The 144,179-nt window shown below is 47.1% G+C and overlaps 2 protein-coding genes across 7 annotated transcripts; both read left to right on the top strand.

The window, feature by feature from the left end:
• Positions 1 to 16,869: 16,869 nt before the first annotated feature.
• LOC142591096 (uncharacterized) lies at positions 16,870 to 100,587 on the top strand. 6 transcript variants are annotated; one of them, XM_075703475.1, is made up of 10 exons: positions 16,870 to 17,089; positions 21,763 to 21,983; positions 38,217 to 38,304; positions 51,956 to 52,135; positions 56,692 to 56,768; positions 68,353 to 68,507; positions 72,159 to 72,185; positions 77,561 to 77,634; positions 90,524 to 90,619; positions 100,398 to 100,587. In XM_075703475.1, exons 3-10 carry the CDS (start codon positions 38,241 to 38,243, stop codon positions 100,580 to 100,582), a joined length of 858 nt encoding a protein of 285 aa, XP_075559590.1. In that variant the 5' UTR covers positions 16,870 to 17,089; positions 21,763 to 21,983; positions 38,217 to 38,240; the 3' UTR covers positions 100,583 to 100,587. The 6 variants fall into 6 exon arrangements, with proteins under 6 accessions (XP_075559590.1, XP_075559589.1, XP_075559591.1 ...); XM_075703474.1 differs by lacking the exon at positions 16,870 to 17,089 and adding an exon at positions 17,621 to 17,755; XM_075703476.1 differs by lacking the exon at positions 16,870 to 17,089 and adding an exon at positions 17,731 to 17,806.
• Positions 100,588 to 109,250: 8,663 nt separating this feature from the next.
• LOC142591097 (uncharacterized) lies at positions 109,251 to 119,707 on the top strand. Its single transcript, XM_075703479.1, has 5 exons — positions 109,251 to 109,581; positions 110,288 to 110,547; positions 114,239 to 114,489; positions 118,402 to 118,640; positions 119,298 to 119,707. Exons 1-5 carry the CDS (start codon positions 109,370 to 109,372, stop codon positions 119,668 to 119,670), a joined length of 1,335 nt encoding a protein of 444 aa, XP_075559594.1. The 5' UTR covers positions 109,251 to 109,369; the 3' UTR covers positions 119,671 to 119,707.
• The last annotated feature ends 24,472 nt before the right edge of the window (positions 119,708 to 144,179 follow it).

Raw genomic sequence — 144,179 nt, forward strand, 5'->3', positions numbered from 1 at the left:
AAACGGTCTCACAGATTCCTGCTTTTTGTAAATGTCTATGGGCGTTTCAGTCAACTGAAAGGGTCAAAACTGCTTTGCATTCAGTGCCTGTTTCACGAAGTTGTTTCCAACAGTTCTCGAGCTTGTGAGAATTCGTATGTATTTATGTATGATGGAATAACCGGAAATAATTGTGAACAAAAATGCGAACATATTGGAAACTACAAGTCTTGTACTTTTTTGTGTGCGTTCTATGCATTTTACTTAAACACCTACTTAAATTGCACCCAAACACAAAAACACATATTTTGAACAGGAATATATTCCTTCTTCCTACCAACGCGGCTTACGTCGTGATCTTTCAACAGTCACACGACATATCCCAAAGTGTTGATAAACGAAAACAAACAAACTTAGTTTTATTGGACTACTCTAAGGCCACACGAAAACCTAATTAGGAAGCTTCAGTCTCTACTAAAAGAACGCCCTGCTGTTAAATTGATAGAAAACTATCTGACTGACCACTCGCAATTCATGAATATTCATAACTTTAGCATTTGTTACATCGAGAATGGTCCAGGGCAGTGTGTTCGGTCCTGTATTTGTTTCTAATATGCCTAAATGATTTGCTTTCCAGATCATATTTTAACATCCGTCTATTCGTTCAGAAGTGTATTCTGTACCCTGAAATTAATTCAGATGATAGTCACCATGTGATGAACAATGCCCTAAAATCTGTCTTTTCTTGCTGTGTGTAGTGGCAGATGACTCTAAATGCTATCAAAACTGTTACGTTTATCTTACTTAAAAACGAACAACTATCTGCTTTTACACACATTATTAATGGCACAACTCTCACATGTGCAATTGAGCATAAATATTTAGGAATCAATTTAACGCATAACCTTCGATAGGAAACCACGCTAACAATTTGATTTCAAATGCACTAAAACCACTTCTCTATTTAAGAAGATGCCTTCCTCTTGCGCCGACAGATACAAATCTGTTGGCCTACAAAATGCATGTTAGACCAGTGCTGGAGTACGCCAATATTATTAGGTTGCCGTACACAAAGGAACTTATTGCATGAATGGAGGTCGTACAGAGGAAGGCAATAAGGTTCATTCTTAATAAATACAATCTAACGCATCTCCGACTGAATTACTGGAGAGAGAATAGAGAGAGAAAAAAAACATTTATTGTACGAAACAGTTTCCCGAGCGACGCTCGGTCTCACCCTAACGTGGGAAGGCTCCTTAGTCCAGGAACCCTCTGGCTTAGACTGCCCTTTTGACCCTGGCGACGAGTTGTCGTCGGTCTTCCAGGTCTCCGGGGGTTAGCTTGGCCTCCCACGTTTCGAATAGGTGGTTTGCTTCTTGTGCTCGTTTTGCGTCCATTTCTGGTTGCATTTCGCTGCTTTCCTGCCACGAGCATTCCAGGAGCAATTGTGCTGGTGTGTCGTGTATGTTGCAGAGTGGGCAGAGCTAGCCGTGGAGCGTCGGGTAGAGGCGAAGCGTTATCGTTCCGTGAGTGTACGTATTACTTTGCAGGTGTCTAAGGATCAGGCTTTCTTCTCTGCCGAGTTTAGGGTGCGGTGGAGGGTACACTCGAAGCTCGACCCTATAATGTTGCAATATAGCCGAATAGTTGGTGGGTACGGCCTCCGCCTCTTCTGTCGCGGGCCGGAGAGTGCGTGGGGAGAGGGGAGCCCGGTTGTCGTGCTCGCGCGCAGCGGCGTGGGCCGCTTCGTTCCCTTCTAGTCCCTCGTGTTCTGGTACCCACGTTACGCGGGTGTACGGAGTGGAGTGCTTCGTCTTTTTAGTATCTTGAGTGCAGTGGCCGAGATGCGGCCCCTCAAGAAGTTTCCACAGGCGACCTGAGAGTCGGTGCATACTACCGCTGCATCTGTGCATATCGTGTTGGCGAAAGCGACTGCCACTTCTTCAGCTGTTTCCGGGTTGCGTGCCTTAATGGTTGCCGATGCTAGCGCGCAGCCGCGGGAGTCTGCGACGGTGAGAGCGTACGCGTTTCGATGCGGGTACTTGGCCGCGTCAGTGTATCGGGCAGTCGGGTCGTGCTTCAAACTTCGTTTGATGCCGTTGGCTCTAGCCTCTCTTCTACTCTTGTGGTACAGGGGATGCATGGTGAACGGGACACGCGCGATGCAAACGCACTCTCGAACGTCCGGTGGGATTCGCTGTTTCTTTTCCATGTCTGCGACGTACATTTCGCTGTAGTTCAGGTGTCGGAGTACTGATCTCCATGAGGGCGTAAGTTTAAGTTGTTCCCGTTTGCTGTTCTTGTGCACTTCGGCGAGCTCTTGCCACGTGTTGTGAACGCCCATCTTAAGGATACGTGAAGTAGAGGCCATGGCTGGGAGTACGTCCCACGGCGACTTTGATTGCCTTCGTTATCATGATGTTGAGATTTTCTATTTCTGCGTTCTTCAAAGCCAGTTACGGCGTGCCGTATGTGATGCAGCTGGTGAGCAGTGCTTGTATTGTTTTAGCGTGTCTTGCTCCTTGAGCCCGCTTCTTTGGCTTGAGATCCTCTTGACGAGGTGTGTGAGTTACGAAAGGGTGCGTTCTAGTCTAGGTAAGCTGGCAACTACCGATCCGTCCTTGTGGATCTGGAGTCCAAGCATTCGCATGGCGTCGACTTTCGTAATTGTTGCCCCGTTGAGGGGTCGGGCTCTTCGCACTTGGGTGGCCGGCCTCTCGTTCTTGCTTTCAGGGCGAGGTGCTCAGACTTCTCTGGGGCGCCGCGGAGGCCGCAGTTTCGGAGACAGTTTTCGATGGTGTCTACGGCTTCTTGTAAGCTACTTTCTTGCCTACCAGCGTTCGTATCTCTGGTCCAGAGCGCGATGTCATCAGCATACATCGCGTGACGCAGATCTGGTGCGGTCTCAAGGACTGGGGATAGCTTGATCATAGCTACGTTAAAGAGTAGCGGTGAAATGACCGACCGTTGCGGGGCGCCTCTGTTTGGAAGTAGTAAGCTTTCACTGCAGATGTTGCAGATTCTGACTGTTGCCGTGCGGTCCATCAAAAAGTTTCTGACGTATGCGTAGATCCTAGTGCGCAGCCGGTGCCTTCGAAATTGTTGAGGATCGCGTCGTGGCTAACGTTGTCAAATGCTCCCTTGACGTCTACTGCCACTATGGAGTATTTGCTTGGATTGTTTAGGTGATCTAGAAGGCCTTCTTTTATCTATAAGAGTACGTCCTGCGCTGAGAGGTGCTGCCTGAAGCCGAAAATGGTGTCTGGTAGGTGGCCGTTGTCTTCCAGGTACTGGGTAATGCGGTCGTGCACCATATGTTCGAAAGCTTTCCCGAGCACGAGGTGTGGGAGATCGGGCGTAGGTTCTCCAAACTGAGAGGTTTGCTCGGCTTGGGGATCATGGTGATGTCCGAGTGCTTCCATACAGCAGGCAGTTCTCCTTTTTGCTAGCACTCGTTGTAGTAACGAAGGAGAGCCTCATTGGCCTGCTGCGGTAAGTTGCGTAGGCGTGTGTTAACAATCCGATGTTTGCCAGGGCTAGTATATTTAGTCAGGTTGGATAGGGCTACGTGAATTTCGTCCTGTGTAAAGGGCCGGTCGAGCTCGAGATTGAGTTTTCCAGAGTATTTTTTGCTGCGAGTCGACGCGGGAGAGGGCGCCTCTCCGCATGGTTGCTTTTGCATTTCTTGCAGGAGGTGTTTTTGCCATCCGGCATGGTTGTGTATAAGGCTGTGGAGATGTTGCTTCTGTTTCGTTTTGGCAGGTTGAGTGGCCAGGTGTGCGCGTAGGAGGTGCCAGGCCCTCTTCATGCTTCGAGTGTCCTATACGTTGTCACAGAAAGCGTGCCAGTGCTGCCTTACGAGGCGTTCCGCATAGCGTTGAGCCTGCTTGGTAAGGAGAGCGATGCGTGTCTTTAGCTTTCTGTTAAGCTTTTGTCGCTTCCATATATTCAGGAGGCCACTTCTGGCCTCCCAGAAATGGAGGAGGTGAGCGTCGACAGCGGGTGTATCGGCATCAAGTGGTATGATCTTGGTGTGACGTTCTGCAGTGTTTAACACATTTTTGAGCTACTCGTCAATGTCTGTTATACTTGCTCCAGAATCTAGCTTGTCCCTAAAGGATTTCCACCCGGTTATCCATGCAATTCCGGTCTTTCTGTGCCTACGGGTGTGTGCTACATCCAATTGGAGGATATGGTGACCGCTACTTAAGGTTTCCTTGTGTCGACTCCACTCTGCCCAGGGGACGTCCGCAGTAACGGTAAGATGGGGGTTTGTGTCACTGCAGACGCTGTTTCCAATTCTCGTGGTCTCGAGAGGATCATTCCTGAGGGTGAGTCTGTGTTGCTGGGTGGCATCGTGCACTCTAGCACCCTTCTTTGTGGTGGTATGATAGCCCCATGCTGTGTGCGAGGCATTGAAGTCTCCCACTATGACGAGTAGGTGTCCATTCATAAATTTCCTGATTTCTCGGAGAAAGTGATTGAAGTCCGGTAGCTGGTCGCGAGGCAAGCTGTACATGCTGGCCAGGAATAGGCTTTTCTGCGTCTTTCGTTCCGGTAAAACCTCCATTAAGGTATGTTCTGTCTGGGTGTTCTCCACATCGTGTTTTTGGGCTGTGAGAGTTTTCTTCGCCAGTATGGCAGTTCGCCGGGTTTGTGCATATGTGCCGTATCCTTGCAATCGGACAGTCTGTGTGTTGGTTTCTTGTAGGGGTATGCCGTCGGATTGATGCAGCTTGATGGATTCTTGTAGGTTGGCGTGTCGAGGGCGGTTTGATAGACAGTTCCATTGACATATGCGTATAGTTGAATGATGGTTCTTCGCCTTGTGGTTAGGGGTCGCCAGCGTCGATGGATTCGAATTCGCGGTGGCAGTCGCGAGTGGGCGAGACCAAGCGAGAGTAGCTGTGGCTGTTCGCCCGTGCTTTCTTCCGAGTCATAGGGCGCAAATTGTTGAGCTACGCCTTGGTGATGTACTGTCTCTTTACATGCGCGATAATATTGTTGAGCTGCGGCGCGATCCCATCGATTTGGCGTTTAACGTGACGATCTTGTTTTCGAAGGTAGCGGCTGTTTTATCGACTGCTGATTGGACAATTTATGCCATTGTGGCGCGAATGTTCTTCATAACGGCTTCTTAATATATCAGGCACCTTGCATCTACTATGGTTTCAACGTCGGCCTTGGTCAATGTCATTCCCGACTGTCTGTTTATGTTTTCGAGCTCCTGGCATTTTTGATGCACCTTGTCTGTGAGTTCTTGTCGTTCTTTGCATTTTTGAAGCAGTTCGTTGGTGTTCTCTTGCTGTTTCTGTTGATTGCGGAGTAGCTTCTCTATGAGGTTTTGCTGGCTTTGCAACTGGCTGTGCTGATCCTGCAGTTTGCTCTGCTGGTTCTGCTGTTTGTTTTCTAGGACCCATACGGTTGCGGCTTCGGTTGATGCGAGAGCGGGAACTTGAGCGCGGAGCCCTTCGCAGTATTGGGTTGGAGCTACTGCGTCTGGGGGAGCTGCTCGCACTGACACTGCTCGAGATGGTGGCCAAGGTGCCCAGCTCCGGGAACTCTTCACAGCTGGAGCTCCAGCGGTGGTCGCTTTCTTGTAGTCTGTTGAGGCGCTGTTGCCGTATGTTGTAGGGTGAAGGACTTGGTTTCAGTCTCTTCTTGCATTCTGTACTTGCACTTTCGTGCGCTCTTCTGCAGAGTTTGCACGTCGGTTTTCAGTCATATTCTTGCGGTTGTCCAGCCTTGCCGCATTTGTAGCAAATATCTGGGATCGGTTTAGGACAGACGTCTTGGCGGTGTCCCGTGTTGCCACAAGTGCGGCAGTACTGCGCTGACGTGCGATATGGTCTGCAGCGGAACTCTACGCTCTGAAAGATGATGTAGTAGGGAACGTGCGGTCGTTCGAAGAATTCGACTGCTGCGGTCGATTGACCCTTCATTCGGGCGTGAAGAACGGTGTATCGTGCCGGTGCTCGAATTCCTGCCATAAGTTCTGCGGTGCTTGTTCCTGGTATGATGCCAATGATGACGCCTCGGGAGACATCGTCCGGGGTTCGTATGTTGCTTTGACGTTGTAGTAAGTGCCTCCGAGCTGTATTCTGTTTATGCTGACCAGCATCCTGGAGTTTTTCTTGTCGGCCGTGCTTGCGATGATTAGATTTTCAATTCTCTGTACTTGTACACGTACTTTGTCATTGAAGTCCTGCTGCGATAGTCCACTCGCTCTGCCGATGGGCTGCATGACTGAGGTGGTATTTCATTTGGCGAGGTCGAGACCTGCTTGCGGGCGGTAGACGATCTTATAGTCGTCAAGTGGCAGGGGTGCCATCCTGGGTCTGCATTGTTGCTGTGATGGTGCTGGATGGGACGTTTGCTCGTTGGTTGGTTTTTTCCCGGCGTCTTTGAATTCGAGGTGTCCTTCTTGGCTTTCTTGTTTCTTATCATCCTGGCACTTTCCGCTTCGATTGTTCGGCCGCTTTATGCGCCATAGTTCCAGATATGTTCCCCGGTATTTTCTTCCGTCCGGTGTGTTTGCATTGTAGGTGCTTCATCTTCTTTCTGGTTCTGTGACATTTCGCTCGCAGCAGCTGCCTCTCGGCTCATCGCAGGGGCTCTTTCCCGCGGCCTGGGTGAGAGCTCGTGTGTCGTGCTCACGCGGCGCGCGGCGCGAGGGTGTTTCTGCCGATAAGATTGCGGGATTTTGTTCTGGCGTTAAGCTTAACCGGGAGGGCGGGCGGTCGTCGGGAATAACGCCTGATATCCGGAGATAAGATGCACTCATCCGAAAGTGGCTAGTGTCCGCCGATTTCTCTCGTCTTGCCGGTTGCACCGGTGCGAAGCTTGGATTCGTCACTGGCCTCGCTCCGGGTTGGGAAGCACGAGAAGCGGGAGCCCATGTGAGACACGTCTGTACTTCACGGCGCCCTGGCGGGTTTTACCTGAATTACTGAAGAAAGCTAGGTTATTAAGACTGCGGAGTTGCAACTAGCAATACCAACACGTTTCTTTCAATAATTCATGGGGACATAAAGAGTTGCCCGTCTGGACTAATTTCATACAATTGTTCTAAATCAACAAGCTGCCGGCACTCTCAAAATTTTATGAATGCACTTTTAACTAAAATTGCTGGAAATATTTATTTATTTATTTATTTATTTATTTACTTATTTATTTATTTATACATACAGCAGCCACAATAAGGCTATTGCAGGAGTGGGAGGAACAATATACAAAACATTTATAAACAAGCTTGCGTGAATTGTTTCGGTGATAGCGAATGAATATTTCCCGGTAATGACTTTCTGACTTCAATTATTGATGGGAAAAACTGTATATAAAGGAATCAGTGCAGGCAAGAAAGATTGAGATATTTAGAGCATGGTGAGTCCTCGTAGAGCATGGTGAGCCCTCGTACATAAGGGTTCGGAAAAAATCAAATAGTTACCTAGAGAGGACAGGCGAGGAGAATTGATTAACGTGTGAAGATATTGGAGGCATTCAAATTTTCGACGCTCACCAAGAGGAGTGAGACCAAGTAAGGGACGAGAGGCGGCGTAAATTTCATCTCATGTCTCCTATAAACAAAACTCACTACCTTTTTTGCATAGATTCCAGTTTTTTTGACGTCACAGTGTTCGTATGGATTCCATACAACGCAGTCATATTCGCGGAAGGGACGAATGAGGGTTTTATATGTCAGAGGTTTAGGATATGGAGGAGCAACGCGCAGCGTACGATGTAAGTAACCTAGTCTTTTAAGGGCCGTGTTATAGGTGACTTCAATGTGTTTTGACCATGACAAAGCATGTGTTAATAGGCTGCCTAAATATTGGAATTCGAAGACCCTATTTAAAGTAGTATTGTTAAAGACTTACGTAAAAAAGGAAATGCATGAGCGTCGTGTAAAGGACAACAACTTCATATCAAGTTGTTGCATAACATGATTTTGTGCTTGTTTTCTCCCGCTCGCGTTCGGCGCATTGCCCAATTGTCGTACTATTTTTGGGTTCGTGCGTCTAGAAGGACTGTTCGTAGACGCTAAGGCCGCAAGTAACGTGCAGTGCTATGAGTAACCGTGCAAGCGCGCGGTGAGGGCCACTAACGCGGCGGCTCGGCATTGGAGGCAATAACGGAGCGCAAGCTAATTAAATGCCAAAGCACAGAAAAAGAAAGCGCATGTGATTCAACAACATGCAGCGTAATGAAGCAGCGACAGCTGCATGACACAGCGCGCGAACTTTGCCTTTGTCGGCTGTTGTTGCGCTGCTGTGATTAAGAGAAGTAGCAATACGCGCCGACGTCAAAACTGCCCTTCAATTTTATTCCCCCAGCTGGCAAATCCTCCCTACTGCTACTTTGCGCATCTGCAATAACTTTCGAGTCATTAAATGGCAATAAAAGATGGTCCATTAGCATGCGGACACTATGGCGTCAATTCCTTGAGTATGCCGTACAAATTTGAATACATCTGTCGTGAAGGTCAAGCTGTCTTCTTAATTTTTTTTAATTCTTGCTCAGTGATATCTTTGCCAAAAAAATCATCCCACTTTTTAAAATTTCGAGTGCAGACTGTATAACGCGATGGCGTTAAGGGCACCGTGACTCAGAAAATTCATTGTCGGCGCCGGCGGAGTTCTCCCTGAGCGGAAATTTCAGTATATGTTTAGGTGTATGTATATGCCTCGCCTTATTATATGGCATTCGCTGTATATGCGGCTTATATTGCGACATGAGTCTATCACTAATGTTGCTCATAGCTTGTCTTACATTTACGACAAAGTTATTTCTCGGAATTTTCAGAATAACAGCCCCCAAGAAAAGATCATATTTCAATACACCGACAACACATGTCTTTTACGCTGCACCTTCTCAGACATAAATGTTAGAAGTGAGAAACAATACCAGGAATATGAATACGATATAATTGTCTCGACGTGGCTGTGCGCAGCCTGCGGAATCGCCCTACCCACCTACCTGAGACTTACTTGAAAGCTCACCTTTTTTGCATAGCGCTCGCTGCCAGCGTTTCCAGGTAAACATTACGCTTACATAAGCTGCAGTTGCCGGGATGTGTGAGCAGCAGTCAGTGATCTTCGAATGAGATCGTGTTCCACTCTTAAAGGCGAAACTTAAGCGTCCTGCAAGTTTCTTAACTTTCGAAAAGGCTTAAACATTTTGTTGCGCACTGTTACACTCCCGTATTCCTATAACATAAAGAATAGTCGTGGTGGAAGACTAAACACACATTTTTCATAAAACGTTTAGTAAGGTAGCTTCCATTACCCTAGAGCACAATTTTGAACTAAACCGACCCTATTATACTAGGGAGATAGGAAGGAAAGCAAGAGGTGAAAAGCAGAGAGGTTAACCAGATTAAATGTCCGGTTGGCAGGGTACTGAACTAGGAAGGGCTATTGTACTAATTTAAGTACAACTACGAAGGAGTCAGATAAAAGGTAAATGTGATGCTGTTCCGTGCTAGCTCAGCACCCGATCGGCAGCGTTATCAGCCTATGCCATTGCTTATCTTGCAGATTTTAAACGCGTAAGCATTTCTATGCTAATTGAACGAGAAACCCCTCCATCCGTCATGTAAGACAAGATGTGGGCCAATCCCGGAAGACCGAGTGGCCCCGCCACGGAGGGGAAAGAGGCTTAAAGTACTCAGCAAAGTGAAGTGAAATGTGCATGCATTCTTTGTGATCACGCGTACGATATAGCACGCAGCAGCGAGCGACTTTACCTTCGTGCTGCCCGTCACTTCCACTCGAACGAAGCACCGAGAACACAGCGATCACGAAGATTTCAGCACACTCCGCACTCTGCCCCTTTTGCAGATTTCTTTGAAGATATCGGCCCGTGCGTCTTTGTTCCACATGAAGCGGCGACAACACTGCGCGCGACGCTATCAGCAGTCGGCAATCTCTGTCCGCATCGCAGATTGCTTTCACGATGTGGTGCGCGCGGCTCATAATGGTTCAACGTCAACGGATAAGGCGCTTTAGAGCGATACCAGCTCACAGATAGCAACGTGATCAGCGCAGCTGGCACCGCCACCAGCAGTACTTGTTTTATCTATTCGCATTGCGCCACCGTCCGATGTAGTTCGTGTTGCCACAGCGCTGTTGTTTAAATTGGTCTTATCAAGTTTCATATCATTGTTAATGACAGCGCACTGCCTCGAGATGAGCAAGTGGTCCAATGCATTCGCATACATACACAACTCTCATGGCAGCTTCTCCCTGAGTGTATTTTATTTTTGTTCCTTTTGTGCTCAGTGCCAAGAAAACCAACCCTAGGTTGTTGCCCGCTTTGCCACGGATCTATTCACTCACAGCGGAGAACTGTAGTGGGACAAAACCACACAACAAAGATTAAAGCGGGAGCTATTCCTGTAGCAATGCATTTAGCTGGTTTTGTCAAACCGTAAATAAGATGGAGGGTGGTGCTTTCGCACCATTCCATAGATGGCGCTTACCTTTTTCAATATTGCTTTATGCACGTACTATGCGTCAAATTCGTTTGTCGTCAGTAAATATGATTTTCTAAACTTAATGAAAGTAGAAAAATATCTCACCGACGGTCTCAACGCTGAATGCCTTTGAATGAGAACATAGGTGAAAAGTCCACAGAAGTGGCGCTAACTTGGTACATAATTTTATCGCCTTTTCTTCACACATTCATGAACACGGAATCACGCCGACCCTCAGGGAAGGCTCATGATACTGCACAAATAATGAAGCCCACGAAACTATGTAAAGCAGCCGTGTTGCCCGAATGGCTATAACACCCATTCTCTTTGTACGATGAGTTCGGCGACCAGACGCAGCGACTGCCCTAACTTGGACCCGAATTCAGCATGCTTGTATACCGTGCTTACAGCAGCGTGAATGAGGACTTGATTTTCACAATAATGTATAAACTTAAGCCGGGAAAACACGTAAATGTCAGCGAACGAATGCAGCAGTGATGAATGCCCTGTTACGGGGTAAATAATTCTGACGGATAGGGATGCACTAGGGCTCAGTATTCGAAGATCTGCAGGTTCACCTACACATACGTGTCTTCCCAAAGAATACTGTGGACCTCGCTACAGTACTATTGGCTGCAGCCGCAAATTCTGTCAGATAAAGTACGCACAAGACATTTAGACACTGTTATTAAGGCTCAATTATTAGCTTTATGCTGCGCGACCTTTACAACGTACTAACCTGATTGACGCCAAATGTAAGAGGTCTTGAGAATTTCGTTCTAAACCCGTTTGAGAGCAACGGCGGAGGCTGCAATAAGTAACTTGAGCACAGCGTTGAAGGCAATTCTGTTTTTTTATTAAGTATCAAAGTCTGGGAGTACTAGTGTCGAGTTCAACATCATTATCTGAGTCAGAATGCCGGGCTACGAAGGTGTCGACAAAATCGCTCATGGATGTTATTGAAGAGTAGAGATTGGAAAGCCTGTTGCAATAACTTCATCTGTGTGAGAAAAAGTGGGCAATGTTTGCAATGGTGCAGGAGCCATGAGTGATTTTAATTCCCTCGACTGTCGTTTCTTTTTTTTTTGGCTGCTCCTACTGTTTGAATCACCGCACTTTAACATTAAAAACAATGCATGGCGGGATACTCTACAAAGCTGAGATAGCACTGTTCCTCATGGCCGACATAGGCGGTTGTAAAGTTGGACCATATTATTGCAGGAACATACTCGCCGCTTGCGCGGTCTTGAAAGTGTACATCAATAGATGTGATACAAAGTCGAATCGCATTGAATTTCTAATTCGGGTATTTTACTAGTGTCATCAGTGCGAATTTGTAAAATGATGACAACCTGACGCAACTTATGCAGCTGTTGAAGAAACAGGTTGAGGTTCAAAATGGCACTTTTGCGAAGAACGTCCTTGCACCAAGTAAACCGCATGTGCTACAGCTGCGTGATTAGAAAATTGCTCGTGTATGATGATAGTGGAAAGGAAAAGGAAGATCTGATGGTTAAAACACAAATTAAAATAGCCATTCGGCTAGAGCTTGTCTAGAAAATGGGGAGACGAGTATATTTTGCACAGGCACAATTTTTCAGCAACCTTGTAGTCAAGTTTCCTGATCATCAGTTTGCACAGCTCACCAAGCTAGCCGCAACACTGCGGATTATGCGTGTGTAATTTATGAAAAGCAAAAGACGATGGCAGCGGGACATAAAGAGTAGGAGGAGCTCAATGGCATTCTCCATAGACTGGGCGTGAGGAAATTGCATTCGATGACTTTGGGGGTTTCAATAAATATATTTCAGTGAAGGCAAGCCCTTCTGTCGTAAACATGCCTGGTGCAGGTAAACCTACTGACAACGACAACTCCAAACATCAAGAGGCGAGTTCACCAGAGCATGTGCTGCATGGCAATACCTACGATTGTGCAGAAGCAAAGTTCAGGATGCCTAAACCATGCCACGCGAGAGGCCTACTCAAGAAAGCGCTTTCAGTGTATGATTATGCCCCAAATTTACTATGTGTTGTGCGCATTAGCGCATGATGGGACAGTTTTATAGTGTGGTACGAATCAGAATTTTTAAGGGCAACAATAAACAATGCGCTACGGCGCAACGATCACTTACGAGGCGCCCCGCATCGGACTTTGCGCCCACCAATCACTCGGTGAGCGTCGAGCAAGGCAGCGTTCGGCGCGGCAATGAAACGTGCGCCTGAGTAAACGGAACGAACCAAACAACTCGGTGTCTCGGAGGGGCAAACGATCTACGCCAGCCAAACGTCGTGATCGGCACGGACAGAGAGATAGACAGTAATCTAAAGAAAGGAACGGCGCTTGATTCTGCAACCCGTGTGGGGGCACGGCGAAGCGTCGTCAGGGAAGAGGGAGTAGGGGCCGCGACGCGCCTGGCACCGCTCCCCGCACAGCCCCAATGCGCGCGTGGCGCGCCGCCTGTCGGGGCAGCGCCGTACATAGAGAGGAGGAGGTCTTCTGTGTTTGCCGCAAGATGGCTCTGCGTGTGCGGTAAGCGCAGAAGAAATGTAGCGGAAACGTACTTCGCTACTCGTGTAACTGCGACTTCTGTAAGTTACATGCTCATAATTACCGATATACACCGCAGTAAAGCTTTCTACGGCTCGTTTCTAAGGCAACACCACATTCAATAGAAGCGTTTTTGCACCGCTTTCAAGCATCGAACTCGTGGCTGAGTGGTAGCGTCTCCGTCTCACACTCCGGAGACCCTGGTTCGATTTCCACCCAGCCCACCTTGGAAGTTGGTTTTTATTTATAAAGTGCCTGCCGTGATTTATCGCTCACGACCAACGCCGCGGACGCCGACGACACCGGCTTTTCTTCGACACGAGCTCCTTAACGCTATGGCGTTAATAAAAGCAATTGTGTCCGGGCACAAGTGTACAGCCAACAATGTAAAAAAATCACGCCCTACATAACGTGGGTAAGTGGACACGAGGGATCAGCGGCGAACGAACTGCCCAGACCGCTGCCCGCCAGCGGCTAAGCCGGGCCCATGTCGCTCCACACGCTGTCCGACCCGAGGCAGGAGAGGTGTTGGCGGTGCCACCAGCGATTCAGTGATACTACAACACTACAGAATCAAGTGCCGGTTGTAGTCTCCACCGAACTGAAAACCCGATAAAGAAGAAAGCCTGATCTTCAGTCTATCTTCAAAGCAGCACCTACCGTCACCGAACGATAATGCACCATCACTACGCAATACTTCGCGGCCACCTCTGCCCAGTTTGCAACGTACCCGACACCCTTGCAACCTTGCTTCTGGAATGGCCGTGGCGTGAAGACAGCAAAATACAACCCGAAACGGACGTGAACCGAGCACCGCCAGCAAATTAAGACCACCTAGTGGAAATGTGGGTGGCCAAGCACGCCATTGGGGACGTGGAAGAACAATAATTCGTCGGCAGGGCCAAGAGGGCAGTCGCAGCCAGAGGATTCGTAGACTAAGGAGTCGTCGACCTCGGCATGGTACCGGGCCTGGATCGGGACACTATTTCGACCAATAAACGTTTCTTTTCCTTCTATTTAGTGTACGGCAGATGCACACTCTGTTACCCGGCAAAAGCAGAAGAATCTGACTGCCTTCACGGGAGTACTTTGAAAGACTAATTTCTACTGCTGGGGGGATTACTTGATACAATGAATTGCGTGTTTCCTACAAAGGAAGTAAGCTGGTTGATTTGTCGCCCACTGGTTCGGCTCGGGCTTAGTAGCTAGGGTAACGAAATTGCTTCAGTCTTGGGTAGTCGGACTGTCACATACCATTGTACATGCAAGCAGTTTGCGTCCCTCTTCACCTTTGAGCCCTCGTCACGGGGCGCGATTTACGGCGCAGTCCCTAAGTCACTACGATAACGCCAACGATGCCGTAAAAAACAGCTTTTCCTCAATGAGGCTGACGTTGGCCTCCAAGGCAGTGCTCCTTCAGGCTTGTCTGGTGCTGCTACCGTGGTGGCAACGTTTGATGTTCTCCTGTTTTTAGCAATTTCCTTATAATAACGTTTCCATGCTACAAAAGAAACATTTCACGTATGTTTGAAAACAAACTACAAAGGGAACAGAGAGGCTAAATTTTTTTGCAAATACACCCACAAGAAACCGAGATAAAATGCAGCTAGTGTAAGCCTAGATTAAGTTACGCACTTTTCGGCAATTAAAATACAGTCACATTAAGGGAAAGAAAGGTAGACGAGCACAACAATTTGCCATATAGGTATGTGCCGAACCCACGCTTCCCACATTACGCGTTCGGTGTTATAACACCAAGTTACCGATGTAGCCGTCCACCCGTGCTCTCCCTTGTATATTTGTGTATGCGTGCCACATCTAGTCTTGAGTGTGCTGAGCACGGTGATACATAAAAAAAGAAACGTCGCAACGGAGCGTGTGCGAAGGTTCAACTCGCAATAACATTTCCTTTCGTGACTAATTGTGACACAATACTGATATCATAAAAGGTATTTCCATGCTATCTTATAGTTGTATTGTAACTCCAGCAATTCTTTCTTCCGAGCTGGCCTTACATGGACAATAAATATACATTTATCGTTGTTAATTCGCTATTATAGATTGTGAAATTTTCATTGGTAGAAATTGTTAGTATGCGAGGACTTCAGAATGCGAGAGAAGGAAAGAGAAGGCCATGTTATGCCGGAATTCCTCCGCAAGCATGACCGCCTGCACCCCGTGGAATCGTGGGAAACTAGCTGAGATCGCGTTTAGTGATCGACAAATACGTTCTTGGTTTTCTGAACGACAATGGCCGTTTCGATGGCCTCAAGGAGTGAGCACCGAGTGCCAAAGGACAGCCGAATGGTTCAAAATTGTTTACTCATCCTGTGTCGACTTCTTTAGCCATATACAATAGGAATAGCGCCAAACAAACGGGGACAAAATGATGCGCCTCCTTCAAGGCCTGTGCTGTTCTTGTGAGCATTCTGTTTCTCATTGTTATTGCGATAGGAACTATATTAAATCATGGGGTTTTACGTACCAAAAGCACTTTCTGATTACGAGGTACGCCGTAGTAGAGGACTCCAGAAATGTTTACTACCTGGGGTTCTTTAACGTGCACGTAAATATAATTACACGAGTGTTTTCGCATTTCGCCCCATCGGAATGCTACCGCCGTGGCCGGGAATCGATCCCGCAACCTCGTGCTCAGCAGCCAAACACCATAGCCACTGAGCAACCATGGTGGGCGCGATAGGAAATATGTTGACACTTCAGGCGCGTTTCCGCTGTCATCGCGTCGCCGTGATGGTCCGTGTGAAGTCCAAGTGCGATAACATCGTCGTGGCGCGGCGTGTGCTGTATGCGCGAATGGAAGCTCGGGGGGGCGGGGTTGTGACCCGACGGTGGCGGCTCAATCTCGAGCGCACCGTCTCCCGTCATGTGCAAGGCACCGGGGCGAGGGGAGGGGGCGTTCTACTCTGGCGGCTGTTGCGTAAGAAACGGCCACGTGAACCCTATCATGAAGATTATCTGCAACAGAGACAGAGTGCGCTGACGGCTGATAGCTTCGTGTCAGCTGTGTTTTCGTCGTATAGTTGGCGTTGAACCGAGAGGCAGCAGAAAGGTATTTGCGCTCACTGCTGCTGCCGCGCTTCCCCCCTCCAGCGCTTTGACAGCGAGAATGCGCGGTCATCGAGTGAGATGTGTTCATGTTTGCTTGAGCACGTGACACCATGCTTGCTAATTTATTTAGTACGCGAATGTTTACCACTTCATACGAATGATGAAACTACAATCGTTACTTCGTACAGCTGTCTACTAATTTACTATTGCCATGGATGCTTCGCCTGTCGGACTAAATTGCGACTTATCAAGATTGCTCAAGGAACAAAAAAAATCTGTTCTTAAAGTGAATCTTTCTTTGCCTCTTCTTTCGACTTTCCCAGTGCTGCTGCTGCCGCTGCGGCTGCTGCTGTCCGGCACGCCGCTAACGACGGGTATACGTCAGGACGTAGGTGAGACGCCCGTCACTAACGCCGGCCGCGTCTGGACGTGGTCGAGATGTGGTCATGTCGCAAAAACATAAAAGGCCTGCGCTATCGGTGTTTTCTTTCATGACATTTGTTTAAGAGCTGTCGTTCCCAAAGTTCCAAGGAATAACTGCGTAAATAACGTAAGACAATGTATGCGCCACGTGAAGAGCCTGCGCGGTTTTAGTTCAGAGTGATTATTCGCCAAGTGTCGACACCGGATTTTCCGCGACACGGGGCCCTTAACAATAGCGTGTAGTTATATGACAGAAGTGTGGCACAAGCTAAAGACGGCCCGAGAAGCTCGTGTCAAGATTTATGCCACGGCGCATCTGCACAAAGCCACCTGGACGCATACTAGACGTGACGCCTTAGAAATGCTGCGCAGAAGCTGCCGCACTTGTCTCTGTGTTCACCCACAACAGCAACGACAGCAGAGGAAGGAGGTGGGGAGAATGCTAGCGAAGGAATAGAATGAGAGGAGGCCGTTTTGTGAGCTACAACGCTGCAACCCAGAATGGCGCCGAAGCGTGCACTTGGTGCCGACGAGACGAAGGCTCGCATAAAGCGTCCAGCCGAGCAAGAACAACAAACAGAAGCGGAGCAGGCAAGGTAACATTTCAGATCCCGTCACGACTGTAGTATGCCGTCACTCTATCTTGCCGATGTCGGCAGCGCAAGTGTGGGCACTAGTAAGGCGACATGGGCAAGCGCTGACTTCCAACTCCGCTTGTCCTTGTCGTGTTACTAGTGTCCCGCGTCAACTTTTGTGCCGGTTACATCAGCATGGAATATCAACTAGCCCGATCTTGCTTCGGTCAGTATATCACCGCCAAATTACAAATGACATCAATGAATGCAAACAGCAGACAAAGCTGCGCTTACATCGATTCCCACAGCGCGTGGGATCTTCATATCTTGATGCCATTTATGTTGTGTCATTGTTTGCCATTAAATCATGAGATTTTCTGCGTTCGCGCGCGTATGTGCGTCAGATTTTCTCAAAGTGCCAACGGCCATGAGCGAAGGAGACCGCTACCTCGCGTATGCGGCCTGAAGTCATTGAACTATAAAGTTCAAGTTAGAGACATGGTAGTCCGTCTGCTTGTCACACTTGACATTATTGAATAAGCACGTGAAAGTTATAAGCAGGTCCGAAATGCCTATCCATTTGCCAGCAAGTGCGAAGGTTGCGTGCCGACTTGTGTTACTCAGTATTTACCACTGCTTATGTGCCGCTCTTCCATTAACCTCTTTATTGTCAAGCTGGGCCTACGGGTACGTTCTACTGGGTTTGCTCCACTCCTTGACGCCTGCATGGATCACTGGGTATGCGCCACTGGGCATGCTGCGACATTCAATGAGCAATTTTCACATCAACTTGGGTCACGGGTTTTGTGTCCCTGGTTATGTGCTGCTCTAGGATGACGTCGTTGACGGTGACTTGGTGGACTGTGTGCCACTTAGTATGCGCCATTTTTGAATGGTAAATATATTCATGTTTATACGCTGCTTGGGCGAAATTAAAATCCGTCATACACGGTGTTTGACGTAACTTGAAGCAAAGATTTTCCAAAACTCGTTACTCACCGCTCATGCTCACCTCATTACTCATTACTCACCAACAGCGTATGGTTGGCCGTCATGCGGCGCTCCTTAGAGTATTTTTTTTATATTCCACTTCATTAGATAATTTAATGAGATGAACTATGCAACATTTTTCATATTTGCCTCAGGGCCATATGCTTTTAGTTACGTTGTAGAGGGGATTCAGAAACGACCAATCCAACTTTGTGTATCAACTTACACGCTGCGTGGTGTTGTTTCGGCGTTTAAAGAAAGCGCGCGAAATTTAAAACAGAACCATGTGGTAGTACCCATGCGCTATCGTATTGCGGCGCTGTCAATATTGCTCCTGTCGAAAAAATCATGTCGCGGACCGTGACGAAGGGATCGGCCGTGGCTCACGGAATCGGCTCCACAGCGGGCTTCTTCGCTCATACGGTCCCGGACCGTGCGCACCCCGTTCACGGCTTCAGGTCTGAGTAGCCCTGACAGATTGGCACATCACAGTCACGTGATGCAGCTGCCGGGAAATGTCTGAGGTTTCCCTCAAAAGCCCCGTGACCGGGAGTAATTCTTCTGGCTACCGTCGTGTGCTCGTAGCTGCTTGCGGATACTACCACTACTCAGCGAATTGATTATTGTAGCTTTCCAAGGTAGTGTAGCCTCGCAGGCCACGTCGTTGGCAAAAACATAATGATTCCCTACTGGAATCACAGCATGACCTCATAGAACGTGCTCGCAAAGCGCAGCATGTGTCGCGCTCTCACTCCAGGTGCGACTTAACCGCGGAAGTTAAGTTCTCTCGTTGCCTGCGAAATGTCAGCAGAATTTCCAAACGAACGTAGGCAAAATCGCAATCGTACAGCAATGCTGTTGCCGCAAAGAGCGCGCGTCGATATGCTTAAAGCTCGTGAGACCATGTGTGAAAGACCCGGCGTGCGTCTCAGAAATAGCGCATTAAATAGTCTATTAATCGTGCACGTCAAAAAATAGACACTCGTATTTTGCAACAGAATAGATGAACATATGTTAACAACAAGCGAAAAAGCTCAGATTCCATACCATCTCAGCTACCGGAGAGGAACAGCCACGTATGCAGTCGGATATGCTACGTCACACACCAGTTTCACCCGCCTGAAAGGCGAAATCCACCTTTTTACTATTCGCGAAACGCATCAAGATAAGCAAGCATGTGCGCCTGGTCACTGTGCTTGTCTCAAATAAAACACGAACACTAAAGCTGCAGAACTACATGGCTCATGAAAAGCGCGCATGATGGTACACAGAGCACCGATGTACGAAGGGTGATAGCTGAGTCTACAATATTCATAATGTCACGCAGTGGTTATGGTGAAGGAAGCACCAAAACTGAATGGGGAAACTAGCCTTTTATTTGGCAAACCTGTGCCCTCAAAAACAGGTTACGCTCAAAGAAGAACGGTAACGGCGAACACAGTCGACGGTCGTCGAAGATGTGATCAGCTGGCCAAGCGCGTCGGCTGTTATGCACGAGTAACCGAAGGTTCCAGAGTAATCGGCGGTGCCTGCGTGTCTTCGAAAAAGTTTTACGTGATTTGCGTCACACACGCAATCAGATTACACATCCTTTCGTGACAACAGAACCATCGATAACATTCCAGAAACTTCCAATACATGCGTGTGCGTCCCGCACTGAGCAATAACATTTGTTATCACTTTAAAAGCGCTCACTCGGAAAAGTTAAACAAGTACACGTGGCAAAGGCTGCAGACGCCACGCGAATCTTTTTTACCTTTCACTTGCTGGCTGTTTGCGCTTGTCCGAGCAAAAATCTGCCGGCAGCTCCCACAGTCCGCGGACAGTCCAGAACTTCTGATCCCTGAATAGAAACTAACGGGCTTCTGACAACTCTCGGAGTTGTAGGCGTAGCTTCCGAAGCTGTCCGAGCGACATCCAATGCAGCGCAGCAGTGACAAGCACCGTCGTCCCTGATAAGTGACAGGCTCGAAGAACGGTTGGTAGCGCGGCAATACGAAAGCAACATATTGGCAGTCACGTGGCTTTATATCAATTTCTCGGGCTTCCTTTAAACGCCGAAAAAGGTAACCACGCCGCATGTGTGTTGCCGCAAAAAAAGTTGATCGCCATTTGTGAACCCCCTCTACAGCGTAACGAAATGCTCTTGGCCCTAAAAGGAAGATTATCGTGAATCTTAATAATTCATCTCATTTAATTAACTAACTAAGCAGCATTTAAAAACTATTTCGAGGAGCGTCACATGACGGTAAATTATATGTCGTTGATTTTACCCCGCTGCGGTTAACCAGATTTTTAGATCCGGTTCAAGTGAGGCGAAACTTCCTGTACATTTCTGACGAACTTGTCCGAATGTATATTTACATACGCACCATGGGCGGACTTCGCAGTATCGCCGCTGAAAGACGCAGCGTGTCCAACGTGAAGCGGGAGGGAGGAGCCGTCGCTGCATGCATGCATGAAGCGCCTCCGTGCTGGCAGTACGGTGCGTCGCTACTTTCGTGCGTTGTTGATCGCATTAACGTCGACGCACATCATCATATAAGTTGGATGGATGGATACAACTTTCTTGTACGTCCGGCAAGGTTTAACGTGACCCGGGCTCAGGTCTCCCACAGGGGAACATCAAGGCCCTGCCTCAACGCCACGTCACGGGCTTGCTGGACTGCCCACGTCTGGATTCCGAGGTCTGAGCCGCGCAGAGCGGCGGCCCACCTAGATGACAGGGTCTCCGGAGCAACTGCCATCCTTCCTTTACCTACATTGCACTCCCACAGCATGTGTTTGAGCGTTGCTGGTCCTTCCTGGCACAGTTTGCACGCGTCGTCCTGCTGCTTCTGCCGCAATTTTTGCGCGCGTGTTTAGCGCTCGTGTAAACACTGAAAAGTTCTCACGTGGCACTTAACTGCTCCCGCCTGGCGAAGGACGCTGCATGTTATCAGCAATTGTACGCAGTAAGAACAACATATTAGTGAATTATATTGGCGCATGAAATATTGAAAATGAAACTGCAGCATTTAACCTAGAAGCTTGGTTAGTGCATTATTCAATTTTTCACTTTCTTTAGTTTCCCCTTTTTTTTGTGAGGGTTCTTGCAAGAAGGTAACCAAACACCGAAATACTGTCAGACTGCAACGATCACTCTTCGGCACTGCATCCCTGAGGCTGAAGTTGAAGGACCTTCCTGGAAAAGCCTCGCGTTGACGTTATGAAAAGGCCAGTCATCCAAGTCATGGCCACATGTGAGGCACTGCGCAAAGAAACACTAGGAATAACGAAATTTTGCGTAAAGGTGAAACTAAAAAGAGATGTACATGCTGGCTTGACGTCAACAGCGGACTAGAATAGAACAATATTTGAATGCCTCAAGGGCTGTCACGAAGAGCTGGAGAGCCGCTCAAAGATTATAAGAAAAGCGAAGTTGGCTTCCCGTATCACTAGGCCTGTTCTAAGTTAAAGATAACTGCTCCGCACGCTGACACAAGGGTCCAGTGAAGTGTATGAGTCCAGTGAAGTGTGAGGTATTTTGTGCGCATGTATTTATTATGCAGATCCTTCAATTCTAAAGTCACCTGAAAGGTGACTTTAGAAGGATAATAATGGAATGAAGGCTTCTACTGCGAACCGTTTATTAATATTATTATTACTCATCATTGGAAATTGGTGGTCGATTTATTGCCCTTACACGGCTCTGTACATTCTAGGTCACGGTCACTTCATCGATACCGTCCTGGGCCAGCTGACACCGAAACGACTGTGGGAGCTGTGACTGATTGCCAAGCGGCGCGTGTGGACTCAGTGACTGACTTGGTGTGGTCTACAGCGAGTCATACATAACAAGCACGTTTTTTGGTGAACGTAGCACTGCTACCCAGAGGGGTTTTTCGGAAGATTTCTTGCCCTTATACGGCTTTGTACATTCTAGGTGAGTGCGTCAACGGCTGTTTAGACATGTTATATTTCTTCAGCTGCAAATTCGACTTTTGTGTAAATGTACGAGGGCGAATGATACAGTCTTTGCCGCTAATTTCTTAGCCAAATTGAGTCTGTACATGTGACGTCAACATATACATTCCCAGCGGTGGACCTTTCTTCAACCGGCCCGGCCTTATCTGCCGGTAGCCCCGCGTTTCCGCGCAGCTGTCAGTCGTTGAAAAAAAATTAAATTATGGGATTTTACGTGCCAAAACCACTTTCTGATTATGAGGCACGCCGTAGTGGAGGACTCCGGAAATTTCGACCACCTGGGGTTCTTTAACGTGCACCTAAATCTAAGCACACGGGTGTTTTCAAATTTCGCCCCCACCGAAATGCGGCCGCCGTGGCCGGGATTCGATCCCGCGACCTCGTGCTAAGCAGCGTAACAACATAGCCACTGAACAACCACGGTGGGTTGTCAGTTGTTGAAGATGGCGGTTGTGCTTCACACGTCCGCGGTGTACGCGCAAGGTAGTGTGGCGATCAGAACCGCCAACAAGCTGCGGTCATCTCACTGGTAAAGTCTGGACTACCTGCCATACAGTTCCGACCACGCCCTTAGTGATTTCCACGTCTTCAGTCAGCTGAAGAAGTTCCTGAAAGGACTGCGACTCACGTGCAACGATGAAGTAAAGTCAGCAATCCGATAGTGGTTCCCCAGTCGGCCGGATGAATTGTACCACAGGGTTATCTCGCATTTAGTGCTGAGATCAGTCAAATGTCTGAACCGGTGTGGGGACTATGTGAAGAAATAGCGTAAGGTACGTAGAATAGTATGTTTTAATTGTAATTACCTGTATGTTCCCTATTTTGGCTAATAAAAAATATAGGCGAATACTTTTTCATTCGCCCTCACAGAAGTTTTTATGTAGACACATTGGCGTAGAAGTGGTTACCTACTGTGTCCAGATCAGTTGCTTCAGTGGTCAAGGCAGAGTGGTAGAAATGCATTCTTCTGCGTGGCTGCGCCCAACGGAGCTGAATGCAAACTTGCGTGCAGGACGCAGGGTAACGTTGGTTGCGCTTTTCTTGACACACCTCCTTCATATGCTTAGGACATTGAAAGCAACCAAAGCACTGACAACGTATACCAACTTGTTACTGTAGTCAGGGACCTAGCAACATCAAACAAAATATTCAAGAAAGATGTCTTGGGGCAGATAAAATAAATTTAGGCGAATATTACAGCCATGAAGTGACGCCTTTCCAAAGCAGAAGACTTTATGATGCTGTCAAGTATCATTCCTACGACGTGAACAAAGTTGAAACCATGCTAAGCGGTTTTGCCTAAAAAAGCAAAACGAAATTGAATCCAAACAGCATAAGCAACCAAATAAAGTCGTTAAACGACAGTAATCGAATGCGGTCTAATTACTTAATTTTGAAACGCATCCCGTAAGAAATGTTGAAAAATAGAAGGATGCGGACGAACCTGTTGCAGAGCTTTTGCCAAGAAACATTGAAATACAAGCCGGGGAAATCACAGGATAACTTGCAGAATAGGACAAGTAGGGGATCGTGCGCGCCTTTTTATTGTGAAACCTTTGGATTTCAAGCTTTTAAAATTCAAACTCAATGACGTACAGTCGCCTCGTGCTTGGATAGAAGATTTTTTCTACGGGATATGCTTTTTTTTCACATTCCACGACTCGCTGACGTTTCCTCAGTTACGAACAGGGGCCGCTGTGACGAAGTAGTCAGAGTTGTAGTTCACAAACATATAGCGACGACCAAGCGGCAAAACAATTGGGACCACTGATAGTAGATCAATTTTTGAGCAAGAGGGCGTCTACGGTTGAAAAAGACTTTGTAATGCCAGTGAAGTTAAAGCTGTATTTTAAAGCAAAGCTTTGTTGGCTCTCTCTGTTGACCTTCTCGCTGCTGCTTCTGTCTTGGCGATTAACTCTTGCTGATTGAGTGGGTCATAATGAAAGCAACCCCATCGTCATGCTGCTGGCTTCAATCTCGTACGATAGGCCGGTAGCGGGCAGTGCGAAAAACATTGTGCATAGTGTGAATCGGGGCAGCCCGCGGTGGCAGGTGACGCACATAAGCGCGGACGTGAGCTTCTACACCAATTCGTCGTCACCAATTCGTCGTCATTCACATCATTCCTTCGTGATCATGTCATCGTAATCCTTCCACCATCTTGACTACGTCACTCTCCTTGTGTCTTCATATTATCGTCACCATGCGGCCATCGACGAACTCGTTCCACCTTCATCTTCTTCATGTCAATGTTGTCATGCCGTTGTCGTCATTCCAGCTCAATCATTTCCAACATCACGCCGTCATCGTCTACATATCGCCGTTTCTCCAGCACCAGCAACACGTTGTCGTCCCATCCTCGTCCATTGTCGTCACTTTGGCGTCATCATCCCATTGTCATTCGGGCATCATCATCATACGAACGCCGTCATTCCATCATCTTTATCCCATTTTTGTCACTGCATCGTCGTCATGCCATCGTGGTCCTTCCGTTGTCCTCATTTTGTCGTAGAAATTCGAGTGTCGTCATGAGATCGTTTTCACGCCATCATCCTCATTCCATCAAAGTCATAGCGTTGTCATCATGCACTCATCTTGATGCCCTCGTGGTCGGGCCATTGTCGTCAAATATTCGTCGTAACACGTTACACGGGAATGGTAAAGTGTAATAAGCGTATATTGAGGGAAACGGTTTCGAGCCAAAATGTGTCCGACTGAGTCCTATTGTTTCTACATAAATATTTTTACTAAACAGAAACGGCGTCCTTCGCAAACACAAATGAAAACTTCGGTTGAACAATTTCCACAGCACGCGGAACCTTGAGGTTTTTTCTTATCTGTGATTCCAACGTTGCCATTAGGTTGTAATTATTCCAGTGTCACCATGCTATTGTTTTCACTTCGTCGTCGTGACGCCCTCGTTGTCGTCATTACAGCTCAGTTTTTCCAGTGTAGTCACGCCGTCGCCATCATGCCGTCATGATCATGCTATTGTGGCCGTTTTGTTGGCTTTCGTCGACTTCCCAGCGTTATCTTGTCCTGGTCATGCTGTCGTTGTAGCGCCGTCGTGGTCCTTTCAGCATCGTCTTCCCCTTGTGATCGTTATTTCGTGATTATTCCGTGATAGTCCTACCAGTGTGGTGATGTCATTACAGTTATGGAGCCGTTAACGTTCCTGTGTCGTCATAGAGTCGTTGTCATACAGAGGTGCTCATTCGGTTATTATAATGATGTCCTCGTCATCCTTGCATTGTCATCACTGTTGTCGGCATTCTGTCACCGTCGAGCCATTGTCTCCATTTCAACGTCATCACTCTTTCTTTTTCATTCGATCGTCATCAAATGCCTGTACAGTAAACTCTCAGTTGTACGAACGTTGGTTTATCGAATATTTCAGAATAACAAACTTTTTAAAAATCCCCGGCAGTTTTTTTATAGATTCTATGCAAAAATGTTTCACTTAAACGAATTTCGGAACAGTCAATATTCCAGTTTAACAAACTCGCTCAGAGGACCAAGGCTTACTTTTACGATCAGAACCGATGCCTGCCTTCATCAAACCGCCGCTCCAGCGGCAGTGTAACGTCGCTAGCACCACAGCGCCACTGGGGCAAAATGGCGCCATGGAAAACGAACGGCAACGAGGCAGGGCCTCCGAGATCGCCCACACAAAACGAGCAAGCATTTAATCTCGGAGGCCATTAAACTAGTAACATCGCTGGCTTACAACGCCACCAGAACAAAGCGGCGATCTGTCACACCACAAACCACGTGGTGTGTGTTTTTTTCCGACCGGCTAGTCGTGGCATGGTCGTCGTCTCTTTCGAAAACGAGGCGAAGAAGACAAAAAAGAGATGAAGAAGAGGCAACTGCCGAGCCAGTTTCAAGCCCTATAACTCTAACTGAGGTTGTAGGGTACACTGGAAAGTTGAAAGACTTTGTGTTTCAAGAGCAAGCTGTGCCAGAAGAAGTGTACAAAAACATTGACTCTTTGGACAGTTTTGTTACTTCTTGTGCTTTAAAGTACAAGCGCAGAAGAAGATTACAGATTTCTTTTTCTAAATGAGAAAGGCAGCATTATAACTGTTCTGAACCTTGTACTTGTTGATAAGTACAAATTCCATTTCACACATTTCTAACACTATGGATGTCATGTGTTTTGCTCCATGAATTGCTCTTGAAACTTTTGACTCTGTATTCCATGTCTTATGTTGGTCTAGTGAATATTCAGTTTAGTGAACTTTCAGTTAACTGAACTATTTCCTTCGGTCCCTTGAAGTTCACTCAAGTGAGAGTTCACTGTAGTACGTTCGTCATTCCGGCACCGTTGCAGCTCCGTCGTCGTCAGTCTGTCTTATTCTATCAAGTACCGTCATATATTTGTGCCAAGCTCTTGTCTCCATTCCATCGTAGAATATAGTCGTCGATATGACCGTTTGGCTATTGTCTTCGCAGCTTTGTAATTTCATTCGTTGTCACACCATCGTCGTCCAGCCATAGTCGTCATATCACCGCCGTAATTCCTTCGTTGTAATGTGTGGCATCGCATGTCTGAGTGTGCGGCATTTTAAGTTTACACTGAGAGAGACATTAGGAAGTGAATTTTAGTTTAGCATTGTCCAGTGGCCTTTTCTTGCAAATGGACTCTAAACAAAAGCAGCATTCTTTGTAAGCAATGATTACAGCTTCGCTTAAGCCTATTCTACCAACGTTTCGAAAATTTTGAAGTACATCTTTGTCTTTTCCTCCCATTTTGATTGGGCTGGATGATGTCAGTTTGCTGCTGCTGCTGCGTTACCAAATACACCACAAGTTGGGCTACTGGGACCCTGTATATGAGTACAAATCGATAAGGCTGGCGTCCCCGATAGAAAACTTTTCCTGTACACTGGAAGTGGCAAAAGGTCAACTAGGTGCGTAAATTTTACCAGATAAATCTTGAACTATTGGATGAGATTATATTCTACGAATTAATTCTTCTCTTACTATGCCGCTAGGAGGTGAGCGTCACTGCCTATGGATACAGTCGAGCACCACCTCGCTTTTTTTTTATTTTTGTTGCACAGCGCATTTGCCGCAGCAGCGTTCCGCCTCCCACATAGGATGGTTAGCCTAAGTGACGTGTCATGGTAAGTGACGCAGCTATAGTAGTGAGTGTTATGTGGCAGCACTTGTGCGTATAATCTTGGCTCTACAGCTGGGACGCAGCTTCCTCTAGAGGCAGGGCGCACGGCGTTTGGTTTGGAATTTCAGTTTCGTGGGCGCGTAGCGCTGTAATATCTTGCAGACACGATCGTCAGCGCGTGATTTATAAGCCGCGCTTGTCGGATTAAAATAGTTATTTCTGATGAGGAGTCATTTTAATGGGCCTACACTGCAGTGACTAGCGTTGCATGTCTGGTGTTTCTGTGACGAAAATCTTATGCAATGAAACCTGAATCTCTCTCTCGTTCAACGGACGCATTGTTGCCACTTTCTCACTGTCCTTTTTACGCCACATTCAGTGGCATGGGCTTCCGACTTGCTCACATCCAGGTCCCCGACTTCTATTTCTTGTCAGCGAAAAAACTTCTTGCGCGGTCTTCTGCACGATATTTGGACACATCGGCAGCGGCCTATAGTAATTCTCGGAAATGTTGATGAATGGGCACATACACAGATGCACATGACGGGTTGGGCATATCCAGACTGTAGCGAAAGTTTTCGCCAATTCGCTATAGACCACCATGTCATCGCATACGACAAAAGACAACAATCAAGTGTCTCTTGATTACTGCAAGCTGACCCAAAATAGTGGACACAGCTTCAGCAAGCCAACGAACCACACGATCTAACATCTTCAAGTCTTTTGTTCAATAAAAATGGTTTTTATGACAAGAATCACAAGGATACGCTTACTTTTTCCATATACATGCAGATGCAGCTTCCAGAATTGAACCGGGGTACGTAGAAGAAAAAAATCCTGTTTTCAAGTTCATAATATACCAGTTGATAATAAGAATGTGCTTGAAACGTTATGCCCCTGAGCGGGCTTCGGGTGTGAGGAGGTTAATTATTCATATTTTGCCCGAACCTTTACAGACTGCAATAATTTGTCGGCAGAATCGACGAAGTGCAAAATAAAGATAAGGGCCAAAACAAGCATCCCGCTGGACGAACCACTTCAATTACGCTGTGAAACCCCATGCCGAACAATTGCGTTTGGTCACTCGCAAACGCTGAGGGGAACAAGAATGCTATGCAGCTACTAGCACTTAGGAGCGTGGTCAGAATCAGAACCAGAATTTATTATTAGAAGTTGGGGCCCATTACAAGTGTTTGGTAAACAGATGAAGGTCTCGTAGTCAGAGTGTATCGGGACTTCCTGTTCAATAACGCTTATGATAATTAACATCTCAAAGCAACAGTATATAGGATATAATAACGTAGGACACAAATAACTTCACAACTATGGGGGGAAGTAGAGCAGCCGTAGCAGCCATGAGCACCCAGGAACGTCACTAGCAACGTCAATCGGACGCGAGAAGCAGAACTTTGCGTTTGCTTTATTTACTTAAGATTTGTCATCATAATAAATTTGATTAGCGACATTCGGTACAAACGGTACCGTCATTTGCATCACGCTGGAAAAACTCGAGATGCGCCTAATGTTGCTTCTTTAATTGCACAGTTGCTGCATCAATGAAAGTCGAATGCGTATGTAATAACCATTCTTTTTATTTAATTGACTGCATACACACAATACACAATACTTGTTGGACCCATAGCCTTGGCGGCTAGTTTGGGGTCCAATAACAAATTATGAATAATAAGAACAGCGTACTTATTGTACGAGACAATTTAAACACATGTTAATGAAGGATTTGTACATTGAAAATATAACATAAACAAAAGACTATGTTATGAAATCAGGGGATACAAATAGAAAGACCCTGTGAGCATTCATGAAAGAAGTTTTTAAGCATTGCACAAGGTTTCGGCAAGTCGTTACACTGAGTGGGAGTGCGTCCCATATTAGAGCACCGCTGAACTCCTGTCCATATACACAGTGACATGATGGTAAGTTAATACAGAGGTTGGTAGCTGACCTCGCGTTTCGTGCCGGAAAATTAAATATTGCGCCAGGTAGCGGATTATACCGTATTATTGCATTAACTGCCTGAGAAACATTTACGTTATACGCCTCACTGAACGTCAGAACACGAAGCAATTCAAACAGAGGTTTACTTCGATAAGTATGTTTAAAAAAGGTAACTATACGTAGCGACCGTTTTTGAAGACCAACGACCGGTTCTATATAGGCTTTTGTTTTGTACGTACTGCCCAAAGGCTCTAAACAATATTAAAGGTGACTCTGTATAAAAACAAAGCATCCGTAAAACTTGAGAGTCAAAATATTCACGGGCATCTGACAGTACATGACAACCACACAACTTGCAACATACCTTATGAATTTGATATTTCCAACGCATGCTAGATTGAAACCAAACACCTAGATGCTTCTAGCGGCATGCTCTGTTCAACCGGACATTATCGAAAATAGAGAGAGGGAGTCACAATTCGTTTCCTTCCACCTGGAATGGAAGACTACAAACTGGTATTTTCGATGTTAAGTGTAAGGTTATTCGGCGTGAACTATGTCGCGACACGACCGAGTTCTTGATTTATTTTGCCCGACAGTTCTTCAATATTGTCCCCAACAAAAAGCCGCATCATCCGCGTATAATAACATTTCTGAGCACGTTAACACAGACGGAAGATCGTTGACGTATAGCGAGATGAAGACGGGCCCAAGGACTGAGCCTTGCGGAACACCCATCGAAAGACTTTGTGAGGCTGACATCAGGCCAGTAATTACAGCATAGTGCTTCCGTTCCAAGAGACAACTATTTAACAGATCCAATATTCGACCCCCTAAAACCATAAATATACCACTTAAGTAATTGCATTATATTATTAACCGTATCAAACTATTTTATATGTAGAATAGAACAACGGCAATCTTGTTATCATGTAATGTTGTATTCATCAATTGTGTAAGTACAAGAACTGCAGATCATGTGGATCTATGAGGACGAAACCCATGCTGATTAGGAGAAATAATTATATGTTTACCTAAAAATTCCTGCATGCGTGTACAAATCATTTTCTCAAACAAAGTATTAAATATGCTCAGAACAGATATTGGTCCATAGTTACTGGGGGCAGAAGGATCTCTTTCCTTATAAATTGGTACTACCTTTGCTACACTGAGGGCGTCAGGGTATTTTCCCGCTTCCAAGGAGTGATTAGACCTATGCAACAGATGAATACCGTATACCTATATTATCTTTTAATATTCTGAAGGGGATTCCATCCAGTCCCACCGCCTTACTTACAGAAAGGTTTTTCACTACCTTTAATATATCCACCAACGCTATGTCATGCATCGCGAAGCAATCAATCACTAACAGGTTGAATTGGTACGGAGGGTTCATAAGCTGGAGGAAACTGCGCTGCTAGTGAGGGTCCTATGTTAGAAAAGTAGTCATTAAAAGCATCTACTGTAGCTTGATCTACTAGTTGGGGCAATACAACCTGATTGGAGTGATTACCGATTAAATCATGTACAATAGTCCATATTTTTTTGCGTGTTTCTGTTGGCCTGCTGTACCATCGAGGAGTTATATTGTTGTTGTTTTTTTTTTGTTTCCGCATAAGAGGTACTTTCCTGAAGCATATAAGTTCGCTCCTATAATGGGACTTAGGCCTGGGTTCCTACCTTTTGTGGTACCACTTATCTTTTTCTTTGAACACAAATAGAATTTAATCGGCCATCCAGGGACAGATGGGCTCACTGTAATTGTTACGCGTTATCGAGATCCTACTAAGATTTGTCACATTTCTAAAGGTTTCTTCAAATTTCAGATGTTCAATGTTAACGTCACTGTCATACAAGACGTAAAAATCACATTGTTCAAGGTTTCTGCGTAGAAGCGTATTATCAATCTTCGTACGCATATGTTCAACCGGCAACTTCAGTCTGGGTGTATTGATCTGTATAGTAAGAAAAATAGATAAATGATCAGCTACTACATCAGAGTGGGATACAGCACACACCCCAGTATCTACATTGCATAGAGCGTGACCTAATAAGGTGCTAGACCTGTCAGTAAGGCGAGCAGGTTCTGTGATAAGATTGCGCAAGCCAAATGACTCGAGAAGTAGCCTATAGCTGTTTTTCGCATCAAAAGCTAAATCTATATTAAAATCACCAACCATAACGATATTACTTGCAGATCCTCGAGATAGTTCTCCCAGAGTAAACTCAAGCCTGCTCAGGAAAGGTGTCATCAACGAGTTAGGAGGTCGGTAAAACACACCAACAATTAAACCGAATCAAGTCTTATAAATAGCGCCTCCATATATTCATCAGTACTTGAGAGAGAAGGCAGAACTTGAAAATGGATGTTTTCTTTAACAAAAAATGTAACGCCTTCGCCTCGCGAACGAGAATCGAGACGTTGCGATAAGAATTTGTATCCGTGAACATCGATTCTTTCGTTAGACATAAGCCATGTTTGCGAGACAGCAATTAGGTCATACGATGATTTATTACGTGAAATACATACGACTAAGAAGTTTAAACTCCTATAAATACCGCGAGAATTGCAATGACATATAGAACATGTGTTACTCTTTCCTATCAACTTATCAAGTTGAGAAGATCGGAAAGCCATACTTGAACAGAAAGAAAAACTATCCTTAGCTAGCAAGCGTTAGTATAATTAACCTATGCGGGGCAAGTCCTCCTCGCAAGGTATGTGCACAACAGGCGAATTATCCGCCTTTCGCGCAAGCACTTTGCCTTCGGAAACCCAATCGTATTTCCTGTTCTTTTTCCCCACATGTCGTGCCTTGCCAGACAGTATTTTGTTCTCAATGCAAAGATGTGCGTTTACATTATTTAGCTCACGAGCCTCAAAGCCAAGGTTCCCAGTATTCAGCTTAGTCTTCTTAGCAGCAGCGAGCACTCCATCTCGAGCAGACCTCATTGAAAGCCTAACAACAACGTTAGGCCTCTTCTTGCCTTTTGACTGTATTCGGCGGGCGATCTCAACGGCACCCCCGCGTAGTTCACCGCGAGGTACATAGCCATTTCCTCCACTTTTTGCATTGGGACTTCGTTTTAGACCACTGGAAGACCTTTCATCTCGGGGTTCATATTTCTACTATACTGTTTCACGTCAACAATTTCCTTATATGCAATATCAAGTTCCCTTCGGAGCTCTTGAATTTGCTTTCTGGACTGGTCATGCAGGGCCTTTGCCACCGAAAGGTAATTACGAAACTCAGCAACGTCTTTCTTGAATTTCTCCAAACCTTCATTATTGAGGGTGAAAGAATCTACGGATTCCAAACAGTTCAGACGAATTTCAGCATTGCAACCCTCGGACTTTGCGACCCCCATTGTCATGGCATTCACAAAAGCACCCAGTTTCCCTACAAGATCCGTCAGAAGCTTCGCAACTTCCTTAATGCGGCCCGTTTGTTTCTACCCAAGGGCCTTCGTCCCGTTACCAAAGCCGTCTGCCATAACCACACTTAAGTATCGGCCCTAGTTAACCTGACCCGTTTACACAAAAACACGAACCTTCAAGAGAACATAGCACACGTACACTACATGTTCGACACTTACCAGCAACAGCGAGGAATATGCATGCGTGAACTCAGTACAAAAGAGATACAACACCAACCTGTAAAATACGATGGAGGCTCGTTAGTCAGCCTGAATTCGCCGTCGCTGCTACTGTCGGAATGCTGGGCAAGACAACCGCCCTCTCGCTTCAAGCAATATCGGTTCTTGTAGCTGTTGCTTTGAGTAGGTGGCGATAGTGACGATTGGCGATACCAGCAACACATTCGAAGGCAATGCCGTCCACGACGACAGGGCCGGCGAAGAACAGCCTTTCTGCAGAGGAAGCCTCCCTTGGGAAAATCAGGACAAGTCACCAACAACCGCCAACTGCAAAATACGATGGAGCCTCGTTAGTCAGCGTGCATTCGCAGTTGCTGTTACTGCCCGAATCAGCAGCTCTTGAAAGGTGGGAAGTGATGGGGATAAGATGCATGCCCTAAGATCTGACCGGTACAGTGCCCGTGGCCGCTCCTCGTGATGCCTTATCTTCGGCACTCTGGATGCAATGCACCATCGAGACGCGCTTCTTTTGACATTTCTATAGTTGAAGACAAGTAGTTGAAGGCAGCACTCTGGATAACGTTACGGGTTACGGTGTACGTGACTTCAAGACGTCTAGCTTAGTATATGAGAGCGAAAATGCAAAAAAAAAACCTAAGAAATAATCTGACCATTTCCTATTTCTTTTGTTCTTTCAACGCTATTTCTTACCTTAAACGCTGCGTACATAATTTTACGTGCATCAGTAAAGAAGAAAGTAAATAGTTCGCGTGTTTCATTAGTTGATAATTTCCTTGTAATCAAGCATGACTATATAAGAAGACATAACCCAATCTGCAATGAAAACAACAGACATTTACTGTCTTTCACATGTCATCTGACGTGCCTGCGTTGTCCGCAATATTCCGCCTTACAAACACATATGAAATATACCACATTTAAGGCATGAAAAATGCCTTAAATGCGCAGGGAAATGGAAACAGCAGCGCTGGAGGAGGGTTCTGAGAAAGGGAAATGAAGCACAGTCGGAGAGTTGAGGGGAATGTCAGCGGCGGCGCCAGAGGGCATTGAGGAAAACGGTAACAGCGGCACTGGGGAGGAGGAGGGAAAAGTAAGGAAGCTCTGTTGAAAGTAGTACAAAAAAAAAACGTTAAAAGCTTGAAGAATACCAGAATGTGCGCGACCAAGTAGAATGAATTTAATTTATAAAGAAAAGGGGAAAAGGATAGAATTCACTCATATAGACCATTGACCATTACATCAGTAATATAGGGGTTATCAATGCAAGCATTTAAATTAAAGCTGGACGCATGGGCAGAGAATAATGTCATTGAAGGCTTGAGAGTAAGTAGCGCCTGGACAATAACCTATTTATCCTTACTCTCTGTATTGAAATATCAAGAGTAGGAAAGAGACCGTTATATGTGGTCTTTTTGGATACTACAAGAGCGTAAGACAACGTAGAGCGCAACATTTTGCTGCGGTCTAACATTTTGGAGGAGAAGGCTTCGGCACCGATTGTATACAGAGAAAGACTTACCTAGAAAATACCATTTGCGTTTAATGGGAAGGCATGAGGAGCGAGGAGAAAATTCATATCAAGAAGGGACTGAGGCAGGGGTGCCCTTCATGCCCACTGCTTTTTATGATGTACATGGTGAGGATGGAAAGGGCGCTACAAGGAAGTAATATTGTGTTCAATCTCTTATATAAATAGGCAGGTACAATAGTAGAGTAGCAGCTCCCAAGTTTGTTTTAAGCGGGTGACGTTGCGTTGCTCGCTAATAAGAAAAGTGATATGCAACATCTGCCTAATATCTGTGGACAGGAATTTTGGTCTGTGATAATTTAGGTCTGTAATATAGCGTTAAAAAAGCTTGTCTTATGGTATTCATGTAGAACAGGGGACACTGTCAATACAGTGCCAGGAAATAGCGCGCGTAAAATAGTATAAATACCTTGGTATATCGATAAACCAAGGCAATAGATATACCTATAACATAGGGAAAAAAAGAATAACAGTTAAAAGGAAGACAAATGCTGCCATAATGAAACACAGAGCGCTATGGAGACCCAATAGGTACGAGATGTTGTGGGGTATGTGGAAAGGTGTAATGGTTGCAGTACTTACATTTAGAAAGGCGATTGTTTGCTTGAAGTCAGGCGCACAATTAGGACTAGATGGCAACCAAACCTCCGTGGGACGCTTCCCATTGGACGTGCACGGGAACACTACAATTAAGCTGTACAGGGTGATATGGACTGGACAAGTTTTGCAGTGATGGAAGTTCACAGTAAAATTGATTATGAAGAACGACTGAGGAATAAGGAGAACAGGAATTGGGCCGGGGAGTGTTCAGGTATTTGTAGACAAAAAATATTAACCGTAGAGAAGAACTGCTAAGGTTACCAGCAAGTGTACGGTGAGCAACACCTATGGTGAGCAACACGACAAAGGACAAGCGCAAAATCAGAGAGGCGAAGATAATCTCATGGGTGCCGGCAATTGAAACGAATCTGCTGTGCGTAACTACTTAAGAGGAAAAAACGAAATCAGGAAAGAAACAATTATGATAACTCAAAGGAAAGCTCATTACTTTTCGAAGCGAGATCAGGATGCCTTAGAGCACGTACTAATAAAGCAAGAAATAAGAAAGAAGAAGAAGCATGCGCTTGCGTAGCTAAAGCTAGAGAAACGATGGAGCGCGTTTTATTGTAATGTAAAAATATCTGCCCAGCGGGGGCTTTAGGCACGTCTGGCCTCCTCGAAAATCTTGGATTCAGCAACAGCAGGGCGAATCTAAGCATGTCCACAATAGAGATTAGTAACAGGTGATTGAAAGGTTGGTCTAAGAAAACTAGAGAAACCGCAAAAATCAGAGGCGCACAAAAACAAAGTTTGCAATAGGGGTTCATATGCTTGGGTTATGGAAATTCCTCGTGTTTTTTTTTTCTCCTTTTTTAACATTGGTAGTACATTAGGCAATATAATAACACGAGCTTAGTGCCACAACCCATGGCGCCGTTACGAAGAGAACGCTCATAGCATCCATCCATCCATCCGTCCACCCAAATGTCAGCAGCGACGCAGTAGGTGCGTTGAGGGCAAGCGCGGTGGCGGCGCTGGGGAGGAGGAGGGAAATGTCAAGGGCGGCTCCCGTAGGACCTTCCCGTACGGCGGCAGCACACTCCAAGTGTGCTCACACGCCTTGTATATGTCGCCGCGCGCGCCCAGAGCTTCATTCCACATCGCTTTGAATGATGACGCACCAGGCCCTAGTCTCGGGCGGGGAAGGCCGAGAAAGTGCACCACCGCAGCAGAAGCTATAGCAGCTCGAAATGCCGCTCGTCGTAACCGCCATCGGGAGGAAGCGGCTGTAGATGAAGCTGCGGCAGTGGCCCTGATGCGACGCAGGCGCTCTGGGAATGCATAACTGGTGGAGGGAGAGGCCGCTGCCGCACGTGCAAGACGAGCCGCCTTAGGAAGCGATGTCTATAGTAAGTCTCACAGTAAGACCGGTAGAAAGTTCGACAGCCGATCAACAGTAATTACCGCAGAAAGTTCAGCAGCACATCATTAGGGCGTGCATAATAAAGTTCAACAGCAGGTCAGCAGAATGTTCTAGAAAAAGTTCGACACCAGATAAGCAGAGCGTTCGTGAGGAAGTTCAACAGCACATCATCAGAGCGTTCATCGGAAACTTCAACAGCCGATCAGCAAAAAGTTCAACAGAAAGTTCAACGGCAGATCAGCAAAACTTCCAACTAGGCTTTTGCCTTCACATTAGTAGAACGTTCTAAGCATTAAGCATCCCCGTAACTTTTTACCTGCGTTTACAAGAAAAAAGAAGCACTGCATGTGCCAAATGCAAGTGCAAGCGCATTTACCTCGAAAGAAGGCTGGAAGTAACGTTGTTTTTACTTGTGCTTAGGCAGCTAACGTGAGAAATTATTCAGGCTATTAAGAAAGTAAGCTGTACTCGTAACATAACTGGTCTTCTCAACGTCCTAGTCACGTTAAGGCCAATTCAAATGAATTTGTCTGTTCACTGTACACTAGACGCTTATCAGCATGACGATGTACGTTGACATAACACCAAATATAAAAGTAACGCCTTTCCTTCAATTTCTTTTGTTTTGTTTTGTTTTTTACAGTGAACGTCATAGCAACCATGCATCCCCTGGTGGGGCTCCCTAAAATTAGACCCTTGTCCAGAATTCCACTTGGATTCTTTATTCAAGAATATGCTTTCATGTCTTCTGGACTCTTACTACGTCTCATAAGAAGAGCTCAGTGAAGGTGATAGCGGTGTTAGAAGGCATCCGTGTTAATAAGTAAGGCGAAAAAAATGGCAACATGTTACATTTCTTTAGCACGTGAAGCCAAAAGCCTGCTGCACACTAAGTAATGCGCTGTTTCACATTGTCACGTTGCTGCTTTCACAGTTCGGCTTCCTCGGCTGGTTTTCGACTCCTAGTTGCAGCTTCGCGCACTCATATAGCGAAGTCAGACACGCGCCAACGAGGTTTCTCGTCGACCTTACGTTGAATCTTTACAGCAGGGGATTAAAACGTATTTAGTTCTTTGTGTTGTATGGGTGATTTCATTGAATGTATGCACTGTTGGCTTCACTTTGCTGCGCGCTTACAGCATCAGCCTTACGGGGGTATAAGCCATTGCAGTTTCGCTTGCTTACGGAGGTATAAGCCTTTGCAGTTTCGCTTGCTTACGGGGGTATGAAACATTCAGAAGATCGCATGTTCCTTTTTTTTTGCTATTCGAGTAGACGCCGCGTTTCTGTATGGATCGTATGCTTGATTCTAATGAATGGTTGCCCTGTACGCTTAGCTTTGATCGGTGTTTGCAGCCTTTGCATTACGAGAAGGATAAGCCATTTCATTCTTTGCTTACTAGAGGGGTTGGAGTCATTGTTCATGGTGCTTTTGGTACCATTGGGCTGGACTACGTATTTGTTTAACGACCATCGGGAGTATGACCACTTAAGGATATGGCTTTAAAAACAAATTTCGTTTCAAGATTTGCCCCGTACATACTTTCTTATCTCACCCCCTTTTTTGCGATGTAGTTTTTGTATTCCGTTTTAACCATTAGATTCAAACGCATTCATAAGTTCGGAAGTCCTGGATTGTTCATGGCAATTTATTCTGACGCAAAGAATGTGCCATATTTTGGGATCGTTTGTCGTCAAATGATAGAGAGTTACTGCAAGAACTATGGCAATACATGTATATCTTTCGGTAGCAGTCTTTTTTAAATTCAGAAGAAATATCAAGAAAGAAAGCGCTTTGTGAGTACTTTGTAGCAAATATTATTTTAATTTTATGGTAAATAGCTTTATAGTTCGTGTACAAGAGAATGCCTGCTAAGGCCGGAGAAGGTGTTTATTTATATATGCTTACTGTGAACATTCTGTGAAGTTCTGATAGTTGGGGTTATCTCCTTTTTTATTCCGGATCGGGGATTGCAAACGTAATCCTTTTTTTCTTCGCCAGTCTTCACAGAAACAAGGCAACGCAATGACATGGAAGTTTGCCTACGTCACTCTCGTACTCAACTGGAGGCTGTTAAGCATCGTGAAATGTGAGTGGCCTCGCTTTTTTCAGCTCCGTAATCAATTTTTTCTCATATAAGTTTGATACGCAAGCACACACTCAGTCCTGTCGTCAGCATTGCCTTGGCATTTGATTGATATGAAGCTAGCATGGAAAACACTATTTCAAAATTTTATTGAAGATAACCAATAAGCAAATTATGAAAGTGTCACTAAAGTAGCTTTGATGGCCTGTACATAGAAAAATGCTTGCGATAATCATATTTTTCACAACTAAAGATTTATGTTATTACTGTTCACTCGCTAGCACGTTCATTTTTCATAGCACCAACAAGGTACCGTTGATATGATGAGACCATTGAAGCTCACAGTTTCAAAAATAATAACAGTAGAGACTACTCTTCCGCAGCGATCGTGTAGCTTTCATAGGAATTATGGTTAGTAAATAATCTTGTACTACCTTCGTGTTGGAAGGCAGCTGTGCTAACCACTGCGACTTCATGACAGTCTTGTGCATATATTAGGTTGCTTTCATGTGCCTTAAGTGTCCTAAACTGTCGAGTAATCCGCTTTTTTCTAAACAGAACAGGCAAGAGGACTCCGTGCACTTGCATATTCGTTGCAATTTTTTCCATGTATTGCGCAATATTTCGCGCCGAATCCCGCGGTATTTGGCGTGATTCAAGAATGTTACTCATGGAACATCCAGCAATATATATCGCCTGATGAAATGTACACCAGTAAACTTTCTAAAAAGATCGCCCAAATTGAGCCATGGTTACTCAACATAGAAAGTTCGTAAGTGTGATGGTTATGTTGCGAAGCATTCATGGGGACGTTCTCTTTTTCTTCAAATGTGCATGCTCCTAGGCTATAGTCAGGACATATGGTTCACTCACCAATATAACAATACTGCTACATGCGTGTATTGATTGTATGAACGAGGCGCGTAGGCGCCATCACTCGAGAAAAGAGGAGGAAGAACGAACTGGGCTCGCGCTGTGAATCGAACCGGTGAGCACTGCAACGGCTGTTGTAAATACAACCTCTAAATAGTTGCTCGACTAAGTGACTCGTCCTTCGCGTAACATTGTGGCGGTGGGCGCTGTTCCACGTCCTCGCCACGGAGCTCCGCAGCGGCCGCACTGTCCTGCTTTACGCCATGGCTCCCCGCCAAGAACATACGTTACTGTTACCAATCCCCGCGATCCTGGCATTTTCTCCCGCCAAGATAATGTCGACGTTGAGGACTGGCTCAACCTGTATAATCGTGTTAACCAAAACAACCGCTGGGACCCTACCACTATGCTAGCGAATATCCTATACTACTTGGGCGGAACTCCTCGTGTCTGGTTCTGGACACACGAAGACGAGATCTCTCGCTGGGATGCTTTCAAGGAGAAGCTCAGCTACCTCTGTTGCAATCCCACCGGTCAGCAGCTGGCTGCTAGAAAAGAGCTTGCTATCCGAGTTCAGTCTTTACTGAATCATATGTCTCGTACATACAAGACGTGCTCGCTCTTTGCCGGAAGGTCGACGACCAAATGGCTGAGGTTGACAAAGTCGGCCACGCACTCAAAGGGATCGCGGACGACGCGTTCAACTTGTTGGTATTCAACAATGAGTCCAACTTCGACGTCATTGTCAAGGAATGCCGCCGCTTTGAGCTCGCCAAAAGCCGCCGCGTCTTTCCAGAGTTCTCCCTGCTCCCTAACACGGCTGCGTCCTCGTCTTGCGTTGACCTTGCCGCTTCACCACCTTTTAATGAGCACGTCACACGTAGTGTTCGCCGTGAACTCGAAGCTACAAGTCGTGAGCCGTTCCATTCACGACCACTTCAACCCACCATTGGCCAACCAGGCCCAGCGATCTCCCTCATTCAGGCAGTTGTGCGACAAGAATTTGCAAACCTAGGTTTTCCTGCTGCCTGTTCCGTCTCCCGACCTCACGCCAGACCGATTCCAACTCTTCCGCCTCACGGTGATCTGTATTCCCCTTCCAGATACCGCAACCCTGCCGAGTGGAGAACTCTGGACGACAAGCCCATTTCATTCCGTTGCCTCCGCAGTGGCCACGTCGCTCGCCACGGCCGCACCTCCTGGACGTTGCCATATTCGAGCTCCTTTTTCCCGTCTCCTCGCCCATATGCCGACCCGTGCCGTTGCTCGCCTGGCCGTATGCCTCCTGCCTCTGACGTATCCGTCGATGTGAGTCGTCCTGCTCGTTCGCCGTCACCTTACCGCCGTCGGTCCGCGTCGCCCCAGCCACACCGATATTCGTCGCAGACCAATTATAGACCATCCCGGACGGAAAACTAGACCATGCAACTCCTGGGGGTAGTGCTTCATTATCTTCGTCGTGTCGAAATTCTCCACTGACGCTCCCAACGAACCAGAACTTACTTGATGTTTACGTCGACGGTGCCCTTTCACGGCGTTAATAGATACTAAAGCTTAGGTGTCCTTAATGAGTTGTAATCTCCGTCGTCGACTGAAGGAGGTTCTGACGCCTCCTACTACCCGAGCCGTGCGCGTGGCCGATTGTAGCACTGCTGAAGTCACTGGAATGTTTACTTCCCGTATCAGTATCGCCGACCGCCCCACTCCCATTCTTTTTACAGTGCTGACCAATTTTCCCCATGACCCAATCATCGGACTCGACTTTCCTACGGGTCATTAAGCTTTGATCGACAGTTTTGACGGTGCCCTTTGCCTCGAACTTCCTCTATTCTATTCCTCTATTCGCGCCGAACTGCCGAACAACTTTAGTACGACCGCCTTTGTCCGCCTACCGCCTAAAGCCTTGACTTTCGTCGATTAGCTATCATCGTTTCTGGTGCCCGATGGCGATTACGTCGCCACACCTATTCCTGATGCCCTTTTTGATGTGCAATATCACTGTGCCCCGCTCCGTCGTCACCACCACCGGACATGCCAGCCTGTCGTCAATTTTGGCTTGCGAAAGCAATTTCTACCCCAAGGCATATCGGTTACAACTCTGTGTGCTATAGGAGATGACCACGTCACGACGTTTTCAGTAGACGTCTGCTCACATTCTTCATCATGTCCACAGGATGCTATTTGCCCTGACACAACATTTCATCCCATGATGGCTACGGACCTCTTGCCTGAACAAGCAGCAGCTCTGTGTCGCCTTTTGGTTTTCTACCACGACATCTTCGACCTCAACAATCGCCAATAGGGCCAGACATCAATTGTTAAGCGTCAAATAAATACTGGTGATGCCAGACCTATTCATCGCCTGCTATATCAAGTTTCTCCTTCAGAGCGCAAGGTTATTCAAGATGAAGTGAACGAGATGCTTTACAAAGGAATCGTTTAACCTTCGTCGAGCCCTTGGGCGTCGCCCGTGGCACTTGTTAAAAAGAAAGATGGCACATGGCATTTCTGCGTAGATTATCGTCATCTTAACCACATTACCAAGAAAGACGTCTACCCCTTGCCTCGCATTGACAACGCCATCGACTGTCTCGATGGTGCCAAATACATTTCATTAATAGACCTTCGGGGTGGCTATTGTCAAATTTATGTGGATGAAAAGGACCAAGAGAAGACCGCGTTCGTCAACCCTGATGGTCCACATCAATTCAAACTTATGCCATTTGGTCTATGCAACGCCCCAGCAATGTTCGAACGTATGATGAACTCTTTGCTTCAAGGGTTCAAATGGTCGACATGCCTCTGTTACCTAGGCAACGTTCTAGTATTTTCATCTACTTTTGAGGCACACCGTCAGTGCCTATCAGCTGTTCTTCAAGTCTTCCATGAGGCTGGACTGCAACTAAATTTTTCGAAGTGTCACTTCAGTCCTCGGCAGATTACGGTGCTGGGCCACCTCGTCGACGATTCCGGTATTCAAACAGACCCGGGGAAAATTCGTGCTGTCACGTCTTTTTCTGTACCTCAGTCTGTCAAAGACGTCCGAAGTTCTGTAGGGCCCTGCTCCTACTTCCGATGCTTCGCTAAAGACTTCGCAGAGATTGCCCTACCGCTTACTGATCTTATGAAGAAAGACGTGCCGTTTATGTGGGGCCCCGCTCAAACTCCCGCGTTTGCCCAGCTCACCAACGTTCTCACCACGCCACCTATACTGGCCCACTTTGACCCATCCTCTACAGAGGTCTGTACCGATGCCAGTGCTCACGGTATCGGATCCATCTTAGCCCAGCGCCAACAGGGTCAAGATCGTGTTATCGCATATGCTAGCCACCTCCTCACAGCAGGGGAGCGCAACTCTCGGATTACAGATCGTGGATGCCTGGTCGTCGTCTGGGTGGTTTCCAAATTCCACCTGTACTTGAATGGCACGCACTTCTCTGTCATGACGGACCACTACGCGCTCTCTTGGCTTTCCTCACTCAAGGATCCTACCAGGCGGTTTGGTCCCTGGGCTCTGCTATGTAGCATTGTACAAGTCGGGCCAATTGCATCAATACGCAGACTGTTTATCAAGCTATGCAGTGGACGAACCGCCCGCCAACCATGACCCCGATGCCGACGCTTTCGTTTTCTCCGTTTCTCAGCTGCTACACGTCGTCGACGAGCAACGCCGGGTTGCCACCTTGCGCGCCATCATTGATGGCTTGGAATCTTCGTCTTCTTATTCGTCCCTTCACCTGTTTTTTTTCTCACGAATGGGGTCTTATACCGGCACAATGTACGCCCCGACGGTCCTGCCCTACTCCTCGTCATTCCTAAGCACCTGCGGTCAGCTGTTCTCCAAGAAATTCACAATTTACCAATGGCAGGTCACCTTGGCGTCTTCCGCACCTACGACCATATTCGCCGACGCTTCTTTTGGCCAGGCCTTGCCCACTCCGTCTCGAAATACGCTGTGGCTTGTGAGGAAAGCCAGGGCCGAAAAACACCATCGACGCTGCCTGCCAGGTGTCTTCAACCACTCGACCTTCGTTCGGAGCCGATCTTTCGCGATGGCCTGTACTTACTTGGCCCTTTGCCTCTGTCCACGTCTGGCAAAAAGTATGTCGCTGTGGCGACAGATGACGCCACACGCAACGCCATCACCAGAGCCCTTCCAACGAGCTGCACCACAGATGCCGATTTTCTTTGATGTGACGTGATTCTGCAGCATGGCGCTCCACACCAACTGCTCACTGACCATAGTAGGACATTTCTTTCTAAAGTCATCGCCGACGTCCTGCAATCGTGCTCAACCAAGCACAAGCTGACTACGTCTTGCGATCCACACACTAATGGTTTCACGTAGCGTCTGAATCGTACCCTAACAGACATGCTTGCAAAGTATGTCTCATACGACCATACTGATTGGTACCTTGTCCTACCTTATGTCACTTTTGTATATAATTCTTCTAGTCACTACACTGCCGGTTAACCCCGTCCTTTCTGTTGTTTGGCCGAGAACCCACATTCATCCCTTCATCCCGAGAACTCCTTCCATCTGCCGCAGCAGAGACCAGCGAGTACGCCATCACCAGGGCAGCCCAAGCATGCGACATTGCCCACGCTCGCCTCCTGACCTCACAAGAGAAGCAATGGCGTTTTTACGATCGCCAACACAGAAATGTCTACTTTTCGCCTGGATCTCTGGTACTCATGTGGTCCCCTGCTCGTCACGTTGGCCTGTCAGAAAAGCTCCTGTTTCGGTACACAGGCCCATATCGAGTGTTGCGTGCCCTGACTCTAGTCACCTACGAAATCGCCCCAGTCAGTACCAGTGCCTCACCTGCCCCGAATCCCACTGACGTTGTGCATGTCGCACGCCTCAAGCCATATTACTGTCATGTTATCACCGATGTTTAGACGCACCGCCGGGCGTCTAAACGATGCTTTTGCCGCCGGGCGTAATGATACATGCATATTGCGCGTTTCTTGTGGGCGATGTACGCCGGCGCCCCGACGAAGACGACGAACGCTCCCTGACTCTCGAGCTGTCAGTTTAACTGGCCAGCGCTGCATTATCCTTTAGAAATATACTTTGTAAATAGTCCCCAGTTGGTAATCCTTCGTTCGCGTAACAATATTTTGCCGCATTGACCAGCTGACGTTCTTTGTGAATATCCGTCGCATACCTGGGTGCTTTCGCACATCCGAACCTAATGCGCTCTTACCCGTTTCACTACGACAAACTCGTTGCACGTCGTTCGTCTGTTTGCCCACAGCACGCTCCTTTCAATACCTTCCCTTACTTTCAATAGACACCACGCGAACTAAAAGACGCCACAAACGTTCTACCCTGCCTTACATGCACTGACAAGCGCATTGAAGAAACTCGCATGAACACACGACGCCTCTTTCAGCTCTAGTTATTAAGCATTGTTTAAAACGTGGCTGATATGACATATCTGTCAATTTGTGCACCAAGTGCATAAATTGTGCAGTTTCCATGGTCGGAAGAGCGCAAATAATCGCCGTATGCAAACACAGTCGAAGACTTGCTGTATGTTCAGGGCATAGGGCTTGTTTTCTTTAAGAAATTAAGCGCTGAGACAAGGTCTACAATGTTGTACAGGTGGAAAAGGGTGCAACGAAACCCAATCATGACATCAGCAAAAATTCAGCTTCTCAATTCAGGCACCTAGACGAAACTGCAGTATTCGTTCCAATAGCTTGATGAACATTGAAGTTAGTGATATTGGCTGGTATGACTTGAGGTGTCTTACAGTGCGCCAAGACTTTAGAGACGGTATCATCATGAATGATTTCCATTCAGCAAGGATTACACAGATTCTCCAAATTTCACTGTGTTCGTTCAAAATAATGATATAGAAAGCCTTATCAATGTTCTGCAGTGCTTAGTACGTCACACCATCTTTACCTAGGGCAGTGCGGCATTTGAAGAGGCTGAGCACGTGTTGCGGCTCGTAAAGAGTGAAATCTGCCCTGTCCGTCTGGCAAGTAGATCAATAGGAAGCAGCTATGGCATCCTGAATAGTCAAAACAGGAAGGCCGCTCTTTGCGTCACTAACCATACCAAAGACAACAAGATCTGCGACTGCCTCCTCAAGAACTTTCGGTGACTGACCAGTCAATATGCACCATGCAGCCGTAGGATTCTTGCAGATTGAGGGAGTGCGGAGAGCCTTCGTTATGCTCCAAGACACGTCCGAAAGCACTCCCGCTATGCAGCAAACTGCATAGGGCTGCGCAGCTCTTGCTACAAAACTGGTTTACATGCACCCGTATGGCTCTATAAATGCGGTTATGCATAGTCCAGTCGGTACTTCATTTATAGCGCTGTGCCCGCCTATATGCGCGGCATCTACATTCGCGGTATCGCAAAAGCTTAGGATTTGGGTTTCGTTTGCTTATATTCCGTCGGCATTGTGCTTTAGCTCGTCATAAGCACTCACCTCATTTATTTATTTATTTATTTATTTATTTATTTATTTATTTATACATGCAGCAGCCTCAGTGAGGCTGTAGCATGAATGGGATGAACAACAAACATACAAACATTTATAAACAAGCTCGTGTGAATTCTTTCAGAGGTAGTGAACGAATGTTGCCCAGCAATGAATTCCATACTCCAATTGTTGATGGAAAACATCTGCATTTAAATGAATGAGTGCGGGCAAAAAATGTTGAAGCATTTAGAGTGTAGGGACTCATAGTAGTCAAGGGTTTGGAAAAAGTCAAATAGTTATCTGGAGAGGATAGACGAGGAAAATTTAATAACATGTAACGGAATTTTAGGCATTTATATTTGCGACACTCTGCTAGAGGAAAGAGACCAAGTAGGGGAAGAGTGTGAGGCAACGAAAAGTCCTTGTGATGTCTCCTACAAACGAAACGCACTGCCTTTTTTAGCACTGATTCTAGTTTTTTGACGTCACAGTGTCTGCACGGAATCCTTGTAACACATTCATATTCGAGGATGGGACGAATGAGGGTTTTATGTGTTAGAAGTTTAGTTTCTTGAGGAGCAAGAAATAGTGTACATAGTAACCTAGTCTTTTAAGGCCCTTGTTACAGGTGAAATCAATATGTTTAGACCACGACAAATCGTGTGTTCACCAGATACCTAAATATTTGAATGCGAACCCGCCATTTAAAGTAATATTATGAAAGAATAGGCAAAGAAGGAAGGACATCAGCATCGTGTAAAGGATATGGAGACCGTTTTGGAAAAGTTGATATTGATTTGCCATGCTTTGGACAAGTTACAGAAATAAGCGAAAGAATGGTTAAGGACATCATCAGTTGGAGATGTAATTGTATGATATAATACGCAATATTCTACAAAAGGTGCATTTTAACTGAGGTGTGTAGCAGGAGATCATTAATATAAAGCGGGATTAAAGGGGGACGCAGTATTGGGCCTTGGCGAACCCCCGATGAAACAGTCAAGAAGAGTGAGTAAGTTGAAACGTAAATACTGTAAGCACTGGGAAAAAAATTCCGATATCAGACCAACCCAGGATGCATTTTTTCGTGTAGCGAAAAGTTTGTGCGAATATTGCGGATATGAGACCGTGTCGAAGGCCATTGCAAGGTATATAAAAAGAGCATAAATCTGGTAACCTATGTTTAAAAATCTGCTGATGTCATGAACGAATTCTGTCTGTTGTGTTATAGTGCAGAGAACACATCTAAAACCATCCTGGAAAGAGCATAAATTTTGCTTATTTCAATAAATTCCATAATATGTTTAAAGCCAATGTGTTTGAGTAATTTACATGAATGTGCTGTTAAAGGGATGGGCCTGAAGTTATAACAATTGAACGTTACCTGACTTAAATAAGGAGAGAATTGAAGCAAGCTTCCACGAGGAAGAAAGGGCGGCGATTGAGAAAGATTTTCGAAAGTGTTAGATATCTGCTGCACCGAAGAGAGTATCAAACGAAAAAAGCAGTGACTGACTTCTTGGTGTCTAAGTTTCATATTAAGTTTACCACACTATCAGAAGACAGCGATACATCGTCGATCGGAAGCTATGGTTTATGATCAAAAACAGAGGTTACAGAGTTATCAGTCGTAAAGGCAGAGTGGAAGTAGGTGCTAAAATAAGAAGCTATTGACTGCGTATCATAAGCTACAACATTGTTAATTAGCAACGTGTTCCGAGGTTGACCATGGTGGTAGGATAGCTTGCCAACATGAACGGCGATTAGGCTTCGTTAATTTCGGCAAGGTCACCTTGTAATACCATTTTTGCAATCATGAATTTTCTGTCTCCCCGAACCAATTTGACGCCAGGGAGGGTTGCTTCAGAATCATGCACACCATCATGTAACCAGGTCCCACTAACACCGACATTATGTGGCGAGTGAGACGAGACCAAGGAAAGATAGAGAATTTGATGACAAGGCTTCTTACATTAACGAGTACCCTGAACTCAAAGATATTTGGCCTTAGAAATTATTTCGGCGGGTTTAGTTGAGCTAGCTGGTGATCTGACGAAAGTATTGGATGTTCTATTCCGATCGTATTGTATCCTGTCTATAAATACATGATCAAATCGATGTTGGACGGATGAGCCAGTATCCCTATGAGAGGAGGACGCCTCCCAAAGCTGCTGCCGACTATTGCGGAACTTAGGCGACGCGTCTTCCGATACACCAGAGCTAGAGTTAGGGCTGTCACTAGAGCTAGAGTTAGGGCTGCCACTAGAGCTAGAGTTAGGGCTGCACTAGAGCTAGGGCTGCCACAATGGCAGCCCAAGCATCCCCCAACGTGCTTCAACAGCCCAGGGAGCGCCGCACCTTCTACGGAGCTTCATCGGAGGATCCGGAAACCTGGCTCGAAACCTTCAAAATGATGTCAAGCTTCAATAACTGGACGTCTGAGGATAAGCTACGCCATGTGCACTTCTCCTTGGAAGATGCCGCGAGGACTTAGCTCGAGAACCGGGAGTCCACTCTTACAACGTGGGACCTGTACCGCAGTAACTTCCCGAGGATGTTCACGAGCGTTGTCCGAAAAGAAAGGGCCGAAGTTCTGCTGGAAAACCGAGGGCAACTTCCCAATGAGACCATCGCCATATCAGCGGGAGATCACCCGTCTTTTCCAGCACGCCGACCCGGAAATGTTCGAGGAGAAAAAATTCCGCTTCTTGATGCGAGGTGTAGGGCAAGAACTTTTCGCCAGACTGATAAGCAACCCCCCGAAAACTCCCGTTGAGTTATTGACAGAGGCAACGACGATTCAGAAACTCTGGAAGTGTGCACTAGGCAATATAACCGCCAAATGCTCACGCTGCTGTGCGTAACGCAGTGCTGGGCTCCAGTTTCCTCAAGGAGACCATCAGGGCCATTGTGCGAGAACAATTGCGCAAGCTGTTTCCTTTGTCGCGACCTCAGGTGTCCTCAGTCGCTGACATTGTCAAGGACGAACTTCGACGGCCACTGGGTGTTTCCGATGCACAGCCCGAATCGCCGCTTCCCGTGTCGGAAGCGATGACCCACGCAGTCATCGCCCGCCATCAAGGTTTCCCTCTGCACCAGCGACAGGGCGCTGTAACGCCGCAATTCCCTCGTACACCACCGCCACCGCCTGCACCCCCACCCCTCGCCCAGCGCAGCTACGCGAGGAAGACCGACATTTGTCGAGCCCCCGACCACCGCCCACACTTCTATCGCTTCGGAGAAGCCGGCCATGTGTACCGTCGATACCCACACCGCACCTTCGGGCTGAGAGGGTTCACCGTAAAGGCGCCGCGCCCACAGCACGGAGAGCGCCCACGTGACATCGGCCACTGCCCCGCCGCCACTCATTGGAGTCCTCGATGACCCTCCTATTCAGCCTCGCCAGGCCGCTACCTGTTGCCGCAACGCCGACCATACACTTGCCGAACCCGGGGCCGCTCTACGAGCCCATAATTGAAAAACTAACACCAGCAACCGATGGTGGTGTGGTTGCTGTTCGCCGAGCTGACGATGTTCCTCCTCCACCGACAACGACGCCAGAAATCCTGTCTCGAAGACATACGAACGAGATGCCACCATCCCGACGAAGAACTGAATCAAAGAATACGCCGACGAAAGCCGACCAAACGACGCCCCGTACCAGCCACAGGTGAACGAGATGCAGCTGTGATCGGACGCCAAGACCCAACTAAAATACAAGATAAAGAAGCACCTACCTCTACTGACTTCTCGACGGCCACACAGACACTGACTTGGTGGAAACAGGAGCTGATTACTCGTCATGAGTGGATCCATCGCCGCCCAGTTGAAGAAAGTTAAGACTGCATGGGAAGGCCCTCAAATATGGACTGCTGAAGGACACCTTATAACACTGACTGGAATCTGCACGGCAAGAATTCCCCTTCATGACCGGACTTACCCAGCACCTCCACCTGTTGTTACTTAGTAGTGACAGTGAAGAAGGCAGCAAAACTGCGATTGCCGAAACTAGCGTTTTATTGGGCGAACTTGTGCCCTCAAAAAGAGGCTACACTGAAAGAACAACGATAGCGGCGAACACAGTTGGCGATCGTCGACAATCTGCCGGTCAAGCGCGTCGGCTTTTGTACATGAGCCATTGAACGTTCCACCGAGATCGCTGGTGCCCACGTGTCCTCCAGAAAGTTCTACACCATTCGAGTCACCCATACATACCATCAGATTACACAAGGACACAAGGTTCGGTGACAACAGACAGCGGATAGAACCCATCGATAGCACTCCAGAAACTTCCGAGACAAGCAGGCGTAGGGCGCGCTGAGTGATAACATTTCTTAAGGCTGTTTCACACGGTGCGATTTTGAGTCAGCGACACAGCGAATTCGGTCGCTCAGCGACCGCCGCGACGTCGTCGGCTCTCCGCGAATTGATTCCAACAAGTTGGTCGCGCCGTCGCTGAGTCGCCGTATCGGCGCGACATCGGAGGGACAATGTGTGACGAAACAAAGCGCAGTCAAAATGAGCGCTTTCCTGTTTTACCATGCGTTGGTAGCTCTGCGGAGCAATGTCGCGCGTCAGCTTTAGCTATGTTTTAATAGGGCGTAACCACCAGGATTTGCGGCTTAAGAGCTTTAGAAACATTTTTCGTTTCTTCCGCTTACACAATTCGTTTAAAAGGAGAAGCCGCACGCTATCCAGGTCTGGAGAAGAACGCCGCTTCAACATAAAGCACGTAACCACTTAATTGCCACCGTCGTCAACCTCTTCATCGCTACAAATTGCGCCCACTGCTTATACATGCATACTCAATAGTAGCTTGTTCTTCTGCAAAAGCAAATACTCATCCAGGAAAAATGTTGTGGCCTCCATAATAACAGCGAAACTAAAGCGTACTAAATGGACCCACCTCACTAACGCTGCACAAGCCGCACGCTCATACTTGGGTGTTGTGCAGGGCCTAACTCACTGTATCTGCAACCTGTCCTAAAGTCTCGATGCTCTTAAAGGTTAGAAATGGTGTACCTATTCTGTTATCGAATAATAATAGGAAAATTCGAATATTTGACTAGATTCCTTGCTTTTATTTACCGATGCAGGCATGGATACTTCGTGAGCAGGAAGCAACATTGCGCATCGCTGCCACGGAAACCGCGCTGCCGCAAACGCATGGTAAAGCTGTCAGCGACAATCGTTCTGAAACGTGCGCGGCAGAACAATTTTTTTGCCCTAATCGCACCATGTGAAACAGCCTTTAGACGGTGAAAAGCGCTTCTCCGAAAAAGTCCACGCGTCAATATTTTTACGGAAGGACAAAAGAAGAGAAAGTCCCAACATCCCCCTAACAATATTTTGTTTCCTTTATCCGCCACAGAGAATACCGATCCTGCCTCTACGCTACTTAATCGTTAATTGAGGTGATCATGAGATATCGTACGAACATATGCAAAGAAATCCGTGTCGAAGTTTTTATCGCTCTCGCAGGAGCAACAAGTTGTATATTTCCATAGTGTGCGTCGGCTTCGCGAAAGCAAGTCATTTAAAATCAGGTTGAAGGCAAGCGCACTTTTTTGCGACATTTACATTTGTGTTTGTCCAGCAGTGTTTCACAGAGCCATCAAAATGAGGTCGTATCCACCTATTCAATCGCCCGAATTTCGCCATCCTAGATATTTTGCTTGTTCTTCAGTGGCAGAAAATAAAAGCACTAATGCAACAAACGGGAGCATTATGCAAGAGTAATGCAATGCTCACGAAACGGAATCGTTTGCCGTTAAAGCCTGGTGAATAAATATTTATTGTTACTGATTGTTATTCAAGAACGCTGTCCTGCAACGTGGTTATTGAAACAGAAGAACCGAGGCTAGAAATATACAAGCTTCTTTTTATATTGAAGTAGCTTCAGAAGGCACATTAGTCGGTGCAACATCATATAAGCACCCACCACTGTTTATTTTTTTTTTACTGCTCGACCTCCTAATGTGTTACCAATTGTATTCGCGTTTTTGTGCGAAAATATTGAAGATATACTATGCGGCATGCAAACGGGGCGCTCACCGAAGAGGGGGAACAATGACGGATGGCAGTAACAAAGCTGCAAGGAATGTGAATAAAACTGGTTATTCCCTTACTTTAAGCGGTTCAATTAGGGTTTGTAGGCAATTTTTGACAGCGCCGCTCACACTTTGTGAAGTGACATGTCTTAGATGTTATGCGTTCGTGAATGAAAATGCATTATTAAAGAAATAGGCTTCATCTCTTGCATTTGCTTTAGTTATTGAGTCGCATTATCCCTGTTTGTATCCCTTTGAAATTCACAATTTTCTTCCTTTGTTCAGGTTCGAGTTGTGAAGACGACAACCAGGAACGTGTTTACTGCACTAGAAGCGGGGCGATACGTCAAAACATGTGCCCCCGTGTCGCACGTTTCCCATGCAGCACCGGGACGTGGCCGTGCGCGTGCAAAGAACCACTTCTCAGGAGTTCAGACGGAGCTTGTGTCCAATTAAATAAGTGCGGTAAGAACTGTGCACAGGCACATATAAAATTGCATCCTCCAATAGCCAAACGCCGTTTAATAATAGAAAATAAGAAATCATGCGTATCGTACGCAGTATGGAAATCGATATAGGCCAAGCTTTCTGAGCAGTTTGCTTTGATTCACTATAACTATCGGTGATGTTGAAAGCGAATTTTTCCTTAATTTCTTCTATGTTTGGAACAATACCAGAATGGGGAGTTGATGCTAAATGTTATCTTGCGTGCACTGCTGCTGTTTGTCTGCGTAATACACAGAACACACAGGCAGACGTGTTGCTTGAATCGTTGTTGTGCGCAATTGTTCCTAACCTGCGACAGGGTTAGCATTGTCATTATCTCACATGGCACATCGTATCGTCGCAGAAGTGTTAAACGTTGTTCGAAATATTAGTAACATGTGGTCAAAACAAGGATTCAATTAAGACGCACACCGCACTGTTGAACTTCAGAATAATTTTGACCCCTAGGGTTCTTTACCATGCACGAAATCTAAGTACACGAGTATTTTTGCGTCTCCGCTGCGTCTAAGTCCGGCTGCCGTGGTTGAGATCAAACCCGCGATCTCGAGATAAGCAATAGCCGCAAAGCTACCGCAGCGGCCACACAAATGTGGATTTGATGGGCGGCCGTTTCCGTAGTGTCTCCTTGACACTACGGTTACACTGCGTCTGCATGCCCTGCTTCACTTTTGCGCTTGACAAATTTGCGCGGTGTTTATTTTGCAGAAATATCAGAAACGTACCGTATCGTACCTAGAAACGTTATTTGTCCCGTTTGTCCACAACCACTCTCGTGTGTGGTATTTCCTTGCCCCCTTACGTGAGCTTTTGCCTCTTCCGCTCTTTCCCTATGTATGCGAGCTGTGAATGAAGAGTTCAAGGTTGGTCTTCACTCGTTTCGTGGCTGTGTTAGTTTTACACCATTTTTTGTGCATCCTCTCCCTACTTACTCTCTATTATTCAATCTACGTCCCATCGGGACTGTTGCACATTAGTACAAAAGTACCGCTGCAATCTCGGCAATGCTTTTGCGTAGGATAACGCATAATTACTGCCGTCGGGTGGATATTCCGGCGAAGTTCAAGGAATTCCAGAGGGCATTGTGACCACTGTCGATGAAAAGGCCCAAACGAGTTTCTTGCGTCGCCACTCGTCTAGGACATCATATATACACGCACTGTGCATATATACAAGCACTGAACCACCCCTCGACGTGGCGTGCAAGACAGGTACCGCTACAGAAGCAGCAGCAGCAATGGAAAAGTAGAAATAAGAGGCAAAGAAAGCTTTGCTTTGAAATTCGAAGCAGTGACGCTAAACCTGGCACAATTGCGCACAATGCATAGTAAATTTTGCAAAGATTTGCATGCTTTCGATTTGACTAAGCATTTATTCGCTGATGTGTGCAAGGATAGCGCGACGCAGCGGCAGACGTGGACAGCAGGCCGACTGAGCATCTGGCCACAACTGCCAATTAGCAAGGGTCTAGCAAGCCGAGTGTCTAAAGTTGCAGGTCCGTAGAATACCGGACCACCAGCTCTACAAAGTGGGCACCAAGACACGAGGTTGCTAGGGGAGCTGGTCACCCAGTCCGCCAGGCGAGGAGCTGTACCAGGCCGTTACGAAAACTGTCCACTGGTACGCAGGCCGGCAGCAGGCAAGCAAGTGTACCCCGCCACAGGGAGCTAGTACACGCGGCATAAGGTCCGCACAGCATCAGGACACCTGGTATTTGAGGACTGTGATCTGTGCTCCGTCCTCCATTCGGACTTCCTCGACCTAAAGCTATGCTTCTGTGTCGCCTTTGGTTAGGAGTTGGCTTCACAAAGGCATATCTACATTAATTGGAGTGACCGACAGTGCAGCATGCGAAGCCTGCGGTACCGAAGAACATATTAACCACCTGCTGTGCCACTGTTCACGATATGCCCCAGAAAGACAAGAACTTGTTAACGCTCTCCGAAAACTGGACAATCGGCCGCTTTCCGTGCAGGTGCTGCTGAAACGACACCCTCATCGCTCGTCGGCCCATAAAGCGGTGAAGGCGCTTTTGTGCTTCTTGATGACGACGGGCTTGTGAGAACGACTGGCACTATTAATGCAATTTCTATTAGACCCCACGCGTCAGCGAACTCACCGTCAATTTCCATCTTTCCTTCCCTCTTCTCTCTCCTTGTCATCTTTGTTCTCCCCTTTCCCATTCTCCCGGTGTAAGGTAGCCAACCGGACGTGCTTCTGGTTGAGCTCCCTGCCTTCTGCTTTTCTCTTTCCTCCTTCGTGATCTGTGGCACCGCCGGTCAGTAAGCTGCCATTGGTGCCTCCGACGCTTCCTCTATGGCGCCTTACGCAGCTCCCTTCCATGGGGACGCGATTCTTCTTCCTGCCGTGGCCACACAATCGCTATCATCACGACTTCGCCCGCCTAAGAAGGTTCCCCGCTACTATTCTAATACAAACGACAGGCGGAGAGTAGGCAATATAAGTTCATGGTGCGCTCAAAAAGTTCACGGTGCACTCAGAAATACATTAACGTGTCATCAACACTTTATCTTATCAACAACACAGTCAGCTGGCAACTAATCGGCAACGCACGCACCGTTTTATGCAGCGACTGCGATGCCACTCTATACTCTGATCCCCCCCCCCATGTTTCTCTATTCATCTCTGCTTGAAGTTAAGCGTTTTCGCAGGCGACGCCACGTTGCTTTGATTTACGTCATTTTCGTACCTGTGCGAAAGCTTGAAAAGAAAATTGCTCGGTGGACCAAACCCTTGCTTTGCACCATTTAATAGTCACTTAATTCCACGTCTTTTCAGCGTGACCACGCGTTGAAGAGTGACATGCACGAATTGCTTCTGAGCCAAAGGGTGTGAACACGCCCACGAAGCTTCTAATTCCAACAAATGCTCTTCGTATGTTTGTGATCAATTTTTGCTGTGTTCGCCTCGCACATGATTGTCCCTGTTTTAACAAGCTCTAAAACTGAAATGCCCTCTTCTGTTTTTACGTGCTCAATCTCTACATAGGCACGGGCATCACATCACACGTGACACGCTGTCGCACCACTTGATGTGGCACAGCTGTCATAGGCAGCAGCCCGAGAGCTACCGATGGAACCCTCAGGTGCACAGTTGGCCTTTTTGTGCCCCCTACACCGTACCTTGCGCTCTTTCTCTGAATTGACGGTTGCAAAGTTTACAGGCTTGCTGTCGACTTCCACTACTCAGCCTTCAAGCACTGAGCTCTTGTCACTCCGAAACAGTGTCCCTTTGTCATGGATACCTATTGGGTATACCTAATTATTTCTAAGCATTTTAAACTTGAAGCGTTCATCGTGCCTCTCTGGCCAGCTCTTGCAGCAACCATGCGACGGGCCTTAAACTTTGCGCTGAGCCTTTGTGGGAGGCTTGAAATTTAGCTGAACGAAGGGCACCAGACTTTCGTTGGCCAAACAGTACATTTGTACGGCCAAACGCTGTTTTTCTGCTGTTTTAGCACCGTCTCGCTCACTGACTCGCTTGTTGCTCTCCCTAGCGTGATTTTTCTTGATACATACACGAAGATCCGCGCCAGATCATCCTAACTGCACTACAAAAATAATTACCTTTTCAATGATGGTACTCCTTGTTGGGTACGTTGGCGGATCCTGGCAGGCTCTCTAGGTGGTGAATATTGAGTGCAGGATCGCTTTACTGCATGACACGGCCAGTAAAATGCTTGCGCACACAACGCTGAATACATTCTGGTTCACGGGGCAAAGGCACACTAGACAGAAAAACCTGAATATGGCTACACTTACGAGTGCAGACATACACACCCGCCTAGACAATTATGAACTTCCTTTTCCGTCAACGTCACATATTTCTTTTTCCTCGCATATCTTCTTCACCTCAATAATAAGCCTTGCGTACTGATTGCAACTGCGAGCCGGAACGGTGCAGCTACAAAACACTAAAGTACCGGTGTACTTTCTTTAGCAGATGAAGAATGTACGCTCGTTTTTTTTTCTTGACAATACTACAGTATTCAATAATATGGTCATTCAGGCAATCACCGGCTTCCCCGATACATACCAGCAGTACTTATCATCACTTCTCAGACACTGACATGTTTACTTATGTACTTCTTGATCATTGTGGATAGAATGACACGCTTGGTATTACCGATTGTACAAGGTTTCGCTCTCTTAGAGTGCTGAAACGTGAACGTGGACATCTGTAAGATTGTGTATCCGGCCTCCGTCATATTGGCGACAAATCCAATGTATGTTCTGAATGTAACGGTGCCTCTCGTAATTGCTGATAATAGATGTCATTGTAGCTGTTCCCCGTCTGGTTCTGCTTAAGACATGTGGGATAGGCTGCGTAAAGACACGGTTGAGACATTGAGGTAATAAAGCAGCACGGCTAGACGAGCGTTCCCTAGAAAGTTTACTAGAGAGCATTTATCGTATACAGAAGACAAATTGGCGCTACATATTACATGCTATGCTTGAAGCATACAGTGGGTTTTCAATGATATTTTTGCCTTTCAGATCCAAAGTACAGGACACCGAAACCGAGAACTACGAAGTTCCCTCGTGGAACTTATATTCCAGGAGGAGCTGTGAAGGTGGGCTTGTGAATTTAGGAAATTTCTCGTTATCTTTTCAAAAAGTGAATGGGGCTGCCACTGTTATTGTGCGTAAAAAGAACGCTGCAAATTTTATATTGAATTTATGCTTCCGGCAAAGACGCTGAAAAGCTTTTACGAATGAAAGTCACATCAGGATTGTGGCAAAGGCTTTCGAAACACCATTCAGTGGCAACGAATAATAATTCAAAACAAAAATAAGTTGATATAACAAACACAAAGGAAAAATGAATCAGCTTGGTCACTGGCATCCACAAGAGAAAAGATGTTTTGTACAGAAAATATTCTGTAGTAATTATTGCATACGCGAAATTTCCATCACCCGAGATACAACAAAATGACATTGCCTACGCAGAAATAAAATTAATTGGGCGTCAATCAGACATCAAGGAATAGCTTGTGAGTGATGGGCACTGGAATAATCTCTGTTCAGGCGATGTCATTTGTGGGACGTTCACTGCCTTGCAATGCTGAGTGTATAAGCGCGTTCGAAATACTTCCGAGGTTTGCTCTTGTTTTGTTACCAGTACAAATGTGAAGCAAAAGTCAATGCATTATGCCTTTGTTTGCAATCAACGTGTAGGCCGTCAGCATATCGAGGTTTGAAACAGGTTGTAATTATTTCGCCTAGAGCAACCTGCATCAGTTTTTTTTTTGGCAATAACGAAACCTGAAGTCTATTATAAATTTTTTCCAACGTGTAAAAAAATTTGACACCTTACGAATTAGACAACAAAGCTCTGTCTCGGTTGTCTCCATGCAGACGTAGAGGAAGGCTGTAAAATGCAAATGCTACGCTATCAAGTGCCTAATGCGCCAAATTATCATACAGAGGCAACCCACATAGTGGATGAACCACGGAGTGAGCGAGAGAGGCGCACTGGATCTCATGCGTCACAATGTTTCCGGAAGTTTTGAAAATACGCAAATATTGCTTTTTCATGAATTTCACTGAAATTCGCTCCGGCTCATTCCACTTTGTTAATCCGAGCTCGATACGTCGATTTATTCTAATAGTAGCACAGTCCATACGAAAAACGACCCCACAAACCTGCGCGCTACAAATTGCGTATAAGCAGAATACTCAGTGGCACAAAGCAGACAGGAAAAAAGTACATTCGTCACATATACGTCGATTACCCTGCAGTTCATCGTTCACGCGTCACGAACGCTGTATAGGCAGAACCATCGGTAGCAACTGCAAACGATTGCCTAAAAATGTAATATGGGGATTTTACGATGCCCTAAACATATGACCTCATAAAGCACGCCGCAGAGTTATTTCGGATTTTGTCATTTTCATTTGTTTTACGAGCACCCAATGCACTGTAATCTGGCGCTTGTGCAATGTTCCCGAAACGGTATGCGGTTTCAATGGTCGGAGTTGAACTCGCAACCTCAAGTTCCGCATACCCAGTCAACAATCGTGGCAGCTACAAGCCGTTCATTTCCGTTGAGGAATTTGTATATTTTAACAGTTGAGAAAAAAAAACATGTTCTACATGTCGCCCTTAATTTGATAGCAGAGAACTTTTAGCGGCGACGACTTTGGTAACCATAAAATTTAGGCATTACACACAAAAACAAAGATCAATGCAATATATCACCACGTTAATCAGTAATATCTGCCATTTTCTGCCACTGCTCCTACAAGAGCATGTTGGAAACTGTCAGAGACCGCTCACCTATGACCGTGCAGGTGGAGTGAGCCTGACTGCCTGAAGCTTGACCAGCATGGAGGGCCCAGGCAGAGTGAAAAGGTGCTCCACGTAACGAGTAACAGAGACGAACGTTTAATATATCCTTATAGAGCGGTCAGAAAACGAGCTTCCTAACGGAGAGCAACACATGGTCAAGCTTGCTCAGCAGCTGAACGCTGAAGTCCGCCGGCGGAGGCGCCCTTTGTAGAGCCTGAAGGGCCCTGGCATAGGAGAAGGAGAGAACGAACGCTCTCCGCGCTTGCAGCCGCCACTCCGTACACGCAAGCCAGTTTAAGGAATTCTCTAAACGCCATTGGCATCAGCGTGCCGCGCGCGCCAAGGGGATGGAGTCCAGAACTCGAGCACAAAAACCAAAGTATTTTGTCGTTTCGGCCTCCTAGGCGCTTCTTTTTTAACAGTTGCGGGCGACTCGGCGTACTTAAACCATCTGGGCTTTCGCCGCTGCTTCGGCAACGCGCCATAAAAATTGTTCACCACAGTGGCTGCCCCGCCTGGAAAGGGAGATCCCGATGGGCAGAAGGCTGCATTCGCAATCCCGAGGGATTTCACTGGTGGTTGTAACCAGAGGAGGTTGTCCTACAGCTTGCATCCGGTAGATAACTGGCCAATTTCTTCCGACAGGCGCTTCATTCCGCGTTCAGAACATTGCTGAATGCTTTGTGAGCCCGACCTGCAGTCTCTGGTTCACGACAGGCGTCAGTCGGAGCCACACCGAAAACGCAACCACTCAGCCGCCAAGGACAAGACATATCCTCATTAAGCGTCACCAGGCTTAATTCCTCATTTTCAACGCCACGCTCAGTTACCAAAATAATGCAGCAGCGCAAATATCGCACATAAATTAGTCGCACTACAAGACACTTTCTGGACGAATAAAGCAAAAGAAAAGCCATAAGTGAAAAACCTCTGTCACGAAGTAAAACAACACGAAGTTGATACTATGGGGGTCTTTGGCCCCTTAAAGGGCCCCCCACCAGGTCTGGCCATTTTAAGCTGACAAGCGCAGATCACACGATGGGCGATAACTATCGTGTCTGCCAAGTATGCTATATGCTATAGTATTCTTTACATATGTATTGCTTCCCACCCTGCTAAAATCCCCAATGGGGATTTCAGTATTGATAAATAAATGATAAATAAAATAAGTATAACATCGCTACGCGTCGCGGCAACATCTCAAGTTTTAAACCTAACGCAATTTTCCCTTCTCCTCGCGGTCGCCGCACTCCAAGCCGGCGGGTGACGTACACGTGCTAGTGCATCTACGCACACGGGTTCGTTATGTGACGTCGCTCGTGGGGATACGTGACTTCGATAATTATTGAAGCCTACATTTGTTATTTGTCTATTATGTTGCTAGAATAGACGAATTGGAGCTTACGGAAACAATTATACACACCAACCGAATGTCTGCATATTTTTTTTTTTTTGTTTTACTTCGCACTGCGGCAACAGAGATGCACTTTCGTTTTGACTGCTTGTTCCCCACGTCGTGCAGTGGCGCGCAGACACCGAAACTGTCATTTTCCACCGTGTTCCAGCGCGGGCTCATGCTCTCTTCTCCGCTTGTGTATGCCTCAGTATTCGTGTAGCACAGACTCATGCAGCTAGTAAGATGTGGTCGTGCAAGCGCGCAAACTTGTGTGCTGCGCGAAACGAGACAATCGCAACAGCTCTCACGCAACGCCGTCAGCAGAAGTGCGCCGCGCCGCAAAAAGCGAGGAGAAAAAAAAATTGGCTGGACCCGTGACGCATACGTCACGCGACCCTCGCGGCCCGGTATGGGAGAACGCAGGGAGTTCGCTTGGGGAGGCTACGCGGGGCAAGTAGAGAGAACATCTACGTTTGTTGAAGCTCGCCTCCTGAAATCGTGGGTTCGCTACACTGAAGTATTTCTTTCTTGGCTATTACTGGGGGAGCCGATTTGATTTTTTTTACGGCAGAACGCTCCCTAGAGGACACGTAACAAATTCCAGTGTATAGCAAAAATTTGCTATGTAGCCTGGTGAGCGGCCCTTTAAGTATTTTGACTTAGGTCAACGGCTTTGCTTTTAGGGTCCTCTTTTTTTACGCACACAATGTATTTCTACAAGGCAAGGCTCCAGTGCAGGAGATGGCAATTTCTGGAGAAATTTGTTAGCAGAAGTTAATTTCCTTTCCCTTTATCTTCTGCTAGCTTCAACACTAGGGTCCGAAGTCGGCACCCCTCGATGTCTGGAGTGCACGGTGGCAGCGCGAAGCAAGAGCAGTTGTCCGGCAAAGGGACGCTTTATTTAAACGCAAAGGCGCCTGTCCAGGTCCAAGCCTGAACTTCCGCTCTCTCTCGCGCAACCAAAACATTACTCTTTAAACGCTCAGTTGCAAAAAAGGGTCACAAACCAGTCAGTCGCTCATGCGGCTTAACACCATTGCAACCAATAGCACAAAAACTTTCGTGGCAAACACGGCATTGATAGAAACAGTGACACAATCTCCTATAAGCAAGGGGATAGGTTTGCTGAAAGACGCGTCTCATCTCCCTCTACCCTACGTTAGGCTCCAAGTATTGGCTTTGATGTCCTCCGGTACTGGGGACCAGGCTCAAACTCGCACTTGTAGCCATAAATTGCCCTTGTCGTTCGCCTTTGTCTATGCACCTGCCCGCGTACTAAACATCTCTTGCAGGAAACGGCCACGCAAGCTGCGAGAATGCTTCTACGGAATCCCGGCTTGTTGGCGACACGTGTGCCTAACAGTGGGCTGCCCTGCCAGCTCTAAGAAAACTCAGTCCCGCGTGCAGCTGGGGTCAGGTTCGCTTGGATGCTCAAATCACCGTAATTGGAACCCGATGCAAATCGCACATAAAGGCATCCATCAGTCACAGCAGGCTAAGGGCTCGTAAAAATACCGTTGTTTTCTAGAGCCATCCTCCAAAGGCACACTCGGATGCCCAACAATGACACCGAAGCAGGATGGCCATGTGTCGCATCACCCAATTTCTAGAACTATGCCTCTCCGACTGGTGGCGAAGCCCAGAAACAAAGCACAGTCAAGACCGAGAATATCAGCGCGACATCTGGGAAGCGTGTGGGTGCTAGCGGTGGCGGTGACCTCAAGCACACCTCTTAGATTCACGCCAATTTCCCCGAACGCTTCCCATTCATCTCGGACCGTGTTCCATTTTGTTCCGAGCGAGGGTGCGCACTTGGCGAGTCTTCTGCGGCGCAACAACTAACGCATTTCTCTCAATGCGTGGGTGTCTGCCCCGTCGCCTCTTCGCGGAGCCAACCCGCGTCCTTCGTTTACGGCCAGTGGCCGATACAGCAATGAGTGAAATCTCCCTGTGCTTGCATCAACTGGGTCACACAAGAACAGCAACACCAACTCAATATACCTCACACTGACTGCTGATGTTGCAGAAAGGTGAGAGCACTGACCGATCTCAAAAAGTCAGTCTCTTCAGCATACGCTAAAGAGGAGGAAGGCTAAAGCCTGCGCGCTCGCGAAACATTCATTACATTACTTGATATTTTCGTTCTATTGCCTTGTTACTTTCTATCAATTTGCGACGTGGCGGAGAGGCTAGGTCTTTCGATGGTCCAAATAAATCTTTTCTCTCTCTCTCTCCGTCCGGACGTGGGAGCGGCCCGCTACGAGCTACTACCCGTTCCGATGAACCTTAACAAAGTTGCTCATAAAGCAAAGGTCGAGAGTTCGAGTGTCTTAATTAACTCAACCTCAAATAACTGCGCCTTAGTTATCTTCGCCCTAATTAACATCAAAGGTGGCTGGCTCAAGTGCCCTAAATCTATCTTAGTTAACTGTGCCTACTTCACGGTCGTCTTAACTGACGCCAAAGGTTGTGAAGTGGGTTCGAATCTCGGCCTTCACAGTGTCAGTTCGGACTTGGAGATATGGCTGGTTCGAGCATATCTCCATGTTAGCTCATGGGTTCCAGTGCCTTATTTAACTTCGCTTTAATTAGCACTAAATTTCGTGGATATGAGTACCGCCAAACATCGAGCGCTAGACGCCCACCAAAGCTTGTTGTTCGGACTCTCGACCTTCACGATGTAAATTCGAATCCAATTTGGAGATATCGCGACTTCGCTCATATCTTCAAGTAGGTTCCACTCCCACCAGGGGTCGAGGGTACGAGTGCCTCCGAATCGAACCGAGCGGTCACCGCGAAATGCCCAAACCAAGAAGCCAGCGTAGCACGCTTCTAGAACAACACTACGCTTGTCAAGCTTGCGCATCGAGCATACGCTGCCATGCCGTCTTTATTTTCCTCCACTTTCACCAAGGCGCAGACTGTCAGCATCAAACTTAGCATCCCTGGGTTGCGGCATCAGTGTGCGCTACCGGCCCCCTGTGCAGACAGAATGGTGAAATGGTTTGCGTGAACAGGTTACAAGTGTAAATAGTCAGCGTGAAAGGCATCGAGCAAATGCCACACAGCTCAGGTGGGCAGCACAAGGCGCTACGTCACCGGCAAGGGACTCGATGAACGGACGCTGTTCGGAGGAGCGCGCCAAAATAATGAGATGACGCTCAGCACTTGAATCTTGAAGGCGAAGGAAAGGCGAAGCTTGTGAAACAAATGGTGCGTCGACGATGTCTCGGCAAACATGGTCGGCGGCGCATCACTGACCGAACAGATGCCAGGCGTGTGGGGTGCGCGCACGAGCAAGGCAGTCGAAGAGGTAGACGGGCCACGACGCGTGCGCTGCGGCTCGAGGTGGCGCGCCCTCTCGGGAGGCGAAAACGATCCGGCACAGCTGGCGACGGGTTGCATCATGAGTGGGTTTAGGGCTTGCCGGGCAGTGCTAGTATAGGGCCCTTAGGAGTGTCTGGCTGCTCGGGGATGACGAATGACGGGGGATGCAGCGTAGCTGGCATGCTCAAGATGTAGCTTCATCAATTTCCGGGGTCGAGAAGATCGCGGCTTGTTTCTGCTCGGGCACCAGTTGGAATGGTGGGAGTCGACAAGGTGCAGAGCCGGCGCGCCGACTCGGAGGCTGGCTCAACGGACGGTGTAGACGGATGGGGTGTAGGGTTCATTGGAGGCCGAGTGGCAGCTGCGATGTTGTTTGAGACGAGGTTGATGACTTGCGGTGCGGGAGCTGCCGTTGTTGGTGCCAAGAAAAGCAATGAAGGTGCCGGCATCACTGTCGCGTCGATACCGTCGTTGAGCGCACTGGGCACGTACTTACAAGAGACTTTAAAATATTTAGTCACTTGCTAGGTGGAGGTCGACTCCTCCGCTCCAAATGCGCAAAGTAATGATGGTCGCTGCACAACGCGTGTATTATAAGAGGTGTAGTACAGCGAATTATACCATTTATTTGTAATATTTCTTATGGTTTGTGTTTTCCTTCATACAAAATGTTGAATTTAAAAGTAGCCAGCGAGGATACAAGTAGCGAAGCGCAGAAACTTTCCCTCCGCGAGCCTTCAAAAGTTACCAAACCTGGGGACCCTGGTACGTTGGCGGAGGCGTTCTTCATTGTGTCTGGAAGGCCCTCGCTAAGCGGAAATAGAGAGCGAAAGCTCTCCACCCTTGTTGCCGCCGCTCGGTACACGCAAGCTAGCTCAACGGATTCTCTAACCACCACGGAAATAGCAGAGAGAAAGGCACTGACGCGCACACACGCGCACAGACACCACCGGCGTCCTTCTTACGGAGGAGGAGATGGAGGAACGAATGAACATGCAAAGCTTAACCGTGCCGCTCGCTAAAGAGGGACAGTACTGGCGAGCCTACGCAAACATCAGGGCACCGCGCGCGGGGTGGAGGAGGCCAGAATTCGCGCACCATGGAGGAAGGAAAATACTAGGAAGAAGCGTCACGTGACAATTTTGAAGCCTACTCATAAAAAATCTACATAATTAGATGATGTTAAATAGGCCCTCATGTGATTGACAAGCGGTACCCTTAGTCGGCTCGCTCTGGTTGCGTCTGCTTCGGGGATTTTGAAGTATGCGCACATAGTAGCCGCGACAAACGCACGCCGCTCTTGAGTGAAAAATAATTCAAGTGTGCGAACCAGCCTGGTGACACTCCCAACCGCCACACGGCTCGCCGCTTAAGCGGAAGCTTTAGCTCGGGCCCAACTCTGACGCGGCCTGTTCAAATACATGTAAAACGCAAAAACATTTTTCTGAGATAAACCAGCCGAACCGATTTTATAGAGATTTGTTGGATTTTATAGAAAAAGTTGAATTATAGAGACTGTTGATAGCGGAGTTTCGATTTAGGTTCTGAATCTTGTTAAGAAGATTTTCAAAAATTTGAAAGTTTGAAAAATATATACGAAGTTTACGGATTCATAGCTCTGCATAAAAAAAAAACAGATATCGCGGTTCTATAAACGGAATCCATTACACCTTGAAACCGGACAAATTCGATATGTCATTTTATATCTTACGTATATATTTAACTTTGCTCACAAGGGTTCTGCAACAGCTATATTTACATATTACTAAATTATTTTAGATTCATGTGTAACATATCAATTTTGTCCGCTTTAGATGTACTATTAGATGAAATTCACTGGTTTGTATTATGAATTTTGGTTGGTGAGTTACAGAGTTGTAAACTTTACAGTTTAGTATTTTGAAAATTTTCGATGTTTCCCAAATTTTAATAAAAAATTGACGACCTGAATAAAAAATCCGGAACCAACAGTCTCTAGATTTTATGTTTGCAACATACCTCGTTAAATTTGGTGCAGTGTTTGTCGAGAAAAACGAATTCTCCCTTTACATGTATTTAGATAGGAGCACTCGAGCTAAAGCTTCCTCTTAAGCAAGCAGCAGAAAGGCGCACACGAAGGCGTTGGGTAATTAACCGGGATTGTGCCCAACAACCCGCGACGGCCACCTCAAGGACGACTGGTCGCGTTTTTTATTTATTTATTTATTTTTATTTTGTGATACTGTCAATCCCATCAGGGATTTTTACAGGAGTGGGTTAGAAGGGTCTGTAGACAGTAGTACAGGCATTTACATAAGAATACAAAAGGGCACTTGGCAAGAGTAGAGTTTCATGGACCTATGTTAACAGCAATAAGTATGGCAAAAACATAACGCAGAAAGAGCTTATTTCAATTACATAGGATGTTTTGCAAAGAGACAAAAAGGAAGAAGGATAAGCATATGGTTATACAATTGATAGCACCATACATCATTTCACATCACACATTTCCAAAAACATTTGGTAATTAATACAATGATAAAGACAATGTTGATAACATCATTTAGTAGTGATTGACACTACTGTTGCGCCAACGATTTCAACAAATTTGTCAACAGTGGGCTGTGAGACTACCGTCTGGGCTAAAGCATTCCAATCGCGAACAGCTCGCGGGAAGGACGAAAAGCTGAATGTATTGTTAGTGCAAGAATATTCTTGGAGTGTTAGGTGATGCTTGTGACCGGTTTCTCTGGATGTGTTATAGGAAATATAGGAGTTAGAATCCACATGTACCTTATTATGCAGGATGAGATACAAAAATTTGAGTCGGTACAGCATGGCACGACTGCTTAGTGTATGAAGGCCTATTTCGGATAGCATCTGAGTAGGCGAGTCGGTGCGCCGAAATCGGTTACAGATAAACCGCGCGGCTTTTCGCTGGACAGCCTCAAGAGTGGTGATTTGATTTTGGGCAAAGGGAAACCACGCCACGTTCGCCTATTCTAAGATAGGACGTATGATTGCAACATAGGCCAAAAGCTTGGCCTCCTTCGTAGAGTAGACTCGGCGTATTGTCCTCCTCACACAGTCAGTCGCCGCAGCAGACATCGTGACGGCTAGAGGCTGCGCAATGACGTCTTGTCGTCCGTTCAAAGCAAGTCTCCACAGTAGACCTGGTGGCGCCGTTCGGCTGGAGACTGACGGTCGGTTCCTAGAAAACGCCAACACCGCTGCTGCAGCTGGCTGGGAAAACTTTTTATGCCGATACCTCTGCAGGTCGTTCCTAACAGCGCTCAAATGAGCGGTAAGGGTCCGCAGCGACTGCTTTTTTGTGTAAAAAAAATCGTCCTGGACGCCGGGACACACGGGAGTGGCAGGGAACCAAGAGGCGGACAGGATAGCTCGAGGGTACACTTATTACCGAGCATCCAACATAGGCGACCTCGAGGAGACCGAACCTGTACCCCAAGACTATTCGGCGATACTAAATTACTACAAGGGCTGCAGAAAGCGGTATCCACCACCGCACAACTCCCTTAGCAGAGAGGACTCTGTCGCGTGGAGGCAGCTACAAACGGGCTCGTATCCGAACCTAAACGTACTCAGCAAAATTTATCCCACACAATACAATGACAAATGCCCCTGGTGCCACGAAACACCCACGCTGTATCACATAACGTGGGCATGCCAGAAGATAGACGTGGTACCCGTTATACCAAACCCGAGTGCGGAGCAATGGGAGGGAGTGCTCTCCAGCGATCGCCAGGTCGACCAAGAAGGTCTGATTCGGCGAGCACAACTGGCAGCAGCATCCAGCGGAGCCCTGGACTAAGGGCAACCGACCGTTGTGCTAGAAGATGGACGATTCCATCTGAAGACCGCAGAAGACCAGTGAATCTAGAGCTGATAAAGTTTTTCACTCACTCACACTCCTGTTTTCTACCCAACGCTGGACGGGCGGGCTTGGCCATATTTGAGGCTGTGCCGGCCCTCTGTTATGGCAGACGGTCCCGATCGACGCAGTCGTTCTGCTCCATGTTTTCTGCCTCTCAACAGACCGGCGAGACCTCAATAGGCAAGTCTCAATAGCGCAAGTGCGTCGCACCACACAATCTTACAAAATAGTGCACGTAAATCTCAAAGAAAGGCGATGACTTCGGCATTTAGAGTGCAGTGTAATGCTATTTGTGTCTTTCACAACTAAAGATGCCCAGCAGAACCTTTTACTCAGCAAACACGCGACAAATAACTATCCCTCGAACGATCTCATCTCATCCTATACAGGTGCGAGACAGCAGAATAAAAATTAGCAAGAAAATACACACCGGAGTTTGAGGTACACAACGGCTTATTTGGCGAAACAAAATACCCCAATGCGGCCGGCATACTCTAGACGGGTTTCGAGGGGAGAACGCCGACTAACTGCGGTTGTAAGCTCAAGTGATGCTTTGAAAATTATGTCGCCATGGGTCTGGCTCCCCAGCCTATTTCATCGCTTCAAGGCAACGCATTGGAAGCGAAGAACCACGCCTGCGGCAGAAGAAACCCACGCGTAATACTTCGTGCTTTTCACGGCAGGAGCCCCTAAGCCACTAATCATTACCACGTACCAAACACGAATGGTCCGGCAACAATGTAGGTCTATTCCTACCCAAAAGGCACCGCGCGGAAGACCCCGGCGAGCAGGAGTCTCGGCTTCAGAGGAGGTTGGCTTGCAAAGACTAGCAGAATGACGTGATGCTCCCTCCTAGTTTTTTTAACAAAGCTTTCACTTCATAGCGCGCACAAACGGTAACGTTTTTTGGCGGTTGCGGCCTCTTAAGCGTTTCTTTAACGGTCGCAGGCGGCATGGCGTACTGAAACAATCCAGGTTTTCACGGTTGCTTCGGCGGCGCGACATAAATTTGCTCGCCCCACAGGCTAGTCGTAACAACGCCAATCGAGAGTGCAAGGCTGTATTGTATAATAAAAAGCAGAGACACATTTGCATACTGATCTTATTTGCACGTTTACTCATAGATACCTAAAAATAAAGAATTACTCGAATGCTGAATCGAGAGACTCAACGTTCGCATCTAGAGTTCAAGGGGAACGAAAATTTGATTTCTCAACTAGAAATGCCTCATAATTGTTGATCACCATAACATTTTTTTTATTATTGCAGGTGCTTGAAAACAAGAAAAGACTTGTACAAGTCCTAACAACCACAAACCGATGGCTTGCAAGCGAGTGTTTCTGTATGGACTCAGATTACGTTGCATCTTTTCCGCCCCGAAATGTCGTCCGCACGGTCTCGTGCAGGATGTACCGTAAATTTGGGTGAGCATTGGCTGGTAATTCTTAAAGTAAATTGTGACACAATCTCCAGGACAGAAGCTTGAAAAGCAAATGCGGGCTTTCTCAAATTTTATTATCAGCAATTATTTTGTAGTACGTTGCTACTTGAAGTCCACAACAATTGCTTAGAGTGACAGAATTCAACAAAAATAGCACTAGTTAATTCAGTGGAACTTCACGCCATCGCGCGATCTGCTCTAGCATGCATGACGTTAACGATAAAATTTAGTACAAAATCAAGCGAGATGGCAAATTTTCAGCTTCTTTTATTAGAAATGCCGTGATCTTAACAAATATACATTTATGATTATAAATATGTTCAAAGGTCCAATATTTATACTGCTTACGGAAAAATATTTTATTTAACGGTACCCCACAGAATATAACCTTAGTGGGATAAAAATAGCAGGCAAATCGCTTTCCCTCCTAGTACGAATTAAATAAACTGGCATTGGACATAGTGGCCATTGCAAAATAGTAATTGCAAAACCTAATTTAGGAAGTGAACAAGAAAATGAGAGACGCTTTCACCGTGGAAAGTTGAATATTTTTATTGGGACTGCAATTTTCGTGTCTCACTTCTACAGAGACTCAATCAAATGAAATGTACTTGCGGTACAAATGTCAGCAGCTCAATAAAAGGCTTAGCCGACTGCCTTGCGCGAAGCTCCAACTTACATTACAGGATGAATGGCTGAAGACCGTAGTTGAAAACTTCCATGCAAAAGAAGCACACAAAACGAAAAGAGGTATGATGGCTTCCAAATGTAAAGAAGTCGCTAAGTGTAAGAATTAAGAAAAATGGGCTATAACGCTTGCCACATCTTCCGAACAACTTCTAGAACAACTTGCCATCATCTTCCGAACAAGCAGACAATAGCATATGTCTCTAGATTTTTTGGCCGGACTTCAGCCATGCATTCAATTATTCAAAGACAGCTTTCATAAGGAACAATGCCTCCAAGTCAACTTCAATTCCTCGGGTCCATACATTCGTAATGCCAAAATACTGTCATTCAGCAACTGGCGAACAAATTTACATGAAACACGGCAATTCAGGGACACATCCTATATTATGCCGCCTCCAAAAGCGAAATATTTATTTAGGTCATCAGAATCTCTACAGACACTGCCCAAACTTAGTAAAGAAGTCACAGGCCTGTCCGGTACACGCAACACTGCCAAGCGTAAGCTGGGGGAGTAGTGGCTCCATAGGAGACCATGGTAAATTGCTCCCGCATTGGCGAAGCTGCATCCGGGGCCTCATTTTTGCAGCATGCACATGGCGGTCTTCGCTGCGAAGGTGTGCCTAATTTTCGGCGGCACGCAAGTGATATTGTTCGTGAAGAAGCGGTTGTGCCTCATTTTCGGCAACACGCACATCAGCGTCTTCGCGGCGAAGCTGCCGGGTCGCACTTACAGCAGCAGGTTCTTGAGCGTCTTGGTGGCGAAGCTCTTGGGCCGCGTTTTTCGACAGCACGCTCTGGTGTGCGTTCGCGGTGAAGTCCGTTTGCGGCATTCTCACTTGTACGAACTGAATTGTACATCCGACGGCCACGGCGACCTGCAGCTCGTGTTTCTCGACAGTTGTCTGCTGAGCCGGACGTCGCCATGTTGCAGCCGCATGCCTAGCTCTACGATTCGACTCTTCAGCGATAGTTCTCACCTTGCGAGGTGGCGCCATAACCTGTACCTAAGGGACAACATGGGTATCGAGACTACGCGACGTACATGTCACATCCCTTGACACGTAGCACGATGCGATGCAAGTGCTACGTGTCGTGACACCTGGTGGAGCACAACGCAATTGCAATGCGTTGTACAATGCAGCGTTTGCACGTATCGACGCTACGCGATGCGTGACAAGTGGCACGATATGGTGCACCTGATACATGGCGCGAAACCCGGTGCAATAATATAAAACTGCCATAGATAGTATGCCCTTATCGATACTACAGGGCACACATCGCCCAGCGCACGAGTCCTCGCGTGCAACGACGCCTGTATAGGGCATGCTTCCGCAGCACCTTGCAAGTGTTGGCGTGGCGCAGTGGTAGAGTTGTGGCCTTCTGCGCAGAGGGCCCGCGCTCGATCCCGGCGGGATTGTCTTTTTTTCATTTCTGGCGATAACTGAGACGGGCACCGGAGGCGGCAGAGGCGGACAACATCGCCTACCCAAATGGCTATTGGATTGTGCTCATAACAGCTTACGCTGTGACAAAGAAATGAAACACAAGTTTTATAGATACGTAATACGGTACCGATAACAGGTATGCCGATTCGGAAAGCCTCAGTTCTCCATAAAGTGAGCAGATGTGCGCGTGATATATTAGTTTACAGCTTACGGGACAGCCAATTGAAAAAGGCAACAGAAATTTCTATCGGGACTGCATCAATTTCCTTCGTACGCCAGAAGTTCCTGCCGCTTTTTGTAGTTGCGACAGACATTTCAGGCGTTACGACAGAGAATCCGAGCTCGCAACAGAAGTATGCTGTTGCGAAGACCAAGAGTCCTGAAGTCGCAACCGAAACGTTCTGTCGTGACAGCAAAAGTTCTGAAATCGCAACAACTTTCTATCGCGACAGCAATTCTAACGTTACGACAGCGATTGTGACGTCGCAAGAGAAACATTATGTCACAACGACCAAGAGTTATGAAGTCGCACCAACTTTATATCGCGACAGCAATTCTGCCGTCGCAACAGGAATTTGCGGGACGGTGGGAACCAATAGAATCAAGTCGGCATGTCTTTGAGTTCACACTAAACGAGTATGTCTTCCAAATCAATCTGTGGTTTCTTTCAAGGACTGTTTAGCACGTTCAAATCAAGCGAAGAGTGAAATTAACCAAGGTCAATATAACGGAAGTTGATTGTACAGGAAGCTCCCTCAATTGGTGCAGCTCACAGCACTAAAATATCGTTCCTTATTGCCAACTTAACGACTTACAAGCTTGCAAATTTGCAATGTTTCAATGCACAAGAATTTGTGTAAAAATATTGAAGGCCTCAAAAAATTCTACTCCTTGGAGTCGATACATTTTAACCCTAAATTTTAAACAGAACAAAATCATCATATGCCGTGTGGTGGATGCCGAGCAATTCTATGTCTGCCTTTCTCCCTGTTTCTTAATGATGGTCTATGCCAGTGTTCAGGTCTAGAATGTATGTAATAGAGTGCATTCGTTATCGCGTTAGTCAGTCTGCAGTAGTGCCTAGATTGCTGGCTTACGTGGCAATATTCAACGACGAGTAATTAACTCGGTACGATCGAGCTTGTGTCCGTCACTTCAGCGGACTTTATTGTTCAGCACAGAATGGAGCTTTTATTTGCTAAATGTCCTTATGTATTAATTACTGCGGCGTAGCAAATATTTTCACGCAAGTGCCATTTTCATGAACGTGACCAGGAATGAACGGCTACTTCTAAAGTCTCTCCAATGCAAGACTGATAATTCCCTAAAATTAGTAGCACACAATACTGCTTTCACTTATCAACATTGCATTTCTGGTTACTATGCTTACCGTGCAGTCAGCAAAATTCTTCACGTTCACGCACGGTGCCCAGATAAAGTTCCATAAAAAATATTACTACTCTACCAAGACTTACCTGAGCGCGTTTGTTTTATTTCAGGTTGTTCGACAACGCAATGGTAAAATTGTGAGTCAAGCAAAATTTATTCTCTGGCATATTATGATGCTGAAGTGATCCTAGAACTTCGAACGAAGTAAAACTCTGCGGCGCGCAAGTAAACGCACCACAGATTAAATGTTCACGCAGTTGTAATACACAAAATGTGTGTATTCCTTATATCTTACAAAGTACGTTAAGTAGGCAAATATTCCTTACTGCATGGGGCGAGCCGATCCTAATTACCGCCTTTAGGTCTTTTTTTTTCTTTAGAATAAATGAAGCCAAGACGGCTTTTTTTCCATTTTGTGCTGGCGTAACATGGGCGTAACTTCGAAAATTATATTATGTTAAAAATTGAGCTCATAATTGTAATGTCATAGAATAAGTGATTAGGTAGCATGTCCACCGCTATCTATGCTGTGAATGAAAAAAGACAGGGACAAGAAAGGGAAGAAGGCAAGGAGGTTAACTAGACGTTGTACATGTGGCTACTCCATGAAAGAAAACAAAAACATCTTGACTTCTGCTCCAGGCAAGAAAGTGCTGGGAAAGTGGCTAATGATCAGTAAGCAGGTTGCTACGTCATGAACCGAAAAAAATAAGAATCGCTTACGACGAGGTGAGGTCACTAAGCTGGCTTTCAGTTCTTTCTAAAATGCCAAAGTAAAAAAATATGTAACCACGTCATTACGGCTGATGCGAATTACTCCGGGACATGTGTAACAACCACGGTTAATTGATGCCATTATACTTTTCACTGGGCTGCATTTTACGTAGTGTTAACGTGCTTTTCTGCGGAAACATTATTGCTAGATCTGCCAGTACGCTGCGCATTAAGCTTGCGTCAGTCATATTAAGCTGTTTTGATTTGTCTTTTTTGGTTAAGCCTTTAACCGACAAAATACGACATACTTGGTCTGCAATTTCGTATTGCTTTATATATTCTTTATTTTGGACAAATTCATACCAAGTGAAATACGAAAACGTTTCGACATACTTGGTCTGCAATTTCGTATTGCTTTATATATTCTTCATTTTGGACAAATTCATACCAAGTGAAATACGAAAACGTTTCTCGATATAAATACCCGAGTCAGATACAGTAGGTCATAAATATTCTTGAGCTTCCAAGTAAAGGTAACACAAGAGTCTACGAATGGCGTTTGGTACTGTCATGCAAGGTGGAGCGCACCGGTTTTTAGAGTTTTAGTAATGATAAAAACAGATTAAATGTCCTTTGTACTCTTCAAACAAAGAAACACTTTCCATTGTGAACATTTGAAACAGAAGCGCCTCTGTGCGATAAACCAATGCTGGCCTCTCTGCTAAGCAGCGCCTAAAGAAAAACTAAAGGATGGCATTTGTGCGGACGCTAGGCAGCTTGCCACAACATTTGAAGGCTTTTTTTAGGAATTTTGATGTGTTTCTGTTTAGAAAATGTAGCTATGTTATATGTTCTAGACTTGGTTATACAGAGCTGTCTCTCTCCTTTGTCGCTATCCGTTCGTTTTTGTCAGTAGCAAGACTCAAGCGGAAACTTATCTCTTCGGAGTCGTCGAAGAAGTCTGAGTTTACTCAGCCTACACAAGTAAATATCACGTGGAGAAGTAGACTGGACAACAAAGTCAGCGAAGTCGCATTATTGCTGGCTCAAGACTGCTGTCTAGTTTTAGGATCCACATTTTGATGAGTTCACATTATCGCGGCGTGAATGAAGCTCCTGGTAGATTGGAAAGAGTTGAATTTTTTTATCGCCCCTCACTGCCCTCTTGATATGGCACAGAATAGCGTTTCGTCCTTGGCTAGGTAGACACTACTGCAGTTAATAGGAGTTCTCAAAACGACGTATTTTCTTAAATTAGTTCATAAACTTAAGATCGCTTCAAATGTACGATTCAAACTCTGTCTTTCTTGTAGATGTAATGTTCACCTAATAATATTTGCCCGATGTTTATCAAGGCCATGGAAAGAAAAACATCAGGCGCGCAACACGGAAAGTCAACCCCTAGCTGACAGCCGAACAATTTTGTTGAGCGTAAACAAGCACCACCTAAAGGAATCGTCGATAAACAATAATCAACTGCCAAAAACACTTTCACAAGGCCAACGTGTGTTCTTGATGCTCTTGTCTGTGCAATAAAAATAAGTTTTCTCATTGTCGAGAATCTGACCACAGCTAGTGCCTAGAAGAGAACGACGAAGCCGACAGGTTTTTTTCTACAACAGCATCGACGTGCTCATGATCGATATTTTTGTGAATACCGCCACTGAGCAGGTAACTGAATAGAGGTTAAACTAAAAGCGCGGACTAACCATTCGATTTGGCTTGCTTTTGTGTATCTTTTCGTTAGCCCAACGACATTGTTGAGCTGCCGGTTAAGGGTTTCCCACCAACGGAGACGTTACGGATCTATTTCGCAATAGTTGAGGATTGTTACCATAACCTTTCATTTCCGCTATAAATAAATTTTCGCGAGTCACCATAAACCTAGTTATTGGCCTCCGTTGCGTTTCTCCACTTCTGCGCACTGTGCCATAGTGTATTCATTTGCCACTTCTTTATTTCTTCGCATGTTTCCTTTGCCTCTGTGACGTCGTGCGAACACTGATGTTTCAGGATTAGCCTTGAGATTAGAGTTGGTTTAAGAATTAGATGAGAAATCGCGAAAGCTTTACGCACGTACATTCCGGTGATGCAATCAATGGCTGCACATACCATCATACATAATAGCCTAGGTGTTCCCAGCAACCCCCAATTTGTGTGCTTTCTTTACCTCTATAAAAATAAACCGTGCCGCTTCTCATGGCACCAAGCTCCATCTGCGTTCTCATAAAATTCGCTCTTTCCTTTAGTCCACTGCAACACACTTCATACCGTCTATCCTTTTAACTTAGAAAATGATATAAAGCATGTCCAGAACCGTTCTGTGTTTTGCCATTGGGTTAGATTTTTCTAAGAGGTGACATAGCTTGAATTGCCTAAGTATCTAATTACACTATCTAAGTACCAAATCATAAGAACAAGTGTTCACCTTTTCAATCGGGCACTTTGTATGGAATCGGAAATTGCGAAATTGAAACTCAGCCGTAGCGAGCTTACTTCTGCTAAGATGAAATACAAACACTAGCACAACCTTAGGACTACGTTCAAGAAGAAAGCGTGATACATGCCTTGACGAACCAGGTAATCTTGTCCCGAACTGACAGACGCAGGTCTTGTGAAAGAGTGAATTGCTGCGTCAATGTATGTTGTAGCACATTTTAGTTAGGAATACCTGCACTAGTCTTGCGATTACTTGTGAGCATAATACATCGCAGTTTATGAGCAATAACTTTGTAATTTCTGAGTTTGCTTCAAGTAACGTCCGTCTCGTTTCGCACACCACATAAACAGGCTGACTTGAGCCATCAGCTTCACGCAATCTTTAAAAAAGATCGCTCCGCACTCAATAAAATCAGTACGTTTGAATAATCCATCTGGCCCTTTCTTATTTTCTGAAATTACTTACTGCCGCTGCTGTGGGCCCCACCGTAGGCGCTGTCATTCTTTATGCTGCACGGTGCCAGCGCTAAGAGACTGGAAACAAGATGAATGCACAACCTAGCGCCGTGTAGGCATCTTCATATCTTCATCGACATCTTCATCGCCTCCCAGCGCCGGTATTTGATCATGTCAAACGCGAACAAAATTGCCTGAATAGCCAAGGTCATTATGTTTTGTTCAGGCAAAAAGAAAACAGAAATCCCACGACTTCAACTCATCCCCCAGAACAAGATGATGCGTACACATTCTGGAAGTCATAAATAAAAAAGTAAAAAGCCATGTGAGAAATGAAACCTAAGTTTGAATTACCAGGCCGCACCAAGGGAAAGAAATGGGCACCACGATCTCTACACATAGAAGCAAAGCCATCTTATCGAGGACAGCTTTGTTGCGCAGCATATATTGTCGTGCTTCTCAGCCACTGTACTGCCTGTTGTGCCTTCCAAATCATGTGTACAGACGCCACCGCTATCAGTGTCTACCTTCACACCATACGCAGCACACATTTCGACTAGTGAATCTATCTGATAGGGCGCGGGTTAGTGCTTTCCGTTTCATTCAGGTAATTTACTCACCGGTATGATGGTATCAGCACGCAAAATTTCGGTCCTATACAGTGAAGGTGGAGCACATGATTACAATGCGGCTTGTCGGACAGCGACAGCGGTGAAACTAAAAAAGAGGAGGACCAAGACAACAAGCGTAGTTTCTAGCTTTCAGAATTTGTAGTAGTAAAAGAGCCCAAAGTTTTTCACACTTTTGTGATGGTGGTTTCCAGCGCTTGTAATTCATTCTATATACCACAGTTTTTTCAGGCTTCACCGACTGCGTGCGCCACTTCCTTCTAACTGCGCCGGTAACTTCTTGTATAGCCTCAAGTGCTACATGATCGCTTTCACCATTGTCATTGTGAGGCTACTCATTTGATTGGCCTGTTAGCGCTGTCCGTGGGTACGGGGACGCGACTGTACTGGACAGCTGTCATCACGATTGATGAAACTCGCTTGGCCATTTACAGTTTGTTTTTGCTCGACAGTTTCCGTTCGTGACTAACTCCATGTCTCCCTTGCACATGTGCAATTGTGAAGTGCTTTTTCGACGGAAATCCCGCTGGTTCATAGTTCACGATTATCATGAGCGAAGCTAATTTCATCGTACTAATAAGTGCATTAGAACCATGTTGTCTTTCAAGCGCCTTAGCGTTTTGTCTGCGCTCCTTTGCCGTGTCTTGCGCACAAAAATACGTGCGCATGCCCGAGGACTCTTCACTAGAGGGCTGCAGTACGAAGTGTTTATAATATGTTTAGTGCCAATACTGTGCTAGTGTGCATAGTAAAAAAAAACACAGCACGTCCTGTGTAACTTGCACATTTGTTTTGCCTGTTACTGATGTTACGGGAGAGTATTTAGCTGTATGGCATCAATTGGTCAGGTGGCGAGGATGTAAAACCAGTTGCCTTCAAAAGATTTCGCTATTATAACCCTGCACTTACCGATAGGGTCAGAGTAGTACACCTACCGTATAATGTGAAAGGGGAAAAGTTGTGGAAAGGAGCTGCACATTAAACTCACACAGATCTTTTACAAAAAGAATCTTATATTTATGTGGAACCTTCACAGGTTCCCTTTGTATCTTAGGGCTACAGTAAGGAAGATGGCAATTTTAATCTTTTATGAACGTTCGTGCGTTTCAATAGTTTGATAACTAGTGTAGTACTTATGCAAGAGAGTAGGAGAACCATTTTTTTTTTTTTTACAAATGGCACTTTGCCTGTTTTTTAAGACAGAATATCGTTCCGTTGCATGAATTTAAACATTTTAAGCGCAAGTAAGCAAAGTGCTCTTTTCTTTATTGCAGCACGGCACAAATTATGTTCGAGCTTGATGTTGAAGAAGGCATCACTGTATTTCACCTAAGGAGATACCGATCTGGTGCAGTATACTTTTACTGAATTTTAGCGGTTGCAAACGCTCAATGCAATTCTTATATGATACGTGTTAGCCAGTCACATAACATTTCGCGTTAAACTGCAGTGCAAGAAAACTGTAATATACGCAATGAAAAATATGTACGATTACAGCAGACTGCTTAAAAGTGACCGTATTTTTTTAATGTCATGAAGATATACTGTGTTTTTAGGCCTCTATAATGACGAACGTCGAATAATACCCAGGAAAGAACGTATACGCATTTCATTGTTACTGTGAAGTGGACTTCAACAGGCGTCCGCATTTTCTTTTGCATCATTTATTGCAATACCACATTGCAAAGAGAAAACGCGATTTTTTTTCTTACTTTGAGTATGATGAAGAGGGCAAGATACCCAGTAGTTCATGTCGAGTGACCCAAGTTTACCACAATGAGCTTTAGTCAAGAGCAGCGCACACCCTCTGTCTCAAGATGACTTGAGTTGTACAGCTGGACAGGAAGATGGACGATAGATAGCCCAAAAGAAAGCTGGTGTCACATCGCCAACAATGCCAATCAGATATTTAACATATTAGACTTCTCAAGAAGGTTGCTGACTACATGTTCATTTGATTGGCAGTGAAAGCTTTGCTTTTTCTTAAATACTCTGCATTAGCTGCAGTGAGTTAAACTGTGTCTCAGATAAAGCAGGCCACGCTGTTAAAAAGAAAGCGCTACGGGATGCGTCCATCTGACAATAAGTGTTCTTTTAGCAGTGACTTGTGCACGCTGGTGAATATCTCTTTTCTAATTGATTAGTTAATTAGGCTAAACAATGTACCAATTCTAGTTTTTCTTATAAGTGCGTAAGATCGAGTATCAAATTGCCTGTCACCTCGAAAAACATTACCTTCACGAGTTTCCAGCTAGCCACTTTGTTCCCCGCCCTTTTTCCTGTGCTTTCAAGTTGTGGAGCAAAACGCGAAAAAATAATCGTAGTGAAAGTTGGCCCACGCATCTCGTGCGAAAAGGTAGCGCTGACAAAAGAGGCACCAAAGAATTAACGCAGCTCAATGGCTGACTAAGTGATCACTGCTGCTGCGACCAAGCCACCACGTGACGCTGTTTTCAAGAGAATTCTGAACCGGGCGAGAGCGGCACTTAGCAATGCGACTGAAGCGAAGTAAAAAGAAGAAAGTCGCAGTTCGGCCAGAAAAGCGAAGCATCAATTGCGATAGCCAATTAGAGGGCAACTGTACCAAGTGTGGACAGCAGTTTTATTGGCCATATAAACTTGTAAACATAGGCACACTAAGTAAATTAAGAAGCATGGTGCCACGCGCGCACAAGCAAGCATAAACGCATCTGCCTCTCTGACCGCGGACACTCGCTGTCGAAACGCTGCCGTGAGGAAACGCGGCAGCAGCAGCGAGCGAAGTGGCATTCGTGATATCTATCGCTTCAACGAAAAGTGAGCTCTGACAACAAACAGCACGCACAAAGCTACGAGCCGCCGACGACCTAGGCGCTGCCCCCAACGCATATCGCACCCGCTGTGGTTGCTCAGTGGCTATGGTGTTGGGCTGCTGAGCACGAGGTCGCGGGATCGAATCCCGGCCACGGCGGCCGCATTTCGATGGCGGCGAAATGCGAAAACACCCGTGTGCTTAGATTTAGGTGCACGTTAAAGAACCCCAGGTGGTCAAAATTTCGGAGTCCTCCACTACGGCGTGCCTCATAATCAGAAAGTGGTTTTGGCACGTAAAACCCCAAATATTATTATTAACGCATATCGCTCGCTCTCAAGATACGGCGTGGCGACCGCAAGCAGCCGCCACATCCGCAGTTGCATAACGCCACCCCCCTCTCTCCCCTGTCCCCAGTGCCTCGCTACGTTGGCTGCATCGCGCACGACGGGAGGCGCTTCTTTCCCGCTGTCGTGCCTTATCGCGTGGGCCAGGCTGAGCCACGATCATCGGCTCCCCTCGCGCGCCTTCACTCGCACGTACAGCGTAGGGCGCGCGGCGTCGGCGTTATCGCCCTTGGAATCAATAAGGAAACTCACGGCGACGCCGACGGTGAAAATGCGTTTGGAGGGCTCATACAATTGCTATCGCAATAAACACCAACCGCGGCTGCTTCCTAGCAGCAGCCGCCAACAACTACGTTGTCACCTTCTCACGTTTAGTGGTACCAAAGCAAGGCATTGAGTAGTATTGGTGTTTTAAAGGGCATCAAAGGGAAGCTGAAGAGTTTTCCAGAAAAAAATGAGTGAACAGCTGTACGCAATGATTTTCAACCCTTCGAATTCGAATAACGCACCGAAATCGAGCGAAAGAACGCGCAAAAAGATTTTATTTCGACGAAAAGTGCAGCAGCAGATGCGGGGCAGCTCGCGCGCCTCGTTTCCACCTGTGATTGGTCGAGCGCCTCGTAACTTCAACAATGGTGTTAGTCCGGACCGTGGTCCGGACCAACCGCTGCCACCACAGATGAAGCACGGTGCAAGGTGGTTTGGCGCTGTGGTTTGGTGAGACGGTAATGGTAAATTTCGAGAGCTTGCGTTTCTCTAAGGAGTTCGGCGTTGCTCCCTGCATGTACGTAGCCGGCCTCTCCAAGAAGCAAAAGATGCTGGTAGCAAGCAGCGTTTTCGAAGGGAACAAGCGAAGTCTTAACATCTCCTCGTGTTAAAAATGTTCTTTGGTGAGTATGTTTTTGCAAAGCTGTATTCAATGATCCAGTGAGTTCGTTTCAGGGCAAGCAATTGTACTGTTATGTTCCTGCATGCTTCCTCGTGGAACGTAAACAGGGATGCGCTCGTCGGCATTTGTGCGCGTTCCCAAAGCTGTCGGCAATCTACACAGATGATCTAAATGAGGAAAAGTATTCCGGCTCTTGTAGCACGTGTAGTGACCTTCATAAGCGCGTCATCCGCACGCTACTCAGAACCGGAGCCGTAGCGGCGGTGAATTCCGTCGCCTAGGTGAGACAGCCAGGTTCTCTCTGTGCGCGAGGGGGAATGCAGCGTCCTGGCGTGCGCCGGCTTTCAAACACATCCAAACTTTACGCTTGCACTGCGTTATGGTAGCTGCATTTCTTTAATTATTGGGTTTTACGTACCAAAACCACTTTCTGATTATCAGGCGGGCCGTAGTGGAGGACTCCGGAAATATGGACCACCTGGGGTTTTTTAACGTGCACCTAAATCTAAGTACACGGGTGTTTTCGTATTTCGCCCTCATCTAAATGCGACCGCCGTGACCGGGATTCGATCCCGCGACCTCGTGCTCAGCAGCCAAACACCATAGCCACTGAGCAACCACGGCGGGTATGGTAGCTGCATGTAGGATGTTTCACAACACACATGCGAATAGAAAATTATCGGCGGTTGGCGACAAAACTTGCGTCAACGGTGGGAGATAAACATGTACCTTCCGTTCAGCGTGCTAACACGAAGGAGGTAGCAGTACATCGAAATCCCGGCTTGGAAGAGTTCGTGTATTCATAAGGTCTTCTAAGACCAGTTACCATCCGTCCGCCCGCACCCGTCCCGCCTTTGTGCATTCGTTGCCCCGACCTTGTCGCGCTGCGTTTAGAAAGCCTGCTAGCAGCAAGTCGTACTCTCTCTCACTCACACATTATTGATAAACTGTGGTGGTAATCGTCGTCACGGAAGTGGTTAGAGCACAGCGCTGTTGTTCTTGAGTGCTTGAAATTCTTTTGATTCACAGCAGCCTCCCACTTAGCTACAAGCTTCTTGTCTTGCGGGGAGCAATGGAACATCGTCGCGGCCGCTGGTGGTCGTGCAACCGTAGGCTGCACGGAACGCCGGCATGATCGGCCCACCACTTTAATCGATGCTGCGCACGTCAAGTACCACTCTACATACACACAAAGGAATGCAGGGTCGAGCGAAGCAGATTATGACGGCACGCACACAGAAACACGCGTGGCCAGGCACGGTCGCGGAGACTGCGAAGGAACGGAACACCTGTGCTGACGTCACTACGCCGCGGTTTCCGGTCTCCGCTCGCTTCGTCAACGTCAGTAGCAGCGCCCGGCACTCGCCCGGGGGAAAAATCCCGCCCAGAAAAATCCCGCCCAGAAAAATCCCGCCCAGAATTTTACCTGCATGGTTTATAAGGTTCTCGCATCCGTATATGAGCGTCTTATTGAATTCGACATACTCTTCAGCCTCCCTTTAAAGCACTCCTATTGCCTGCTTGAATCACAGAGGCCAGCCTTTACCTCGCATTCTTTTTCGCGTTTTGCACCACAACCTTGAAATGAAGGAAAAATATATCTGGGCAAAATATAGCGAGCTGGAAATAATTGAAAAGTGATGCTTTTGAATGCGCAGCCCAAGTTGATATTCCAACTTACGCAATTACTGAAGCAATTATAAATTCAAGAAATTCAATTTGACTAACTTGGTCGATATATTGGTACAAGCACATTACCTGTTTCTTTGGGCGATGCGTGTGGGCACCCCGACGAATAGACGAACTGCCCCATGGGCTCGAGCTGTGACTGCAGTTTAAAAAAATAGAACTGTTGTTTTACAGCAAAGCTGTATACCTCTACCGTCCAAGGAAATTTTAGTGTTGTAAGCAAAAAAAAAACTCACCATGCGTAATACGATCCCGCAGATAGTGCAATGCCGTGCAGACCCGCAGCAGAGGTGAAGCAGGCGTTAAGCACTCCCCATACGTGGATCAATCCCGAAGATTGTGCAATGGCGGGCCGACCTGCAGCAGAGGTGCAGTTCGACATTAAGGGGACCGCATAGCTTCGCCAGTTATCCTTCACAGAGTGAAAAGGCGCCTAGCTTTATTGTTGCACACGACTCATGGCCGATCTCCCAGACTATGTTGCGCCGTTTCACTAAGGGATATGAACAAGAAATGGCCAGTGCTGTAGATGTTTTATAAATATACAGTAGAATTTCGTTGATACGTTTCCGCACAATAGCGTTCTTTCTTTTTTTTTGGGGGGGGGGGGGGTGGGGGGGTTAATACGTTTTTTCTCCGGCCAACATCCTAGCAGGAATGTATCTTCATTTGGTCAATGTTATGGCATTTTCACCTGAAACTGCATAGTGCGATTGCATAATTGGGCTTTGAACGCTATTTCTAAAACTCGTACCTTTATATTACAGTGTAAAATCTTAAATAACGTTCGAACGAGCCACGAACAACGTGCTCAGCCCCAGCCACACTGTAGAAAAAACGCATGCGGCACGCGATCGGCGGTAAAATGCTGCTACTGCAGGGCGGCCACAGCAAATTGCGATGTGCCGCTGCAGTTGAGTGAGCAAATAGTGTTATTTTTTAATCTTCTTGAATACCATTTTTTACGGATATTGAGAGGAAGAAGGTTTAGCGCAAACTGACGAGCTATTTCAAGGATGCTGAATAAGAAGTTCGTTGGCTGCTATTCCTGCTGGGTCGAGCAATAATCCGGTTACGTGTTACGCGTAGCGGTACCACTCGACGATACACGAACCTTTGCTATTTAGTTTGATGGCAATTTTCATTCAGTTTGGAGCTTACCTTGAATAACACGATTGTAGGATGATACGCGTTATTTTCCGGTTACCGTGAAGATTGTATCAAGCAGATTTCACTGTATGTCTTAAGGAGTCTTCAGTAAGAATAATCCATATTTTGCTTAGTATTTTGATTGCGGTTGGCGTTCCCCGTCCTCGAAACGGAGCAGCAGCGCACAGAAAAGCAACCGCAAGGCGCAGATTTCTGCCGTGGTTCCCGGTGACGACACAAAGTCTCCATGTACACCTGCTACTCCAACTACAACGTACTTCACAGTTACCAATCCCCGCAATCTTGACATATTCTCGTGCCAAGGTAATGTTGCCGTCCAAAACTGGCTCAGCATGTGTGAGCGTGCTAGCCAAAACAACCATTCAAAACCAAACATAACATTTCCAAATGATTTATTCTACTTGGGCGGTACACCGCGTGTCTCGTGCAAGGCACACGGGGCGTTCTCGATCTGAAATACCGCCAAGAAGCTCCGTGACCTCTTTGGAAACTCGTCTGGTCACCAACTAGCTGCAAGACAAGAAAGACGTCGCTACTCGAGCGCAGTCTTCCCTTCAATCGTTTGTCTCGTTCAGAAAAGATGTGCTCCACCTTTGCCGCAAAACTGCCTAGACAATGTCCGAGGTTGACAAACTATGCCTTGTTTTTAAGTGATCCAGGACGATAAGTTAATGGATGGATGGATGGATGGAAAAACTTTATTTTCGTCAGAACGCATGTGCGGACGATTCCGTGCTAGATGGCCATCAGCTCATGGCTGACGGCGACCTGGGTGGCCCACTCCACGGCCCTGGTCTGGACGACCGGGTCCGAGCTGGCCAACACGGCCTCCCACTGCTCGAGAGAAGGATCACGCATAATATCCGCCGGTGGCGGCGCTATGCTACAGCTCCATAATATGTGGTCATAGGTGGCCAGTTCCTGGCACCATTTGCATTCCGGCTGAACGTCCGGGTAGATTTTGTTTAACACGTATGGGTTATAGAAAGATCTCGTCTGCAATCTTCGCCAGACGCTTTCCTGCGCCTTCACCAATTGCTTGTCCGGTGGAGGGTAAATTCTCCGCTCAAGTTTGTAATGGTTAGTAATGTCGTGAAAGGACACCAGCCCATCTCTCGTGGACCTCCCTGGAACGTCCGGCTCACCTGCTCGGCTGACGAAACCTCGAGCATTCATGTGAGCCGCCTCGTTCCCAGGGTTCCCAGAGTGGGCCGGTACCCAGACAATTTCCACCTCCGTAGTCCCTCGCCCCGTGGCCCGATCTAGTAATCCTGCCGCTGTGACAGAGATTCTGCCCCTCGCCAAATTTCGGATGGCTGTTTTAGAGTCGCTGAAAATCAGGTCAGCTTCAGTATTACCTATAGCTAGCGCTATCGCCGCCTCCTCTGCAGTTTCTGAGGAGCGGGTTTTGACTGACCCAGAGGTGACTAAGCGTCCCCGCCCGTCCACCACCGCAACTGCAAATGCGTCCTTGTTCTTATACTCGGCGACATCTACGTAGACTGCCCCATTGTACTTCCCGTACTTAGCATGTAAAGCTCTGGCTCTTGCCTTCCTACGGTTCTCGTGATGAATCGGATGCATATTTTTAGGTAAAGGTTTCATGTACAAGCCCTTGTGCATTTCTCGCTTCACCTGAATTTTCATGTCCCCAGCTGGAGGATCAACTCCAATGCCGATCCCTTCCAATATATCCCTCCCTACTTTCGTTTTGGAAAGTCTACTGAGTTGCATCGCCAAGTGTGCTTCCCGCAGTTCTTCCAAGGTGTTGTGCACCCCTAATCCCAGCAGCCTTTCGGTAGAAGTATTGTTAGGCAACCCAAGGGCCGCCTTATACGCCTGTCTAATCATAGCCTCCACCTTGCCTTTCTCCGCCGCGTCCATCTTCATATAAGGCGTCGCATACACTATTCTACTGAGCACAAACGCCTGTACCAGCTTACACAAGTCTTTTTCCTTGACGCCTTGTTTACGATTGGCGATTCTCCTGATAAGTCTCACGGTAGCATTGACAGTATTTTTCAGCCTTTCCAAGGCCTCCCTATTCTTCCTGTTAGTCTGCAGATACAGCCCCAGGATCCTGATCGTTTGAACCTCAGCGACCGGTGCACCCCCCACTACTTCTTGATCTACAACGATGTTTCCACCATAAACATCATTGTCATGGAATGCCGACGCTTTTAGCTCTCCAAAAGCCGCCGCGTCATTCTACAGTTCTCACGTCATCCTCCTTCGACTTTACCCCGTTTACGTTATCATACGCATTTTCCTTTCTTATTTTATTGCCAATAGCTTTCTTTGCCTACTTCAGATGTTTCCAGCCTATGCGGGGTACCCCCAATCAATGAGAACGGGGCGCGTATCATTCGCCGCAAGCTTTAGCCTTGAAGTTCCGACTCATTCAATTCACGCCCACCAAACCACACCACTGACTGATCGGCCCCAGCCTTATTCGGGTAGTGGTGTGACAAGAATTTGCCAACCTCTGTTTCCCGTTAACCTGCTCCGTCTGCCGACCTTACGACAAACGAGTGCTCACAGCTGCGCCTCGCAACGACCTCTATTCTCCTTCTAGATTCGGCATCCCTACTGAGTGGAGAGTTCAACACAAGAGAATCTGCTTCCATTGCCATCAAATTGGCCTTGTAGCCAGCCATCGCCGCACTTTCTAGGTACTCGCCGTATTCAAGCTTTCCCCCTGTCCTCGTCTATATGCCGATCCTCGCCCTATTCGCCCCGTCGTGTGTCAGCTTTGACGTTCCTGTAGATGACACTTGCTCCACTCGCTCGCCGTCACCTCAGCGCTTTAAGTTCCCATCGCCGCAGTCATGCTGCTACTGAACGCTGACGAACTACGGATTTTCTGGGATGAAAAACTAGACCATGCAGCTTCTGGTGTTAGTGGTCTTTTTTATTTACATCACGCCAAAATTCTCCATTGATGCTCCCAAAGATCCAGAACTTATTTGGTGTTGAAGCCGGCGGTGTCCTTTTGACGGCGTTATTTGATATTAGAGCCAAGGTGTTTATTACGAGTGCTAACATCCATTGTCGACTCAAGAGGGTATACATGCCTACTACTACACAAGCTATGCGCGTCGCCGATGGCAGCACTGTTGCCGTAACTGGAATGTGTACTACCTTTATAAGCATCGCTGGTCACCACGCTCTAGTTTATTTACAGTGCTGAACATCTGTCCCCATGGCCTTATCCTTTCGGCTAGACTTTCTTACTGCGCATTCCGCTATGACCGACTGTTCTGTTGGCACCCTTTGAGTCAAAGTTCTACTTATCCCGGGTATTCGTGCCGAAATCTCGAACAATTTCAGTACTACTGTCTTCGTCCGCCAGCCTTCTAAAGCCTTAATTTTCGTCGGTATTTGATCATCCTTCCCCGTGTCCGATGGTGATTCCGTCGTCCCCCCTGTTCCTGACGTCATTTTTATGACCAATATCACAGTGCCCAACTCCGTTGTAACAATTGCCGATAACCACACATGCCTCATCGTGTTATATTACACCTGACCAAGCAAGTGCTACCACAAATGATATCGGTTGCCACGCTGCGTGGTGTGGCAGGTGACCACGTCCCGACTTTTTCCGTGTACGTCTGCTCCAATCCTTCAGCATGACGACAGAATGCAATTTGCCTCGATGCAACATTTAGTCCCTTACAATGTTGCAAACCTATTGCCTCAGCGAGGAACAGCTCTCTTCCACCTTTTGGTTTTTCACCCACAACAGCTTTCACCTCACCGATCGACAATTGGGTCATATTTAACTAAATACTGGTGATGCTAGTTGCACTCGTCGCTGGCCGTATAAGGCGTCTGCAGCAGAGGGTAATGGAATTCAAGAAGAATTGAATAAGATGCTTGCGAAAAGGTAGTGTTGAAATCTCGTTGAGCCTTTGGGCGAGGCCCGTTGTGCGTGTAATGAAGAAACATAGCGCGTGGCGCTTTTGCGTAGATTATCGTCATCTCAAACAAATTATCAAGAACGACGCTTGCTGTTTAGCTAGCATTTACAAAGCCCTCGATTGTCTTCACGGTGCCAACTAGTTTTCCTCAATAGACCTTCTGTCGGCTTAGTTACACATTCCTGTGGATGGAAAGCACCAAGACAAGAACGTGTTCGTCACTCATGATGGTTTATATCAATTAAAGGTGTTTATGAACACCCGATCGACGTTCGAATGTTTCATGGATTTTTGCTTCAAGGGTTCAAATGATCAACATGCCTTTGCTACCTAGACGATGTTCTCGTATTTTCCCTACGTTTGAGACACACCTTGAGCACTTATCAACCATTCTTCGTCTTCCGAAAGGCTGCGCTCCAACTCAATTCAATGAACTGTCACTTCAGACGTACAGAGATTACAGTGCTGAGCAACCTCATCGACGCTTTCAGTATTCAATCAGACCCGAAGAAAGTGGTGCTGTCACGTCTCCTACTGCACCTTAGTCTGCCAAAGACGTCTGAAGTTTTGTAGGACTATGCTCCTACTTCCGACTGTTCATGAAATATTTTGCAGCGATTGCCGTACCACTCACTGATCTTCTAAAGGGTGTGCATTAACGTGCGATCTCGTTCAAGCTGCCACTGAGGATGGTGCCTCACCACCATCTTCACCACACCCCTATCATAATCCAATTTCGCCAGCCCTCATCTAGAGAGGTCCGTACCAATACCATTGTAATAGGATTGGAGCCGTCTTATCCCAACGCCAACGCGGAGAAAACTGTTATCGCTTGTGCCAGCCGCCTCCTCACCGCTGCAGAGCTGGTCTATTCGATTGAAGAGCGCGAATTTCTTGCTATCGTCTGGATGTTTTCGCAATTCCGCCTGTATTTATACGGTACGCTCTTCTCTGTGATCACGGACCATAACACGCTCTGCTAGCGTTCGTCAATCAGTGATCCTAGCGGCCGCCGTGGTCGCTGGGCTCTGCGGCTACATGAATAAATTGTTATTATACTGTAGTGTACAAGTGCGGCCGCCATCATAAAGACACAGTCTGTTATCACGTTCTTCCGTTACCACGCTAACCAGTGGGTGAACCAACCGCCGTCCCTGGTACTGATACCAACGCCGCGATGTCTTCTCACGTGCCATCATTGAGTGCCAGAAATATTCACTTTAATATTCGTCCCTTCACTTGGTTGTCCTGCAAAAAGGTGTATCAAATCACCACAATGTTCATCCCGACAGTCCTTCCTGCCTCTTGTAATTCCCAAGCACCTCCGCTGATGTGTTCTTCATGAACGTCACCGCCTAACAAATGCCTGTCACCACGGCGTGTCTCGCAGTTACGACCGGATTCGCCATCGCTTCTTTTGACCAGGCCTCGACCGCTTCATTCGAAAATACGTTGCGGCTTGTGAGAATGCCAGCGCCGAAAATCACCATCGACGCTCGCTGTCGCAGACTCTCACTCGCTCGCGTACATCGATATTTAGACGCATCGAGACGGTAATTCTGCCACCGAGGCTAGTGCTAAAGACATATTGCACGTTTATTTTGGGCGATGCGCGCGGGCTACCTGACGAAGAAGACGAACTGCTCCTTCGGATCGAGTTGCCGACTGAAGTGGCCAGCACTGCAGTGGGTGTTTACAGCCGAGCTCCCTTAGCCTAGCTTTCACCGTTTTATGATGTACGAGTACATAAACTATCATCATGTGGGCCGCTTTTAAGAGGGTGTGAGCCATCACTTAAGCGGGTATAAGTCTCTAGAGTTTATGACTCTATAGGGGAACGATGTACAGATCAAGTACCACGAGGCGTTCGGTTGTCTGGATGTCATAATATGTGGGGATTTTAGACAACCGTCTCTAGTTCGTGCTAACGACTTCTTAAGGTGTGCACGTGGTCCCAAGAAGGTGTTCAGCTCGGAGGTTTAGTGGTGTCACCTCTCCTACTTTCCATTGCGGCAGCTCGTGCGTCAAATGGACGCCGCGTTCTCGGCAATCCTCACAATTATCGGGGACGCGAGGGCCCTCCAAACGGAAGGGGTGCGCGTCATCGAGTGTCGCTTCGCCAGCCTCGATCGAGCTTTGGTTGTCGCGCCCGGTGCTGTGACTCTTCTACTCCAATAAGGACGTCAATGCGTTCAACACCGATGTTGCCCTAGAGGATGTGGTAGACGCACATGAGTACTTTGAATTCTGGTCTGACGACGAGTGTGTTCGCGCACAGGCCAAGGTGGCCCATATGACGCATGCCGAAATGGGCAATTTACCCCATACGGTACTGCTCACTCGAGGTGAGCCCTCACACGGTCGCGTTCAACATGGGCGGGAAGGACGGACTCGTCAACAGTGCCGTCGGTGTACTTCCTGAGATCGAGTACAGCGAAGGGGACGCGCACGATCTAGTGTGTATTAGGGTGCAATTTGATGTGCCACATAATGGCCGTCTGGCTCATATCAAAGCATCGCACATGTTGCTCGGGGACGGGGGATCAAGCTCATGACCGATTGGGTGCCCATCGAGTTGCGTACCTTCGCCTTCATCTTGGATAGATAGAAAGACTGGACTCAGTTGCGGACGAAGGCAGCTTCCGATAGTTCACGCTACTGCCGTTACCATACAGAGTGGGAACGGAATGTTTGTCGCCACCGTATAGGTTCATCGCAGAACGTCAAAGAGGGATTTTGAAGAATTTATGAACGACACATTCGGGTGGATCCTCCCGGTGGACACCAATCCGATTTTCATCGTGGGCGACCTTAAGGTCGATGTGTCTCGTCCGGACAGAAAGTCATTCTTTGCGTTTCTCTTCGGATGTTCGGCCTTCTATGTTACGACGAGGCGCCTTCGGTCGTGCATAAACCTAACGTTCGCTAAGATCTCCAGTGTGGACATAGAGCCTAGGGCCGTCTATCGTAGCGACCATAAAGAAATAATGACTGTGGTCACGAGATAAACGTTAATACAAATACACATAAACATGCCCATACTTGTGCAATATTGTTCTGTTCTTTTGTTTTATTTTATTTCTAGATATATACAGCTCCGCTGGTCATCCACCTTCACAGAGCGGGATAGCTCTGAATATTTAAATGTATCTTGATAAGTCTTCAGTGTAATTAATCTTTTGTTCGCCTAACATTGTGATAACTGGACAAATCTTCCACCATGCGCAAGCGAACTGCTGAAAAAGCACGGTTGGTAACGAAACATCATTGGTTATTGCTGTCTCTTAGCTCCTTTTAAGCAGCTTGGCTCGCGTTATCTTGAATACACAGTATGTAAAATAGCCATATATTCTACCTTGAAATACTCTATTCTAAATAAATCTCATTGAATGCTAACATCATGAATTCCGGGTGGCCTTGATATGTTGCAGAGACCAGTAAAATTCCGTTCGGTCTCCCAAATAAGTTGAATGTGCTGTATGCCAATGGTGAGTGCATTGTGTGGCAGTTCCCTGGAACAGCGAAGGGTAAGAACAGTTTTTGCTAGACCTATTTTTACCATTCACACTTCAAGTATTCAGCTTGTAATACTGTGCACGAATTTGTCTCTCACAACAAGGTGTGCGCAGCCACTTACATCATGATACGTTATTTCTATGATAGGTAAATGCGTGCAGGGTAGTGGCTTTTAAACCTGCTCCCTCGTTTTAGAATATCTATACGTAATTGCACTTCGAGGTCGTAACTAGACAAGTTATTTCATTTTCGGCTTCTAAGACGCTAACATTTCGTGCAATCAAGCTTCTTGTTTTGTTGTAGTTTGAGGTTTACATCGTGACGCCCCTGTGAGAGCGTGTAATATTTTTTGTGTATTTTCGGGTTTCTTACATAAATTGATGTGCACTTTTTATGTTTGACTGCAGTTTCGTTTCACTGGTGATGGAATGAGAAGCGTTATGTTCCTCATCGCCTACATATAGAACATTTTCGTATTCTTTATGACTTCCTGTGCATAAGTCCGATATTCGATACAGCCATACCCGATGTGAATTTTCTATATGGGCATTGTTTGGTATGGGAAGGGGTTTTAGGTGTTCACAATAAACTCCTCCAAATCTTCGGTGACGTTTTATTGACCATGGTCTGCTGAAGTCTATCAGTGCTGTTTAAAAAAATACTCAAACATTCCCCAAGCCATAGGTGGATAATCGGCAGTATGCTTCACTCCTGTAAGACGTCACAGCGAAAGCCTGCTGCACACGTGGCAGCAGTGTATTTGGTTACCCCATAGGAAGGGTCAGAATTCTTTAAAGACATAACGAGCTGCAGTGCGAAGTAAACGTATTGCACTGTAGGTCAATCTCCTCAACGACACATGCGAGCACCTAATGTACTTTGGAAAGGTTCTTTAGTTCTTTCTTTCATTCTCTCTTTATCTCTGTCTTTCATTCATTCATTCTTTATTTATTTATTTATTTATTTATTTATTTATTTATTTATTTATTTATTTATTTATTTCGTTCGCTCGCTCGCTCGCTCGCTCGCTCGCTCGTTCGTTCGTTCGTTCGTTCGTTCTTTCTATGTTCCTTCATTCGTTGTTTCTTACGTTTCTTCTTTCATATTCAGCCATTGAATATTTGCTTGCTTTTGGGAGTATGAGCCATTCCTGACGTTGACATTTTCTTTCTTTCTTTCCTTCATTACTTTTTTGTGTCTTCAGTGATATTCAGCCATTGCATCTTTGCTTGCTTACGGGCCCGGTGTATGAGGCATTCCAGGTTATAGGTTTTTCGGGTATGAGCCATTGCTGATGATGATATTTTTGGCACCACTCGTCAACTCTTTTTTCTCTCACTGGACCAGATGCCACTATTTTCGGATATAAGCCGTTTCAACGAGTAACTTCAGACTTTCGCCTTCAAATAAGTTTAACCTAGTGGCAAGAAAATTCGTCCACAAGAGAAGGGGGTCCCTGTTTTTACATAGCGACCAACAATAGCTCAAACATAGGGTGCACTTGAAATTTGTGATCACAGCGCATGCAAGCAATAAATCGAATATTCGCAAGGCTAAAATAACCACCAGAGATAATGCCATAAATCCGTGCGTGAAACACAGAAACCTAGCGAGGGTCACTGCTGTAGAGCAGAGGAACAAGTTCTTACTGCAGAGTTATAACTGCTAGGTAAACCTTCGCAGTTACAGCGTTTACTGTTAGAACTAAGGGACTCTATATTGGGTCAATTAGGGTATATAGTGAATATTTGCGCCATATGGAGAGATGATCCCAAGAAAAAGGTAACGAGATCTTCTTGGTGACCGCGTGTTCTAGGTCCACCAGTATGCCTAAACTGTACTTTCAAAATCTACAAATACGACATAAGACGCATGAAATTGTGGTGTTCTAGGGAGCCGAAATCTAGTTTAATTCGGCAGCGCTTTTCGTGTTATTATACCTGCCGCCAGACGAAGAAGAAGTCTTGCGTGGTTGCGTCTTCCAGAAAGAATATCAGCAACAAATAAAACGACGTTTTTCTTGATGAAAGGGAAAGAATAATGCGATACGCCAGAACGTAGCACAAAGCTACACAGGAAATACAGCGAGTTTCTCCCCAAAGAAAGCTTCACAGTTGAGGAAAACTTCTCTGCTCCGGGATTCGAAGCAGCGACGAACACCTTTCCGGGGTGGTTGCCCTAAGTCACGCAAACTAGCCTAACCAACAAGCCACTACCAACTAGTCTAACGAGCAGGCTTGCCAGATCCCAAGTGCAATGAGTGTTCATGTAAGGGAAAAAATTGTCAGCCACTCGAATCTAGCTCGAATCTACACAACAAACTCTTACAAATTCTTCACTAGGAAAGCTTCAGCGTTGAGGACAAAATTTGTCCTGATCCGGGATTTATTCGTGGCGTTAGTCCCATGTTCTTGAGTCTGGCGTTCCCATGGGGCGAGTTTCCCATTGGGTGGGTGTCATTCATAGTATCTGAACACTCCGTAGTTGCTGATCACCAAGCAGGGTGAGTGAGTGAATGAATAAACTTTATTACAGGTCCGGCGAGGACGCGAACTCATCGCGCACCCAGCTAGTCCCACGTCGGGACCGGCAGGTCTAGCTCACCGGCCCGGTCGCGGGCACGCTGGACGGCCAGTATTTGCTTTTCTAGAGCGGGGCTACGCAGAAGCGAGTCCCATTCCTCCTCGATGAACTTGGGGTATGTCGACCCGCACTCCCAGAGCATGTGAGGTAGAGTGGAGGTCTGGCCGCAGGACGGGCAGGCGTCGTCGCGATACACGTGGGGGAAAGCCTCGTAGAGAGCGGACAGACACGGATATGGGCTGGTCTGTAGAAGCCTAAGCGAAACGGCTTGCGCCTTATTCAACTTGGGGTGAGGGAGTGTAAAGACCTTTTTGGACATGTGGAAATGTTTAATAATCCCGTTGTGAGAATCGGGAGCGTCCCTGTGAACATAGAGCGGAGGTGAGTCAGTGCTCCTTATAGAGGAAGCACGGTCGGGGAGGTCACGCGCAGCCTCGTGGGCGGACTCATTGAGGTTCGGGGGAGCACCCTCGACCGATCCTACGTGAGCGGGAAACCAGTGAATTGAACGCTTTGTGAGAGCATGTGGACTCGAGCCGCTAAGAAGACGAACAGCTTCCTTGGCGATGCAACCCTTCTGAAAAGCCCTAACTGCCGTTTTGGAATCACTATAGATTTCGGACCCACGACCCTCTAGCAGGGCGAGGGCGATGGCGACTTGGTCGGCGACTCCCGGGTCTGAAGTGCGAATCGAGGCACTATTGGAAATCTTTCCGCTCGAGTCGACCACGACTCAGGTCTTCCCGTCACTGTACTCCGCGGCGTCGACGAAGCTTGCTCTAATGTCGTGTTGCTTGATCTGTTTGAGGATGGCTGCTGCTCTGGCATTGCATCTGCCCTCGTTGTGGATGGGATGGACGTTTCGGGGCACAGGGGACACTACGAACTTGTTCCGAATGCACCTAGGAATCGGGGCACTGACCATAGGGAATTCCGCAGGGTGGTAACCCAGTTCTTCGAAGGTGCGTTTACCTGCCGCTGTGGTGGTCAGGCGACGGAGTTGCGCGCGTTCTTGGACTTCGACAATCTCCTCGGCGGTGTTATGTACCCCCAGCTTCAACATATCCTCGGTATTGGTCCTGATGGATAGCCCAAGAGCCCTCTTGACTATTTTGCGGATAAGAACTTTGAGCTTGTCTTGCTCCGTTCTGAGCCAGTTGTGCATTGAAATCATGTACGTAAGGTGGCAGAGTACGAAGGCATTGATCTGCCTGAGAAGATTGTTTTCCTTCATGCCTCGATGCCGGTTTGCGTTTCTGCGAGCGAGGCAGAAAGCGTTATCCGTCTTTGCGACGATCTTGCGGAGAGCAGTTCCGTTCCCGCCGTTGAATTCGACAAACATCCCCAGGACCCGAATAACGTCGACCCTGGGTATCACCCCCCCCCCCGTCAAAATGTGAAGTCTGATGCGGCTTTCGGAGACGGGCTTCCAATCTTTGGGTCTGCCTCCCTTCTCTTTTCTGTAAAGTAGAAGCTCCGACTTGGCGGGGGAGCATCGAAGTCCTGTGGGGCGGAGATACTCCTCGATCACGTCGATCGCCTCCTCCATGGCTTCTTTGACTCTGCCCTCGCAGCCGCGGGAGCACCATATGGTGATGTCATCGGTGTAGATGGTGTGCTTGACGTCCTCGACGCGCGCCAACCTCTCGGAAAGACCAATCACACAGATGTTAAACAGTGTTGGGGAGATGACGGCGCCCTGAGGAGTGCCCCGCCCTCCGAGGAGCCCATCCTCGGAGCGGAAGTCTCCAATGCGAAGCTTGGCCTTCCTGTCAGTTAGAAAAGAGCTGACGTAGCTGTGGAATGTGGAACCGAGACCCAGGTCTGAAATGGTCTTGACGGTGAAAGTGTGGAGCACGTTGTCGAAAGCCTTCGCGAGGTCCAGAGCGAGCAGAGCCTTGACGTCTATGGAACGGCATCCACAATCTGATGCTTGATTAGTTTCATGGCAGACTGCGTTGAGAGTCCGGCGCAGAAGCCGATCATGTTGTACGTCTAAACCTCGTTGTCTTCGCGGCACCCGTTAAGCCTGTTGAGGACGACGCGCTCCATGACCTTGCCGACGCAGGAGGTCAGAGAAATCGGCCTCAAGTTTTCGATGTTCGGGGCCTTGCCGGGCTTGGGAATGAGCACCGTGCAGGCCATCTTCCATTCTGCAGGTACAATGCCGCTCTTCCAAGGCTCGCTTATCTTGTCGGTCAGCAAGACAATCGACGTGTCGTCGAGGTTTCTCAAGATTCTGTTGGTGACTCCGTTCGGACCCGGCGCATACTTGCGGTTGAGCGCGAAGATGGCCTGTCTGACCTCGGCAATGGAGAAGACTTCATCCAGCTCGGGATGTGGAGGGCCTCGGTAGTCCGGGAGTTGGGTCGACGGATCTCCGTCGCGACCGACAGGCAGGTACTTCTGTATGAGTTTTCCGACGAGGTCATCGTGTGAGACCTGGTGGCTTCGTGAAGGGCCCGGGCCAACGTATGTCTTTGATTTGACTTCGAGCCATTTTCGTCGAGAAGGTGCTTCAGCATACCCCAGTATTTGCCGTTGCGCATCTGTCCGTCGATGGATTCGCAGAGCACGTCCCACTCCTGCTGCCATAGCACCTTGCAGTGGTCATCGATGACCTTGTTGAGCTCCGAAATCTTCTTTCGGAGTCTGCAATTGAGCCTTTGACCCTTCCATCGGAGGAACAGGGCGGTTTTGGCCTCGATCAGCTGGGCAGGTCTGCTGTCCATCCGCTCGACGTCGAGATCTGTTTCCACTTTCTTGGTGGCCGCGGAAGAGTTGTTCCGGATGCCTTCACACCGTTCTTCGAGAGTGGCAGGTGCCCTTGCTCTCCCGTGTTCTTCACGAATCTTGCGAAAATGGTCCCAATCGATAAACGTCAATTCCCTGACCGTACTCAGAGACACCTTGAAGTTGGACTCGAGAATATAGTGGTCGCTGCCGAACTCCATGGTGGTGTTCTCCCAACCCACGTCCTCGAGGTTTCTCACGAAGGCGAGGTCGGGTGTCGAGTCCCGGGTGACGGAGTTGCTGACGCACGTAGGAAAATTCTTGTAAGTGACCAGAGTGAGGTCTATCTCGTTGGCGTCTTGCCACAGGTTGCGCCCCTTGGTAGTGTCGTAGACGTAACCCCGGATGTCATATGGTGCGTTGAAGTCGCCGACTACGACCAAAGGTCGAGGGCCGACCAAGTCGGTCGCCTTCTTCAGAATGGTCTTGAACTGCTGGCGCGAGTCTGTGGGTTGCTAACACATTGAAGACGAATACACTTACGCTGTTTCTGCGCTGATTTCGCTGCGGAACGTCGAGCAGCATCTCAACCATGACATATTCGATTCTACCACTCGCCAGCTTGAGGTCATGGGTGATATGAATTAGCCGTTTATCGATCAAGGTGCCAATCCCTCGCCCCCAGGGCCGGCCCAACACGTCCCTGTAGCCCTGGAGCGAGGCGGCGGAGATTAACGTTTCCTGGAGAGCAATGACATGAGGTTTCGCAGCGAAAGACCTGAAAAACTGCTGCAGAGGGGCTTTTTTGTTAGAATACCCTCTGCAGTTCCATTGCCAAATGCGAAAACTCTCTTTGGATCTATCCATTATGGCTGACCTAACGGACTTCCACCTAACGGGGCAGTTAGGCCTGCGCAAAAAATGGGACCTCCTGTCGCCGCGCTGGTGGGATAATGAAGTGTAGCTTCCTTTAGTATGGCGGGAACGGTCAGCGGTTGTACGACGGAGGCGGATGAAGCCATTCGCGCCTCAATGGCGTCGATGCGATCTGTGAGAGCTCCGAATCCCCTGTTTGGGTCCCCGAGCGCAACCTGAATTTGGCGAACGTTATGACTGAGGCAAGCGACGCTAGCGGTGACCTGTTTGAGGCCGTCTGCCAGCCCAATGAGATTTTGCTTAATCTCGCTGACTTCTGCAGACAACTCTCCCGATTCACATGTTTGTTTGAGTACTGCCCTGCGTTTGGAGGACGTCGCAGTACCGTCTACCGGAGCTGGCATGGATTGGCAAGGAGCGGGCAGGGAGCTGGGCAGGCAGGGAGCTGGGCAGGCAGGGAGCGCGCGTGTACCTATTTTACTGGTAGGTACCCGGCAGCCGCACTTGTCTGCCTCCCGCAGCAACCGCATGTGCTCAATAGTTTCAACGAAGCTGTAATGGAGAGAAGGGACGCCCAGACCAGGGTGTCGGAACGGTCATTTTTGTTCTGCTTTTAGTTTCGTTCCACCCAAGGGCGTTCCGTTACGGTTCTGCACCGGATAGAAAAAATGATCTGTAACGGTTCGTAACGGTTGTGGGTCGCTTGCAAAAAAAATTTGAAGCAGAGGAACGATAAAAGCTTTTCGGAGTCGTTACTTCTCAAACAGTTTATATTTATTTATTATTTATCGATGACATGTTTACTAAATCTCAATAGGGGAATTATGAATTCTAAGACCATGCTTTCTGCCATGATTCAAAGTACTGCGCATGATCTCAGAAGCAACACATCATCGAGTGTACTCGCCGAAATGCGAGACCACTGTTCCGATACAACAAACACAAACGAACATAAATGAACAAGAAAACTTTGGTGAGAAAGCGCTGATAGCCGTGGAAAACGAAACGATAAGCTCTTCAGCTCTCAAGCCCTGGGTTTAGACTAGTGCAGCGCTCGCACTTTCCCTGCCTGAGATGTACGCCCTAATTCTGACATTGCCTGAAGTCGGTTGTTCCGAATTACCGACTTTCCCCTTCAACCGAAAGCCGATCAAAAATATACCGGCTTCACTACGAAAAAGAATAAATACGTATAGATTGGTTTTGTTCCGGGCAAAAGTATCGTTTTTTTTTCGCTTTTCGTTCTACTCCGACACACTTGCCCAAGCGCTCCTGTAAATCTCTATACAGGAGCGCTCGCTGCTATGTGGTTTCTCATCCTTTTGGTATGAGAAACCACATAGCAACGGAGCGTCAGGTCGTGGTATATCTGTACCCAATAAAAAAAAACTCGTGGCTTTTCGGCAGCACTACAATTCGAACTTGCTACCTCGCGCTGACGAGGCTGACATTCTACTATTTCACTGGCGCTTTCCAGCTTCGTGCCACATTCGCGCGGATGGAATGGAATGGAATGGAAAACTTTATTGACTCTTTTAAGGTTTTAGCGGGTCGAGGCCGAAGTCTTCGTTCTTGAAGCTTGGGTCCTCTTCAGCCATGGATGGGCCCCTAGTCCAGGGCTCCACTGAGCCGGGCCGCCTCGCACGCGTGCGCTATAAGAGCTCTTTGAGCCTCTAGCTCGCGGCTGGTGAGCCAGCTCTCCCATTGCTCCGCACTTGGTGTTTTGTGTTTGTGGAATGCCTGGTTTCTTGTACACTCCCATGTAATGTGGTATAATGTTGGTTTAGCTCCACACCACGGACAGGTTGCGCTATACTGCGTGGGGAACATCCTACTTAGTATGTGTAAGTTTGGGAAGGTGCCCGTTTGCAGTCTCCGCCATCCTGCGGCCTCCTCCTTTGTTAATGCTTTATGTGGTGGGGGATATTGATATCTTAGCCCCTTATAGAGGTTTAATAGCTCTGAATAGCTGTTCCCGCAGTTGATCTGTGGCCCCTCTGGGGCGGTTGACGTCCCTGCTCGGCTGGTCATCCCTCGAGCTAGGCTGTCCACCCCTTCGTTGCCCCTGATCCCTCCGTGGCTTGGTATTCAGATAATGTTATGTGTGGGTTGTCCCTCAGCGATTGGAACTCTGCTGAGGATCTTGAGCGCCGTGTTACTAATCCTGCCTCTTATATAGCTCCGGCACGCCTCTTGTGAATCTGTTAGAATATTGAGGGATATTCCTGTTCTATAACCTTCTTCCGCTGCCAGTGCGACAGCAATTTCCTCTGCCTCGGTTATGTTAGCCACCTCGGCCGTGAGTCCTGTGATTAATTCTCCTTGATTATTTACTACTACCGCTGCCACGTTGTTTTTGTGTGCTTGTGAGTATAGGGACGCATCGGTATAGACTGTATTGTCCCGATGTCCCATCGTCTTTTCGTAAAACTCTGCCCTAGCCTGTCTCCTACTCGCATGGAGGTTTGGGTCCATGTTGCGAGGGATAGGTTGTATGCATAGTTTCTTTTGACAATTTCTGCCTTTCATAAACACTTCATCTACCTTCAGGGATTCCGCAGAACTCATCTGCCATATACCGTGACCCATTGTTTCTAGTTGTCAATTCATTTTACATGCCGTGGTTGCTCAGTGGCTATGTTGTTGGTCTGTTGAGCACGAGGATCGAATCCCAGCCACGGCGGCCGCATTTGCATGGGGGCGAAAACGGCCGAGTACTTAGAATTAGATGCACGTTAAAGAACCCCAGGTGGTCAAAATTTCCGGAGTCCTCCACTATGGCGTGCCTCATAATCAGAAAGTGGTTTTCGGCACATAAAACTCCATAATTTAATTTTTTAATTCATTTTACCACACGCTGTGATCTGCTCGGCTGACGAGCCGAGCAGATCACAGCCGCTCCCCACATAGGCGTTGGTCCTGGGTTTGAATCCTGAATAACGGCTAACTTTTCCTCATATGCGAAGTTTTTTTTCTTCCAAGAAACTCCTAAGGGTGTCCTATGCATCTTCCTGCAACATTCATTTGGTTGGCAACTTTTTTTTTTCATCAACATTTTCTCCACCTGGTGGGATATCGCAGAACTGGCTTGCTGCATTCTGTCTGCCTGGGCTTAAGGTTGTTGAATAGTTCGCCCTCAGGCCGCCATTTGCTAGACTCCTGGTTAGCCTAGTTCGTAGAGAAACCAACCCGGAAAGCTGTTCATCGCTGTTTCGAATCCTAAACCAGATCCATTTTCCTCAGCTGCGACGCTTCCGAAGCAGTTTTCTTTGTAGATTCATGCTACATTCAGATGGATGGTGTCATAGTTAGTAATTGCTGGCATAGTGAATGATTACTGCGGAGCTCACTCAAAATCATTCCAAAGCGTATTGTACATAGTTTACTGGTGTCCTATTAGATACAAACGTGGCACGCATATAACTTTATCCGGGAATTGCGGCCACACTATGCATTATGACCTGTGAAAGTTAAGAATGTGTGGGTTATGCAGAAATTAAAAATAATTCGTAATAACTGAAACAAAGTGTTCTGCTATGAATCAAGTTGTAAATGTGCGAGGTCGGCGAAGTCCACTGTGCCTCTTTTTTATTGCAGGCAACGACGTGTGCTCCCTCTGGGGACCCGAGAACGCAAGCGGAATAGATGAGCAAGTCTGCTTTGATACTTTCAACAGAGATTGCAAAGGCGAAAAAACCATATCATATCCAATTCATCGTGAACGCTGCGACCTACATGACAAGCTGGTTCAAGAGCACGGCAAGAAACCTGGGAGTAAATAAACAAGGCACCCTAAATATAAGTCTCTTTATCGCTCAATTTCTGACGCTGAAGCTCAGACGGAACGAAATTAACGTTAGCCGCGAGCCAGCCTTTATATTTTAAGCACTTCTTCGTAGTTGTACACCAACCCTAAATTTTGGGTTGCGCATGTATCGTATGTATGAGCGTCAAGGGACAACACATTTTATTAGATAAATACGCGTGTTCTTACGTCTTATTTTACTTCCGTTATTCTTATACTAAACTGCTATGCTGAAGTTCTCGAATACACACGAAACTTGTAATTTAACAGGAAAAAACGCCGCACATTTCACTTAACTGTGCCACATCATTGTTATACTCCTGTCGAAGAAATGATTTCAGAAAATATATGGTTGTATGCTCTCACTCGCTATCTGCATGTGGTGACGTCATCTTGCACATCAGATTTTTGGCTTGCGTGGAGCGATACGCTTATTACTGCAGCACATGTTATAACAGCCAAGTTTTGTAAGAACGCACAAGCCCGACTGAGTAGTAATTAGGTGCAATCTACTATTTACTTGGAAACGCTTTTCAATTATAATTCCTTAAGAAATGCAATGCGCCACTTGTTGTGATAAGATGTTGAGATTCACCTTAGTGAAGGCTAAAGAAAATGAAGACAAAGCGTGCGCGCTCATGAGACGTTCATTACATTACATTACATTTTCATTCAAATGCGTTCTTCCTGTGACTTGGTTTCTCCCACCAAGGGTCGTGAGTTCGATTGGCTTAATTAACTCTATACTTATAAACTGTACCTATATTAACTGCGTCCTAATTAACATCAAATGTCGTGCGTTCTGCTCCCACCAGAGGCGGAGGGTTTGCCTCCCACCAAATGTCGTTGGTCCGAGTGCCTCAATTACCTATATCGTGATTAAGTGCTCATTAATTAACGTCACCTTAATTAGCGCCACAGGTCATGGGGTGCGCTCCCACCAAAAGTCCAGGGTTCGGCTCCCTGCGAACTTTGTTTCATTAACCCCGGACATTGATTTTTCAACCCATGAACCACTTCCCTGGCAACACATAAGCAATGATGCAAGCATGGCCTAATCCTGGCAGAAATTGGTACCAACATTCATCCACTGTTGGCAGATTGGCAAAGTGCAACCCAATCCAATGCTGGCCAAGCGTTAAAGCCAAGATTGGAGATATGTTATGCCAATGCAGCAGCCATTATGCTGCCAGCGTAGGACTTGAGCCATATCGTTGCCATTATTATTACCAGCTTCGAGCCAATGCCTTCTGCATGACGAATATTGTATATACGCTGGCTCAAGAGTATGGAGCCATTTTTACCGCGAACCTTCTTCTAGCGGCATTTTTGATAGCAATTGTCCCCCCCCCCCATACCGTCTTCCTCAGTAGCATCTGGGAAAGCTGGACCGAAAGATATTATGTCAAGAAGCATAAGTCCTCTATACTTGCAAATAATAATAATAGAAGAATACTGAAATTCACTTTTATGACAGTTTATTTGCGAATAAATTTGCACAAACAGGCATTTTCCGTGGACCTAGATGGGTGACACTCGGTTGTGTTCAAACAGTTTATTTACAGGCAGCGCCCTTAGCACAGTAATTGGGCAAGGTGCCGAAGACGGTGGGCTGGCCAGGGCTTTCAGGGCAGGGAGCTGACGTAGGTAGGCAGGTCGGTCAGTGCTTGGATGACGACGGGCTGGTCAGGCCCCCGAGGACCGCGATGACGCGGTAGTTTCGTTGAATTTGCTACCACTTCCCATAGCGACTTCACCATTACTTGGAGGAGATGCTTGCACTGTAAAATAAAAAGGAATATTATCAGAGATGCTGGTATGTCAAATGTATGTGGCAGTACTTTCATTCGAAAAATCTCCATACCGCTGGGATATAAGTTTGAGCAGAGAGTTCGAAAGAGTGAATTAAGAAGTGTTCTTGCAAGAGATTTGTCAGGTAACATAATATTTCAACATATATGAGATCTTTTGTAGAAGGTGTACCATAGAATATCTAGAATAGAAACATAAAATGCGCAGGATCCGTCCGCCTTGTTTACATCCCACACCTAGTCAGCGTAGCACATTAAAATTAAAAAATTGCAGGAAGACCTGCTATAGCACAAAACGCCTAGTTTCAGATAGCGTAGACACAATGCGGCCTTTGTGCGACATATTACTTGTGCGGAATCCGAGAAGTTTCGTCAGGAAACACTAGCAAAATAGGCATTTATGATACGAAAACAAAGAAATACTGCCTGCTGGAAATGATGCTTGACCTAGAACAGTGAGAAGAAGCGCGGTTCCTCCGTATGACTAGCAGGATCAGACAGCACGCATGGCTTGATAAAATCAGTCCAGGAATTTAGTTGAAGCTCAAAGACAGAGATTTACACGTGTTCTACTCCGGGTACTATTCAAAGGCTGCGAATAAAAAGAGGTATGTAATTGCAGGCACTCTACATTAGCCAGGGCTGTTTCAGTAATATATATACCGCGTGATATTGCTTGTGTTGGCAGTAATTTATAATATTCATCCTAAAACATAACAAAATAATTGTCAATTTGGCTCACAGCGTTTCTGCTCAGTAAACGTTGATGGGCCTACACGAGAAATTTATCAGCACCTAATTGCCGCAGGCAAGAAATGAATAAAATAAGAAAGGATATTTCAGTGATTCTTTCGGCTGTGCGCTAATTTACTGGGATAGCAGCATTTTCCAGCTGCGAAGACCCCAATTTCATTTTACATTGCCTATTTATTCCTGAAATAATTGCGTTCCGCCACTACAGGCAACTCGACAACGATCTAGCAGTTATATGAAAATGAATTCATTTAAATAAAATTTACTTAAAGATATGTATTATCACATTTGAAATATGACCACTACGCATAACAAATGTTTAAATTTCTAGTCAACCTAAATTTATACTCCGCACATCAATGTCCCAATCTTATAGCATCCAAACGCAGACTGGTGTTGCTATCGCCACCACACATTGTTCTTTAGGCCGTCCAAAATCAATGCAGTGCTGAGCATGAATGGAAAAAAATCAACGTTAAGGAAGCAGCGAAACCATGCGAAATGTTAGAACTTCAGCAGTAATATGCACATAAATCGTGGAATTAAAAAGCGAAAAGAAAAAGCGTTGAGCAGCTGGACATAATTTTAAAGGCAAGAGTATCCTGAAATTTAGCCCTTTAAACAACCTTGCTTGTAAGACACACAACCTAATTCACTCCGCCTGGCTCCTTATAAAACATAACATTCGCAAAACAAATGCACTCACCAGTGTAAGATCCACGCTTCTGTGCACCCGAGTTCATCCTACATCAAAGACGGTGGCCACCAGCGCCGACTTTTTTCTGCTAGTTGTTTTGCCCAATATTAGTTCTAACACTCACAAAAATTCGTAGCCACTATGCTGCATATTTCAAGATGTAGGCTTCTCAGTAGGAATGACGACCGTAAGCGAGAACAGACAAGTCTACAAGCACTCAGGTAGTATTGCACCCAGTCGGTGCTCTAGCTATGCATAAAAGGAAAGGGTAAAAATAAAGGGTGACTGACGAAAACAGCGTTAACGCCACACTTTCCCCCGCTGGACCTAGCCCGACCGCGTCCTTTGGACGGCAGCGACAGAGGGATACAATGAGGACAAAATATTGACCCCACCGCGTTCCCCCGTGCGACAGAGCAGCATGCAGCTGTCTGAGCGCTCGACTGATAGCATTGACCAGGCTAACGTGGGTGCGTGGGGGAGAGGCAAGTGGGGGCTGAAGGACGGAAAGTTAGGCCGAAAAGAAAAATCAGGAATGCGCCATGCGAAAGACAGGCAAAGACGAGAGGGTGTTGACATGGACAAGCACAAACTTTCAACTAATTTTTCATTCTGGCAGGGGCATCCATACAAGGATCTTACTACACATGCACGAATACACAAATCTATTGGGACAGGCGCATGATTCTTATGTCACAGAAGCATGCCATGCATGCCAAACAAACAAACAAAAGTTTCACTAATACATATGCGCTCCATCTCGATGCAATATAAAACGGTTCCATCAGCTCTTTGGCACTGTAATTCTCGATTATCCTCAGAATTTTCATCCTCCAAGGCCGCGGAGAGTACATGCAAAATATACAATGCGTAGGAAAATGCGCAATAGCGTTGCTTCTTATGGAAAGCTCATGTTCCCACGCACGATCAATAAAGCAGTGGCTATTTTCCCCGTTGTGCGACCTCCCCGGCTTGCTACTTTGTGCATTGGCTTTTCTCTTTAGGGGGCACATTTCGGTGAAGGCGAAGTTCAAAAACGGCCGTGTACCGTGCACGGAGTTGACATGGAAGAACCACAGCTGGTTAGTACGAATCGCACCCCCCCCCCCCCGACGCGCCTCATACTCACATTGCGGTTTAGGCACGTAAAACTCCATATTTGAAGTTTGTATTGACATTTTTAAACGTCACTTAAGCTTAACACATTTGCGTACTTCAAGCCCTGTGTTGTTACAAGAAAGAACCGATGTTGGCAAATCCACATGTGAATGTCGGTCCAATATTTCCCAACTTTTTGAATGACAGTGCTAATATTGTTTGCTGGATGTGCAAACAGGGCCAGCCTTGGATCTCTATCGCAGTGGTAAAGCCAATATTCTATTGACGCTGTTTATCTTAGCCCATCGCTGGGCAAGCAATCAGAATGGCACAGCCGATATTGGAACCACGCTGTTAACCTTAGGCCATCACTGGGCCAGGAACAGCCAATACCTATCGAACGTTGGCCCGCGCTGACGTGCCGCCTGGGCTAAGGTTTTCGCCTTAATAAATATAGAGCTTGCTATACTTCAAAGAGTTATCTGTGCAGTAACAACACAAATCTGTTTGAAAATGGCATGAAGCAAAATATGTACGTGCACCAGCTCTCAGCAATAATACAGCAAGGTCAATGTGGTAAGGTTAATAGATCAGCTCTGAAGCACAAGCCGTCATCCTGGCAACGAAGAGCTACGTGGCCACAATATTCGCACCAATGTATTCCAGCGCAGCGCAATATCTGCTTCATGGAAGGTATTCCTCCTTTTTAAGTCATCAGTTACTCGTTGCAAGGCCAATAAACTCATAGACTCAATAAACTCACTTTTATTCTTAAACAAGTTTCCCCATTATATAGTAATGAGGAATACCCGAGCCCCTTAACCGAGACGAAGACTACCGGTTACTGTGGCCTGCAGGGCTTTCTGCGAATTTTCCCCAACCTTGATTCGGCCAAGGACCACAATGAAACAAACCTTGCACAACCAGGCCAGGCCACCATCGCCACCACGTAAGTCGTGGTCATTGTGTGCGCAATCGAGTAATACCATAAGGTGAGCTCAATGGTGAATTTGTATGTTTTCTCTCGATGGTCCTCCTGTTGGTTTCGCCTTCAGATGTGCTGATGCAGACATCTAATCATCTTGTCGGATGTTCAATACCCCAACGGTCGCACGGGGGGTGATGGCTGTCAGTTAGAATTTCTCTACAGCTGAAGAGGCAGACGGGAAAGGTTCAGTCTTGCTGCCAAATAACCGTTGCCTGACTTTACCTGTGGGTATTGCGCTTAAGCGACGCAAGACTGGATAGATTGTGCGAGGTAAGCAACGGGGGAAAGGTAGAAGGATCTCGGAGGCACTGCACAAGACTCATAGAGGCTCGTGCGCAGCCTTGTGCCGAAACTGCCTCGCTCCCCGGAATAGCCGTGTGTCCAAGTACACGGGGGATATTTGTGTTGCGCTCAATGAAGTATTTGTTGCTTCAGTGCCTGTACGACTGTGTGCGGTTAAGTGGACATTCCGGAGTGTCGAATAGTATTTGTTTCTCGAGGAAGCGCTTCCCTCTGTGAGAGGTTCGGAGACACAAGGCTTCTTTCGACCTCTATTATATGCTGCGTTTCTGTTCATTCGGCCGCCTTCTTTTGCGTGCTTCCACCTCAGCCCCGTATTATGAATAAGCGGCAGCATATGGATTCAGCGACTCATTTTAACGAGTGCTCGAGAGGCTAGACAGACTGTTGCCAAGGAGCAGAATTCTATGCTTCAGCAACAGCGGAATGCCTGAGCTGTAATCTTCTGCTGGTAACAAGTGGTTCGATACCACAAGCCCTCGGCGGACACTGTGATTATTTCTCGTTAATAAATTCTGAGAATTTTGTATTCAATAGATGGAATCTACCAGTAATGTCAGACGTCAAAACAAGTAGGCAAAGTAATTCAATGACAGCTGTAAAAAGCATCAAATTACGGTCAAGTAGGCCGCTGTCGGAATGAGCGGGAAACGGAGAGAAGAAATGACAAAGTTTTAAGGTCATTCAAACTCCTGTTGAAATCGGTCAAATACAAAGTTCCGGCGCCAGATGTGGTGAGATTGGGGCAGAATCACTATGGTTATGGTATGAGGGTAGTAGGAAGACCGACGACTCATATTTTTTTATGCGAAAGAGCCAAATGGTCCTTTGTGCGAAAAAGCCAGCGTCTTTAGCATCGAAACGGCGCCTAAATTCCTATTCGCTGCGACGCCACGTCACAAGCGCGCCTCGAGGGATCGCATCGGGCGAAGCTGGACAACTGCTGCTGCCGCGTTAGCCCGCCAGGTGTAGCGCGAGCGGAGAGGGAGGTCATCGCCACGACTTGCCTCGCTCTGAACCTCGCTATAGGCTTAGTTGCTGCGCGCGCCTGCCGGCCTTGGTGGACTTTGCTGCTTCGTCACTCCATCATCGCGCAGAACGTCGATGCCTGGCGTCGTTGGCACCGCCGGGTGCCACTGCTCACTGGCTTGGGCAGCACGTACCGTCGTGGAGTCTCAAGTATCTACATCGTCGGCGGCCGCCACCTCGGCAGTAGCGCAACGAGACCGTCCACGCCAGCACAGCGCAGACGAAGTAAGGGAGCGGAATAACGTCGCAAAGAGGTGGAGGCGCGTCCCGGCAATGCCCTCTCCCCTCGCGCAATACTTGACGCGCAAATCCGGTAGCAGATGCTCCGTTTCGACCGCTCTGCCCCGTCGAGGTTTTCCTGTGTAGGCCGCGTTCTTGATCAGGCGCCGCATCGAGCCATAGCAGAACATGCAGTACATGCGCACAGCCCCTGTGCTAGAATTCGATGCGCTTAAAGCACTCGACCATGTAGTGCGGGGCTAACGTAGAATCGCTGAAGAAAAAAATCAGAACCCACACCAACGGGAAAACTGGATAACATACCCCGAAGCGAAACTCGAAACCATTACTCGCCGAGCGAAACTCGAAGGGCAATAATGTCCTTCGAGTTAGACATTAATGCTTTCGGATTCACAACTCACAAAAAGTGTTCACGTGTCGTGGGATTTTAAACTGCCCTATCTTCCAGATTGGCACCCATTTTTAGACATCTGTAATTTAGGGAATTTGCCCACATTTTCACGTACGATCACGCGTTAGCTATATTTAAATAATTTTCGAGGTTTTACATGACAGAACTAAGCTCTGATTATAAGGCATGGTACTGTGTAGAAAGAGCATCTATGGCTTAATAGTTACAGTATCACGCTTCTGTACTAGAGGTCCTCTCTAACTTAGCGGTTAGAAAATGTTATTGATTTGCTTTTTAAATTGGCTGTTTCGTCCAAAGGACAAACTGTTGACAGCGATAGCAAAGTTCAGTGTTCGTCTACTCCTCCGACGATGTTCACACTATACGCGGGTGGAACATCTTGTAGTGACGCAGCACTTGCGCGACTCGTGCTCGACGGATGTGACGGCGCCTTCTCAGCTACGATACGCCTGACGACGCTGACGTGATGAAGGACGCCGCGAGTGGCGTTGAATGCGTTGCTCATCGAAGGTGCACGAAGTGAAACCGTCGGCATTCGAAAAAGGCGCCAAGCGTCTCCATGCACTGGCTTGCATGCAGGAAATTTTTGACGATTTCTTATTCTCTTAGGGAATGCCTAAGTGACGTTCAGTACACAAACAATATTCCTGTGTGGCGTAATGGTCAGAGCAGCGAGCTTCAGTGCTGGTTATACTATTACTGAATCACGCCAACGGGCAATTATGGTTCCCTCTACTTGATGATATATATATACATTAACAGACGCCAACAAACACGGACACCGAGACAGCAAAGGGTAAATTACTTGTAGTCATTAGCTGAATTAAACAATATAAGTTATTGAAGATCAATGTGGACGAAAAAAAACTGGCCGCAGGTGGAACACGAACCAGTGTCTTCGCATTACGCGTCCGATGCTCTTACCAATTGAGCTACCACGGCGCCGTTTTCCCATCCACTTTCTGGAGTTTTTGTGTTCATTTACTAGAACTAACCTAGGGAGTGTTAGCAAGCGCCAACACTCAGAAGCCTTAGCGGCGGATGTGGAACATCCTTTCTGCCATAGGCGTCACGAGTACGTGATCTGTTTGGGTGCCAGCAACTGATCAATATATCCACAAATGCTACCTGATGGCATCGACGATTCCGGATTCGAGGCCCTCGATATGTGATGAACGAGAAGAAAGGGAACCGAGTGGCCCGAGCTATATTATTCTTATCATCAGAACCAAACCAACAAAGCGACGTAGTGGGTAAGTGCGACGGCTTGAGAAACAAGCCAACACGATGGCCTCGTGCAGCACCCACGAAGGAGGACAAAGAAGTGGAAAACAGCCATATTTGCTAGCGTCACCTTGGACTGTGCTGCTCCGCCAGCGAAGCAATCAGCCTGCAAACTAACCTCAAGCCACGAAACAACACCAGGAGGGAGCAGCATGAATCACCTGAAGAAAGGCACGAGTTGGCGCAGGGATGCCGAGACGTCGTTCACGTCCTCGGAAACGTCACTGTCCGAAGACACCGAGCAGATCCTGTCCTCGTGGAAACGGCTCGTACAGCGCCACGATCTACCTGAACGCCGAGACGCTGCGTGTGCGAGGGATCGCCAGGCGGAGTACGGTGCCGCTCCGCTCGCCGCGTCCCCCAGGTAAGCGGTACAGTTATGCCGCTGCGCCGAAAGTGTGCAAGACGTCAAAACGTCGGCGTACGAGCTTCAGCGATATAAGTCGTTATGTTTATTTCAAGGAACAACTTTTCTTGCAGAACGTAGTTAGCCAAAGTAATGCAATCTTACGTTGAAAGTACCGCAAGGGGCCCTTCGTGACTAAAACATCTAAGCCATAAGCTGAATACATAAAAGCAATTGTACTTTTTTTCTTAACAAAACAAATGCGATAAACGTGGCAGTTTAATAATGCAAAAATTGTTGCTAGAACAGGATTTAATGTTACCTTGGGTGGGGCATTTAAGGCATGACTCTATCCCCTGGAGACGCTCCGTCCACACATGTTGACATCAACTTCAAGCGCCTTCATTATAACAAGTGCTATGAAATAAATGTTTGGAAGGCACTGGGAAACGCCCCAATGGTTTGTGAAACGGACAGATAATCGCATATTCGTGCAACTCACGCAAATATTTTTGAAAGGGCAGGAGAAATCGGACTTTGCGATCCTCTGCGGAGCGATAAGTCAGCCTCTATTCTTTACGAAGACGTCACTCATAACATGTTTTACAGAGCGAAATGTTAACATTAGTTTATGGCCACATTGGTTCGCGAATGCAAATTATTCTTAGTCGCGTAAGGCATCTAGAATCTTGAAGGTGACAGCTCTCGGTTCTTCCTCTTGCAGAGAAGCCGCGCTTCGCCGCCCGTCGTTCCCACACGGGGCATGGCCAATCCCGGTAAATGGCTCCTCTTCGTCGGAGTGCAACGAAGATGAAACCGACGCGACCCAGGTGTCCCTCACTACGAGCCTGTGCTACGCTGCGCTCGTGCTCGCCACGGCACTGCTGGCGCTATCCACAGCTGTAGTGATGGTTCGGCTGGTACCCGGTACCAGCGAAACCGCGTCGTCCCGCAACGCAGCTCAAGGATCTCGAGCCCACAACGGTGAAGTACTCGATTGTGTCAACATTCTTCGTGGCGCCATTTATTTATTCTCAATTATGTGGTGCGATAAGGGTCTCGGCAGTCCCGAGAGTAGCGTTGGCGCAGTGGCCTGCAGCTTGAATAGTTCGATCAGCCGAGATGTACAGCGCACGGCAAACGACAAACAAAACGTTCACATATATTGTTACGTAGGAAGCAGTCAGGACAACCCGCTGCCCGTGAACGAGAAGCGACGGCTCGTTCACCGAAAAAACGGTGCTGCTTTGTCATACACATTTTACTGCATCGTAGCAAGGACGCTGCCGCAGTTTAACAAGCCTGCCGGTCATTGGGTGCCTTAGAGCATCTTTGTCCCGGTAGCAGATGACATGCGGAGTAAATGCTGAAAAACACCGTTTTCGCTTCCCGGTGACATACTATTCATCAGTGCCACAATGCTTCGACTGAAAGCGCCAAATGAACATCAGTAAAACTCTTGCTTGGGCTAGTTGGTTCATGCTTGAATTAGTAAAAGCAAGGCGCAGAAGACCAGGACTCAAGAAGAAGAACACAAACGACAGGACAGGCGCCGGTCCTGTCGCTTGTGTTCTTTTTGAGTCCTGGTCTTCTGCGCCTTGCTTTACTAATTCGAACATTAGTGCTGGTTAATATTTACTCAGGGTCCTACTCAGCCTGACGGCGGTCTGGCCAAGTCGTTAGCCATGTCTGTGCGCGAACATCTTCGGATGAAGCTACACCAGATTGCGAGCACTTCTTTATGTTCTCATTTCTTTTTATACAGCATATAGCTTCACCACGTGGTTACTAAGAAGTTCCTCGTGATAGTAAACAAATTCTGCCGTCTTACGGGCCAAAACCACGATCTCGCTTTGATTCAGCCCCGTCGTGGGTGACCGACCACCGACTGTTCTTTGACGTGCACCCTAAACTAAGTGCACGAGCGTTCTCGCATTTCCCACCAACTAATATGCGTGCGCGACTGGTGGTATCGAAGCCGTGACCTCGAGCTCACAAGCGCAGCGCCTTGCCACTAAACTACCGTGGCTATATGTGATCACCAGACTGTTGATAATAGTGTTTTTAGTTCCATGAAATGGTATGTCAATTTTCCTTCCTCTCTAAACAATGGGTTCTTCTGAACATGCAGGAAACTGATAATTTTAGGACTACGCATAAGCAGCGAAAACAGTCAAAGCTACATATTGACGAACATCTCCCTACTTAATTGAGTTTTTTTTCATATCAGCTTATAGGTCACCGAAGCAGTCATTCGTAAATAGAAAATGCCTCTAATTCATTTGGATGTTACGCCTAAATCGGTGCCTTGGTGTCTTCATAAAACTGCTTGTGGGTGAGGACATTTTTTGTACAGCTTATGCTTTACGTGTTCTGGATAAAACTGGCAGTTAAACACCGCATTTTTATTTCTGATACTCGCCGCAAAATAAGAAAGTTTGTTCACATGCTCAATGAGAAATTCTCGGCTTATCAACGTCACTGCAAGTACGCTCCATTGCGATAGCGTGCGCATACAAGCCCTGACTATAGTTGCCTCCTGTTGTATAACGCGCCTTACCAGACAGAGAATGTTTATTGAGATGCACCGTACGGCGGTATCGAAATTGAGGGAAATGACACTGAATCATTCATAGCTCATTTACGCTCGTATACGGTCATAATCAGAGCTAACCATGACTTTGTGTACATATACAAAGCCAATGGCTTTCTGTGGCTCTTACGGCTGTTCCTTGGTTTGTCCATGGTCGGACTTGAGGAGGAAAATGTTCATTCGTTCGTTCGTCCTTTCATTCGTTCGTTTGTTTGCTGTTATTTCTTTTTGGAGGGGGGGGTATTTGTTTGTTCGATCACGCTTCCGCTGATTTCTACGTTCGTTCGCCCGTTCGGGCTGTTGGCTTCTGGCAATTATAGGCAACGGTCTCTGCACGAGTTTTTTTAACTGTGTTGCTAACCTTTTTAAGAACTTGTTCATCTATGATCGGCCACACGCCAACATGTGCTTGTCATCGTTGGTGCTCAGGGTATGTCAGTGTCAGTTGATACCTTTTGTTGCGATAGCAGTTATGCGGGCACTAGAGGTGCGTCCGCACTGTGGCCGCCGGCGTGCTGTCGTGGTAACGAGGGCGCATGCGTGGCTCACGCGCCGAGGCTTAGGAGGAGCCAGAGCATTCATTGTTCTGCATTCCACCTTTGGCATAAGCCTTCGCGGTGAGCGGCTGTTGGCATACCAGACCATGGTGCATACACTAAGGTAAACGGAACAAATATAGAGTCGATATAAATCTAATCAATTCATTTGGAGCTTACAAACCCCGCCAGTTTTACGGGCGTTGCCACCATGGACTGATGGAGGTGATGTGTCCATCATTGCGCCAGCCTCATGACAGGCCTGGTTCTTCCAAGGCGCTTTTCCTGCAGCGCCATGTTGCCTCACCGTATTGTTAGAGCAACGCTTGAGGTGGTCCAGCGGCGCCCAAAACCTTGCTATCGCTTTCAATGGTTCGCCTTCGACTGAACTGTTGTGGCAGATTGTGTGATAGTTAGAGTCGATAACTGTTAATCGAGCAAAGTAACAGAAGTAATGCTAAAGGAAGGAAAACGCATCAGGGCAAGGCAGTGAGCATGGGGTATTATGGAACCGAAGCACGAGATTTGCTGGTTCTTGGTGCAGTCAGCAGCAAAAGTGCGGCTCTAATTCAGGATCACTGTGAGGGGTTTTCTTCCTGTAGTAAAAATAAGAAGCCAAATAAAAATGGGGACATGCTTGGGCTGTAGACCGCATTCGCCTGCACGGAGCGTTTTATAGCTATGTGCTTGTAATTAATTATATTTGGAACAGCTAATTGCAGAATATACAGAAGACAAAGATAACGATGCATAGCCGGGCAAGGGAACAAAAATTTAGGATCACCATCAGCCTCTGGAGTCGGTAAAGGAGTACGTTTACCTAGTTCAATTACTCACAGGAAATCCTGATCATCAGAAGGAAATTCATAGAACAATAAAAATGAGTTGGATCGCATACGGCAGACATTGTCAGCTCCTGACTGGAAGCTTGCCATTATCATTGAAAAGGAAGGTGTACAATCAGCGCATTTTACCGGTGCTGACATATGGGGCATAGACTTGGAGACTGACATTGAAGCTTGAGAACAAGTTAAGGACCGCGTACAGAGCGATGGAACAAAGAATGCTAGGCATAATGTAAAGAGACAGAAAGAGAGTGGTTTGGACAGAGAGCCGGGTATAGCCGATATTCTAATTGGCATCAAGAGGGAAAAAATGGAGCTGGGGAAGTCATGTAATGCGCAGGTTAGACAACCGTTGGACCATTATGGTGACAGAATGGATACCGAGAGAAGGGAAGCGCAGTAGAGGACGGCATCAGACTAGGTAGCGCGACGAAATTAGGAAATTTGCGGGTGCTAGTTGAAATCGGTTGGCGCAGAAAGGGGTAATTGGAGATCGCAGGGAGAGGCATTCGTCCTGCGGTGGACGTAAAATAGGATGATGATGATGGTGGCGGTGGTGATGATGATGATCATCATCATCATCATGATTATGATTATGATTGCGGAGACTAAACAAAATGGATATTTCCATCAAGAAGGCTTCAATTAAATATTCCGGCACCTTGTAAAGCAGCTACAAGCAATCACAAATATTTCTGCAGCTGTCCCGAGCTCTGCAATGGCGCCACCACCGGCAGCGAAGACCACAGTCCATGCCACTGCGCCCAACCCACGGGGCGAAGGCTTGCTGCACGCCGTGGGCTCCATGACAGAAGAGGAAAAAGAACAAGTTTCCAACGCCAGCAGATCCGCGGGCGAAGGAAATTCGGGAAATAATACCGTACAGCACTCTCGAGGGCTTCCGGAAAACTTTAGGACAAAAGTGCCTCCAGGTGGAGAAAGCTCCGACGACGTGAGTAATACTTTCCGGTACAGGGTATTTCACGTAACTTCAAACAAGGATTTAAAAAAGAATTCATTAGCCGCAGCGGAATGAAACCATAAGGTTCACTGTCATGTGGCGCTCCTTAGAGCAAATTTTATATTCCGGTTAAGCAAATAAATAATATGAATGGCGCAAAATTTTAAATATTCAGTTTGGGGCCAAGTGCATCTCGTTGCGTTGTAGAGAGGGTTCACAGACGACCGATCAATTTTTCTGTGGTAAAGCACTTCTTTCGTGGTGATTTCTTTTGACGTTTCAGGAAAGCCCGCGAAATATACAATAAAACCACCTGACCGCACTCATGCGCTATCGTATTGCAACGCTCTTTCATCCTTAGCTTTGCTCGTCCGCTCGGTTACTCCGAGGGACGCCGATGCTCAGCGCTGGGTCGGGCATCTAACCTCCGCATTCAGAAAGGCAACTTAACTTGAAGCTGATGCTTGACTTGATATAAATGACGCCTGGTGCGAACGCGCCGAAGACGCTCATCGCGTTTCTTTGGTGCGTTGACGACAGGCGTCGTTTAAATCAAGTCAAGCATGCACTGCTAACACTGCGTCCGTCCAACAGCAACTCTTTTCTGCATTCTCACATAAAGCTAATCTGATACATATTTTTGGAGGAAAATCGTATTGAGAAGGCACTGACGCAGCTAAGAATAATTTTTGTATCCAGCATGCCATGTAAACTGCAAAATCCCACGAGAGTTTCCATGTGTAGGAATGTTTGCCACATATTAAATCAAGCGCTGCTGCAATCCAATCTGTGCGTTTTACTGCGGCGGCCTGTTTGCTTTCAAGCGGTATTCATCATCACGGAGCCTATGAAAACTTAAACCCCTTGTGTCTTTCAGCTGAACTCTTTACAACGTAGCCCCACGTGCAGCATGGTAAATGTACAAATAACCACGAAAACCCCAAGGTAACGAGGTACTGACGTGGCCAGTGAATTCGCCATAGGCGACAACGCCACCACATTTTCGTAACGTGTCAGGGTGAGGAGCACCTATACCAGTGTATTTTAATGTTATCAGTTTGTTTCGTTGTAGATGTTTTTTTTTTTGTTATCTCACTTTCAATATTACACTGCCCAGATTTTTAAAAGTTGATGTTATTTTCACAATTCTCACTGTGTCACTATTATCATTGTAAGCTTCGAATGTATGCAACGTATCTTAACACATTGCCAGAGAATGCAATTTTGAAATAAAGCAAGCTGCATCCCCTAAAGCGATTATTGAAAGTTTAAGTATTCGCGTTGAACGCGAAGCCGCTGCACCAAAATTAGTTTACTCTGACCGTCAACGCATAAATTTTGCTTGAATCAAAATCGAAAAGCTTGCGTCCCAATCCGGGGTCACCGCTTCGGGCATCAGCTTGAACACTGCTTGTTGTCGTCTCGTATAGCCTTTTTACTTTACACAGCATTTGCTAGCTAGGGAATGCGCTCAACCTCTCCATCTTTTACCAAAATTTTAAAGCGAAACCTTCCTTGCCTCCTCCCTCGGCTTTTCCACTGCACCTGCTGCTGCCGTCTTGCACGCCTTGTCTAGGGGCCATTCAGAGCATGTATATACATGGAAGAAGAGAAAATGCGACGCGGGAAGCTCTCTTGCACTTTTCCATCGCGCTGCATGTGCACAATGCCCTCTGAAGCTCCCTGGGCGTCATTGAAGCTTCTTGGCAGCTGTAGCTATCTGTGACCCCCCGCAAAAGCATTAAAGAAACTGCAGTGCCGTACAGCGGGAAGGGCGGGGCAGGGGAAAGCTGACGTGAGAAAGCAAGTAAACGCTACTACTACAGATACGACAGTGGTTGAGAGCAAACTGACGGTACTGTATGTTTCTGCTGTTTCTGAAAAAAAAACATGCAAATTTGTCAAGTGGATAACTGCCGTGTGGCGCGCAGATGAAAAGCTGCATTAAATTATGTTAGGGCCTAGTCCATACAACGGAAGTTGTCACACATAAAATCAACACTTCTGTGCCCACCGCAGTAGCTTTGGGGCGATAGCATTGCTTGACGTCGTGGGTTCGATTACGACCGCATCAGCCGCATTTCGATGGGAGTGAAATACAGAAGCGCTCGTGCACTCAGAAATAGGCGCACATTAAAGCACACCAGGGTGTCAAAAATAATCCGGAGTCCACCATTCGGCGTGCCTCGTAATCTGACTGTTTGGCACCTACTGCCCCATATTTCTGTCAATACTACTGCCACGATGCCATGTGTCATGTGAGGCATTCACAATGCTCAACCCTCTCCCAAGTCATGAACAATGGCGCAAGAAAACGCTAGAATCAAACACATCTCCCTGAGTTTTCTGTGTACTACGCAAACAACCAGCAGTGGTGCAGGCAACGTAACACTTCACATCAACTCGTCACTCGTACTGGGCTAAACCTTGAATAAATTAAACATTCGCCGTAGAAATCACCGCTAATAGTCGTCATTCAAAGCAAACAGCACTAGAAGCTTCGCTTACAGCGTGTCCTACAGTGGTATTCGCATAATCATTAGAACACAGGTCTCAGGCGCCCATTCTTGTGGCGAGCGTCGGCGCCGGCGTCGCAGGTGGCGTAACCGACAGAACGAGCACAGCAGGGGATGAAAGACGCGAGGAGGAAAGCGGAGAGGAGGGTGCAGCGGGACCATGAGGTGGGAAGAGGAGGAGGGTACGGCTGAAGCGTGAGAAGAAAAGCATTGTGCGGCGACTATGGCTACGAGATGACGCCAGAATGGTGCCAGAGTTGTGCGCGTCGTCGTATATGCTGTTCCTGTTTTTGTGGTTCAACTTTGCAGCGCTGGTTTTTAAACACAAGTATTATACTCCAACTAGCCCCAACACAAGCCTTAATCGTCTAGATCTGTCGACGGTGGTGGCTGCTGTGAATCGTGGCCACGCGTCACCCACGGGCTGGCTCTCGCGATTCGCAACATGCCACACTAGACACATTGTCTGCATAAGCCAGTATATCGCGGAATGAAAAAAAACGTACAGACCTGCGCTCACATTTTGCATTAGGGAATATCAAATTGTCGGTGAACGTTTTTGATAAATCTCACACCACAAACATGTAGTTTCACCCGGAAGGCGAGGCACTCACAGGCATAGCAAAACATTACGCAATTACAAGAAGCAAGGTTTGTAGTTTCATTGGCTGTAAAAATTGCAGTATTCATTCGCCTACTAATTTAACTTGTCCAACGCGGTGTTCTTCGCGCACGGCCAAACATGAACAGTTCTGCTTCGATGACCGCGAACACTCGCTGTCGCAAGGCGGGCGTAATGAAGAACGGCAGCAGCGGCGAGCGAATTCCCCTTCATGTTGTCCCTCGCCCTAACTCGAATCAGGCGCGCGATATCTCAGCGCACACGAAACAATCAGCCGTCTCGGCTCACCTTGCCTTGTACCCACCGCAGGCTACCTCCAAGAAAGGACTGCGCTGCCGCGTTCAGCAGCGGCCTTGAGCAGTCATCGCGGCCAGACTTGTGCGGAGACGCGCGTTAACCTACCTCCAACAACAAGCCCACATAGCAAGCTTCGTGACACCAGCGCTAAGATTACTTATAGATAGAGCGAGCGCAAAGTTCTTTTTGGTACAGTGTGCCGTATAAGCAAACTGACGCTCGCTAGTATGCCGTACGATGGCGAACCAATGCTGATGCCTTTGCGCCAACAAATTGAGGCCGAGAAAGGCCGAGAACGCCTCAGTCGGTCGGTGAGGAGCGCACCAGGAAAAGAAAAAGGACGCGACCAAACGCCTTGCATCTACTGCACGCTCTAATTTGGCGTTTTCAGACATCAGAGTACTGACAAAGGTTGTCTGAATAATGCCTGATACGACGGTTACGTATTTGCTTCTCTCTTCTTCGCAGAGCTACCACCACCTGTGCGACATTGTGTTCTACACGCACTGTCCGAGGACCGCTCGCGAGTTCTACTTCAACGGGGCGACAAACTCGTGCGCGAGAGCGACCACGTCGTATGGAGCGGAGGTGTGCAACCGCAGCCCCAACAGGTTTACCTCCAGGGCGAGCTGCGAGAAAAGCTGCGTGCACGTCAGCCGTCCTTCAGGCAGATGCCTAGACAGGCCTGTCTTTTCTCAATGCAGGAGGTACGGCAAAGTGATCGTGGAAAAAGAATGAGGATAGTAGCAGTCGTTCTTGGCAGTAAGCGCGACCAACTAAAAGATGCACGTCTCTAATTACCGCGCATATTTACCGCTTTCTGAAGTTCCCGAAGTGCCACGTCCATGGTATTGTGGACCTAGACTAACTCATGCGTGTCTCGTCTTGAGCTATTTGCTATTACAAGCAACAGCTCAGCACGTATAGCGTGAAACCAATGTGGTGTATAATACACTTCGTGCAAGAACGGCTGTACTAATAGAGCGTTTCACGTTTCCTGCACTTTTCCTCAATTTGTATACTCAGATGGACTCATCGTAGCTAATGTGCTCAAATAGCTAGCGGTGGCTGTAAGCTGCGGTAGCTTCTTGTTTCTGAACACGGAGCCAAGTGATCCATTTGTGGCCACAACGGCGGCTTCTCAACGATCTGTAGCGCAATTGCATTTGTGCGCTTAGCTTAATGCGCACGTTATATAAACCAGGTTCACCTTAACTGTCATCCGATGCCCCCCCCCCTCCCCCGCTACGGCATCCGGGCTAACTCCTGTGTTGCTATGAGACGCTAAACACCATCAGTAAATTCACACAATCAATTATTCCGTCAGCTGGTCAAATCACATCGCTGTTCTCGCGTCAACGCAGCGCTGACCTCAAGAGGAGCATGTGGTTCTTCGAGGGCGAGACGTGCCAACCGTGGGACTTCCCTTCGGGGAGGTGTCCAATGGCTGACGGTGACCTCTTCGGCAGTCGACAGGCGTGCATCGAAAAGTGCGTTAACAACCAGATGTACCTGCCGTTGTGCCGAACACCGCCGTCAGGAACCTGCAGCCCACGCCACCTTAAGTTCCCGTACTTCGCGGCCAAGCTACCCGGCTCGCTCAAGATGCGATGCCTCAAGACATCGGCACTGAGCCTCCAGAAACGACTCTGTCTGACCGGGACTAACCGGTTTTCTTCACTCGCATCCTGTAAGAGGGCCTGTGGACACGACGGAGGTGGGAGGCGTCGAAATTGACTCCGGCTGGCCTGCCGTCGTCCTATGAGAGCGCCAACGTGTTGTGTCTGGCATCTCCATAGCAATCTTTTGATCTGTTTTCTTCTTAATTTAATTGAACCTTACGATAAGAGTGGCTCGGTGTTTCCTTCTTTTCGACATGAGTGGTTCGCATGATTTCCAACTTGTTTAAAGGTATATTATTGCGGAACTGTATATGTCTACCGTCCCATACATTCTTCAATGTCCGTGGCTGAAAGCTCCCGCGCCCTCTATGAGGAGGCAAAGCAAACCAGGAAGGCACGTGCTCACACTTGGCGTAGTAAAAGGAAAATTAAGAAACCACCCAATACATAATTTCATAAAATAATTACTAGAGGGAAGTGTGGCGCTAGTGTCTAAGAGAGCTGCAATCGGGGCAGTTCAGCCACGATGACAATTATGCGAAGTACAAGGATTTTCATAAACTTCGTTCTTGTGGCTTTAAATCTCCTAAACTTTGTAAATTTGTCATTTTCAAAAAAGTGCTGCGCAAAAAGTAATTAAATATAGATTATTTAATAAAGCCATCCTTCGGCAGGATTCCAGCACAGGAGCTCTAGCACAAAAGCCCGACATTGAAAATATTACGCTACGCACGCTATTTTTTTACTTTATTCCCTATTTTGTAATGCAACATCAAACAAGAACTAAATGTTGGGAAAACAAAATAAAATAAAATAGCAAGTTCTCTACACCAGGTGTCAGCCTTACTGGGCTATATTAAGTTTCTTTGAGCGCAGTCAACGGTTCCACTCTCGACAGCCACGCAGGTTCACAATCTTGTGCTTTCTGTATTTCTAAATATCTGGTCATGCATTTTCGCAAATACGTTCGTTCGGGCCGAGCGTCCGTATCGCCATAAAACCCTGCCATGCGGGAGCGCTATAAACAGTGAAGGCCAACTACCACAATAAGGTCAAACAACAGTCCACCTTCGTTTTTTGTTGGTAAGTACCGAATACTCTGTGGATATAACGGAAGATCTTTCTTGATGATCCCATCACGCCACAGGTACATGCATCGACAAGCGGCATAGAATGCTCTTGTGAATTTCTTGCCGGCAAACCACCGCGTTCAAACACTTGGCGCCTTTCCATTTGGACACCTCGACAGGTTGAGCCGCTATAAGTAGTGGTTGTGCGTGTTCGCAGACTATTCTACAGACGCGTAAGGGAAAAGCCCCAAAACAAGTGAAGTTTTACAGTCAGTGGTGTGCTGTCTTTCTTACGGCGTCGCTGGTAGCCCAGAGTCACAAAGTGAAATGGCTGCTATTTTTTTTTATTCTCGATTTGAATGTGCGATTCGTGGAATGCGCGCCCAGCACTACTTTGCTGTTCTGCTTGAGCGGGGAGCCCACAGATTGTGCTGCGGATTACCGGAATTTGTTGCCAATAAGGTACCACATCAAGAAGTAAGGTTGCCCCCCATATTGTGTACATTTCCTTTACTGACGGTGCAAGCATTCTTAGATATGTACGCATGTTCTGTTATAAGAATGAGAAACGTATTCGTTTCCCAGCCTTCATTATTTTTTGTAGTGTAGTTGTCTCGGTTTCATACAACAAAAGTGGTCTTTGTACTAACTTTGCTTAATCCCTTAAATGTGCGTATCTGGAAGTTGCCACGTATCGAGAAATTGTACAAATCAGCTATGATGACACCTTCCCGAACAACGCCGGCCTTCTCGCATATAATATATAAGTGGACTGTTACAAGATCAGTCAGTAAGTTTACCTAAAGATACTGTCATTGCGACAGATGTCACACATTTGCGCGAAAAATTTGGAATTGGCATTTTCCCACCAGCTCTACAGTGATCATTCTCAATCAGGATTCGGAACTACTTATCCGTATTTCTGGCTGAATTTTAGCTATAGTGATGGCTTTACGCAAAGTAAATTCATCATTATAGACGGCAGTCATAATAACGGATTCTTCATCATTACGTTCATCGCTCAGAACAAATAGTATAACTAACGTTTTACGTACGTTTCAAAATTATAGTGCCTACCTACATAAGTTTAATTGGATTGTTTTGGGTGCTTGAACATAAGGGACTATTCATGAACGAAATGGCTGACAGTCTCGCGAGAGCCACCCTAAATGGCCCTGTACTATCATTTCGTATATCAGCTAACCTAAGTACTGCTAGATTCAGGAGATTTGCAATTGTTCAAGTCTTTTTGAACACAGCTATGGCTAACTTTTATGCACGTCGACATCTCCTATTCTCTTGGCATAAACATTTCTTTCATAGCAGAAAAACTAAAGTAATCTTTACCTGGTTACATTGTCGAACACCATTATTAAACTTTTATCGTCACAGGGCTGGTCTCGCGTCCTCCCCTCTGTGCCCAATTTGGAAAGAGGTGGGGACAATAGATCATTCTTTCTTTTTTTTTTTATTCCGCCGCCGTTTTTCTTCTTTAACGAAAGACAGTTTAGATTCAACGTTCAGACAACTTGGTTTACTCTTTTCCATTGTGGATGTTGTTGTTCTAGGCGCGTCCTCTCCTGGAAACTACCACAGACATGTTTGGTCAGCTGCGGAGAAGTTCATTGTTATTTCAGGTAGATTCTCTTAAATTCTTCATACGTTATCTTTATTCATTTCCTCCTGACAGTTTTACCAAACGTATTATTAGCAATTTCCCAATACCATATAAGTCTTTGTGAATCCCCCCGAATGGGCATGAGCCATATTATGTGTTTGAACGCACATATACAATTAACATGAAAGGGAAAGCGTCGAGCAGGCATCGCCATCGGAGAAGGAAATCCAATCTAATACAAGCTTTCGGCTTAAATATAAGTATATCCTGTGCTGCAGTTGTCTTTATGCATACTTTGTAAATAGCCTTCGATGGTTAGTCCCTGATTGGAGTAACAATACCATGTTTCAGAAGTTGTTGACTCGAGGTGATCTAGCAGCTGAACAGCCGCAGCGATCGCTGTTATGCTGAGGTATGGTGATATGCGGATGTAAAGTCGCCGAAATTTGGCAATGACACCAAGGGAAGCTTGCTTTCTTGCGAGCCCTAATGCTGCGGAACTCGGTGCGGCTTGAGGACATGGTATTAGCAAATAACGCAGAGGCAAGCGGCGGCAGCATCACGCTGCGCTGTTTTAGTATAGCAGCAATGCATCAGTGCCTATCAGGCAGTCGGCCAATATGTGAAGTTTTAGATACAAACCGAGCACTACGAGCTAACTATTCAATTCGTAATCAAAAAGGAACTATTCGGTATTCTCGGATGTTCGAAATAATGAAACACTTCTCAACAACCGAATGGTAAAGGCAGGTTCGGGTTTATCGTCTTCTAAACGAAGTATCGCGTATATCGTGAGCAACATAAGTCAACCGAGAAAAGGCGACAAAAATAGTAATTCAAGCATTTTTTGTTTCAGTTTAGCAGCGGAAGCCTGCATGGCAACCTGTGATGTTTGCTGGCATTGTATAATTTAGTGTTTGTGGCAGTCCAGTCCTGTGGAGCTTTACCCTTTTCCTTGCGACCGGACTTTTTCGATAGAACTGCAGCGCGCAAGCCATTCAGCGCTTTCTATGGAGAATAGCATATTTGGCTACGTCATCCGCTCTTAATATATATATATATATATATATTGGTACGACCAAATATATCTATAGCTATAGCATATAGGACCATGGGCTGGTAAGATCTTGAATTAGCCTAGACTTGAGGAGGGAACGGAAGAAACTGGTGCATAAGAAGCCGATCAATAAGTGAGCGGTAAGAGGGAAAATATATGAATTCCGGATCAAGGTACAGAACAAGTATCCGGCTTTAATTCTGGAAGAGGACCTTAGTGTTGAAGCAACGAGCGACAATCTTATTGGCATCATTAAGGATTGGGCAATTGAAGTCGGTGGTAACTTCGCTAGACAGGATACCGGTAAGCTATCGCAGGAGACGAAAGATCTGATTAAGAAACGCCAGTGAATGAAAGCCTCTAACTCTGCAGCTAGACTATAACTGGCAGAACGTTCCGAGTTAATCAACAAGCGTAAGATAGCTTACATAAGGAAGTATAATATGGATAGAATTCAGCACGCTATCATTAACGGAGGAAGCCCATAGCCAGTGAATATGAAACTAGGAATAGGCAAGAAATCAGATGTATGCGTTAAGAGACAAAGCCGGCAATATCATTGGTAATATGGATAAGATGGTTCAAGTGGCTGAGGAGTCCTATAGAGATTCATACAGTACCAATGGCACCCACGACGATAATCGAAGATGGAATAGGCTAGAGGAATTTGACATTCCACAACTAATGCCGGAAAAAGTAAAGAAAGCCTTAGGAGCTATGCAAAGGGGGAAGGCGGCTGGGGAGGATAGGTAACATCAGATTTGTTGAAGGATGGTTCGCAGATTGTTCTAGAAAAACTGACCACCCTGTATAAGCAATGTCTGATGACCTCGAGCATACAGGAATCTTGGAAGAACGCTAACATAATCCATAAGAAAGGGGATGCCGAAGACTTCAAAAATTGTAGACCGTTCAGCTCACTGTCCGTTGCCTACAAAGTATTTACTAAGGTAATCGCAAATAGAATGAAGAACACCTTAGACTTCTGTCAACTAAAGGACCAGGCAGGATTTCGTAAAGGCTACTCAACAATAGACCATATTCACAGTATCAATCTGGTGATAGAGAAATGTGCGGAATGCAACCAAGCCTTGATATAGCTTTCATTGATTACGAGAAAGCGTTTGATTCAGTCGAAACCTCAGCAGTCATGGAGGCATTACGGAATCATGGTGTAGACGAGCTGTATGTAAAAATACTGAAAGATATCTACAGCTGCTCCACAGCCATCGTAGTCCTCCATAAAGAAAGCAACAATATCCCAATAAAGAAGGGCGTCAGGCAGAGAGATACGATCTCTCCAATGCTATTCACAGCGTGTTTACAGGAGGTATTCAGAGACCTCGATTGGGAAGAATGGTGAATAAGATTTAATGGAGAATAACTTAGTAACTTGCAATTCGCTGATGATATTGCCTTGCTTAGTAACTCAGGGGACCAATTGCAATGCATGCTTACTGGCCTGGACAGGCAAAGCAGAAGGGTGGGTCTAACAATTAATCTGCAGAAAACTAAGGTAATGTTTAACAGTCTCGGAAGAGAAGAGCAGTTTACGATAGGTAGCGAGGCACTGGAAGTGGTAAGGGAACACATCTACTTAAGGCAGGATGTGACCGCGGATCCGGGTCATGAGACTGAAATAATCAGAAGAATAAGGATGGGGGGGGGTGCATTTGGCAGGCATTCTCAGATCATGAACAGCAAGTTGCCATTATGCCTCAAGGGAAACGTGTAGAACAACTGTGCCTTACCAGTACCCATCTACGGGGCAGAAACATGGAGGCTTAAGAAAAGGATTCTACTTAAAATAAGGACGACGCAACGAGCTATGGAAGGAAGAATGATGGGTGTAACGTTAAGGGAGGGGGGATAAGAAGAGAGCAGATAGTTTGAGGGAAAAAACGCGAGGTAGTGACATCTTTGTTGAAATCAAGAAAAAGAAATGGGCATGAGCAGGGCATGTATTGAGGAGGGAAGATAACCAGTGGTTACTAAGGGCTACGGACTGGATTCCAAGGGAAGGCAAAAGTAGCAGGGGGTGGCCGAAAGTGGGGGGGGGGCGGATGAGATTAAGAAGTTCGCAGGAACAACATGGCCACAATTAGCCCATGACTGGGGTAGTGGGAGAAGTATGGGATAGGCCTTTGCCCTGCAGTAGGTGTAGACAGGATGATGATGATGATGATGATGATGATGATGATGATGATGATGATGATGATGATGATGATGATGATGATGATGATGATGATGATGATGATGATGATGATGATAAAGCGAGAACGACTATGTTCGAGCGACTGAGACCGCATGACGGTGATGGAATGACAACGGATACGTTATAGCTAGCGTCTGTGTAACAATGACGAAATAACGACATTTCATGAGAACGACGGCGAATCACGATTGAATTACGACAGCTTGATGTGATAAAATGATGAACAAGGAACGAAATCCATGGAACGAAGAAGTTGGTATGGCGATGACGGCTAGACAACAATGAAATGACAATGGCAAGACAATGGAACAAGGCCAATGGGACGACGAGGAGGTTGTGATGACAATTGGGTGACGATGACTGCATCACGAAATGCGGTGACGACGATGGCATGGTGAGAGTCGGATGACGTAGCTGGATTGACGATGATGGCATGACCACGATGGCAACACGACGGAGGTCTGACAAAAAAGACATGATAACAACTGATGATGACAGTAGGACAGGAACGCCAAAGTCATGATTTAACAACGACAGTACGATGACAATACAATGACGAATATTGACGTTGATGGGACGATGAAGGGAGTATAGCGACGATGGCATGACGGCAATAGCATGACTTTACTGAAGACAATAACACTTTTTTACTGAAGTGGCGTCAATGATAAAACGACAGCGTGATGAGGACGACATGGCGGCGGCTGTGCGACGACGAAGGTGTGATGACAACGGCAAGAAGAGTGTCGGATGATGAAGCTGGAATGACAATGCAATAACCACGTCGACATGACGACCCCGAACACATACCTAGCAGTCCAAACTCTTAGACAATTTGCAACACTGCGCTGGAATCGAAGGTGTGACGATGGCGTGATGACAACGGCATGACGAGTGTTGAATGACAAAGCTGGAATGACGACGATGCAATGATCACGACAATATCATGACATCTAAAACTTAACTAGTGGCACAATCTGTTATACAATAAGGACGACTAGGTAGAAGTCAAGATGTGACAACGACAGCGTGAAGAGAGTCCCACATGCAAGCTGGAATGACTAAGATTGAACGACCACGACGGCATGAATGCATGATGCCTGTGAGACGACGGCGGAACTGTGACTGCATGACGATTGTCGGATGAGAAAACTGCAATGACGATGGTTCAAAGACCACGACGGCGAATGGGTCATGATAGGGGACGTGATGGCGACGGCATAACGAGAGTAACATCACGAGGCTGGAATGGCGGCAATGGATTGAACACGATGGTATCATGACCAGAAGCTTATATCCAAAGGCCCAAGAACGTAGACAGCGCTGGCCACTGGGGTGGGGTAAGAGAGGGCGAGAGAGAGAGACAGGGCAGGCAGACAGACAGACAAATTCAAAACGATTGAAATATGCAAAGAATGCTATTATCAATAAAAATTTCCCTTCGCATACATGATACGAAAGGCTTTCAAGAGGGTGGTAGGCGTTCCACTCAATGCGAGCACCGACAAGTTTTAGAGCTCGGACTTCCCAACTCACTTCACGAGCTAATCGTGGCGCACGACGTTGCGCAATGCGAAGGATAATCGAATTCAAAGACAGGTCGATGCATCATCGAGTCACTCGGCATCACGTACCACACTCAGCATGGAGAAAAGATGGCGGTTCCGGCCTCGGTCCGCAACCGCCTGATCACCCCACCGCTTCCCAAAAACGTGCACCCGACGCACCACGCCGGGAGATGCAACAAACGAGCAAGAGACCTTCAGAAGAAGTTTGGTAACAGCAACGAGGCGGTGTATGTAGACGCTGCACGATATGCAGGAAGGAGAAGCGCACACGTGTCGCTATTGAGGACCGCACGGTGAAGTGCCTCGCGAGTGCCACGGTGACCACGGGACACACGGAGGCGGCCGAAGAAGCCGCGATAGCCCTAGCACTGGCCGTGGTGCTGAACGCTGCGATCGTGATCAGCGACTCGCAGGCGGCAATTCGAGGCTTCGCGCTCGGTCGCGTCTCGCGGGAAGCGGCCCGCATACTCCAATCTTGTGACGACGGCGACTCGTCATCGTCCTCGCAACCCCAAAATTCTACGGTCTTCCTCCTCTGGACCCCGGCACACACCGATGTCCCGCTCGCAGATGGTCCACACCACGGCTCGAGGTCTCACACGCCGAGCCGCCGCCTCCGCCCCCGAGAGCGGCGAATCGGATTTGCCGGATCGGGACACTACAACAGAAATACAGCAACAAGAATCCCAATGGGCGTGGGGCGATCGCCTGACCACGTTCAGAAACCTCACCCAACACTACAGACTCGAAAGACGCATATTCCCGCCACCGCACGATAAACCTTACGCTTTCTCCAGACACACACCTACCCTAGCCCCGCCGCCCTACATCACTGCTACCCGGGTTATTATCCAACAGGTGCCTATACAGCTTGCGGACAGAGAGCAAAGCTGCCACACATGCTCTGGGAATGTGCCGGAAACCACGGTAATGAAACCACCCCCGTTCGCGACGCGTCCGTAATCGCGGCCGTTGCCACAGTACGGGAAGCCTCGAGTTCGCTTCTTTCCTACGCCGCGCTGCTACGGGAGCCGCCGGTGACCTTCTCCGTCGGCGTCGCCGCCGCTCGGAGGCGGCTCTCAAAATTTCAGAGTCGGCAGACCAGCTCTGGGCCGTCCGGCAAGCCGAAGATGCCGCCAGAGCCCAAGGACTTCGAGCCGCCACCTGATACCTCCGCAACAAAAACTGCCGGACCATTCAGCAAGAACTGCCGGACTATTCTTTGGTATGGTATGGTATGGTATGGTATGGTATGGTATGGTATGGTATGGTATGGTATGGTATGGTATGGTATGGTATGGTATTCCTTATGCGATGGCGCACACCCACTGTGGGGGATTGGCCAAGATTGGGATGAAATTAGGCTATCTTTATTAAAAACTGGAAATGGTAAAGCTAACTGGAGGAAATGAACAAAAATAAAATGTTTAAGAATTCAAGACAATCTCTTTGTAGCAATTATAAAATCCTCCACGGTTGAGCAAATATGCCTGTGGCACTGTCCAAGAGAGGAGGCCCCTAGAGAAAGGATATCTATAATTGAAAAGCTCAAACCAAGCTGTGTAAATCTTGATTCTAGATTTTTTCTTAAAGAAGTGAAACGGCGGCAGAATAAGAAAAAAAAATCTATTGTTTCATCTTCTCCACAGACTGGGCACAGAGGGGAAGGCACCAGACCAGCCCTGTGACGATAGAAGTTTAATTTTGGTATTCCACAACGTAATCGGGTAAAGATGACTTCAGTTTTTCTGATGTGAAAAAAATTTTTAGGCCAAGGGAATAGAAGGTGTCGATATTCTGAAAAATTTGCTGCAGCTGGGTTCAAAAAGTCAAGAGTAATTGTATATCTCCTGAATCTAGTAGTCGTCAGGTAAGCTATTGTAGGAAGTAATGGTAATACAGGGCCACTGAGGGCCGCCCTCGCGAGACTGTCAGCCATTTCGTTCATGACTAATCCTTTATGCCCAGGCACCCAAAGCGATCTAATTAAATTTATGTGGGCAGGCACTAGAAAATGAAATTTACGTAAAAGGTTAGTGAAACCATTTGCTGTGAGCGAGGAACATAAGGATAAAGAATCTGTTATAATTGCTACCGCCGATGTTGACAAATTTAGTTTGCGCAAGGCTAGGACCACAGCTAAAAATTCAGCCAAAAATACGGAATAAAAGTCCGGAATCCTGATTGCAAATGACCAGTTTAGAGCGGGAGAGAAAATGCCAATTCCAGATTTTTCTTCACACTGTGAGGCGTCTGTCGCAATGACCGTACTTATATACTCAATAAATGGTCCTGTAATAGGCCGTTTAATATATTATTAATAAAGTTTCTTCTTCTTCTTCTTCATTAATAAAGTTTCTTCTTCGCTTTTGCCGCATGGTGCCCAAAGAAGAAGAAGAACGTTCATCGGAGCTTTCCCATCAGATTTTTTACGAGGTACGTAAAGCTATCGCATATCTGCGATCTGTCCTTGTGTTTTGTGCTGCTGTTCACCTCAGCGAGCGCTATGATCCTTTACTCCTAGGAAACAGGCAATATGTGAATAATGAATCTCTTATCAAAAAATAACGTGGCCGCATTCGCTATATAGCGGGCGTGACATGTTCAAAAGCGACTCACTTCGTTGCCGTGCAGTTTCTTTTTAAATTGTTAGCTGTCTGATCCCGCGCGTTCACGTCTTTAGGCTTCACAATAACTTCGGCATCTCCTATGTCGCAAATTTGGCTGCAGTTCGCGAGTGTCCCTTTCGCGTTCGCTCAGAATATGCCATCGCTGCATTAAATGACTCCTGCAATAAGATTTACCTTTGTTTAAATAGGTTTCAAGCGACTAGCATATATATCTATAGAAGAAATCCTAGCGGTGCTGCGACGCTGAGAAGTGTCTATTTTTTTTTTATTAGTAAGCTTTAAAAGGTATCCAAGCAGACGACGCGTGAGCCTGGTTGTCAACGGATAAGTTTAACGTTCCAATACGTTTCTTGCACGACTGCTCACCACGCGTCGCCCAGCCGTGCGCGACACCTAATCTCAGAGGTCCTGCCGAGGAGCCGCACGTTCGGAGTCGTCCGCCATTTCGGAACAGGTAGTAGCGGCGTTCCATTTTTTTTTCAGTTTCGGTATGAAAATTGCTTACTTTTACGAGGCGTTCGTGGCGCATACACTATTTCAACCGTAAAATCTTGCATACTGGTTGTTCGGTGCATGCACTATCTGCAATCACGCTTTTTTGCAAGGCACAGAATTTCGTTGCAATTGCTCTTTATACAATCTCTGGCTTGGACACAAGCATGGCTGACGGAAAGGAAGTGATAAACGTGCCCTCTTGAGCGGCACTTCTTGCCAATTCTCACATGATTTAGCGACTTGTTATAAACTATGGGCTCATGTAGCTTCACGTTACCAGAAATAACGCTCGACATTATGATCATAGTGTCAGAAATATTTTCAAAACTTTACAAGCTGTGAAAAACACCGAAATCTGGCGTGACACGGTTTTCCCGCGGGTTAGGAAGTCATGCGACCGGTGCCGATACAGAGCGTCATGTGTCTTTGGCGCTATGCACACAGTTGACCCACAGGTTTTGCATCCAGACGGCAACGCGCAGCTATGTTTCGAATGTTTATTCAGGAAAGGTTGCAGCAGCCACTGGTTTAGATAAGTACTGGTCAGAGAAAGCCTTCCGCCTCCGCTCACGTCTGCGATGGGTCAGTAGCGTGAATGTTTTGTGCCCGCTATAGAATTCTACCACTTTCCCGTATTAGTAGACGAGGACGTGCAGACAATGTTCACTTATAGGCAGTGCCCAATTACTGGCTAAAATTGCAACTTCCTCTTCTGTCACCTGAGTCTATTTTCTGCCTTTCAGTAAACCTTGTATCGTTACTGTGCCTGTACCTGGCCTGTGGGGCTAGTATAACCCTACAGTACCCCGTCAAATCTTGCGATTCGATCTAGTGCTGCTCTCTTCATGCTGCCTGAGAACAAAATCAAAGATACGCAATACCATAAGGAACAGAAAGAGGGAGATATGGATTTATAGAGCAACCGATGGCAGCTCGCCACCCGGGTGTGCTTCACAGTTATAAGTGCTTGTAGTCATGCCGTCTACTTCGCAAAACAATTAACCAATGCTCTTTGAGAGTTACGCACTCGTTGCCATGGGAAGAGATATGCAGATTACAGAGGTTAACAGCTTGGTGAAGAAATGAGATCAGAAAATTTACAGACCTGGAATGCTGTCGGGTCACGGAAGGTAGGGCTTAATTAATATTGCTGAGGAAAGCTTTATTAGTGCAGTGGACGTGGTAAACCCGCGTGCCTGCGATTAACGCCACAATGATCTATAGGCATAACAAACAGCCTGTGACGTATAAATGCTGCAACGTTCAAATTCCTGTTCGATAAGCACCAGCTAGTCATGCAAATGCGACAGAGCCTTCATGGTTAAACAAGAGACGTCGACAAATGTATGAAAGGACCACATGACGATTCTCCGAAACTTCCAAAAGTCAGCGCGAAACTTCGTCCTCATTTCTTTGCAGAGCGCCGCTTTTTTTGGGGCTTCACCAGGAAGCCCCATAGTGCCACCTCAGCTCCATACTGTATTCCCGAGTCCCAGCCAGAAGAGACCGCTGCCACGGTGAGCGAACAAGCCCACTCACACAACCTTTTCGTATGGTTGAATGCCTAATTCGTTCATAAAGCTTCCTACTAAGAAAACCAGACTGGAATTTTCCGCTCCAGTGATTGAGTCATCGCAGGAAAACGCGCTACATGGCTTTTCTATTAATATTCTTATCCATGGCTTCGTTCGAAAAGCACCGTACCTTCTGGCTTTCTGTAATGCTTCTGTGGTTAGATTGTGTTGTCTGCTGTATGCTTGTAGCGAATAAGTGTTTTACATTCGCAGTTACTTCATTTGATAACGAGAGCATAAATCGACGAAAAATTCGAGTATTGATGTCCCCTTATCGTGATCACGATCGCCAGGCAACACGTGCGCACTTCTTTTACACAAACTATTAAGAGCCTTGTTTCTTACACAAAGATTGGTACAATTCTTCATTGCATAACTATTATTATTATTAATGACCTTAGAGACTACATAAAATAAAGTAAGCGCCGTACAAGCAAGTTGTGATAAACAGTTCACTTCAATATGCCAATGTAACAATCCCCGTGGTTGTGGGAACCCAGAAAGCAAATCATTGTACTGCCGATCATTTCTATGCTGAATGAAATGCCATTAGGGCGGCTTAGCCAGGCACTGCACTAGTTACCTCACTCGTGTTCCTCGTATGAAACTCGATGATCAGAGAAAAAAAGACGGGCGCTGAGAAAATAATTACTGAAATAATGGTTGAATAACGAATAGTGCACGGCCACAAATCACGTGGTATGAGTGGCTTGTGTGAGCAACAATCAAAACTGACAACACCTGCTTAGATGATGAAATTTAATCGAGCCAAACATTGATCTCTTCCTCGCTCCTAAACAACCGCGAGGGTGCGCGTAATCACGCACCTTTTTCAGTCAGGCATCTTTATATGGTTAAGACGAAGGGTCTGACGGCCTGGATATAGTACCACGTCTTGCCAATATGAGACAAAGCAGATGCGTTTGTTTCGTAAATTACTCAGGCCGACTTCTTCGAAATTCCCGCAAATTCAATCTATATGCAAGTATGACTGCACAACATATGTGCTGCAAGTACACGTTCACACCGCCGTATGACTTAACGAGCTCAGCGGGAAAGCGCAGCGCTTTTGTGCAGAGCTGCACAAAAAAAAGTGATGCGGCAGGAGAAATGACAAAACAAAAACAAGGAAACAACGGAATTTTGTCATTCCCAGCTGACGATGCCAGCAGCGTTGCGTTGATCTTTTCCCTAGCCATGTGCCGTTAAGACGACGTGAAACAGCGGTTATGACGGCCGACAAGCCTGCGATAGCACAATGTCCACACATTTTACTGCTTCTGTTCACATATTCTCTCGAACGTCGTAGCGGTAGCGTACGTTGGTGAAAATAAAAGGAAGCACCGTAGAAAGACGCGTTGAAAGCCAACTAAGGCAGCACAACAAACACGAGACTTACGACTGTTTTTTTTTCTGTTGGTATGAAACCGTAATCAAACATTTTGCTCTTGCGTCAGACCATTGGAGCCCTATTTGAACGTGCGTTAGGTAGCACACCAATGCAGTGTCCAGTGCGTTTTCCTTTAAGCTGGATTCACAAGGCGATACGGATCCCAAATTCATTGAATAACGCGTCTTGCTGCCACCAAATCACTTCGCACGCAAGGACCTCGCAGACGTGGTGCGAGCGGTGCTATTCGTTGCAAGTGACCTGCGCCATACTTACTTGCAGACTAATTCGATGATAAGTCCACTCGTGTGGCCTCAGCTTTACTCACGTGAATTTCCTGAAGGTCGCGTACCAAATTCCTTCTTGCCACTCCGTCAAACGCATATCGTTGAAATCTGTGTTACAGCTTCACTCAGGAGGATGAGCGCGTAAACGGTAACTTGCAGTTGTAGGCAGCAAAAAAGCGCTATTGACGAATCACTCTGTTTGCAACTCCATGGAACGCAGTACCCGGGTCATTCAATACTTTCCTTATCGCCAAGAAACTTCCTCGAAAGTTTCATTCAAAAACAGAAGGTACTGCCGGAGGTGTTGGAGTAAGTAGAAACGCATCTGTCTGCCGCGGTGGGATGCCGCCTATCACGTGAATCTTCCTCCTAAAAAACGCATCTCCCACATTCATTTCAACATGTTCGCAGACTGAACACGTAGAGGCAACATTCAGTAAATTATTTAGCATGCGCTATTTATGTGCTTTAATTATACACCGCGACGTTATTTGAAAGACCTAGGGTGCTATAACGTAAATCTATTCTAATGTTTTCTATTCCAATTCTGCAATCAGCCCTCCGCCATTGGTCAAAAACTTTTTGGACCACCCCTGCTTTACCTGTCGGTCACGCGACGTCACGAAAACCGCGATAGCTTCCCATATGATATGACTTGCACATGCCGATTATGCATGATTGGACCGAAGAAAAGAAAAATAGTTATTTCTGATTCGACGCCTTTTCGCCATAAGACCTCGACTATTGGTCAAAAGATTTCGGGCTGCACCCACTTCGCCTGCCTGTCACGCGACGTCACAATACTGCGAAATCTCACCCCGTCAAAGTGACGTGTACGCGTGAAAGGTGCATTAATATGCCGAACAAAATAGATTTCTTTTTTCTGAATAGCCGCAGACTATTCAGAACGTCGGAAAAGAATAAAATATGGCTGCTGCCGATCGCTCAGGCACTGGCAGCTCGCACCTGCAAGAGAGCATTCGTTTATTTGAGTATGATAAACCCTTTCGCGTGGCCATGTAACGTTTTCGAGCACTTTCTGCACGTTTACGACCCCGCTCTGGAAACTCTTCTTTGCTGAGGATCTGTTTTAGCGTCATTCTTAAGCTTCCGTTGCGTGCCGCCGCGATTTTCGACCAGCCACCGCAAACTAAGTAAGGGAAAGCGGACCAATCGCAGACGCCCGCACCGCCCTCTTCATCCGGTTATCGATTTTCAGTCCACTGGCTCGGCCCCATCGAATCCCTCTCCACTTGAGCATGCTTCTCGCCTCTTGTCAGCCAATTAGATTAGACAAGCTGCTCAGTGTAGGCAATGTTATTCGTTTTTCAAGCAAACAAAAGTAACCTAGGATCGCAGAGACCGTTTGGTTGGTCTGTTCAGACAACCCTGCAGGTGACCTCCCGATGCTTGCGTCGGCTGTTACGCAAACTTAACGTCAGGAGATTGGAATAAAAACACATTGGAATAGTTTTACGTTACAGGGCCCCTAACCCGACAAGTTGCGTTGCTGGTACTAAAGCGTTCGGGTTGGTTAAGCCGCCTACATCTTGGTGCTCTCATGATCGCTTCGTTAACTTTGTATCTAATACAATTGAGTCAATTAACTTATGGTCTTTCATATGCCAAAACCATGATCTAATATTGGGGTACATCGTAGTGGGGGACACCGGAAATTTGGACCACCTGGGGTTCTTTAACGTGCACCTAAATCTAAGTACACGGGTGTTTTCGCATTTCGCCCCCATCGGAGTGCGGCCGCCATGGCCGGGATTTCGATCCCACGACCTCGTACTTCGCAGCCCAGCACCATACTAAACAACCACGGCGGATTACCGAAATTGGCAGACACTGTATGACAGCAGTGTATTGCGAACATCAATCACAGGTCATGACATAAATGTCATGACATGCGTGTCATGCATGTGATGAAACAGTCGCCTACATGTTGGTATGCAAAAAATTGGCATAGATGGACAAGAGTATATGGCGAACATGCATGATAGGTCCCGACATGAATGTCATGACATGCAGGTCATGCACGTCATGAACGAGCCACCTACGTGTTGACATGTACCGAAATTCGTGTAGAAAATATAAACTATCATAGTCACCATCGCGTGGTACGGAGTGTCGAGCGCACCAGCCCAATCGCACCGCACAGCCGAAAGGCATACGGGTGTTTTTGCTTTCTTTTCAATGCGAAAGCATTATGTGCCCCATTACGCGAAAATCTGTCGGCGTCGACGTTTCCGAACGATGGTATGAAAAATGACCGACGGCGTAAAACGTCCAAACACATCAGCGATTGCTCGGATTGCTGTCAAATTTCTCAGGGAGGTTCCTGTAAAGTAAGCAAGAAGTGGCTTTGAAATGAAGTTTTGTGCATTTCGGTCTGTGTGGGAATAGAAACCGGGCTTCCTGGGTGCGCGAAAAGCACGCTTGCCCGACATTACGGCAGCTCCACGCTTTTGGCTGACTCGAGGTTGTCCTAGTACGTGCGTCATTGGGCACGTGACGGCGCAGCCAATGGGGAGGAGGTGGCGCCACGTCACGAGTGTATAGAACGACAGCGATCGTAAGGTGCCGAGGTCTACAAACAGCGTAATGCTTTCGCATTCCCACACATAAGCAGTCTTAAGAGTATCTGCATAATTGTCTTTTATAGACCGTACAATTCTTTTTAGAAATCGCGTGGGGCGTAATCCGTAATTGTACTCCTTGAGCGACATTGCTCGAAGCGACTGACGTTACTGGCACGAAAAATCGAAATGCATAAATGAGTAGCACGAGAAATCGAAATGCATAAATGAGTAGGTAACAAGAATTCATTAAGTAATATTAAGTCATTACCTGATTGCACATATTGCAATTTACGAATTCTAGCCGGCGAGCTTACTAAGCAAATTGACTGTGTTTCGAAATATGCGCCTTAAAACTGGCTTTAAAAATTCACTATCGTTCCACTTACTTTGATAGGAAACCACCGTTTCGTGCATTGCAGCACAAAAGTGACTCCAACGACCATGTATTTCGTCGCACAGTGCGGGTGCAAATATGTCCAAACTGGGGTCATCATGAAAATTCCTTCCAAGTGGCTACGTCTTGCGAACTCGACTGCTGCCATTCGTAAATTGTAACATCCGTCATAATCATTTGCAAACTCAATTAGTGAATGTTTGTTAAAATTCAGATAATGCACTTCGATTTTATGTGCGAGTAATGTTCGCCTCTGTGAGCGATCCAACTCAATGACTACAACTATGCTATCTGCCAAAGGCGATTTTTAAAAATTATGTCTAGGTAAAAAAACACGCCGTATATGGTGAAGACGCTGTGTAACCCGTGTACCTTTGACAAGGGCCGTATGCACAGCCCCAACTCAACCTTACGTAAGGCGCAACTTTCCTTCTGATGCGGCCAGCTCTCACTATCAAAAGACGCGGCAGGAACCTCTCGGGGCCTACGTTACGTTCTCCTTGACCTTGTGCAGGAGAACCGTGGACAGAAAGGGCAGGCAACGTATGGAGTTACTGAGCACCTCGGAGCTGCCCCAGCCTCCGCCACCCACTGACCCTCGCCATGAGAGCAGGCGCCTTTGCACGATCGCCTGCTCGGTCGTCATCCTGGTTACCGCAGTCATGACAACGGCCGTCGCCCTAGGTCGCACTGGTGGCACCTTCCGCCGAGCTCACGAGCACCGCACTGAAGCAGATACCACCGCAAATTGGCTGTGAGTGCATGGTGGAGTCACGGACACTTGACACCAGCGCAAGCGTACTCGAAAGGCGGCTCTATCACACATATGGCACTTCAACTGTTCGCCTCCATCCGACGAATCAGAGTGGGCCAGACACGTGGTTTCTAGAATTCAAACGCAAGGGGAACGTGCGCTTCGCTCTGCGAGGAGAAAATAGCAGAGGCTAAAGGACGTGACTACAGCAACCATCCAATTTCGCCTAACCAAAGCCCCCGGCGCCGCGGCCAAATAAGGGCCCACGCACCGGTGGGACTAGCGTTCGTTGAGAAACCAGCGCGCGCTCATCTAGGTTACGGTGGACCATCGCCGTAATTGCGATCGCTATGCTATGTTGTGGTGACGTGGCAGGAAACACACTGAATCCTAACCATTGCTCCGATGACAGGGCTCAGAGCCCCTGAGAGCGCTCGAGGCGTCAAGGAAAGCGATAAAAAAATCAGCCGAAGGAAGGCGAGGGCGCTCTCTTGACCAGTCAAAGATAACGCTGCTTGCGAGAGTGGTCTAGAGCGCTCCAAAACGACCAGCCGAAGATACTGCAGGTCTTATCGTCGATGTCAGCTCGTTTTCATGCATTTTCTTCGCAAGGGGTGCACGTTCTGCCGCTTTAGCTTTGAGGCCTTCAGTGTCTCAACGTGTTTGGTTTGTCCAACTATGTCATCCATTATTCATTCTATATCGCAACGGCAACCTAGCAGCAGCAGTAGCATTGCACGGCAATGAAAAGAAAAAATAGCTTCTCAGAGAAAAGTGGCGGGAAATGACAGATTAGCCTAGAAAAACACAAGTAATACTGATTATTATATTAGACAAAGCAAAGTTATACGTAGTTTCACACATCAAACACTTTGGGATCAATAAATTTTTCTAGGGGACGCGTAAGCAATTTCTTACAGAGCAACGTGACTCTTCTTTTGGGCTTGTTCACTTGTAATGCATTTCTCCTAATTTGTTTATATTTTCACCATGTAATGCCTTTCTCGCGATTCCCAAGGAGGCGGTCATAGGCTGATATTTGACGGCTCGTAATGTCTAAACATGCAACATATGCTTTCTTTCGACAGCGTGCAGACATTGCAGTCTGGAAACACCCCGAAAGCTTGTTATATTTCTTCCGACACAAACGTTTTAAAAGGTACGAAGTCATTAATGTCACAGTTAATGGCACTCTTGGAGCGTGTTGGGAACGCTGGCGTTAACCCACGTGTGATGAGCTGTATAGACAATGGTGTAATGTTGGGCAAGTTCGGCAGCGTTTGCCCACCATGCCTGGTTCGATCAGCTCGTTTATGAATGGTTCAAGTACTACCATATCTTTCACACAATCAACGCCCAGCTTACTGAACAGTTTTCGTGGAAGGCATTCAAGAGTTGCTCAGGGTTCCATTCCTCCTACATATTGTCACGCGCTAAGACAAGAATAAGCAGCAGGATCAGCTGCCAGACACGAAAATGTCAGACACAAGGAGGACGGTTCACCAGCTGGCGCAAGATCCTTGACTTCGTCGTCTTCAATCACCGTTTTTGCTGGGCATGCAGCGCTGGCTCAAAACACCAGGTGGCATTATTCCCCCTCCCAACGGAGCATCGACTCGATGCTCAAACACAAAACGTACATGGAAACTACACAAATTAGGTAATACAAAAAAAATGCGGGGGGGGGGGGGGGGGGGGGCGGGGACGCGCCAGCACACATACGGAAATGCACACGGAAAAATGTGTTCTGTGGTCGGGAACAAAAAAAACGCTTCACAGTTCTTTGGAGGAAGACGCGAGGACAGCGAAAAAAAAAGGTTGTTTCACTAGTACACTTCACCGTGTAAAATACGGCTTGAGGCGGACCACATGTACAGTCTCTGCGCGTGGTAAACAGCGCTTGGACGATGGCAGGTCTCCATCTGGGATCACTTCATAGTTCACGTCGCTTACACGCCTTAGTACTGTGTATGGTCCGAAGTACTTGCTGAGGAGTTTCTCGCTGAGGCCTCGCCGTCTAATGGGTGTCCAAACCCAAACTTGGTCACCAGGCTCATAGGTCACTTGTCTATGGTGGAGATTGTACCTTATTGCATCGGTACACTGCCGCTGACGTATGTGCACGCGGGCCAGTTGACGCGCTTCCTCGGCGCGCTGAATGTACTCCTCGACGTCAGGAGCTAACTGGTCGAGCTGGTCGGTATCTTCATATGGCATCATGGCGTCTAGCATAGTTTGGACATCTCGACCATAAACGAGGCGGAATGGCGGGAAGCGTGTAGTTTCCTGCGTGGCAGTGTTGTACGCAAACGTTACGTACGGTAGGATTTCGTCCCACGTCTTGTGCTGCACATCCACGTACATAGCGAGCATGTCTGCCAGTGTTTTGTTTAGTCTTTCTGTCAAGCCGTTAGTCTGAGGGTGGTATGCAGTGGCCTTTCGATGACTCGTGTAGCTCAGCTTGAAGATGTCATCCAGAAGCTTCGCCGTAAATGCCGTCCCTCGGTCAGTGATGATGAATGACGGTGCGCCGTGCCGAAGCACAATGTGATGCATAAAAAACTGGGCAACTTCAGATGCTGTCCCGCGTGGTAGTGCCTTCGTCTCAGCGTAACGCGTCAAGTAGTCAGTTGCGACAATGATCCACTTATTGCCGGAGGAAGACAAGGGAAATGGTCCAAGAAGGTCCATTCCAACTTGATCAAACGGCGTACGCGGAGGGTCGATGGGTTGTAGAAGGCCTGCAGGCTTGCAGGGTGGTGACTTGCGGCGCTGGCATTCACGGCATCCTTTCACGTAGCGTTTGACGCAAGCAGTCAGGCTAGGCCAGTAGTACAGTTGCCGTACCCTGTCCAGAGTCCTTGAGTAGCCCAAGTGACCAGATGTCGGCTCGTCGTGGCAGGCTAAGAGGATGTCGTCGCGAAGGGCTTGAGGTACTACTAGCAGATGTGGTTTGTCGCCGGCACCTGTGTTTCTTTTGTATAAGATGCCCCCTCGTAGGCAAAATGACGACAACCGTCGCGAAAGTGGGCGAGGAATGGACGCGATGCTGCCTTCTAAGTGATCGATGACGGGTCTTAACTCAGCGTCCGATCGCTGTTTAGCGAGCAGATCCGGCCCGCTGAGGGCTCCCAGAAAGGCGCTGTCGTCTTCCTCGTCAGGATTCTGAGATTTAATAGGTGCCCGTGATAACGTGTCAGCATCTTCATGTTTCCTGCCTGACTTGTACACGATGGTGATGTTGAATTCCTGGAGTCGCAGACTCCAACGTGCCAATCGTCCAGAAGGGTCTCGGAGGTTGGTCAACCAGCACAAAGCGTGATGGTCGGTCACAACTTTAAATGGCCGCCCGTAGAGATACGGCCTAAACTTTGTGGTAGCCCAAATAACCGCGAGGCACTCCTTCTCTGTGGTGGAATAATTGGACTCTGCGCGTGACAGAGTGCGGCTCGCGTAGGCTATAACTCGTTCAGTGCCGTCTTGTCGTTGCACCAGGATAGCTCCGAGACCGATATTGCTGGCGTCAGTGCGTACTTCTGTGTCGGCATCCTCATCAAAATGACCGAGCACGGGAGGAGAAGACAAGCAACGTTGTAGCTCCGCAAAGGCGGTCTGTTGTGCATCAGTCCAGAGGAATGGCGTGTCGTCACGCGTAAGGCGAAATAGCGGATCAGCAATCTTCGAAAAATTTTCAATGAAGCGTCGATAATATGCACACAAGCCCAAAAATCGTCTCACACTTTTCTTATCGGTTGGAGCGGGAAAAGCTGCTACGGCAGCAGTCTTCTCAGGATCAGGCCGAACACCTGCCGCGCTTACGACGTGACCAAGGAACTTCAGTTCCTCGTAACCGAAATGGCATTTCTCTGGCTTGAGTGTAAGGTCAGCCGACCGAATGGCTTCGAGTACATTCCGAAGGCGTCGAAGGTGCTCGTCAAAAGTTTCCGAAAAGACAACGACATCATCGAGATAGACGAGGCAGCTTTTCCATTTGAGGTCAGCGAGAACGGTATCCATCATTCGCTGAAATGTGGCTGGAGCGGAACAGAGCCCGAAAGGGAGTACTCTAAATTCGTAAAGGCCGTCCGGAGTTACGAAAGCAGTTTTCTCGCGGTCACGCTCATCTACTTCAATTTGCCAGTAGCCGCTTTTCAGATCGATAGAGGAGAAATACTTCGCGCGCCTCAGCCTGTCCAGAGAATCGTCGACACGAGGCAACGGGTACACGTCTTTCTTTGTGACGTTGTTAAGCTTCCGGTAGTCTACACAAAATCGAAGCGTGCCATCTTTCTTTTTAACAAGGACGACTGGCGATGACCAGGGACTGCATGAAGGCTGGATTACGCCGTCTTGAAGCATTTCCTTCACCTGCGTTTGAATAGCATGTCGTTCGGTCGGGGAAACACGATAAGGCTGTTGCCATATGGGGGGCACGTCGTCATAGGTGATGATACGGTGTTTCGTAATCGATGTTTGACGTACCTTCGACGACCGTGCAAAGCAAGAGTGGAACTCAAGCAACAGCTCGCGCAGGGGTTGTCTGTTCTCTTCAGGAAGCGTTGGACTAATGTCGACGTTGCGTAGAGGTGCTTCAGCAGTGCCGATTGCCTCGGAAACAAAACACTCAGTGACATCGGCGATCGTGTCGGCGTAGGCGATGACAGTACCGGGGAAAAGGTGCCGGTGTTCGTAGCTGAAGTTGGTGACAAGAACCTCACAGTGGCCATCGTGGAGATCGACAAGGCTTCTTGCTACGCAAACACCATGAGAAAGCAGGAGAGACCGATTGCTTTCTACGACTGCTTCACCGTGTGTGAGCTTGTCACATGCCACTTGAACCACGACACTTGCACGCGGTGGTAACGTGACAGCGTCATCGATGACACGAAGAGATGCTCGAGGGTGGATGGTGTTGGTCGTCGCTGTGGCGCTTTTTGTCGAGAAAGTGACGAGGCGTTGTCGAATGTTGATTATAGCACCGTGCTCCCTGAGGAAGTCCATGCCGATGATTAGGTCTCGAGAACACTGAGGGAGAATGCTCAAACTGGCAACAAACGTAGAACCGCGAATCTGTATTCGTGCCGTGCACATGCCGAGTGGTGTGACGATGTGCCCGCCAGCTGTACGAACTGGCGTTTGATTCCAAGGCGTGGTCACTTTCTTCAGAAGGGTGGCCAGTTTTTCGCTGATTATAGAATAATCCGCTCCAGTGTCCACTAAAGCAGTCAATTCACGACCGTCAAGCAGTACAGGAATGTCCAAGGAAATTCTTTTTCTGGAATCAGCAGGTACTGTCGTCGTCGATGTATCGTCGGTCCGCGTACGCGTCAGTGGGGGTCCTTGAGCACGTCCAGACTGAGCGGCCTCGCCCCCAAAGGTCGCTGTGGTTAGTTTTCCCGTCGTGGGCTGGGCGACCGACCCTGCACCACGCTTGCATACGTACGGCGAGTCGGAGAAAACCGCCGCGGCGAAGGGGAGCGTGACTGGTGTCGAGCTGATGGAGATCCGCGCTGCTGGGCAACGTATTCTTCAATTTCAGGAGGACGCTGGCCGAACCTAGGTCGCGGCGAGTTCGCTGAGAATCCGCGTAGGCCGAGCTCTCGATAGGAGCACTGTCGGTAGACATGCCCAGCTTCGCCACAGTGAAAGCAAAGGGGACGGCGATCAGGTGCCCGCCACACGTCTGATTTCCTCGGGGCCTGTCGGTGGTCCTGGTAATACGAGGCAGCTTGGACGGGCTCTAGCATGGCCGGGCGCGCGGCGCGAAGCGGGGAGGGAGGTGGGGCAGGTTGCCTCAAAGCTTGCGAATATGACATATGTGGGCTGTCATGTCTTAGCGGTCGAGCTTCAGTATTGAAGGGTGGTTCTTTTAGCGCATGCTGAACTTCGTCACGGAGAACGCTGGACAAGGAGCTGAGCGTCGGCTGTGAAGGTACCGACAGTTTCTGGAGTTCTTCGCGGATCACGGAACGAATGAGCTCTCGAAAGAAATCGACGTGACCCCCCAGAGCTCCGAAGAAGTCCGTAGGTGAGGCAGTGTTCACTTGACGTTCGTATGATGGTGTTCGCTGGCGAAGAGTCTGCTCCATGGTGATGGCCTCGGAAAGAAATTCTGACACAGTCTTGGGAGGACTGCGCACGAGACCGCCGAACAGCTGCTCTTTCACTCCGCGCATCAGGTACCGCACCTTCTTTTCTTCCGACATGCTGGGGTCGGCTCGTCGAAAGAGACGCGTCATGTCCTCGATGTACATTGCGACACTCTCGTTCGGCATTTGGATACGGGACTGGAGATCACGCTCAGCTCGCTCTCGGCGATCAGGGCTCGCATATGTCTCAAGAATCCGCCTTTTGAATTCTGCCCATGAAGTTAAGGCATCTGCACGGTTCTCGTACCATACACGTGCGCCATCGTTAAGGCTGAAATAGACATTTTTCAGCTTGTCTGCGTCATCCCACTTGTTGAACGCGGCAACACGTTCATAGTGCAACAGCCAATCTTCAACGTCCTCATGTATGGCGCCGTGGAAGGGATTCGGCGTTCGCGGATTGAGTAGCATACAATGAATCGGCGTTGTGCCTTCCATACCGGTTGGGGTGGTCGGAGCTGCCATTTTCTCTGGGAGGAGTCCAAACTCAGGGGCTTGTCCACGGATCCTTCTGCTGGCGCGGTGTACAGGCGTAACCACCGGTACGGGGCTGGAGCTCCTGCTGCCCGGAGGGGTTTGGTGCATAGATTAGATTACCCAGCACCTCCACCAGTTTGTCACGCGCTAAGACAAGAATAAGCAGCAGGATCAGCTGCCAGACACGAAAATGTCAGACACAAGGAGGACGGTTCACCAGCTGGCGCAAGATCCTTGACTTCGTCGTCTTCAATCACCGTTTTTGCTGGGCATGCAGCGCTGGCTCAAAACACCAGGTGGCAATATTATTAATGATGACCAAAACACACATATCTTCGAAAGCTAGCCAGCCCTTGCCGTA

This window comes from Dermacentor variabilis, chromosome 8 (assembly GCF_050947875.1).
Source record: "Dermacentor variabilis isolate Ectoservices chromosome 8, ASM5094787v1, whole genome shotgun sequence".
NCBI lineage: Eukaryota > Metazoa > Arthropoda > Arachnida > Ixodida > Ixodidae > Dermacentor > Dermacentor variabilis.

Coding starts and splice junctions, on each gene's coding strand:
- LOC142591096 (XM_075703473.1), top strand. Junction 72,186..77,560: donor GACAACGCAATGGTAAAATT/GTGAGTCAAGCA, acceptor TCTTTATTGCAG/CACGGCACAAATTATGTTCG. Junction 90,620..100,397: donor GTTCCCTGGAACAGCGAAGG/GTAAGAACAGTT, acceptor TTTTTATTGCAG/GCAACGACGTGTGCTCCCTC.
- LOC142591097 (XM_075703479.1), top strand. CDS start 109,370: ATGAATCACCTGAAGAAAGGCACGAGTTGGCGCAGGGATGCCGAGACG. Junction 110,548..114,238: donor AGGATCTCGAGCCCACAACG/GTGAAGTACTCG, acceptor ATATTTCTGCAG/CTGTCCCGAGCTCTGCAATG. Junction 118,641..119,297: donor GTCTTTTCTCAATGCAGGAG/GTACGGCAAAGT, acceptor GCGTCAACGCAG/CGCTGACCTCAAGAGGAGCA.